General features: G+C 38.4%; 2 protein-coding genes across 6 annotated transcripts; one reads left to right on the plus strand and one right to left on the minus strand.

Moving 5' to 3' along the window:
* The first annotated feature begins 37,287 nt into the window (after positions 1-37,287).
* Positions 37,288-66,103, plus strand: TDRP (testis development related protein). The gene is made up of 4 exons (XM_062572972.1): positions 37,288-37,488; positions 49,525-49,584; positions 60,468-60,571; positions 62,910-66,103. Exons 1-4 carry the CDS (start codon positions 37,381-37,383, stop codon positions 63,253-63,255), a joined length of 618 nt encoding a protein of 205 aa, XP_062428956.1. The 5' UTR covers positions 37,288-37,380; the 3' UTR covers positions 63,256-66,103.
* Positions 66,104-72,818: 6,715 nt separating this feature from the next.
* On the minus strand, positions 72,819-105,862 carry FBXO25 (F-box protein 25). 5 transcript variants are annotated; one of them, XM_062571128.1, is made up of 12 exons: positions 105,792-105,862; positions 102,826-102,872; positions 99,410-99,553; positions 95,446-95,546; positions 94,079-94,128; positions 92,495-92,587; positions 86,255-86,348; positions 85,339-85,523; positions 83,292-83,474; positions 80,647-80,790; positions 77,786-77,812; positions 72,819-73,996 (listed from the first exon to the last, which is right to left on the minus strand). In XM_062571128.1, the coding sequence occupies exons 3-12, from the start codon at positions 99,544-99,546 to the stop codon at positions 73,907-73,909; spliced, it is 1,104 nt and encodes a 367-aa protein (XP_062427112.1). In that variant the 5' UTR covers positions 99,547-99,553; positions 102,826-102,872; positions 105,792-105,862; the 3' UTR covers positions 72,819-73,906. The 5 variants fall into 5 exon arrangements, with proteins under 5 accessions (XP_062427112.1, XP_062427114.1, XP_062427115.1 ...); XM_062571130.1 differs by lacking the exon at positions 105,792-105,862 and adding an exon at positions 104,049-104,135; XM_062571131.1 differs by lacking the exon at positions 77,786-77,812.
* Between the last annotated feature and the right edge of the window lie 38,317 nt (positions 105,863-144,179).

Raw genomic sequence — 144,179 nt, forward strand, 5'->3', positions numbered from 1 at the left:
GCTTTCGAAGTTGGACATCTGGTCTCACTAGTAACCCCCGCACATCCAGAGGGCAAACTGCCTCCTGAGACACTTAATCTAGATCTCCTCCATATGAGCCTCTGTTTTTGCCAATTAAACACAAGGAAAAATTAGTATCCAGCTTTGACAAAGGTCTCACCTTCAGGTGTCTTGATCATAGGCAAGAGCAGTCCTGATTTTGATATATTGCTTTAAGGGTTAATGTGTTGATTGAGAGTAGGAAAGGTACCTGAGACTTGTAGTGTAACCGTCGCACCGTGAAACCTAAATTGTGTACCTAGATGCCCTCTTTCAGTAAAAGTTATTGTGAGCAGTCTGGATGGACTTTTTGCTTGACAAAGAAAGTGAGACCCAAGGTCAGCTAGCACAAAGCCTTTGAGCCTGCAGCAGTCCAGCCTGAATTTCTTTTATCAGTGGGTAGAGTTGCTCTTGCTGCTTGGAGTTCATAAGAACAATTTTATACAAATATCTGCTCTTGTCAGCACTTCTATTCTTTCCACCTGGAGTTTTCATTCTATTCACATATACACTTTACGCCCAGTTTTAGATTTAGACTTTGTAGATTTCTGTGATTCTTTTTATATTACTCTCTTGACTGGGCATGGTCCATTGCATTAGTCAGATTTTTTTTTTTAATTCACTACTCAGTATTACATAACCTAAAGAATGGTTCATATACCTAAGGTAAAGTCAGGTTAATGTGACAGAAGAAATTTCTATTTTATTTTTAGGAATGGAGCTTTTATTTCACATATTATTCAGAGAGACCATCCAGAGACAAAATGTTATTACAGATTTGCTTCTTAGCTCTTAACTATTCATGTAGCACTAAAATGGGTGAAGTATGAAAACCAAAGGAGCAAAGATCTTTCAGAAATTTAGAACCAAGTAAAACCGGTCCAAAAAAAAAAAAAAAAAAAAAAAAAAAAAAAAAAAGGAAGGATAAAAATAGTCAGTGAAGAGTTTCATATTTCTGCTAACCTTTTGCTGAAATTAAACTCTTCTCTTGGCCAGGTCTAGCACGATTCAAAGGACTAGGGAAAATAACAGACTAAAACTATTTTTGCCAATGTTCTGAAAATATTGGACACCTCTGGTCATGCAGAAGGCTTTAAATTTAAATAGTCACTGTCAAAAACTGGCATCATTTTTTGTAGTTGCAAAAGTCAGTCAACACCCTTGCCCTAGTGAAGGTGAGTACCTCCATGCAAACCCGTGCTGAAATGTCAGGTCAGGATAAATGAGGTTTCCGAGGGACTGCAGCATTTCTGCGGGCTGCAGGGCTCAGCGCCGCCCAAGCACCCACAGCTAGTGGCCCTCTTCTGACCTTTCATCATTTCTCCACGTAGGCTATAGAGGCTATAGGAATGCGTATGGAAATGTTGTGCATGTTTCATTTTAAGTAATCTCTGGTGCCTCATTGGCTTACTTTTTGAAATAACTGAATCTGAATATTCATTACTGCAAAGTTTTGGAGCTAAATTTCTGGACAACCTTCTCAAACTACGTCTGTAAAATGTATTTGTTCACAACTCCATCTAGGCAAACTCTCGCATTTGCAAGTGTAAGCCGGCAGACTTTTTTTAGTTTGTTGCATAGTTATTCTTCTCAAATCAGGAAACTTTCACAAGAGAGGAAGAAGTAAGGATTTAGTCAACCCCTTGCATCTGTATTTAAAAGATAAAGGAAGAAGCAGAGAAGAACAGTCTTGAAAATTAAAATAAATCAACTCCTAGCCCAAGCTGCTCATTATTTTAAGTGCCATGGAAATTGTCATGTTAACAAATTTAACTTTTTCTCCTTTCAATAACCTCTGAGATATTTTCTTCTTTGGGAGTCTGTGAGTACAGACATGGGTGGGACTTCCATTTGCCAGCTGAATGCGTAGCAAGGTTGAATGGTTTAGACAAATGAATCGCCTTTCCTGTCCCTGCCAAAAACCACCTCGCCCAGTGGAACACTTCCTGGGAATAAGGCAACTTCTGTCACTGTGAAACAATTCTAAATATCAGTAAAGAAGGCGGAAGTTAAAAACTCGATGCAAAAGCTACTGGGTAAAGCCCTTTCTATTGTGCCATGGTCACCCACTCTGCTCCAAGGCACAATGGCTCTTTCTGCCTGCAAGCACGCTTGCAGAAAGCATACCATGAAATATGCAGAAATATTACCACAGTAGAAGCGACAGGAACTGAATGCGAGGGCTGGGCTTTTCGGAGTGAGTTGGAATGGGCCAGTTTGCTCCTGTTGGAATAGATGGAAACAGATATTAGATCAGGGCTAGAGGTGTACTGAGTAACTTTTAAAATCCCACTCATATGCAAATGCCACAGATCAAAGCCTGCTTCCTACCATGATCATGAGAGGAGATTTCTGGGGTGAATTTGCTCCCACAGCTCTTCTGTGATTTTGTTTTCTCCTCCAATTTGAATATTCAGATTTAGAATATCATGTTCAGTCCAGATGTAAGTGGATGTTAATGGCAATATGTTTATTTAATTACCTTAGATATTTCTAACAGGTCAAATACTTTCCTGAAGCACAAGTTTCATGAAACTCCTCTGTGTTAAAATGACACACATACTAGGAAAACATGGCTTGAAATAACTCAAGAAGTCTCAGATCTTGCAGTGGGGCAGCATCTTTCTGCTCCAGTTTTGCCTGAAGAAGCATTAAAAAGGGTCACTCCTTTTATCAGAAACATCCTATTAGCAGTCAATAGGAATGAAGGTCCTTGTTAAAACTCACTGATACCAGTGAGTACCACTGGTACAAAACTCGCAAAATTACAGCTCCAGGTGTGAGATGCTGTTTGCCTGCATGAATTTACGTAGGATATTTCATCATGAGGTCAAATCTACTGGTAAAATAGACTTAAATGCATTTTCAAGTTTTCCTATATTAAGTATACCCTGGGGAATAAGGTAGAGGAATACTCCGTAATGAATGGATGTTTGTCAGAGGCACACACTAAAGTGAAGCATGGCTCCATGAGACATAGTAATTTTGGGCTCATTAATAAATAAAATCTTGTTGAAGAAATAGCTTCCTAACATCACAGAATCTAAAATGGGTGCTCATGGAAAGGACACCACCAAATTTCTGAAGACATCCCAATCCTAAAGAGCTTCAGCACTGTTCTAGCCCTCTGGTAAAATCCAAAATTTATTCCTCTGAATTCAGCTCTAACGAATTGGATAGCACTGTGTAGTGTTATCACAGGGAATGATTTCATGAGGTGGTCCTTCAGTATCAAAATTGATTTAAGAAGCTTTTTCCTTGCCTGCATCTCATTTATAGGCCCATGCCATTTGCTCATTCTTGCCTTTGCACTTCATTTAACTGTATCTCAATTGTGCTGGTACAACAGTTTGTGGCACCATGCTGTATATCAAACTGAAGTGGTCTGGGGTTGAAAGAAGTATTTTTATACTGAATCATCTCACTCTTCAAATCTCACCCTCAGATCAGGTGGACACAAGCCACTCGTGAAAGCTGGACAGATAGTGGAAATACATTTTTCAAGTTGCTGTTACTGTCTGACTTCATCTTTTAATAGTATGGCTTCTGACTACCAGGTCTTATGATTGTGCTTAGGTGTGCTAAGAAGAGAGAGCAATTATTCACAACCTAAATGCATTGACCTGCTGAGACAACACCCTGCAGACATCACTGAAAGTCCACGGACGCTGATGACCCTCTGTTGACTTCAGTGGGTTTGGATAAGGATGTAGATATATGTGAAGCTGCCATCAAATAAACAACACAAAAAGCATACTGTGTAATGAACTCTTGTAATCTTCTAGACTGATTTCTTTTCATTATATTTTTGGATTGTTTCTAAAAATCAATGAATAAAAAATTAGATATAGTATTTATTAATCCACATTTTCCATATTATTATTGCCTTATCATTTTCAAAGTAGTTTCTCAAAACCAGAGATATCTGTCAATTTAACTGAATAAACCAGAAGTTCTGTCATAATATTTAACTGAAAGCAGGTCTGTGGAAAACCACAGAAGAACATTCTTAAAAAAAAGTAACTGGTCTGATCAGAGAAGTGTCAGTGTAGCTGGAAAACTGGAAATCAATCACTCTTCTTGGCTGTCTGTACACATTTCTACAGAGGTGAGTTGCCCAAAGCTATTTCTTAAAATTCCTGTCTGAAGTTTCTGTAACCACTACGTTGTCCTTAGTGTAATTATTACCCTCCTTTTTCTAGACAATGCTGAATATTTTGTTTCAAGAAGAGAATGCAAAGGTAAGTATGACTTGAAAGTTTAAAAAGCACATTCTTACAAGAAATACTTTCCAACTACCTCAGATAATCAGCTCTTCAATTATTTTTCCTGAAATAGCTTCACAGTTCTGAAGTGAGCAGTGCATGATACTCTTCTTCAGACATAAATCTTACCACTCCCAGAGAAATCTCGTACCAGTCATTGTTCTCAGTAAAGGAGCCATCTTTAGAAATCTTTACTCAATATTTAATTTTTGTCTAAGCTATTTCCTGGGAATTAAATGAAATCTGTAAAAAGAAAATAGCAAGCATCTGGACAAAAGTTTCAGGCCAGAGATGTCCTGCAATGTTGGGGCATCCTAAAAAGCTCCTACATGCTCTCTTGTATCCACTGATATATATAGCTTAAAACTGCTGCTTGTGAAAACAGTAAGAAAATGAACAGAACCAAATACTGGATACTATTTCTCAATTAGAAATTTTGTAACAGCTTTTGGATGGCATTTTTAAGATCTCTCTATTCTTCCCCGTTTCTCCTGTCTTGCCCTACTCTCCGGGGCAGAGATGCCAAGCCCACAACACATGGCTGTGAGTTGGGGGTAGCAGCCCCTTCCTGTGCCCTGGTGCTGGGGAGCAGTGTGTGAACCTGCTCATCAACCCTCGTCTCTACATACATAAACTGTAGTTTGACCTCATGCAGCCAGCAGTGCAGGCTGCTGGGGTTGCCCTTGTGGTTAAAAGCAGCATTATGGTATTTGGTTTTTCTCCACTATAATTACTAGTGGATTAATGTTATTAAAATAATAATACCAGTAAGAGAATATAGCACCAAACAGGATGAAGACCAGAACTAAGATAAGCTTCGTGGAGCACAAGGGATATGCAGAAACATACCGTACTGGGCACCAGCGGCTCTGGGAATGATGATGATGATGAAAGCTTATGCTTTCCCCCATGGTAAATCCACACCTAGGGAGAAAAATACCAAGGAATGGAGTAGTTGAAATATATAAATGGATTTGTCAAGTTCACAAAGGGAGTTTTGCTGCTGACTTGAAAGAGCAGAGCGTTATATAAACGTGTGCATAAACTCTGTGAAAACGGAAGCCCATCCTGATGGCAGTGCTAACACTGTCATCAAAAAGGCCAATGAACTGCCATGCTATGGAAAGCTGGAGCTACCACAAAGGTTGCTAAAAAAAAAAAACCCAATACTGAAAATGCAACAAAACCCTGCTACATTTTGATTTGCCAAACCCGCAACTGTCTTTTGTTTAAAGTTGTTGTAGGAAACAGAAAAGGCATTTTATGGGATGGTGTGGCTGCAACCAGAGCACCCACAGCACTGGTGTATTGCTACTGCCTGAAACAAAAGCATAGGCGAGATATCTATAGGTGGAGGATGTCGGCAAGCCGTTGTTTTATGAAGGGAAACAGGAAAAAACACCAGAGCATGGAGCCTAGAGAAACCAAAGCAGAAACAGGAACTTGAACACAACCCCAACAAGAAGAAAAGAAAAGAAGTTTTTCAGCTACATGCTGATAGAAGAGAAAGCTTGACACTGAGCAAAGATGCTACAATTTGTTCTTTAATTCCTGCGGTTATCAGGAAAGCAGTTGCATCAAGAAAGCACCTGACTTACCTTACCTTCTCTCTTTTCTACTTTTCAGTACTTTTATACTTTTCAGTAAAAAAGTCCTCCAAGATAAGGTCTTGCTTAAATTAACTAGATCAAAGAAGAGATAATACCATAGCAGGACTACTTACAGCTGTTAGAGTACAGTTTGTTTTACTCTCTCCATTGTACTCAGTTGCTGGAAAAACATTTTCCATAGATGTGGAAGAAGAGAGTAGAAAGCCAGCGTGAAAAAAAGAAAGAAAAAGAAACAACTCCAAACAGGAAGATAAAAACATGGTAAAGCTCCAGTGTGCCATTTATCACGATGACAAGCTTCAGAGCTTGAGGTTAAAGAGAAAGAAGCTTCCTGCTGTGCCCAGCCTGTGGGCTGTGATCAGAGCATCGGTTATGACCAGAGCACTGGTTGCAAACAGCATTGGTTACTCCAGCTCTGCTGCTGGCTGCCCCCACACCTTTGGTGCCATTTGAATCCAACCTCTGACCAAAAGCTGAATGAAAGCCCAAAGACTGAATGGTCTGGTTCAGTAGGAAAGGCACAGAAAATCACCAGCAGAAGGATAAAATTTAAAATAAATATGAGGAACATCCCATAAGTGAGCAGAGAAGGGGGAACAGGAAAGCAGAAAGGAAGAACAAGTTGGAGAGGTAAGAACTATCGCTCATGTTTCCTGCTCACAGACACGACCCCTGACAGGATGCTGAAAAATGCTCTGGCTATGAGACTCCTCAGTCTGGCCCTGCTGGAGAAGGGTCCCCTCTTCCCACAAGCCTGCAAGAGGTGAGAGTCTCCTGCTCCCAGCTCCTCACCTCACCCCTGCATGCAACTGCTCTGATCTCCTCACAGTCAGAGGGGCCACATTGCTCCAGGCTCGTTATGCAAAGCACCCCAGCTGACCCTGCCTGCTCTCCCCAAGACAGAGGTCACAGGAGGAGACCATCAAATGCTTCCAGTGGTGTGAGGCAGACTGGGACCAGAGGGTGGAAGAGGGAGGAGGGTGGCTAGCAGGAAAGAGTAGACTGAAGAGTGCAACCTCCTCATCTGACACAGCTACAGAGGTCTTCAAAATATAAATACAAATTCAAACTTAATTATCCTGATTACTTAATATATAATTATCAGTCACCTGTTTCCCTTGTTCCACTCTGTTTGGAATCCTAATTAAATTCAATTACCAAATAACCTACTCCTGTTGTTTCATGTGGCCTTTGAGCTCTCAGGAGTATGGACCAGTAAGAGTGGTGCTCTGTGCATGTACTGCATTAGCCATGGCACGGCAACTGCTAATACAAAAGATTTTACTCCGGGATAAATATGAGGTTGACTCTGGGTGGAAATGGAGCAACCTATCTAGAATGACCTTGTATTTCTCATTGGGTAAGAAAAATATATGTGGGTAATTACCGTTAAGCTGCTGAATGAAAGCAGCCTGTTCCTTGGTGTGTTGACATGCTCAGTGGCACTGGTATAAACCAGGGCTAGTTCCCTTGCGGATGGCAGCAGATCACTGCTGCAGGTGAAATCTGCTTTTCAGTAGCTTACTTTGTTCTGAAGAGAAGCGCTTGCGTATCATTGTCTTAAAGAGTATTGTTATTATTGCCCTGGGCTGAAGTATTCAGCCAGGTCTTGCTGTTGCTTCTATTAGGATGAAAACCCATGATGTGAACTGGAGACTTCTTTGGCACTATGTTTGTTTACACAGGGAAGGCACAAGAGGAGGAATGTAATCCGTCTAAATTAAGGGTCCATTTCTTTGACTTTTGCAGTCAAGAAAGAGAAGGTGGTTTAGAGCAGGAGTATAATTTCAGTACCTTAAATTAGGGGCTGTGACTTAAAAATTCTTATTTTTCTGTTTACTGTAGGACTAAATAGATGATTCCCAAATACATCTCTTCTCTCTCTTAGTGCTACCCTTTAAGACTATGCTATCAATGCTCTCCCAGCTTTGTGGATGCTGTTTGCTTTTGGCTCATTGACATGAACAGTTCCACTATAATTAAGTACCCAAACTCCTGTATTTGGGATTCGATCCAAATACTACTCTACCTAAATTAATTCCTACTTAAACTTTCCTATATGGTCCAGTGCTCATGTATGAGTACTCCTGTACTCATTGCTATTTTAGTTGTTGCATTCCATAAAGAAGTTTTACATTGGAGGGCAATCTACTAGGGTACCTACTCAAGAAAATGCTCAGGTCAGAGCATAACATAGGATATCTGGTGTATTAAACCTCCCCAAGTCAAAACTGTGTTTAATGACTGAGGCTGAAATTATTTTCGACTTAGAGAAATAAGTCTTTTTTCAGGACTTTCTACATTTCAAAGGGACTCTTCTAGGGAATGATTTCTGTAGGAGCTCTCCCATGAGCTGGGAATTGGCTGTCTACAGGAAGACTATAGATCTGGATGAAGAGTCTGACCATATTCCTGCAGCACTGAGCCTGGAGAGTACAGAAGTGCGGCACAAGTTATCCTGGGCAGCTAGGAAAGCTCTGTTAACCAGTGTCACTCTGCTAACACAGAGCTGTCAGGACAGGAGAAGCTGCATCACCCCAATCCCATATATGCTCTTGGGAGAAAGGAGGTCAGTGAAAAGACGTAGGCTGGAGGTTTTGATCCAGCAGTGCGGGAAGGCTGTTTTAGTCTATGCTGGGACCATTTTTTGAACAAAAGGCTTGACATTATAAGGTGTTCTCAGAGTGAACTCTGGATACTTCCTACTGCCAATGAAATATTGGTTTTGAGGTTTAAGGACTTTGGGGAACAGTTGAACTGACTGTCAATGGGTCTGTCATCACTGTTGGCCTTTGCTGATAAGAGAGCAGTACGTCTGTCTGCAATGTGATGGCCTTTTGACAAAATATCAGAAAATCATGATAAACAGGCATCTCCTTCCTTAACTGCATGGTAGACTGATGATTTTTTCATGCTATGGACTCAAGTATCTGTGGTTAATTCCATCCACGAGGCAGAATGAGGACTATTGTAGTTCGCAATGGGGCATAGCTCACAAAAGGTGTGTAGGGCATAATCTGAGGCAAGATCTACCTTTAATCTGCAAATTATCTAGGTAAGAGTAAAATCCTCTCCTGTGGTGCTGTCAGCTTGGCACTTCTTGAGCTCTAGTGTGCTGTATGGCTAACTTTAAACTTTTTTTCGTTTCATCTTCCACTCCATTTCCGGCTTCCGTTCACTGGAATGATTGATATTGCTGAATATTGTATGCAACAATTAGTAAATCAGTTACCAAGGGACAATATGGTCCTCAGATACAGCTTCATACAATTTTTGACTAGTAAGACTGTTTTCACTTGCAGAAGGATTACTCACTTGAGGCTTACATTATTAGTTTGATGCTTTCTTTTTCCTTTCTTTCTTTCTTTCCTGACATCAAGAACACAGACATATGTTAACACGGGAACCCACACTATCGATTATATCTCTTCCATTTTGGCAATTATTTTACACTTTGTCCATAGGGTGTTAAGAAGGTGCAAGGAAAAACCTCTGAAGCTGATGACAGAATCAGGGTTTTCACAAAGTAATAAACATTTGAAATCATCTTGTGAATTTTTGTAGCTTCACCACTGAGTTCTGTTCTTTATTTGTGTTAATTGGAAATATAAATATTGGTAACAACAGCTGAGTGAGCACAGAGTAACTGTGGAAATCAGCACAGATATATTTCTGTCAACTTACTGCATGTCTGAAGCTCTAAGTGGGCCTTTGTATTTTCTTCTCTTCCACATATTCTCCTTCTGATTTGACTATGAAGGAGCAGTCAAATGAAGGACAACAGGATTTCTTTCCCATTTATTGAAAAGAAATGTACAGAGAAGCAAAAAATTTTAAAAAGGAATGGGGAAGATGATAGAAAGAAACCAAAGTAGGAATGGAAAAAAATAGCAAAAATTAGAAAAATATAGTTAGATTTGGGAATATCAAAGAGAGAATAGTAATAATTCTTCCAGGGATTACTTTAGGATCTACTGCTTATTTATTCCTCTTGGAAACGAATCCTCCATGTTCATTACATCCCAGAAATATTAATTCAGCCATCATTATTACTTTTTAATGTTATATATTAATAATAGTTGTTCTGGAGGATGCTTAGGCAGTTGATTTGTTTTGAAGTTGAGGAGCAGTAACAACCAGCAGCTACTTAGTCCCCTGAAACCTGTTTCTTGCTCAATATACCTAAAACTAGTAATTAATCTCGGCCTAGCCCTGTGGGAAAGAAATTGATACCAAAAGAGCTGTCATTTTAGGGATCAAGACAGCTGCAGATGATGGAGGCAAGGACACTCAGCACCCCTGCTAATGAGCATATTTTGCACACGAGTATAGCAAAACAGGACAAGGTGGCAGTGACGTGATACCCGACGTTGGTGATTAGCACACCTCCTGCCGAAGGAAGCGCAGGGACTCGCCCCTTGGCACAAGGATGTTTGGTCAAACAGTGAAATCACCCTATTTTTGAGTTATCTCACCATGCTTTCGTATGAAAGCTTTCTGTACCAGCAGCAGTTTCATTTTGACAAGCAATATGCCTAAAAAACGCTACCTGTCATCAAAAGATGCTTCCCTGCTGCAGCTCTCAGCCAAAAAAAATGCTTAAAAGTGTTGTGTTGGGCATGACCGAGCAACTGGCCGGGGTACACGTCGGCCCATGCTGGCGCAAGGGCCCCATCAGCCCGGGGCAGCCAGCATCGAGGCTTCGGCAGCGTTGGGGGCTGCTTGGGAAGCACTTGGAGCTAGGATGCGAAAGTCAGCACGTAAATCCTCTCATTTCTCACTAGTAGGCAACTCAAAACGGGTTAACAGTAGAGTCCTCAGATACTGCACTTTCCTTCTCTTTGTCACAAGCATTTGAGCTCTGCGCAGCGACTTGCACGTTCCTTTTAACGGGAGAAAATTATGACAGTTATTTCTTGGATGCAGTCCTGTTTGTTGGCAAATAATATTCTCCTAAGCACAAAGATCGTGCAGAGCCAATTTCCTTTTGTCATGTTTCCAAACCTGCCTTTCAACTCACATTCTGTCCAAAAAGTGGCCGCCTGTTTTTCTCTCTGTTTTCCAAATGTGGCTTTTCCTGCCTGCACGGCCCTCTGCTCAAACCCTGCCTGCCCTTGCTGCCCATAATGCAGACACGCACACGCAACCCCTCAAGTGATTAATTCCCAGTGTTAGTGTTTACGTTCAGTCTGGTCTTTGGCAGTCGCTACCATTGTTTTAAGTCTGCCTGAACAGCGGGGTATTTAATTGTTTGCTCATTTAATCTGAATAAGAAGCTGCCGATATAACCATAAAATCCAGTGAGGATTGTGTGTGACTAGCTTGAAAAACAGATATATTTGCTGGATTTCACCCAACCTCCAGCAAAACAATGTTTCAGCAGTGCTTTTGGATACAGTCTTCCCATACCGGTGTAGGAAGATTGTGTCTCACACCGGGAGCCCAGCGCCTCTCCACCGCAGACCACAGCTCCTGGGGGTGCGGCAGCACTTCCCACCGGCTTCTCCATTACTTACTTAAGAACTTAGTTAATGTTATAAACAGCTTTGAGGTTCCTGAATGAAAGACAGTATCATTTATAGCAGAAGTTTGTTTACTTCTAAGTCTTACAGGCTATACATCAACAGGATTGTTACAACCATCAGCCACTCTGTAAAGATACAGTATAAGTGTTTTCCCTAAACAAATGATTGAAGGAATATAATTTGCATAATTATTTCATATCTGTAATTTATACATTTTCAACATCCATTAACTCATAATTCATAACAACAATTTATTCCTCAGTGTTCATCCAGTATTTCTCTCTGCTGCAAAAAGCTGGGCCCTATTTTTGGCCACAGCTACCAAAGAAATTAATGGAATGACTTATGGTTATTTATTACCCCTTTCTTGTAGCTGAAAAGTCATAGCAGCCTGACATCTGTCTTCTGATGTGCTTGGCATCTTTCTCTGGATTTATGTTCAGGACTAAAAGAGTAAGTCTAGTCTTCCCTTTCTCGCTATATGTAATATTTTAATTTCAGGCACAAAAATCTGGGAAGCTTTTCACACCACGCACTGCTAGATAGCTTGTTCTACAGCCAGGTAGTCCTCCTTTATGGGGGAGGGAGAGAGAGTCTCCTCCTGAGAGCACCTCAGGGCACCTCAGCCTGGCTTCTGCTCCGAGCTGCCCTTTGATGGACTCCTGGTCAGAGGGGAAGGGGGCGGTCGCCCACGTGCCTGAAGTTCATGGTGAAAACACCCTTCCTCCCGTGTTTCCAAATACCCATCTTTACATCTTTTTCCTAACAAAAGTGTTAAAGTGGTTGTTCTCCGTACTCGAACATATGCAACCAACAACCAGCTTCTGCTCCTGCCCAGCAGCATTTCCCCTGCAGCCAGCAGCTGCTTGCAGAGTGGTGGGGCCGTTCCTGGGGCCGAGGGTCGCCGGAGGACCCGGTGCTCCAGCCACAGCTGCTCCCTCAGCTTGGCCCTTCAGAGACGACTCTCTCCACTGGAGACTTTTGCAGAAAACAGCAAGTTTTCTTGCTGTTTCTGCCGAGTGCAGGCTCAGGTTTGCAGGGCTGCAAGGTGTTAAGCAGGTTGTATGCAGGTTGCTGGGCCAGTGAGCTTGAGTTTGAGCAAGTCCCCACCTGTTCCCAGTTTCCCCAGTGGACAAGGTAGCTGGCTTGCTCTGGGATGTGAGCTAAAGAAATTTGAGTTTCTACGAGATCTTGAGCCCCCAGCTAATGTACGAGGATGCTGTTTGAGAAAAGCCCATGAGTACCAAAGCCTGGGCCTGTTGTCAGTAAAAGCCTGTAAAAACTTATCCAAACAACAATGTTAAAGAAAGCAGCTGCTTCATCACTTCAGCATCCTAAGTGGCATTTCTCTTCCTTGCCATTAGTTGCCCATGAATCATCTCTCTTTAAGTTCAAAGCAGTGAGTAACTCAATGAAGCAACAGACACTATAGCTCTGAATTCATTTCTTCAGGAACCAAAACCAGTGAGTGATACTTTTGATGGATTTATTGTCAAAATAACTGCAGTCTAGAACAGTATTTTAAAGGGTTTTCATTTTATTTCCCAGGACTTTGGTGAAAGGATTTTCCTTCACTTGATAGAGGAAAACACAGGTGGTAGAGTGCTCAGGGCTCCTCTCCATGTACAGCTATGCTGAAAGAGGTATTCCAGAATCATTGGATTTGATGCAAAAATGATAGCATGTGATTATTATCCCAGAATCATTATTTTGGAAGAGCTATTTTGGTTTCAGTCTCTGTGCAGCCATGCTGTCATTGACTTAGCTCTGAATATGACTTATAGTCAGTCCAAAAAAGCACTCCTATTCTTCCTGAACAGAAGCATCCACAGAGGATGTGTGCCCAAATAATGTTCTGGAATAGCTATTCAGGGAACTTCTAAGCTCAGAGAAGCCCTCAGGGCAGGCAATCTGAGGTCTTCCAGCAGCATCAGGGCGGCCAAGCTTTGCATCACGGCGCAGGCAAGCCTGGGGCTGAGAAGAGCGACCGGGAGGGTACTCTGAGCCGTGCACTGTCAGACCCCCGCAGGACTTGCAAATTTTCTTCCTCCTCCACCACATCAGCAGCAGGCTGCAAAGATGAGAGGAGGTTGTGTAACAGGTACCAAATTTTGCTGCTGGAGTTGGTTAATAGGGCTGTACTGCTAGAGGCTCAGCCTGGCCACCATGTCCCTCGCTCCAGCCTCGGGGCATCGCCCCTACACAGGCATCTGCCTTCAGCACATCCTCCATCTCTCTTGTTTTTGGCAGATCTGCAGTGATTATTCTATGGGTAATCCCACCTTTTGGTAGTATTCTGCAAATATACACTTTAATTTTCTGCTTCTTAGCTGTCCCATGAGAGCTTACATATAAAGAACTCATCTTCTGCATCCCTTTCTGTAAGGTCAAAATTCAATATGGGATCTTCTCCTCGTAAACTGCCTTTTCATCTTCATTTTCTAGGGTTCTTTTTGTTGTCATTTGTATCCTTTATTCTCTTTAAGAGAACAATATGGAGGAATATTCTAAATAGATCTGTGAGTCTGGAAACAGATATGTTTTCAGAAAAAAAATGTTTTTCCTTCCCATTCCGAATTTCTTCTCTCACCAGCCATAGAGATCTGATGAAGAAGTGAAATAAAAGTTTAATGTGAAACATTTTTTCTCAGACTGAATAGTGAGATAATTATTTGAACATTTATTACGATATAATGAAAGCATAAAGGATATTCATGTTCACCTACCTAGCTTTTTCTATAGAAATTCAATTTTTTTCTCTCTATTTGCATTACAGCCTATTTACACACACAATTATAACTTTCCTTTCTGCCTGTGATTCAACAATAGTCATGCTTTCTATTTTTAGTGTTTCTGCTATTTTCCTATTGCAGACATATGTTAACAAGCACAGAATATATGTAAGTACTTTTACATATCTCATAGCTAAGTATACAAAATACAAAGTACATTTGTTGCAATACAAAATAAATGTATATTGATTTCTGAAAGGCGTACAGCACTGTTTTGAATTTGCTAGCACAGTTATATACAATATACAATATACTAACAGTTTTTCAACAAATTAATGTAGCATGCTTTTGATAAGCAAGTAGCTACATAAGCTGCATCTTATTTTCCATTTTTTTTCATTTTTCTGGAACATTTTTGTGGAAAACTGTATTTCTAGACATTTTCTTCTAGAGGTTTTACCTCTATTGTCAAATAGACCTCTTGCATCCCTGAATGCAGGCAGACAAAACTAAGCTAAGTAATAGCTCACGGCATATGATGACACTGAAGTATTCCTTAGGCAGAGGAACCTGCCCCACCATGACTGGCTCCACATGAGCAGGTAGCTTCAGATTCAGTAGTGCTCTCTAAGAAGTTCACGTGCTCTCACAAGAGCTTGACCGATTCCTGTTCAAACAGCAACTTCTTGGGAGCTTTTTTGCAGCAAATCCGATTGAAGCATAGCTAAACTTTTGCAATCTGAAGTGAAGAAACTCAGAATGTTTGCGGATGGTATGGAAGTCTCATAGGAGCAAAAGGTGCCTGCAGAGAATGGCAGAAAAATCTGCTGTGGCTCCAGTAGCTTGAAGACTATCACCCACTTCACACAGGGCTGTCTGTGGGTAGATGCTGTAAACCAGATTAGAGGGCTTATTCAGAAAACAGGACATCAATAAAGGTTGTTCTGTTTGTTTCTCTTTAGCTGGATGAGTCCCTTGAATCACTTCTCCATTCACTATTTGATTATGCCGCAAAGTTAAAAAGAAGTAATGGAGTCACAGGACTCAGTGGGATCAATGCTTTGAAGTGTCAGTCAAAAGTACAAATTTAGGCTTTGTTAGGAAACAACTAGAGAACAAATCGGAGAATATTATGGCGGCACAGAAATCCATGATGTGGCTGCATCTTGCATATTGCATGCTATTTTACTTCTCCACTTAGGAAAGTTTATAGTGCTATGAGGACTGGTATAGGAGATGGCAAATGTCTCTGACAACACCTGACTGTAGTCACGAAGAGGTCACAGAAAGCAAGAAGGCAAATCATCTGAAGACATTACAGCTGGTTACCTTGAAAGAGACATGCGGGATGCTGGCTTTGATAGAATCTGGTCTCTGAAACCATGAATAGCATGGACGCAAGAATTAGGGAGCATACAATCAACTTACCAGGCAAAATTTTTGAAATAAGAAAAGACAAAAAAAACCTTTTTCATACACTGCAAAAACGAAATGTAAAAATACATTGCTACAGGTTGTGAAAGTCACGTGAATAAAGACAGAATAAGAAGCTGGGTTCAAGATGCTATTAGACAAAATTGTAGCAGGACATTTTGTCAAGGGTTATTAAATTTAAAAAGTCAGAGATTGCTAGGAGCTAAAAGAAAAGGTGCAGTAGGAGAAACACTACTCTATATTGTAATACTTCTCTGAGAAACAGTTATTGGCTGTTGTCAGCAGAAAGATAGACAGAATCATCAAATCAGTAAGGTTGGAAGGGACCTCTGGAGATCATCTAGTCCAACCTCCCTGCTCAAGCAGGGTCACCTAGAGCACATTAGACAGGGTTGCATCCAGGTGGGCCTTGAAGATCTCCAGAGAAGGAGACTCCACAACCTCTCTGGGCAACCTGGGCCAGGGCTCCGTCACTCTCACAGTGAAGAAATTCCCCCTCACGGTCAGGCAGTGTGTACTTGTCCACATTGGTAAGATCCCCCCTCACTCTTCTCTTCCCCAGGCTAAACAGGCCCAGCTCTCACAGCTGTTCCTCATAGGGCAGATGCTCCAGCCCTCTGATCACCTTCGCAGCCCTACGCTGGACTCTCTCCAGTAGCTCCATGTCTCTCTTGTCCTGGGAAGCCCAGAACTGGACACAGATGAGGCCTCCCCAGGGCTGAGTAGAGGGGCAGGATCACCTCCCTCGACCTGCTGGCAACACTCTTCCTAATGTACCCCAGGAGACCATTGGCCTTCCTGGGCACAAGGGCACACTGCTGGCCTGTCTGTCTCCATGCAGTTGTTGTTATCTTTGTGAAAAGAAACTGCTTTTTATGGATGTCTGTATGAATCTTTCTGGGAGAACTCCTTTTCAATCTTTATCATATTCTGTAATGTAGGATCACTAAAAGGGAAATACATGCTTCAGAATTATTCTGGAACAACTTTAAAACAATGAATCGCTTTCATCTGAGATTTCTACAGAGGCTCAACTATATCAAAGATAATGAGCAAAAAACCCCAATTTTCTTCATAAGTTTACCCAAAGTGGCCCCAGGTGATTCGATAGGACACCATATGCTTTACTGTTGTTATTGCGTGAATTATAATACTAAAACCTCCTGGTCTATTATACAACTCATTTACTTTAGTAGAAGCATTAGGGTTCTTCTTCAATGCTTATGCTTATATGCATAATGCTTATATGCTTATATGCATACGCATATGTTCTGCCAGGCCCTATATGATCCTGAGGTCTGCAGATACCAGAAGCATCAATGAGGATGGATACAGCAGCGAACAAAAAGACCCGAACTCTGAAGCAGCCAGTGACCTCTTGCACAGCCAGACTGTTGACAGTCCTCTTCCTGCTCTGTCCTCCACAGTCCATTGCGCTTGCAGGCGTCTCTTCATGGGGATTTCACATCACGTTTCTCATGAGGCATAACTAAAGTGCTAATTTTGGAAAACACAAGATGGTAACACAGTCATAAGGGTGGAGTTTCCCTTACATCAAACGCATTTACCAAAGCAATCCAGTGATGGTGCAAAGACAAAACTGTACAGAAACAATAAGAACCTTGAGCAAGTGCTTCAAAATGTGTGTTTACATGTTGAAATATGGCTCAATTATTGCCTAAAGTTGCAAAGAGGACTAGCCATTGCGTTTCATGCAATCTATCTTGTGGTTGATGAAAATGAAAGATTGTGCAGATGTTTGCTTTTTTAACCACTATTTCCAGAAGAATAAAAGTATCTGCCTTGGCACAAAAGCACTTTTTCTTTTTAATAGGATGGGAGGTGGAAAGGGTCTATAAAGTGGATGGGATGATTATTACTTCCTTTCAGATCAGGGCTTTAATCTCTGGTGTTTAGAGCCCTGTTTGGTCAGCTTAATTATTCAAGGCACGTGGAGTGGCTCCATGCGTGGAGAACCACTCCCTTACCTGGCCAGGCTGCTGCTGGGCCCCTTGCCTTGGGTGTGGGAGAAATCACAGACTTGCCCTTGGCTGCTGTGCCGGAGGTGATCCAATGTGCCCTGCAGCTTCTGTTGGGATGCACATTGCCCCTCTCCACTCTGCTACATCTCCTTGGTCTCATCTCTTGGGGATGGGGAGAGTTCTGGGTGGTGGAGGGGAGCCTTCAGAAGCTCTTGTGGAACAGGAATACAAAAACAGGTATGGCTATTTGTTTGTTTGTTTGTTTATTTTTAACTCTAGAAGTTTTGCTCTATCCTGTCTAGCACTCATGATCAGTATGCTCTCAATGTATCTTTTTTATTTCCTCTTCTGGCTGCAAAACCATACTCACTGCACTGCACTCTCCCACAGCTCTCCGGCTTTGATTTTCCCTGGAGGATATCCTGTAGGCCTTTTCTAAAACAAAAGAAAAACTGTTTACCTTGTAAAAATACCCTTGTATTTTCTCTTGGGTTCCTGCATGTAACTGAACCTTTTGTACTGAAGTAGGGTGCTCTTTCAGGCTTCAGTGCAATTCACATACAAAGTACTTAAATATCTCCACTGACATTTTTACTAGATTTATGCAATGAAGCAATGAAGATACCTGGTTGGTTTGTGTCACCAAACATATGTTCACTTTGGAATGTTGTCCCCTGTTTGCATATCTTGAAATAGAGCAGAATTGGTCTGTTGGTTGGTATTGCTATAGAAATGAGTTATTATTCCTGTGGGACTACCTGAAGTGGAACAGCTGAAACACTAATGTGATTACAACAGCTGTTGTTTCTCAGTTGCCTACAAAAGGCTAGACCTGCATTAGAAACTGCTCTGCTACTGTAATGCTGGTTAGGAGTGTCACTTCTGAGATTTAAGCAATTGTACTGACAAAAACATCACACTTCTTTCTGCTTTCAGTTTTTAAATTTGGGGAAAATGATGTAAGCTCTACCAACAAAAAAGCATTAAAAATAGAAGTAAAACTAAGGGCATCTGATGTCACAAGAAGAATACATTATACTGCTGTTCAGGATAATTTAGTGATCCATTTGGCTTGGCTTATACCACCGTGGTATTTTAATATACAAAAAATGTTTATCATTTCCTCATTGAGCGGACAGGAAATAAATGTTATGTGATGTGTTATTACTGCTGTTAATTCAGTGGCATGTGTAGAGAGACACAATATGCCCATTTAGGTGGTATTATCTACTAGCTACCAGGCACTAAAGAGAAGCAAGCATGTGCCAGCAATGTGCCACTGTGGCCAGGAAGGCCAACGGCCTCCTGGGGTGCATTGGGAAGAGTGCTGCCAGCAGGTCGAGGGAGGTGATCCTGCCCCTCTCCTCAGCCCTGGGGAGGCCTCATCTCGAGTCCTGTGTCCAGTTCTGGGCTTCCCAGGACAAGAGAGACATGGAGCTACTGGAGAGAGTCCAGCGCAGGGCTACGAAGATGATCAGAGGGCTGGAGCACCTGCCCTGTGAGGAACAGCTGCGAGAGCTGGGCCTGTTTAGCCTGGGGAAGAGAAGCCTGAGGGGGGATCTTATCAATGTGTAGAAGTACCTGAAGGGAGGGTGTCAAGGGGACGGGGACAAACTCTTTTCTGGTGTCCTGTGTGACAGGACAAGAGGCAGTGGGCAGAAACTGAAGCACAGGAAGTTCCGCCTGACCGTGAGGGGGAATTTCTTCCCCGTGAGAGTGACGGAGCCCTGGCACAGGTTGCCCAGGGAGGTTGTGGAGTCTCCTTCTCTGGAGATCTTCAAGGCCTGCCTGGATGCAACCCTGTCTAACGTCATCTAGGTGCCCCTGCTGAGCAGGGAGGTTGGACTAGATGATCTCCAGAGGTCCCTTCCAACCTTACTGATTGTATGATCCTATGATCTTACTGATCCTTTTGTTCTCAGTAGAATATCAAGCCGTAAAAAGAAGGGCCAAATTTTAGACATACCTGTAAGTGAAGGAGAAGGGTATTTCCTATTTATTGTCATAGAAATCCCAGGGAGAGTGATAGCACATGAAGATCTGCTTAAAGCTAACTTGAGCATCTGCACTGGATACAACCAGGTTGTACCACTAAACCTGCTTTGCCCTTGGTGTGGTTAAAAGGGCAGTTTAGGGTTCCTTTAGTGCAGAAAAATCTCCCCTTTGTATTAGTCAACGAGCTTCCTCGCTCAGTCATGCTCAGGGCTGAGGAAACACTAATCTCATCTAGTGCCCACTCCAAGCACTGTGGCTAAAGGTATCTATTAAACCATTTGGAGGCAAAGCACGGAGCCACCTGCTCTCCCTCCACATTACTCCAAATTTTCCAACAGCTCTTTGCTTTATGTTTAATCACTTACAACTGTGAAAAACAGCATGAAGTGCCTAGAAGTATGCAGAAGGGAGTAAAAGATTACTCCCATGCTGTACTTCTTTCCACAACCTTCAATATTTACAGTGTGCTAGGTACTGCTGACTCCAGCCAAACGTTTTTACATTGGCAGCTAATATTTCTGGAAGAGCATTCCCAACTGCTGATCTGAAAGAAATGAATTTAGGGAGTTTTTCAACAAAGAGAAGAGAAGAAACCTGTTTTCTTCATGTTTTTACTAGTATTTACTGAAAGTTGTTCTATAGATCTTCCAGTTTGGAAAAGGCTAATAGCTACTAACAGAGGATTTGAGTGTTTTTTTGTTTTTTTTTTTTTTTTTTTTTTTTGGGGGGGGGGGGGGAGGAGAGGGGTGTCAGATATCTAAAGGTTTCTAACAACATCTTCAAAACTGAATGTTTGAGGTTTCTGAATCCATAGTTAAATATGAGGCCAGTTCTCTACTGGTACTTTAGGGGGCTGCAGTATTTCCAGCATCCTCTGAAGTTGCTGACATCTGGAATTGTTCAACAGCTATAAATTCCATCCTGTTTAGGTGTCTAAACATAGATTTTTAAAGTATCTATATCTTAACATACTGTCTTTCCATCCTCTTCATGCTTTTTTTTTTTTTTTTTTTTTTTTTTTTTGTCCTTTAATACATGATCCTTATGGATAAATCCTGCAGATCTCAGTAAAAAACTTTTCCTCATGAGAAATGTAGAATTTGATTGAAGTGTGTCACTGTCATTATTCCCATTATGTCAGGTCCATGATACATGACCTCACTAAAGCTCAGAGTAATAATAACTATATTTTGTATTTCTCCAGTGATTTTTACTTGGGAATCTTAAAAAAATACATGCAACTTTGAACCAAATAGAACTAGAAAGGAATCCAACCCATTCAGAGGGCTTCTGTGAGGTAAGTGGCATACCAGTTTTACAAGTTAGTGAACCAAGATTTGGCAAGAGGCACAGAACAGAAACAAAATCTAAACTGTGGATAAAAAACTTCAGTAATCATAAATAAATAAATGTTACATATTCCCCTTTTGTGACCTGAGCCTTTTACTCTCTCGTATTTGTTTATTCAGCCTACTTTCTTCTTCCCATTTCCAAGTCCAAGACAAGTATTCTTCAACAAAATCTAATCTTTTCTTCCACATTAGATTAGATCTAGATTGTTCTGTTACTTTGGCTTGGCAAGGTGGAATTGTAGAAAGTAGAATGAGATATTCTATAACACAGAGGATCTGAGTGTGCTGCTTTTGCTCTACCTTTGACTTGAATTGCCTTTATTTAAAGTCTTTTTTCCCCCCCTCCTTTTCCACTTGCCTTGCAGTCATCTTTGTCTGTTAAAGTCTAGATGTACTGCTCGGTGTTCTCCATACACCATAGGGACCTGGTTCTTCCTTGTCCTACTGGGACAAGGCTGGGAGCTTGTGCAGGGCATGTCATGGCTTTCTTACAGCCTGCAGGTTTGGCCTTCCATACTGTGGAAACTAATGCAGAGACAAAGGCGAGACTGGTGCGTGCTCTTGTTTTGCTTTGTTATGGTATCGAAATGTGGTCCCCTACGAAACCACAGAGGTCAGAGGCTCTGTTGTGTTGATATAGCCCAATGAACTCTGGGGAGAGACAGTCTCTACTCTTCTACTGTTTGTAGGAGGAAAACAACAAACAGAATGATGTGGCAGCTCATATCATGAGAAAAATGTGGTTTTACTAACTAAGCAAGGCTGCAGGGGGAGAGGGGGAAGACTCATCTGGGACTTTTTTTTAAATGAGACTTTTTTCTATTACAAATCTAAGCCATTCCCTACTCAGATCCATGTTTAAGTAAAAATTGGACCATGATAAGCTTTAGGATCTACAAACTTGACATTCCTATGCTACTTTGTTGTATATTTGGATATGATAAAATTTCTAGCTCAGTGAATGATGCTAGCCACTATGTAACACACATCAGGCAATTCTGAACAGAATACAAAATTTATCTTGAACTTCTTTGCTTTCTACAGCTTATGTCACAACCTGAACAGCATTTATATATACTTCTCTGTGTTTATTTATCAGAAGTTAAATTATTACCAGACCAAATTGTTTCATCAATGCCAGTTCAATCAGAACACACTAAGCTTCAATGCGGTTTTCATGCACAATTTGTTAGCTTCAAGACATAACCTCCCTAAAGGACTTGAATGTCATATTGCAGCAGCCGGGTAACATTCCCATGACCACTGGCAGTACTAAGACTTGTGCTCTAGAATTCTAGAAATGCAGTAGCTTAAAATGAAATAGCTATTGACCATTGTAATAGGGTAGGAGGAATTAACTTTACTGTGGTGTCATATTTCTTAGAACACCTCCAACTGCACAAAATATTCACTAGTTGTATAGCAAATACTACAAAAGAGTTTGCTTTCTGTTCACACTAAATAGCTGTAAAGGATTCTGCTATTTCTGATTTCATAGCATGCGTGTTGTGCTGATACGTCTTTTGCCTGAGATGTAAATGTACTGTTATCTTGAGGTTTCTTTCCTCACTCTGTAATTTACACAATTATCACAAAAAAATCAAAAATATCAGCAAGAAAGTGTAGAATACAAATGTCCATCATTGCTGAGGAGCAACTTCAGGTTGTAAGAAACTACATTTTTTCAAAGGCACTGTAAATCATTTCCATTAAAAAAGTTAAAACACTCACTTCCATTTTCTAGGAAATAAATATTAAGACACAGTACAACACTATTTCTTGGAATACCTATGCATTTAATAACACTACTTACTTATAGATGTCTTAATCATTTCCAGATGTGAATTACAAGATAGCAGATAACAAAAAGGGTGATAGATAGTAATAAGCATGACTCAACTCTCTTAAAGAGTATTTTAAACTTTACTTAATGACATACAGATTTATAGCTCAATAGCATGCTCACAGTCATTTTGACACATGCATAAAGAGGTGAAAAAATGTTCCACTAAATCAAAAATGTAACTTTTTTCACAGATTTGCAGAATAGCTGAGGTTGGGAGGAATCTCTGGAGACCATCTAGTCCAACTCCCCACTCAAACCAGGATCAACTGCAGCAGGATACTCAGGACATTATCCAATTGGGTTTTGAATATCCCCAGAGATGGAGACGCCACAACTTCTCTGTGCAACATGATATCTTTTTTTTTTCTTATGTTTAAACGGGATTTCTTGTATTTCAGTTTTTGTCCATTGCCTCTTACCTGTTCGCTGGAGGAAGTCTGGCTCTGTCTTCTTTACACCCTCCCATCAGGTATCTATCCACAATGATAAGATCCCCCTGAGTCTTCTCCTTTTCAGGCTAAACAGTCCAAGCTCTCTCAGCATCTCTTTGTACAAGAGATGCCTCAGGCCCTTCATCATCTTTGTGGCCCTTTATTGGACTCTCTTCATGTGTCCATGTCTGTATTGTGCTGGGGAGCCTAGACCTGGGCACAGTAGTCCTGATGTGGCCTCATCAGTGCTGATGAGTAGAAGGATCACATGCAGCTAGCAATGCTCTCTCTCCTGCAGCCCAAAATGCCATTGACTGCCTTTGCTGGGATGATGATTTGCTCTCTCATGCTCAACTTGTTATCCTCTAGGAACCCCAGAGCCTTGTCTGCTCCTTTCCAGCCAATTAGTCGCACTGTATATTGCGTACCTGAGGTTATTCCTCCCCAGGTGCAGAACTTGGCATTTCCTTTTTGAACTTCTCTGCCATTTCTCCAGCCTGTCCAGGTCCTTCTGAATGTCAGCACTGGGGTATCAGCCACTCCTCCCCATTCTGTATCATCTGAAAACTTGGTGAAGATGCACTCTGTCCCATCATTCATGTCATTAATGAAGATGTTGAACAATGTTGGACCTAGAAGGTGACTGACCTCCAGCTGGATTTTGTGCTGCTGATCACAACACTTTCAGCCCAGTAGCTCAGCCAGTTTTCAGTCCACCTCACTGCCTGCTTTTCTAGTCTGTAGCTCCTCAGTTTCTCTATGAGGAGTTGTCAGAAGACTTACTAACATCAAGATAAACAACATCTACTGATCTGTTTTCATCCTGCAAGCCAGTCATCTCATCAGAGAAGGTTAGTCAGGCATGATTTCCCCTTTACAAAGCCATGCTGACAACTCTCAGACACCTTCTTGTCCTTCATGTGTTTGTAAATGGTTTCCAGGATTATTTGCTCTGTCACCTTCCCGGTGATAAAGGTGAGGCAGACCAGCCTGTAGTTCCCAGGATCCTCTTTCTTGCCCTTCTTGAAGCCAAGGCTTACATTTGCTGTCTTCCAGTCCTTAAGAACTTCCCCCAATCACCACAACCTTCCAAAGATAATTCAGAGCGACCTGATAATGTCATCAGCCACCTTCCTCAGCACTTGCAGGTGCATCCCATCATGTGCCAGGACTTGTGTATGTTTGGTTCATTAGATGTTCCATAACCTGCTCCTCCTGCCTCTGAGGGCATCTCTTCCTTGCTCTGGTCTTCCCACTGGTCTACAGCACTTGGTATTACTGAAGGCAAGCCTTACCTGTAAAGACCAAGGCAAACAAGGCATTGAGCACCTCATCCTTCTCCTTGTCCTTTGTGACCTAGTCCCTAATCCTATTCAGCAGTGGGCCAGCATTTTCCTTAGTCTTCCTTTTGCTGCTTGCTTACCTGTAGAAACCTTTCTTGTTGCCTTTTGGTTTACCTAAACCCATCCCTATATGCTCAGACAGTGTCTCTATATTCCTTTCAGTTCACTTGTCCCTGCTTCCTTTTCATGTTTGACTTTTGTCAGGACCTTCTTGCTTGCTTTCCTGCTTGTCAGGATTGACCATGCTTGAGTTTGGAGGACATGATCCTTGAAAACCAACCAGATCTCTCGGATCCTTCTTCTGTCCTGGATATTCTCCTTTGAGATTCTTCCAAGTAGATCCCTGAAGAGGCCAAAGTCTGCTGACTTGGAAACCAAGGTTGTGATCTTTTTTTTTAGCTTTTTTATCCTCCTCTCAGGATCCTGAGTTCCACCATCTCCTAGTCATTGCAGCCAAGGTTGCCTCCAACTTTCACATTCCCAACAAGTTCTTCTTTGTAAGTATAAGGTACAGCACAGCATCTCCCTTCATTTGTTCATCTATCACACGTGTCAGAAAACTGTCATCAATATACTCCAGAAACCTCCTGGATTACTTGTGCCCTGCCATGTTGTCCTTCCAGCAGATATCAGCGTGACTAAAGTCCCTCATAAGGACCAGGGCCTGTGAAAATGAGGCTTCTTACAGTTGTCTGAAAATCTTTCTTTTACTATGGCCAGCGATTTTATTCATTGTGAGATTGAAGTTATAGATATTTGCAACAAAGGCCTTCTAGTATTGTGCTTGAGTATCCTGCAGTTACAGAACAGGACTAGGAAATGAATCTCAGCTATCCCTAGTACCGTACATATGGTGCTGTGTATGATGCACATTAGTCTTTGCACTCAAGTAAAATGCCACGTATCACTTTATCAATGGGAGGAATTTTACTGGCAAAGCTACTGTTTTTCATTAGGAAAACTGGCAAAAATGGTCATCGTTATCCTTCAGTAAAGGGAATATTTTGTTGCTGATTCAATTTATAGTGCTTCAAGACCAATGTCTAGATGAAGAGAACCCCCAGTGCACCTGGAGTGATATTATCATACTGGAACAACTAGGAATTCCCTCATACAGACAATCTCTTGGGCTGTGGGATAATAAGGAATCAAAATTGGCAGCCAGGAGCTGTGGGAGTGACAGATCCAAGTAGCAAATGTCACCTTTCAGTGTAAAGCCACATCATGTGAGATGTCCCAGTGCAAGCCTCTGTGTTGTTGCTGACAGGGAGATGATGATTTAGACTATACTGCATTTCTAGAATGTAATTTATCAGATAATTTACATCTCTACTATTAAGTATATCTAGGGAAGAACCTTTTAGAAAGGCAACTACCGGCCAGCGTGGGTGAGTAAAGAGTATTCACCATCTAAGTTACTTTCCTGTGACATTTGCAATTTAGACATGGTGCTCCTCTTCTAAGACTACAGAACGTTTTTCACTTCTCTTGCCTTCACGTAGTGCAATAAACAAGAAGGAACCTTGTTATGTATGTACATGTAAATATGAATGGTTTATGTAAATTGCATGTATGTATATATGAATATGTAAAGTATCTTTAGAGCATGAGGCCTCTTTGGACTACTTCCTGACTTGTGTTATTGCATTATAACCCCTGCTTGGGACTGTACTGAAAGGCAAAAGCTAGACTTTAGTAATGTTATATTAATTTTTCCATATTCCCTCAGGAGAAACAACAGTGACTTTTTCATAGATGGGATCAGAACTAGGATGGCTATTTCTATTGACTAGATGTATTGATTTACATGCAAGTATAATTCTGTTGTTTACGCAGGCATTTCCCTGTGGGATTGTTTAATGGAGAAAATCTCCATATACATATGACAAGCTGAGTTTCTCTGAACTTTTATGTAATTAGATTAAGAACTTTTGTTTGCCTCATTATATTTATTCTCAAACATAACGTAATGGCGAAGTTTTTTAAAATTACAGAATAAAATTAAATGCTTCCAGAGCACTCCAGACCATCAGGCTCAAGCATTTAAAGAGAAATATGTAACATTTCATATGTTCAGGTACCCACGCTATAATACAATTCCTATCCTTTCTTGCAGTGATGGGTAAGACAGAGGCTGCATTACCTCTCATAAGTAGTAGACAGAGGTCTGTAGAGGAGTCATAGAAGAAATTTCTCATTTCTGTGGGCTCAAGTCCTGCTCCTTGGTGGGGTTTGTTCAGTAGCATGAGGAAAACTGATGGTGAGTTTGGATGTGATCACTAGCAATTACACAAAACGGGAATGGATGTACCACCATTGGATCTCCCTGTTGAGTCATCCACCCCTTGTCAGTGTGTACGGTAGCAGATTTCTTGGAGGCGTTTTTGTAAACACAATGAGCAAAACCTTTTTTACTAGTAGCTGCATGGTTAAATAGTCTCTCTGTTACTATTTGGGTAGGTAGTCCTCTCTATATGACATTGTATCATATTGCATCTGTTCAAAGGATGCTAGAGGAAAAACACGACGAGTGCTCTCTGTGTATCTCTTGTAAAGGCCAGAGTCAGCTGCCATCTGTGTGTTTGTGGAAATGCAAGAATCACTTCCCCTTCACATTTCTTCAGGAAAAATTGCTTCATAACAATAGGAGAAGAGAGAATTAGGGTTCCAGACCTGCTTTCTGGAATATATCTGCACTTTGCATTAGACTCTGAGCAGCTGATAAATAGTCAAAACCCTTTTTGAGGGAGCTTAGTAGAATTAAAATGGTTTTCTTCCTAATACCAGACTGCAGTGGAGGTCAGGCAGGCGCCAGTCTTCCCTTTTCCCCAAGCCAGGCACTGCTGTGCATGGGGGAAGTCAGCTGCCAGCTGCGCCGGCAAATTCCAGGCCAATTTCAGGCCCAGAACTTAGGGAGTCCATTGCTTTTTTTAAACAGTACTGGAAAACAGGCTGCCTGATGGTAATCTGAGATTCAGCTGGACAACGAGTACCCAACTCCCAATCAACGTCAATTGGATGTGGTCCATTGCTACTAAAATGACTTCATCAGCTTACACAAGAAAGATGTATAGTTCTATTAAGACGCCAAGCCTTTCTTGGAGGAGAAAACAAAAGAAGAGTGTTTAGATCTATCAAGTATAAATTGATTAATTTGGGGGGCTGATAGCTGAGTTATCCTACACTATCTGAAACATTTCAGTATTTGCCTTCAAAGGCAGTGGCAGAACTGATCAACTGCAGGCTCCCACGCTGCTGAACTTATCCAGAAACCTTGCACAATATGAATAAACTAGATGGTATTTGCTTCGTAATTCAATGGAAACTTTACTTTTCTTAAGAATAAAATGTATGATGAGTGACTATGCATACACATATACTGGCTGCTTACCTTCAGGATCAACAGGCCAATTGCCAAATTTAACCCGAAGATTTAAAAACGTTTGCCAAAGCAGGATTGTAAGATCACAGCACTATACAAGACCATAGCAGACGATGCAGAACTATTTACAATGGCAAATCTAAATAATTGTCCTCATAGCAAATGTAAGTTTAGTAGATTTGATATTTATCTACACCTTCCCCGGAGGCATACAAATTTCCCAACCCCAAGTAACTGATAGTTTTGTTCTATGCTCTTTCTTCATAACAGAAAATGTAAGTTCTTGATCAAAATGAAAAACTACACTAGGTAGCAAATTATCATGATTTTAAAAGAAAAAGCACATAAGCAGTGTTTTAGACTATTAAAGGCAGGAGAAAGATACAATTGAATTTCAAAGTAGCTCGTGATTTTACAATACAATTACCATATGTGAATATACACTATAGACTCATGAAAAAAAGGAAAAATTCTATTAACAAAAATTAAATAACATTATTTAAATATAAAAATTATGCAAATATAAGTTACAAAATTCTTATGAGAAATAAGTAGTACTATACAAATTTCCCTAAAGAAGATAAATTCTTCTAATTGAAGCCTTTGCTAAAATCTCTGAACTCTCCAAATCAAAATAAGCTTCTTAAGCATAAGCAAATTCTCAGCTGGCATAAATCTCTCTAGCTTTAGTTTAAACTGAACTCCTAGATTGGAATAAACTGCTTGTGGCTGAAGCAAGCATTATATTCCCTTACCCCAAATATGAGGGATGTAGTTTCTTTTATCTGACCTATATTAACTGTAACATACATGCACACAGAAACAAAGCCTTTAGAAAGTAGCTATTTCAGCTATATTTGCTTTACAGTGGACCTTTCTGATATGTAACTAGTGAACAGTTGGGAAAAAAATATTTAGAGCTAAAATTTTAAGTGCCTTAAGAAAGTGGAAGCTCTAGATTATTTTATATCTATGTCTCACTGGTGATATTCTAAGAAAATTATAAGTTAGCAAGCTTCTAGTTTTTTTGGTGATCTGCACTGGATTTACTTGCTAGTGTAAAGAGAACAGTGACAAATAGCAACTGACTGTTCAAGACTTTGTGATTTTGGAAGCACTTTCATCTCCTGGGCTGTTTTTAGACTAGTTAAATGATGAGAAAACTACTGTTAGGGAAGACAAAGCTAGACTGGCAAATCAGCAAAGACTCAGCCACATAAACTGCTAACTTGATTTCCTAAGTTTAGGTGTCTAGATGATTGTGCAGAGTGTATAGAAATTTTGCAGAATTGCTTGTATGAGCTTGTCTCCCAGACAAATTTTCCTGAAAATGTCATGATTAGGAGATGTTTCTGCTTACAATGCTAATTCTGACTACTTACGTCTACAGCTCTATCCAAACCTCCAAATTTGCCACGATGACTGGTCCAGTGTCCAGAGGGTTAGAGGTTAAGCTTTGGAACTCATAAACAGGTAAGAGGTTCCTCAGTGTTTGGACAGGTTTCTTCGCAGCTAGAGAGTAGTTTGGATTGTTTAGATGGATATGATTGCAAATAATCTGAATTGTACCAAAATAGAATTTAAGGCCCTGCTCCAATATCCACTGAAATCTGTATCTGTCATTGCAGTCATTCATTTAGAATTGTTTTAGGTAAGGCTCTGCTAGGAGATTTGGAGTAAATGCTAAGTGTCCTTTTCTATTATGAATCTGATGTTGCTACTATGACCAAGAGGGAGAGGGAATAAAATCACTCTTTCAACTAGTTTTTGAAGCAGTTCAAAAGTAAATCCTTGTGAACTCCAGCTGGGTAGCAAAAGCTCATTTTTAATACTGTTCTCAAAGGTATGAGGGATGATAAAACTACTTGGATGATTTATTATTATAATTTTTTATTAACAGATTAGGAAACCTCAAATTGAAACCTCTTGATCTATCCATAGAGAAAAGCCTTATCAAGAGCTAACCCACTAAAATACCTATTTAGATTAAGTTGCTGTCCTACAGTCCAGTGTGTGTGTGTTACTTTTTCTCTTTTCTGTATTGTTATTTTGAATTAAAGCACATCTTTACTAAAGCCAGAGAAAACTTTTATCATCTATTCCAATGTGCCCAAGATTTCAGCAAGTTGGTCTAACCATGGATATAAACTCTATTATGCATCATTAGCCTGTATATGGCAACATACTTTTTCATGCCAATTCATTAGAATGAGAAAAAAAAATAATAGGAATGGCATATACTCTACGCAAATTTAGGAAAATTCCACTGACTCCTGCATACTTTATTAGAAAACTGGGTAATGACTTCTGTAGAAGTATTTATAGCTGTCTTCCTTACTCTCGTCATTATCCAAGACTACAACAGAGTTTCCCATACTTGTGTGTCACAGTAGCCTTGATTACATAGAAACATTCAAGGAAATTATCTGAATTAACTACAGGTGTGACTTTGAAGTGTATTAATTAAACTCCCTTTAATCTTTTGTGGACACTGGTTCAGAATGAAAGCACCCTTAATTTAATTTTGCATACTTTACTTTGGAAGTGAAGTAAACTAAATCAAATCAAGGTCAATTTAACTGTAACGCTGTACATATGAGGAACAAATATAATCTAATCTAGTTTTCAAAGTCTTCTGAAGAGTAGTAGGCAAAATTTATGTAAATAATTAATTCTGTATAAGAGATCCACATGTGGTATTATTGTGGCCTTGTCTCATGCTACAAAATTCTTATAGGGAATTATAGGATATAATTTTATGATTTATAATCTATCTATCACACAGCTGGCTCCGTTATGTTGCTTAGCTAGCATTATGTATCATCTTCCAGTTCCCTTCAAACTTTTATTTTCTCAATACATTTGCATTCTCTCTCATTTGTTTAACCAAAACTCTGTACTTCCATAAGGTACTCTTATTGTATGTACAATTCTATACTTCCATAATTTAGAGATTGAACACATTTCTTGGATTCTGGACTCAGTATTGCACTGGCTTCCTCATACTCACAGACTATTGGCAACTGAATGTTTAAAGTGGCAAGAGACTGTACCCACCTCTTCTCCTAACAACAGTAAGAGTTGAGAACTTTAGTAGTTTCAGACAAACCTCTAGCCTGTGCCAGCAACAGAAAGTTAACTTATGGTAAATTTTGTCATCCTATGAAAGTCTTCACAAGGCTGCTGGAGTAAATACGTATCTGAATGTGGAGCACTCTTACAGTGAACGGATGTCAGTGGAAACTGTAGGGGTGCTCCAGGAGGCATGGTGGCAATACACTGTAGGGCTTTTCATAGTGGAGGCCATTGCTCCACCCATAGAACTAAGATTAGATTTTTTTGGTATCATTGCCCCACATTATCTTTCCCATCACGTTACTTATGCGAATATCCCTTTACTGTTCCAGAATGATGTCTGTCTTCTCCTGCCAGCAGGAGAAGCAAACTCAATTGGGGAGGATCCTGCTCTGTATCTCCTGCCTCCATCTTCTCACATCAACAGAGAGAGCATTGCATTGCCGTGCTTCCCTTGGCACTTTCCAGGAGTGATGGATATTGTTGCAGGGTGCTCTGTTCAGTGTTCCCCTCCAATGCCTCTCAACTTATTTTTGAGCTTGTGACCCTTGCACATCTTCGCTTTTCCATTCCTTGTCCCCTGGAATTGTTTTTTGTTCTCCTCTATTTCTTTTCTTCTAACTCTTTATTCTTCTCAGAGGGCTTGAGGGTTTGGATACAGCTGGGCTACCCCTTGGCTCTGAAAGACAGAATGACAGTGAACATGGCTTAAACAGGACTTAATTAAAACTTTTTAGCTGCTGCCTGCATGGTCTAGTGAGGGCTCATGTGCTCACTGCATCACTGAGAAACACTTGCAGAATAATTGGCCCCAGGAGAGTCATACTGGTGCCTGGAGAGTCTCCCTTCAAGACGGGTAGTTTCTTTGTTTTCTTTCCAGTGCTGAAGATGTGTTGGGCCAGTATGTTCCTGCAGTATTACCCTTTGCCAATCACTTTGTTATGTCTGTCTTTTCAGATTTATTTGTGAGAACTAGCCCTATAGTGGTCTGAGTAAGGAGAGCTGAGCTTGGAGGTGCTGTTTACACTCTTTAGAATCCCTGTGCTGTAGATCTGGAGCAAAATTTTGGGTGAAAATTTGCTCTCCAAAGAAAAACGAGGCCATAGCCTGGCATAGCCATAGCCTGGCATAGCCATAGTGCAGAGATGCTGCCCATCATTAACATAGCTACCCCAGCAGTCAGCTGTGTCTGGGCAGATCAGACCTCTTTCTTTCTCCAGTGTGCCTTGCTTCACTCAGATAGTGGTAGGATTGCACAACAAAAAGCAGTATTTGCAGTAAAATTGCTTTGCCTGTTCTTAGTGCTGACACACCAATGATAAGACAGGCTGAGATCAGCAGTTCACTAGGCAGAGCAGGCCTGAATTGACAACCAAAGGAATCTTCCTGTGACTTAAATAAAATCTGGGAAGGTTTCTTTTAGTTATGCTCTTTACTCCTTGTATTGTAAAATTGTTCTTTGAGTAGTTGAAATGATGGTGCATGTATGACTATGCTTGCTATTCTTGTGTGAGTCTGGGTACTTCCTCTCATGAGCATTATATTCTGTGGTTTCAATATCTTAAGAGTTAGTCTTGTAATTTTTCATTCTCATTGGCTTTTAATACTGTGATTTATGCTAAATAATTCAAAAGTAAGCATGCTAGATTTCTTGTAAATTTATTTCCAAACAATATAATACAAAACACATAGTATCTTAAATAAAAAATGATGAACTGCACCCACTCAAAATTAAGACATTCGTCTCCTGCAGACAATGAAATTTTAGCACTTTCAGTATGTTGAGTGTACTTTCTCTCCAATGTAGTATGACAATGAACAGTACTACTTCAGGTCATTATGTTTTAACTCTGTCATAACTATAAAGAAATTTTGATGAAGAAAATTTGTGAAAAAGAATAGGAATGTAAAAACAGACAAATGGCTTTTGAGGTTGAGTCAGTGATACACTACATCAGTCTAATGTCCTATTTCTATTAGCAATCTCTACAAACTGACAGCAAGAAATCCTGCAGTAGAAAATAATGGAATATACTCTCACGAGAAAACTTTCTAACTTCTAAATGTTAATATATTCCCTTAATTCTGAGGTTTACATTCGTGCTAGCTTTTTTGGTTTCTACTTGTTACTTAATGTTCTTTTTATTGTCATAAAATTCCTATTTCTTGAATCCTGCCTCAATGACATTCTTTGGAAATTGGTTCATACGCAGTGCATAATTACACAGTTGGAAAATATTTATTACCTTTTATCAGTAATAAATGTATTGTCTTTCAATTTAATGGATGTCTCCTTGTTTATATATGGTGAGAAGAGGCAATTCTATTAGTCTATTTTTCAGTATTTTTTGTATACATGTATTTCATTTTCTCTTATTCATTTCTGCTTTAAAGAATAGTATTAATCATCTCCATAAGAGTATTTTTCCATATCTAACATCCTTTGTCATCAGCTCTGTCTGTCTTCTATTTTTGCTATGTCATCCCTGGGGATATAAAATCCATATAATAAATTGTAATGACAGAGTATAAATTAATTTAACGTGCATTTGCATACCCTAAAACTGCTTCCTCTGTGACTTCTGAGATTTCTTGAACTGACTTCCAGTTGATTCAGCTAATTGTGATTTTTTTTAAAAAAGTGGATTTTTCAGTAGTTATTTGGCTTTTCTCCTCCACACATTTTCTTTGGACAAAGGGCTACATTGACTAAGTTGTATCCCAAGTCACAAACAGCTTTCCAAAAAAACCTAAAAATGCAACCTTCTTCAAATTGCTCTAGAATATCTTTTCAGTAATAAATGTGACTTATGCATGTGTATAGGAAAGTGAAATACACAGACTTCATTCAAATAATCTTGGATATTCTGATGACTTGCAGAATTCATATACTGTAGTCAGCCAGAATTCCTATAAAAATTTTGTATCATATCACACAATATGCATTCTCTGATACATATTACCTATGTTTTAGCTTAAAATATTGTTGGGGAACTGCTAGGAAGCATATAGGGGAAAAAAACAAAGAATAAAGTCTTGCCATCCCTCAACTCTATTGCTAGATGCTGAATTTGTCTCCCTTTCTACAGTTCCGTGAATGTAACATTAGCGTTGCTTATTCTTACGAGCTTTGGTATGGTTGTAGCTAGATACAGTACAGCCTAAACACCTAAGATAGGTAAAATGAAAAAAGCAAATCCAGTCAGTATTTCTCTCCATTGATTATAGACTAACTGAAATTAGACATCTAACTTTTAGGTGTTTAAAATCACAGGAGATGAATTCCTGGCTAGGACTCTGGCACTATCAGCTTCCAGAAAGCGAAAAACACTTGTTTCTACACTGGGATAGGAATCCAGGAAGGGATATGGATACTTCAGTGCCTGTGCTGTTTTCTGGCAGAGGGCCATGAAGACAGTTTTGACCATAAAATGACTAACAATAGGCCATCCTGCAGGATGTTTCTTAACACTCGTGATACATGCGTCACATTGCTGGGAAGTGAACCTTTTCTTGGTGACAGTAATCTCCAGCAGTTTGGTTAAGCACTCTGAGTGCCAAAGTGAAGCTGAGATATGGCCAGTGGTGGCATAAGAAGGGGATTTGTGGTCTCCAATACAATATGCCTTGCTGTACCCAACCTTGTCGCTTCTTACTTAGAGCAGCAGAGTGCACATTCCTGTTCACCTTCTCACTGTTCACACACTTTTCAGAACATGCTGCTATGGCAAGATTGGTTTGGAAAATGAGGAGTGATAAAGTTCCCCATTTAAGATGTCAGCTGTGGTACAGGTAAGTGAGCCACGTTGTGAGTAGTAACAGGGATTTCAAACGCAAATCATGAGAGCTACTGGTGAAAATACAATACTTGAAAGCAGGGTACAGGTATCTGAGACCACGGGAGCATCCAAACGGCCTCCAGCCTGGGGTTGCTGAAGCACAGTTAGGCTACGAAGTCCAAAAAGGCTAAAAGTCATGATGCAGTTACTCAGTATGGCATTGCACGCCTTCTCCTTGCTGCTCTTTCTTACCTTTCTCATTTTATTCTGTCTCCTGAGAGTCTGGTTTATTCAGCCAAAAGAACTCCACCCTTTTCAACACCGGGTGAGAGCCTGGATTAAAAGAACAAACGAGAAGCAATTTTTTCAGTAGCATAACATTTTGCCAGGTCATGAAGTGGCTGCTAAACCATGTTGCCTGGCTTTTCTTTCAAAATAGCTCAGTATTCCAGAAGAGTTAGAGATAAAGGCTGTATTTTCTGTTACTTCTCTTTTTTTCCAATTCTGTTTGGTGTGCTTTCCTTAAGGGAGACACGGTTGGTGCTCCAAAGCAAAATCATCAACTTTTCCTCATAATGATATTTATAAAAATGTTCAAAACATTTTAAATACTATTCAAGGAGACTCTCACACCTCTCCACACAGGATTTCACACCCCTCCCCTCCACACAGCTTAAGGAAAGATCACTAGTCTAAAGGAAGAAACTTTATATTCAAGTGTTTGCATTCTTTTTCATCCCAGGCCATTCCAATTTGTGGATGTCAACTTCTTAATCTGGAAAACTCCTTTGATTAGACTTATATAATTATTTTAAAAAGGAAATAATTAGTAAGCATGAAGTCTATTGAATAGATTAGCAGAAAATAATACTCTTTTAAAATAACTAAACAGTGTCCAACCATGCCTTGGCATCTCAAAGAGCAAATAGAAAATCTAGAATGAAATCCTGAGCCCTCTGAAGTCAACTGGATCTATTTTTGGTGACATAAGTGAAGTCATGATTTCACACCAATGTCCACAAGCTTAATATTAGGAAAACTAAAAAACTAAAAAAAAAAAAAAAAATAAAAAAAATTAAAAAAAAAGCAGGTGGTTAATTTTAATTTTTGTGCATAGCTGCATTGGGAACGATGAGTGGATTCCTTCATGAGACCAAAACCAAATACGTGCATAAGGATTTGCCAGATTTAAGCATACTGATAGACCTGATGTTTCAAATGAGAGTAAGGAAAATAGTATATATACATTATATATATATATACACATTATATATATATAATGGATTCATATAATGGGGTCATACAGTGATAAAAACTTACTTAATCTTGTTAAGAGTCTAAATACAGAAGTCAAATCAGATAATTTAAAATGCCTGCTTACTGCTTACATTTACCAAAATATGAGTCAGTGTAAACTAGAAATATTCAGCTCTGCCTACTGAATATTTTTGTGTTTAAATCTGAACAGGGAGTGAGAGGTTAAAGAACTAGTTAAAAATTGACCTGTCCTTCTAGAGGAAACTCACGCTAAATCTGATCTGCCTTTAATAATTAAGAACGTGTTTTGTCTCCTACTCTCTTGCGGTTCGGTTAATATTAACGCAAGATGTGGAGCAGAATTCTGTGGTTCACTTTTCGATAGTTTTTAATCTTGTAAGAGAAGGGATTGCAAGTGAGATACAGAATATGTTGCTTGGAGATTTATTCCCAAACTAAGAGCTTTCCCAGTCCCTCGAACGCTGCCGCACACGCTTTAGGCACACGGATGTTACTCCGCCACGCTCCCTCTCAACGCAGCGGGCCATCGCTGCGCGGCAGGCGGGAAGCCTCCGACGAGGGCCGGGGCGCGTGGCGCAGCGGGACCTCAGGGGTCCCCGGCCCCTGGCGGCCCGGAGGGGCGGCAGCGCGCCGCAGCCCAGGGCCGCCGAGGCGGGGCAAGGCCGCCGGCAAGGCCCACGCAGCTCCCTACCACATCGGCGTGGCTCCGGCACACCTGACCCTAAGTCCCAGTTGAAAATAACGGGGGCTGGGGGGGAGGTGAAGAGGCGCGTGGGGCGTGTCGGCGCCGCGCAGCAGTGCGCGGTGCTGCCGATGCCCTCGGGCGGGCGCCCGGCTCCGTGCGGCAGAAGCGCCCCGCGGGGCGGCGGCGCAGCGGGCCCGGCGCGCTGTCAGAGGCCGGCGGGCGCCGCGCCGGTTGCCGCGGTGACGGGAAAGCCCGGTCCTCCCCCCCCACCCCCCTCCGCCACCCCCGTGGCCAACATGGCGGCGGCGGGGAGCGGCCGCAGGTGAGGAGGGACAGCGGGGGGCGGCGGCGCCGCCCGCCCCCGCCCCCCGGGCCGCCTGCCGCAGTGGCGGCCGCGGGCGGGACCCTCCTCACCCAGCTGCTCTCAGCCGGAGCGGAGCTGGGGCCGGGGGGCGGGCTGCGCTCCTCCCCTCTCTGCCTGCCCGCCTGCCGCCGCGGGAGCCCGGCGGGGTGACAGCCGCGCCGCGCCGCCCGGCCGGGGGCCGCGGAGGCAGCGCCCACTCCCGCCTCGCCCCTCTGGCCGCCGGGAAGAAGCGAGGCGAGGCCGCCGCCGCCGCCGCGCCCGCCATGTGGAAGCTCAACAAGAGCAGCAAAGTTCTCCTGGACGACTCCCCCGAGGAGGAGGAGAGCCGCCCCCGCGGGCCGCCGCCCGCCGCCGCCTTCCCGGCCCCCCAGGTACGAGCGCGGCCCGCGGGGGCGATGGGCGGCCGCCTTAGGGCGCCGCTCTCCCGGCTGGCGACGGGAGCGGGCGGTTTTGGCCGTCCCGGGCGCGCGGGGATTGGGGCGGTGCGGTGCGGCCGGGCGGGCTGCGCCCTGCCCCGGCGCCGCGGCCCTTCCTCGGGCGCTGTGAGGGACGCGGGCTCGGCGCGGGCGCCGCCTGCGCAGATGTGCGTGTGTGCAGGGCGCCGCGGCTCCGGCACGGCTGCGCTGTCTGTCGGTGTGGGTAATGGCGCTCGGTTATCTTTAAATAGCCGCAGTCTTACTCGAGAGCTTGCGTCGCTGAGTGGTAAGTTAAACACCAGTAGTGACCTTCTCCGGGCGCTCATCGCCCAGCAAGCACGCTCTGGAGGGACCCCGCTATCAACCGAGTATCGGGGAAAACAGCTGAAGTGATGTTTGTTGACTTGCTTTCAAAAACTTGATAACGATCAGGCAGCCATCCAGCTCAGTAGCCTGTTACACTGGCTGGTACTGCTTTGCTGCTGAACTCATCTTCTCTTGTCACACAGCTGGTCTTAAGTGTATGCCCAGTGCTGCAAACAGCTGAGGCTTGTATTTAACATTTCCCCCGTCCTCCTTTCAACAACAACAACAAAAAAAGCACCCTGGCCCATGACTGTCGTGCCTACCTTGCTAGAAGAATGGGAATGTGTTTGAATAACCTGCTCTCTGTTTGAGTTTCTGGCCCTCCTCCTGCTGACAGCTATGACTTGTCAGTGCCACAGCTAAGAGTGGTCTCTCCCACTAGCACCAGTCATGGCCTCCCTCTTACCAGCTCTTACCCCTATCAGAAATAACTAGCTAGCTCCTCAGTCAGATCTGGCCTGGTCATTTCTGCTGCTCTGCAGCCATAGGAGCCCTCTGCACCTTGCAAGCTGTTTGACAGCAGTTGTGAAGGTGTGTGGGGGTGAAGAGGATCTTGTCCCATAGGAGAGGTAGAACAGAAACCTTTCTTGCGGTTGGTGACCCTTTTTGGGGGTGAAGAGTGATTCTGCGATTGAAGGTGGCCTGGGAGGCCTCCTACATGCTCTTCTACCATATCTGATTTCTCCTTCCTTCTGCAGTTCCTATCCTGAGGTCCTTGGAAACTTCCACTGTTTTTCACTATGCTGCTTGGTTTTCTGTCTACTGTTCTGGCTTACTTCTTGAAACCTTCCTTGAACACCAAAGGTCCCTGAAAGCTTCGTTTAAATCCCGCTGGCTATTCATGGCTTCTCTTTTCTGACCACAAATACTCCCAAACCCCTTTGAGGCCCCTCGCCATAGCCCCCCAGATCAGAAGATCAATCTTCTATCCTGATAGTACTTTCATTATTTTATCCTTTACTTTGTGCAGCAGAGTTTCTATGACTAAGAAATATTAAGCGGACACTGCATTGCTTTTTTGTCCATTGTATTGTAATCTCCTTAGGGTCCTGACCAGCATCTGCAGCCACCTTCGGGGATAGTAATGCTATTGTAAGAAGACCTTGGTGGTCTTCAGTCTCTGCTCCTTGTTGTCATCATTGAATGAGGAATTACCTCATCTGAAGAAAAAAAATCCAGGATACCTCCCCAGTTTTCTCTCTTAAGAGCCAAAGTAACTTGTTTTTGAGTGCTTTTTAATGAATTAAGAAAGCCCAGCAATAGCTTTTGAACATAAACTTACTATTAGATTTCCTTTTCTCTTCTGGTACGTTATTTGGTAAAAGGAAAGATTGACGGAAGTCGTAACACTTTGATTTTAATTTTTGTTGTGTTGTTTTCCCCAACAAAATCTTTTGATTTTATTTTCATTTTTAATGGAAATTAAAAATTTTAATTTTTAACTGAAACAAGCTGGTAGGTTACTCCTAAGCTTCTACTATTCAAATATAAAATAAATAATCCTGAAACTATTTACTTACAGAATATGGTAGTAGCATCTGTGCCATTAAAAACAGAGCTGATTGAAAGTGTTCCAGAGTAATGAAATTTTGCTGATACATGATATTTCTTCAAAGCTGAGAAAGAGAGAAGGAGTTCTCATTGATCAACCTGATGATTATAGCAGTAGAAAGGAAATAAATTTACAAAAAAAAAAGTTAAACCTTTATTACTCCATAAAAAATTTTACTCATCTTATTTAGGTATGGAAGCTGGAAGCCTATTCTAAGCTTACTCAGGCAGACATTTGAATCTCTGTAAATTAGAAGTTCATAGTCTCACTTTCTCAAACAGAAATGTTTAGTTTTATCTGAAGACAGAAGTTTTGTTGGTTTTGTTTTTGAGAATGCTTTGGTTCTGATCCCAAGGAGAGCAGAAAGGAATTTTCGAGTATGAAAATTGCAATGAGAGGGAATTGTCGGCCTTTAGCTGTGTTTTAGCAAAAAGTTTCTGCATACATTAAAGTGTTTTGAATTGTTAACACTTGTTTAAAATAGTAAGCTGTTTCCTGAGATAAGAAAGAGAAGTCAATTCTGAAACAGTACTTGTGTAAATAATTGTATGAATTATATATATATTTTTAGACCAGACAGTTTCAGATTGAATCATTAAACTAATTTTAATTTATACCTAGTCTCTTTTTGCAAAGTGAACATGCTTTATTGGCTAAAGCTGCAATTAATACATGAAGACAACTTACATATTTGTACTATTTGCACGTATTAAAGTGAAATTAATGCGCTTTTTATGTCTGAAAATGCATGAGAAACATAGAGCAATGCATGGCAAACATGCGTGCAGGTTGTAAAAGGCTCATTATGTTTCAGACTGTAGGTGTTTTTTCAGAATGAGAACAATACCTGTTTTGGACTTCTGCAAGGCAATGTTTTTGCACTCGTGCTAACTTCTCATTGATTAGAGTCTACTGTTATGGGTCTCAGATGTCAATGATGTGTCAATATTTCATGTAACTCTTATGTAAAATGGTGCTGAACTTCTAAAAAAAAACATATTAGGGTAGTTAGTTGATGGATGTGAGCTGAACTATATTACCTTTTTCAGCTTTATATTTCATGTAAAATATTTCAGATCCTTAGCCTTGACCTGTTCTCCTCTGAATATAACAAAGAATATAACAGAAAATGCAAAGAAAGTATGTGCAGAAGCATGTTTTGTGCTGAATTCTGTTTAGACTTGTTCTCTGGATGTTCTAAAGCTAGCTATACAGAATTTTAGTTATCTATTTTAATTAATATATTAAAGTCTCTGGTACGATTTTAAATACAAACTTTCATGTTAAATTGAGTTAAACAGAGATAGGCCCTGAAGGAATGGGTGGGAATTGAGTAGAAGTTTTTGTTTTACTAATACATTGAATAAGAGTTTTTTTTTTTAATTAAAAAATAAAGTAGCAAATGTTAATCCAGATAATGTCCTTCCTTCATTTTCTAACCATTTAAATGTGTCCTATATGGTTTTGCCTACTCTTCTGACTTGTTCATAAGTCCCCTGTATGCTAGCCTGTTTTTTCTTTCCTTTTCATCAAAGCTGTTCTTACAACACTTTCCTGACTAAAATCCATCACCTGTATTCAGTCATGATTCTTGAACATTAGACTGTGGGACTGACTGAAAACTTTCTTGAAGCCTTCCTTGGCCTGCCTTGCTCTTCTGTTTCATCCTTCAGCAACTTCTTGAGTAGAGCTTCTTCCTTTCTCACCACTTTCATGGAGCTCTACAGAGCTGTGCTTTTATTTTTTTATTTTAAAAACTCTTTCACTTCTGAAGTACTTCACTTCCTGATTTATACTACTGTCTTTACACCATTGACCCTGCTTGTATATGCTTCTTACTTCTTACTCCTTTCCATTATTTAATTCTGACTCTCAGAAATCTTTCAAAGCACCCGTTTTCTGGTTGGTCTCCTCCTACAGACAGCATCAGAATCTATTTTTTTCTTTCAATCAAGCAAGCTCAAGGCAATCTGTGATTTTTCTTTTTGCATAATGGATAAAAAATAAAATACAAGAAAAATCTGTGTCTGTACTGCTGCTTCCTCTATAAAATCCAGGTCTACTTTTTATTATTTTTCTTGGTCTAGACAGCTGAAATTCTTGTGCAGACCCTTACTTCCTGTCCTGCTGGTGGTTACTTCCTCTTCTTCAGCTTCCAATAGCTACATGGCATTTCTCCTGTCCTCTAGTATGTGCAAATTCCATGGCTGATATTAATGTTGTTGCTTATAACATAAAGCTTGCGACATCCTTCTGTTTTAAATTCCTCAGCTAGATTCCCTTTATTTTGGGACACTTAAAAGTCAAATTTCTATCCCTGCTTTCAAGGTTTTGCTTAATACATGCCTTTCCACTTGCCCATTTGTCAGTGTTATCACTTGTGTCTTCTTTTGTGCTTTACCAGCTAAGGTATCCTCTGTTTGCCAGCAACTTTGTTAGTCGTCTTCCCTGCTAGCCTGGGACAGAATTATCCTCTTCAACTGATCCATAAAACCACCGTCCTCTTCTTTAGATCGTTTCTTGAAATCTACTTTCCCCAAGCTACTTGTTGTATCTTTGTATTGTTTTGCAGAGTTTCTAGAGTCACACTTCCCTAGCAGTGCTGGAGTTTTTTTGTGCCATTAATATACAAACAAACTAAAATACCATACTTTTCTGAGCAATAATTAATGTTTTTATCCACTGAATATTTTACTAGTAAAATAGTTTCTATATAAAAACAAGGGAAAAAATGTAGAAACCTATCTTTTGTCAGTGGTTACATATGTTAGATATCCTTAGGTGGAGTTATTACAAGTGAATGATAACAGGTAGACTAGTACTTAGTTCTGTCATGGAAGTATATTTTCAAAGAGTTTCATCATCAGTTCTTCTTGAGTAGACCTGGGAGAGCAGATATTGGTCTGATAGAGCTATGTCAAAACTGAAGGTGGTACATCAAAAAAACAGTGGCTTTGCTGGTGAACACTACAACAAAAAATCATGTATTTAGTCTCTTTTGCTATTGTTCTGCAGAAACTATATTATGCAATTATTATCATTACTACCAGAAGATTTTTTTTAGATACATAATTTAATTTCAAATACCTATGACTGCGTAAAAATAGTTACGTCTGCTACTGTCTTTTGAACTAGTGTTGGTTTGCTTTCTGGATAAGGAAACAGAAAATATGAACTCTTAGTACAGAGGAGTTATTAAAAACAGTTGATTGAAAAATTCTTAATCAGATCAGTGTCATAAAAATGGAAAACTTTTCACTGGAGTATTTAAATTGTTAAAGCTATTCAAGTCAAGCTGAATATTTGACTTTGTTTCAACTGTAACATTAATGTTATTTTGATCTTATTGCTTCCAGTTTCTGAAGTATATTTTAAATATCGTAAGTTAGAGTTTGTAATCAGATTGGGCAAAACCAAATTCTTAATGAGTTGAGCTTTTACTTTTTTTTTTCTTTTTTTAAGGTGTTTAATCTTTAATAATGTTTTTCCAAAAATGTCTTATGAGAAACAAGGTCTGAGTAAAATCACTCATTAAAAAGATTTTAAAAAAATGTGAACAATTAGTTAAAAAACTCCCCAAACTTCCTGTATTGATGTAAAAACATACAGCATAGGAATCTGGTGCTCTGATATTATTTTGTAATGTCAATAAATTCCGGAAGTACAAAAGTATTCTTACATATATTCTTATGGTCTGAAATTAATCTTCTCCAGTAAATTTTGGCCTTTATCATCAATTGACGCTAAAAAAATGGAAATAATTTAGATATTTTATTTGAAAATGCAAGCAATGCAAAGCAATAACTGGAAGAATCAGCAGTTAAAACTTAGAAACAGTTTATGAAAATACTAAACAAGCTTTTGACAGCTGTGGGGTCTTTTGTGGGAGGAACGTGTATTTTCTTTAATTTATTCAGTTTTGATATTTAAAAAATGAAAAGATGGGAAAACTACTTTTTATTTTCAAGTCAATCTGTTGAATAAAAGGTAGTTACAAAAGACTGAGACCTAGGACATGGAAGCATTTTTAATGCATAGGGGAAGTTATCTACGGCATCTGAAATAGTCACCTGAACTCTCACAAGTAGAGTGAAATAGGTTAATCTAAAAATGGACTGATGAATTACATTTTAGAAGTATGTTTAGAGATTGACGTTACCTAATAAATATATATAACAGTGAAACTGTGCTTATTTAACGTATTTAGGCTTTGTTCTGTGCACAAAGCAAAAGAAAACATACTCTCAATTTTACCAGAAAGTGGCAGAGGAAACTTGCAGCATAGTAGTCACAGTGGTATTTTATATGGTTTGTGGTTATAATGTAGATGCTTCCCAAGTTTAATGAGCAATTTGGAGGAGAAAAACGTGTGTGTGTGTGTATATGTATATATATTATATAAAAGGGGGAAAAAACGTTTAAAATACCAAATTATCCTTGAGTATGGACAGACTTTAGAAATACCTAGTTTAACATTTTCATTGGTGATACTAATAGAACATTTTCAAGTTACATCATTGCCCACATGACAATTAGTTTAGTTCACTTGCTTGCTTTAATGGCATACAAATGGAAGTTGGAGGTATAGCAGTAGATAAAATAAGGACAACATTAATGAAATGATCTTACTCTGAATTTCCTCTGCTCCTCTCTGCAGAGGTAATATAGAGTTAAGCATGGGATTTAGTGTCTGCTGAGCATAGAGCCTTTTGTCCTAGAAGACAGTGCCCTGTGTATGACTACGTAATATATCCTTTATTTGTTAAAAATGTGAACCTTGTTTTCTTAAAGTGCATGCTCAGTTTTGTGCAAGTGTTCAGGTACAGTTCAGTCCTATTTTTCAGCTATGTTAAGAGTATATTAAAAATAATATTGTTATTTCTATGTCCATTTACATTTGATCACTGTTCTGGAAGTTGTCTGAATTTCATGACTTTAAAAGCATATACCCACACATTGGCTTTTCCAAGTGTATTTATGTATGACGAACAAATTGTGGCCCGATGCTACTGAGTTTCTACAGATAAATTACCTCTCACCTTAACTTTAGTACTTTAACTAAGAAGCTTTTATTTCAGTTATAAAACTAAAGAAGTAGGGTGACTTTTGCATTAACAATCTGCTTTAGTCTTATTTTTCATATAAAGTTAGAACAAAGTCTTTTTTGAAATCAAGGAAGCTGTGCAGTTTTGTTAACTGTATTTTAAGACAGTGATCCAGGAGTGTGATCTCCTCTTCCGTATCTGTGATAACTGTCTCTGGTTGGCCTATGTTTATATAATTTTTATACTCTTTGGTTTGTAATCAGTGTTTTGGGAATCTTTCCAGCTTTGGGTTTGCAATTTCCTGAGTATTCTCCTCTTATCTCCTATTGCTAAATTATTTTCAGTGTTTGTGTAGTACCAGGAGTTGTGTTAAATTCTACCCTGGAGCATGTCTCTTGAGGTGGTATATGTTTTTGTTTTGTTTTCACTTAAGCTGTTCATCTATAGTTCATGATCTGATCTGCTCTAACAGTCATGATAATTTAGACTTTAAATTATGCTTAGTCCTTGATGAGCCATGGCAATAGGCAGAGGGGATTTAATAGGATAGTAGAAGAGTGATAATTTACACTGAAAGGTGTATTTATTCTTGTTATAATAACTTGTTTAGTCTTGTGTACTTTTGGCTTTGACATCTAGTGTAGGTTCCACAACTGCCTGGAGAAAATCAGTAATACACCATTTTATGTACTAGAGTAAAAGAAGGGCGTGCAGAGTGAGATGATGCTATTATTTACTTTAACTCTTTGAAGTCCAGTGTTTTTCATCTTGGACTGAATTATTAAAGTGAATGATCTAAAGAGACTAATTAATTACTTTACCGCAAAGGAAGCTGAGGGAAGTAGATTACAATTTTGATCTCTGTACAAAAAGGTTTGTGTGCTAGTTGAATTAATCCCTTGAGAACCTTATGGTTTGCCGTATGTCCAACAAAAGGGTACTTGTTTCCTTATGAAAACACACTGTGCATACCAGCATTCCCTTGACAGAACTGTAAGGCTATTCAAGTTGTTCAGCATTTCCCACTTGTGTTAGCATTTAGTCACCTACTTGGTTACTAGATGTTACAAGAATGTAGTCTAAATTTTTCTTTTAAGTTCAAGTGAAAATCAGTTGTCATTACTGTAAGCTGGATAGACTAAAAATACAGTGAAATAATTCATAACTGATCAGAGCTTCAGCATTTATGTGATGTGATGAAGCAAGCTTGTCTTGACTTTTTGCAGGTACCTCTACAGTAGACTTCTGCCTCCCAAAAAATTTTTAAAAGAATTGTCACATGCCCAAATTTGAAGGCTAATAAAAGCAGAGAATACATATCAGAAGTGTATATGATTACTTGACTTTTCTCCTTAGATGTTTCTACTTTTTTTTTTTAAATCCGCAGTCCATCCCTACCCCACAGACCCTGAGGGCCCTCCCCATGATCCATGCAAGGGTCAGTATGTGCAGTGACAGCCTGTGCTTCTGCTATGCTTTTTTTCCTGTTGTGGGACATTTATTTCATTCTCTCTGCTTTCTCTAGCCATATTTTTTTTCAATTTAGCAGTCTAAAAGATTTCTAAACATTTTGTGAAACATACTGGCCGGTTTCAATCAAGAATTACTGCAAGCCTATGGGACATAGAGATGGGCATCACAAATACAGCAGAAATGAGAGAGGTCTCCTCTCTCATGAGCAGAAGCTCTCCTTCTCTTAGGAAGCAAATATGAAAAGCAATATAGCTTCCTTTATAGAAATACTTGCTTCTTGAAATTAATAGGTATCCCACTCTGGGAGGGGGGGGAAGTATTTTAAATAATTACTTCTCACCAGATGTTTTCCTGAGGGTTTCCTATCTTTTAATCTTTATATTTCATATCTTTTAACTTTATTTTGTCTTCCTTACTGTCAGCCCTCCACTCTGAGAAAACTGGTACTGTAAGCTACTGCTTCGTTACTTATGCGTAGTACATAGCATTGTATATGAACATATTAACAAAAAACATAGTCCTAGCTGTCACATATTAAGAAAAAAAATAATTAACTTTTTGCCTGAATTATATCTTTCATCAAAGACAGTTTTCACATTTTATTATGCCTGTAAACTGGTTCCTTATCTACTTGCGGTGCTCATTACATCTCTCACCTTTTCCTGCAGAAGCTTGTAGTGTGAAAGCTGCTTCACACTTCTGTTTGCTTGCCCTCTGGCTTGTGTGAAGGCATACAGCCTCTAGCATCCCTTTTTTCGTAGTAGAGCATGAACTTTGTTTGTGTACTTGCATGCTTTTAGTAGCCTTCCTAAGATACTCAGAGCTGGGAAAATTAAAATGAAGGGGTGTTGTTAGTCTGGAAGATGTTAATACCTCTCATCTTGTTTGTCCTGGAGACAGTGATATTGGTAGCTGAAACTGGCAGCTCTGACAGCTCTGGACGTCTGTGATCATTATTCAGTCTTAGACGTGCTTACCCTTGGGGTTTTTATAGTTCCTAGATTTTTTTTTCTTTTTTTTTTCTTTTTTTTCTTTCTTTTTTTTTTTTTTTTGAAAGATCAGAAAAGTATTCCGTAGCTGTTGTCTTGTGTTGAAGCAGAGCTACCATCAAGTTAAGGCTTTGCAGCCTCAATGCAAAGGTTTGACAGCTGACAGTGTTGAGGAAAAACTGGGAAGCTTCTGAAATTGTATGTGTATGGGTTTCTGTTTAAAACAATGATAACAATTCTCTTTAAAAAAAACAAACAAAAACCCCAGATCTGTCACTGAACTTCATATTAGTCTTGCACAGATCTAAACTTTGTCATTCTTGATATCCTACCTACAATAATATTCTCCTGTGTTAAAGACAGCTAACCAAAATCTGAAAGTTAAATAGCTTACTAAGATTCACAGGAAGTAATATTCTCATTTTGAATGATTATAAGAGTTCCCCAGTACAAGAGAGACATGGAGCTGCTGGAGAGAGTCCAGCATAGGGCTACGAAGATGATCAGAGGGCTGGAGCACCTGCCCTGTGAGGATCGGCTGCGAGAGCTGGGCCTCTTCAGCCTGGGGAAGAGAAGACTGGGGGGGCATTCGGGGGCAGGCGTAGCTCAGTTGGTTAGAGCGTGGTGCTGCTGATGCCAAGGTTGCAGGTTCATTCCCCGTACGGGCTACACTGAGAGTTGGACTAGATGATCTCCAGAGGTCTCTTCCAACCTTACCATTCTATGATTCTATCAATGTGTACAAGTACCTGAAGGGAGGGTGTCAAGGGGACGGGGACAAACTCTTTTCAGTTGTCCCATGTGACAGGACAAGAGGCAATGGGCAGAAATAGAAGCACAGGAAGTTCTGCCTGAGTGTGAGGGGGAATTTCTTCCCTGTGAGAGTGACAGAGCCCTGGCCCAGGTTGCCCAGGGAGGTTGTGGAGTCTCCTTCTCTGGAGATCTTCAAGGCCCGCCTGGATGCAACCCTGTCTAACGTGCTCTAGGTGACCCTGCTTGAGCAGGGAGGTTGGACTAGATGATCTCCAGAGGTCCCTTCCAACCTTACTGATTCTGTGATTCTATGATTCTCACTTTGTATTCTGTCCCAACAAATAATTCCAAAGAATTTCCAAAATACAGTTATAACTGAACTGTAGTATAATGGTCTTCCTATTGGTTCTAGAAATGCTCCTAATTCCATCTTTGTCCATGAGTATAATATGAAGTATAAAGGAAAATGTTAATAGGCAAGTTAAAATTAATGTAATAAAGAAAAGGTGCTGGGATCTGAAACTGGTTTCCCAAAGGCAGAAAATGATACGATTGGGCCAATCATAAAAAATATCTAAAGACCTACCTGTAGGACTTGAACAATGTAGAAGTGTCTCACATAGATACCCTCATCCATTTTACTAATAGCATTAGCAAGAGATCAGATCTTTGGAAATATGTAGGAGTTGGGTTGCTGTGCATTCTATGTGTTAGGGTATGTATGTGTGGAGATACGTTTTAGTTTATATGGAGTTACTTTGAAAAACTAGAGCTTACTAAGCAAAGAGCATATTGACTTCTTAGTGCTTACTTTAGCTGGGCGGTAATAAATTTGATTCTTGAAACAGTAACCGACTGTCATAAACAAAAAATGGACTGAAGTGACTACAGGAGAGTCTACGAAATCAACACTTTGGAATGTTTTCCATTTTTTTTGGTTTTGTTTTGGAGGAAGGGAGTTGTTATTAGATGATTTCAGTTACAGGTGGCTGTTTGTATTTTGTATTTGGACCCATTTGTATTTCGATATGTATGTATAGTATATAATTCTTACAATCTATGTTTTAATGAGAAAATCTTCCACTTTTTTCCCATCTTTTTAATTCCTGTATACTTTTTCCTGCTTTTCATATCTTTCCTTGGCCTCTAAAGTATTCCTGACATTCTTCTTGTCCTGTCTCAAAGGTGTTGGTAGTAACGTGATGGTGTGAGAGTCCTGAGACAGCAACTTAATTCAGGGACAGGCACAAATGCTTCCCTACTGAACTACCACTCTAATGTCTTCAGGACTCTTTTTTTTTTTTTTTTTTTTTTTTTTTTTGAAACCTAGAGTTATTAATGAATAGGAATTGTTGGGGGCAAAAGCATGTCCTTCAGGAAGTGCAACTCTCCTTAAATTGATAGAGAAGATAATTTTAGGAGGACTCCCCCCCACACACCCCTATAGACAGTGCATAGACTACTGTCTAATAAGGCGTTCAGAAAGTCAATGTGCATAATAAAAATGTAGAAATAATTATTCATTTAAGATTTATTTTTATAATGTGGTATTGAAATTGTGTAAATCTTTTCTGAGCTTTGGGCATATTTTGTTTTTACTTCTGGTGAAGCATTTTTCATCATTCTAAATGTAACTTTGTTATTTTAGTTATTGGTGGTGTTCAGTTAGTTTTGCATAGTGATCATATTTTGACCATTTTCTATTCTGATGGGCTGAATAAAATGAAAGCATTACGAATACTCTGAAATATGTCACTGTTTATTCTCAAGCTGAAACTGACTGATGCCTTTTTTATCTTTATCCTTTTTTGAGAATAAAGACCAGCTTCTTCATGATGAAGTTTCATCTTCAGTGTCACAGCTTGCAACAAAGGTAAATATCTGTTCTTTGAAAGTGTAACATGTTTTATATTGTATGTATTTCACTCAGTGTCAGTTAAGAACTTACTTTTCGTGTACAGCCTGAATTGAGGCTTATTTATGCACTTCATGGATGATATTTAAATTACTTATGATTCTTCCTCGTACTGATGGGGGTTGGTACTCCTCAAAGTAACATATTAGTAATGTAATAGTAGTTCAATAAAATAGCTGGCTGACTTCCGTTCATTATTGCAGAAAGGCATCTTTTCACCATTTTTTTTTTTTACTCCAAATAGAAGTTATGTGTATTAAAAAACAAAAAGTAAAGATGACTAACTGAAATTCAGTCTAAAGCTATAATAGACAATGAAAACATTAAAAATAAAAGGAATTTATGTTATTTATTGCATACTTTATATGCAACTCCGTGGGCTCTCTGACTACAAGAGGTTAAGGTCTTTTCTTTTCTGAAAGAGATACAAAATAAAGTATGCATACAAGTGAAAATTCTTTACCTTGATATGTGTCCAAGAATTTTTTTGAATGTTCTTAAAATACATTAGTAGAAGATGAAAGAACTGAAAATTGTTGTTATATGCTAGAGCTTGTTTTAAAATTCCATAGGTACAGAGAAAAACATTTAAGATGGTTTCATTAATGTAATATGATACTTTACATTAATATGTATAAACTGAACATCTGCATCTGTTACTTTTTTGGTTCTACTTCAGATGCAGCATGATTTTCACTGAAAGTAGAAGTCAGGTTGTACTACGTACTTTTTTTTCCTTTATAGAAAAAACAGATTCCTTCTTATGAAAACGTAAACTACTCATTTTATGCCAAACGATGAGTATTAAACTAATTTCAGTATTTTTTTTATATGAAACCCTTTTAGTTCATTTCTTAATCATTCAGGAAGGTTTAAGTGTGTGTTTTGATTTCAAGAAAAAAGTCACCAAGTAATCCACTGAGCTGTAGTATTTCTGTATAATAAAACAAAACACCCTTATGTTAGAAATGGGTTCACAAAAAAGCTCATTGTTATTCTCATCTTCTGATAGTTTATTGTTGTTAATGAAAGCACGTCATTTTTTACTGCTGCTGTTCTGTCTTAGAAGCTGGTAAGAGTGATATTCCAGAAGTTCTGAAATACTGAATAATTGATGAAGGGTTGATGAATGTGTGTGGCCTTCTAAGTACGTGTACTTCATGAATATATCGTTCTCTGTATTGAAGCTGTATAATGAAAAACAACAAAGTTCTTTGAAGAAAAGGGAAGTGAATTGGTACATCTGCTGTTTAGGGGAGATACCCTTCATTGCATCTTAAAGCCTGAGTTTTAGGCGAATCCTAATTTCTATTCACACAGAAAAGCCTTTGAGCTAGGCTTAGAGGTGCACAAGTATGTGTGAGCTAACTTTAATGGTAGGAGATGTGGGTTGGAAAATGATCTTAATGTTTTCTCATGCAGGAAGCTATTGGCTTAGCAGTGAGCACTTGCTAAGTTTTCTGGTTTCATCTTCACAGTTCTCCTGAAAGACAGGTGTAACTGGTTAAAAGCCTTGTGGCATTTCAAAGTAAGGAACTGTGAACCCTCTAGTGGTGCACTGGGAAATGCAGAAGTCTAGCATATGTTCACATTGCACTGGGCCCTTTGGCCTTGACTAAGCTAATCTCTGGTGTTTGATTTATCAAAGTGTAGAAATTCTGAGCTAAAAGTATAGTGAAGGCATCATCTACAATGATGATTACACCTACCTTTGAAAAGAAAATAGTTCTGAGGTGAAGAAAAAGTAGTAACATGAGATTGGAAATGCTAGGACATTCTGATAGGGTCAGATTCTGGAGTTTCAGTTCATCTGAGATGCAGAATTGAATAACTCTTGCTTTGCTCCTCAGTAACTGGTTGAATTGTGAACTTTCTTCATGCAAAGTGGTTTGATATCTTGAACAAATCTGGAAGTGTGTGCAGAGGTTCTTCATTTTCTATTACTTGAATTGTTACATATTATGGATAGCTTTCCTGTAATGTAATAACAACACTTCTGGAATAAAAGCTGAATGACCTCTTTTATAATAAAAAACACTTAGTTGTGACTTCACTGAACTGTAAACTATTTATATGGCAAATTCCATCTCCAGCCCCCTCCCCGTTTTTCAGGAGGAAGGAGTGGCCCCTTTTGTTGGGGAGGAGGAACAGAAGCTGTAGAACAAGCAATTGTTTCTTAGTTAAGGTTGATAGGAAAATCTGTTCTTTTTGTTTACCATAAAAAAAAAAAAAAAAATCTGCAAGCGTTTGAATGTCTATAATTTGACGGGTTTAATTCACCAGTTGTCAATCCTATGATGTGAAAATACTTGAGAAGTTCTGCTAAAATTGGCAAAAATATAAATTTCTGGAAATCTCATTTCATACATGCTGAACAGAGTGTGTATGTGTGTTTTTTTTTCTTTTTTTTTTCTTTCTTTTTAGGATTAGCTGCTTAACTACAGAAACATGCCAATTCTTGTTGTAGATATGGAGAAAGAATCCCCTGTAATTGCTCTTTTTGGTCCTAAGGACTGTTGTCATGTGGCTTGTCATTGTCCACAGAGAGCAGCTTCTGTGCGCCAGGGCCCTGCTGGTCAGGCAGTTGGGAAGCAGCAAAATTTAACCAGAATGTATCCGAACTATCAGTAGTTTCTCAGATAGAAAGCAATACCATTTTAGTTAAAGTAATATTCCAATGCACTCTAACCTCTTGCTTTGAAACATTAACTGTTTATCATGTATATGTAACATTCTCCTCAATTCCTTGATATTATTCTTTGAATAAATTTAATTTTGTGCTGGTTCTTTTAGCCTTGATAAAGTGTTAGCATACATTAATCACATCCACTTTATCAGTTAAATTTACAAGTAGTCTTTCTCTTTAGTATATGTTCATCTATATCTATGTATATTAGTTTTGTGACATAAGTTTTCAGTTTGTTTTTAGAAGGGACTTACTCTTTTAGTATATAACCAACTGCTAGAATTCCCAGATGGTTATCATTTAGCTGTGATTTCTAGTGTATGTTCCATTTTTCATGAATATTTTTGCCCACTGGTAGAGCTCTCATGGTGAATTATGTGCCTTCAACAGTAAAATTGTCAGTGATGCTTTATTGGCTTTTGGCAGGCTTTTCAGTTGTTCGTTCATTACCTGATAAGGGTGCCTGCCAGTATAGGAAGCTTAGAATTATATGAATAATCAGAATTCATTGATGTGGAGAAGACTAGTATACCTAAAGTCAGCTATTTGTAGTAATCCTTCTCAAGTTGGTAGGCTTCTGAACCTAAGAGGAGGTGTCCTTCTCTGAGGCACTTACATTCAAAGTGGGTTGTCGGTAGACATTTGTTTCCTGATTTTATCTAAAGAAGGAAAGAATTATAGTCAATATATGCAGTTTGTATGCAGTTAAATCGTTTGAATCAGTATAGCAACAAAGCAGAAAACTCATACTGTTAAGGACTGAGTTTATAGAATGAGGCTCAGGAGGTGAATTGAGAGAAGCTGTGCTATATGTACAAGGCTGTATAGAAGAAAGTGGTTAGAGAACTTCAAACTTCAGAGGGTGCTTGACTTGATAAACGATTATTGCCACAGAAAAGATGACGTTGCCTCTGACTTCCACAGTCTGTGGTGGTTGTCCAATTCTGACATCCTTTAATTAACACAAATACAAGAGCATGGCGTAAGGAAAGCAGTGTAAGTGTGAGGAGCTGATGGATTGGGACAGCCCCTTTCAGCAGGGATATCTGGTAAGCCAGATCCTACCTTCTTGCGGAACTTATCCTCAAGAATCAGTCTGACAGATGGACACTGATACTGGAAGCATCATCAAAGCAGAGGAAATGGGAGTGAGAGGGAGAAACAGCAGACAGTTTTACTAGGGATAGACTATGTCCTTCACATGATGTTCTGGAAGTGACTACTTGTGCTACCAGTTTCAGAAGGTATGATAATTAAATGGCAGTTTTTTTCACGGTGGAGGAGTAGAGTACTTACAAATAGGAATTTAATCTGCTGAAGTGGGATCTATGCTCAGGACTTGAGATCTTTGAATGCCTGTTAGGACAAATGATGTTTTTTCAGTAATCTGCTAGTTGATTGATTCATTATATCTGTATGTATATATATGTATTTTACTTCTGCAGGTTTTTTTTTCAGGTGATTGCAGAGGACACTACTGCACAACCTTTTAAACATCTGAAATGGAAGATGGGGAGAAAGCTTATTAATGGCTGTTCTGATAGGGATGCTCCCTGCTGTCGTAGTCAAACAAGCATGAGACCAGTTAGGTGTCCACAGTCCTACCTGATATAATATTGAAAAGCCTCTGATTTATTTCTCATAGGCATTTTGAAAATTCGTAGACTGCAGCATCCAGTAAAGCCTCCTAAAGGTCTGAATTTTGCAACGTGTGGTACTAGAATTCTAGTCCTTCTTAGTAGTGCTCTCTCTCATCTTTTCAGTTGCTTGTGGTCATCTCACTTGATTTTTTAAAAAAGCTTTTTGAATATATTCTAGTGGTGTCAGTCAGCTTCCCTTCCCTCCCTCCCCCCCCCCCCCCCCCGAGGGTCACTTCCTCCAAGCTCAAGAGTGGTCCATCTGGATGAGTAGGAAAACAAGCAAAAGAGCCAGGAGACCTGTGTTGATGACCAAGGAGCTCCTGCCTAAACTCAGATATAAAAAGAAAGCATGAGAGATGGAAGCTGGCACAAGTGACATGGGAGAATATAGAGATGCCATCTGAGCATGTAGGGATGGGGTTAGGAAAGCCCATCATGGAGCTGAATTTGGTGAGGGAAGTGAAGAGCAAGAAAGGTTTCTTACAGGTATGGCAGCAGCAAAGGGAAGACCAGGGAAAATGTGGAACCCCATGCTGAATGGGTTTGGAGATCTGGTCACAAAGGACAAGGAGAAGGCTGAGGTCCTGAATACAGTCTTTGCCTTAGTCTTTCCTGGTAAGACCAGTCTTCAGGTATCCCAGGTCCCTGGGATCAATGGGAAAGTCTGGAGCAAGACTTGCTGTCAGTGCAGGAGAATCAGATTATGGACCATTAAATGGATTGGACATACACAGGTCCTGGGACGTGATGGGGTGTGCTGATGAGTGCTGAGGGAGCTGGCCAATGTCATTGCAAGGTCACTCGTAATCTTTGAAAGGTCATGGCAATCATGGGCAGTTTCTGAGGACTAGAAGACAGAAATTGTAAACCCTATCTTCAGGAAAGGCAAGAAGGAGGATCCTGGCAACTGCTGCCTGGTTGGTCTCGCAGCTGGGCAGATGACAGAGCAAATAATCCTGGAAACCATTGCCAAACATATGAATGACAAGAAGATGACTGAGGGTTGTCAGCATGGCTTTCTAAAGGGGAATCATGCCTGACCAACCTTCTATGATGAGATGATTGACTTACTGAAGGGAGACCAGGGGTGTTGTTTACCTTGACTTTATTAAGGCTTTCAGTGCTGTCACCCATTACATCCTCAGAGAAACATGAGGTACGGACTAGATAAGTGGACAGTGAGGTGGACTGATAACTGGCTGAAATGCTGGCCTAAAAGAGTTGTGATCAGCACCATGAAGTTCAGCTGCAGGCCAGTCACTAGTGATTAACCCCCCCAGGGCTCGATATTAGGACCAATAGTGTTTAAAATGAAATTCAGCGAAGGGAAGTGCAAAGTCCTGCATCTGAGGAGGAATTACCGTGGCAGCAGTTCAGGCTGAGGGCCAGTCAGCTGGAAAGTGGCTTTGCAGAGAAGGAATCTTCTTGAACAGAAGAAAACACTTTTTCGCTGTGAGGGTGTCTGAGCACTGGAACAGGTTGCCCAGAGAGGTTATGGACTCCCTGTCCTTGGCAGTAGTCAAAACTTGACTGGACATGGTCCAGGGAACCTTCTGTAGCTGATCGTTTTTGAGCAGGGAGTTGGACTAGATGCTCTCCAGAGGGCCCTTCCAACCCCAACTATTTTGTGGTTCTGTGTATGTAGATCTTTCTTTGAAAATTTTTAGGTATAGTACTCTTGAATTTTGTGTAGACAGTTAAATCTTAAAAATGAAATGTGGAATTTCTACAAGTGGTTTGATGGTCTAAGACTGTATCAGTAATGCAATTTCATGTTTTGAATAACCTCAGTCTCTTTATATAAGTAATTCTCTTTGTGTGGAGGGGAGTCAGCTAACCAAAATATAGTTTCTTCTTTGCTTACTCACCTTAATTTGACATCCATTGCAAGGAAGCTAAGTGTTCTGGAGTCTGAGCTTTTTTTCCACATGCTCTGTAAGAGCATAAGAAATTCCCTACTGAATCAGATACAGGTCCATCATCTAGCCTCATATTCTGTCTTTGATCATTGCAATAGGAGATGCTTTTTAAGGAGAGTGTATTTTGGCCACTTCTTTTAACTTGTTCTTCTAACACTAGGAATTACTGTTTTGGGATATAGAGGATACCCTCTATTTAGAGGGTATCTGTTTATGAACCTGCTGTCTGGGAATCTGTCTAGTGCTGGTTTGAATTTGGTGGTACTCCTTACTTCTTTGCAGAAGGAAGATACAGAATTTCTTGTGGTGTGTAAATAAGCACTTCTGCCTGGTTTAAATCTTCTCTTAGTTTCTTTGGGTACATCCTAGTTCTTTTATTATGGGATTTCGTGAACCACATTCAGCTTATTTGCTACCTTTGTGATTTTTGTATAAGTCAGTCATAACCCTTCTGGCTTCTCCCTTCCCAGACTAAAGAATGTCAGTCATCTTAGTCTTTCCTCATACTGCTGCTGCTCTACCCCTTGATAATTTTAGTATTCCCTCTCTATCTTTTCCAGTTGTACTGCATTCTTCTGGGGATGTGGACAATCGAAACTCCGAACAGTACTGAACTGTTGGCAGCTGCAGGAGTTCACTTAGTGGCAACATGATGCTTTCTGTCTTGGTCCCTTACTCCTGCTGATGGTGCCCAGCACTTTCTTGGCTTTTTACCTACTGCTGCTACATGTTAGGCTGGTGATCTTGGAGAATAGCAACTTAAGATCTCTTTCCTGAGTTGTAACTACCAGCAGTTACACTTGTAGCTGCTGCAACTGCATTCTTGGTGGCATTGCACATGTAGGTGGCATTTGTCTAGGTTCTAAATTTTAAAATTGAAGAGAAATACATAACTACAGTAAGCTGGGAGTTTTCTGGGGAGGGCATAGGGAACTTGGGTTTTTGTCTTTAATCAGTGACAGAGTAACATGAGTCATAAAGACATAATCAAAAAGAAAGAGAACATTGTCTTAAAAAATAGTTCAGTGGTTAGAGAAAAGCTTCCTGAACTAGGAAAGAAGTACTTGACCTTTTCCTTTGTTAAGGTTTATATTTCTAAGTATGGTGCTGCTGAGAAGGCTAACAAGTGCGAGCTGTCCACTACTCTCCAGCTGAGTCAAGGGAGGGTTCAGGGGCTCAATGCAGGTACTATCCGATGCAGGAGCAGAGGCTTGAACGTGGTAGGTGGAGATCCTGGTTTAGCTTCACTCTTTCTTTCAGCCCAGTCCACTTAATATCCACAAGCCTTTACAAAATGGGCTTTACACACATTAGCAAAATATATTCTACTTGGACATTGCTCTTATGTACATCAATCTGGCATCTTTTTTTGGGGGGGGGGGGGAGGGGGGTGAACCAAGTAAATGGTTGAAGTGAAATGGTGAAGTATCATAAAGGCTTAGTTTATGTTTACATTCAGGAGAGTTGGTAGAATAGTAAATCAGTTAACACTAGCAGGTTTCTTTCTTTCTTTCTTTTTTAACTTTTGCTATGTATCTGCTAAACACATGGATTCATTGTGGGAGTACTGCTTCATGAAAATGTAAATTGGTACATGTCAATGGATTAATACATGATCTTGTATGTAGTTACTGATTTACACACAGGTAGAAAGAGTGCACAGTCAGCCTTTTGTGATTTTTTTTTTTATCTGCAGAATTGCACATATTTATCTGCTTGACATTGAACAGTCATTTTCTAATATCTGTAAATCAGCATGAGATTTAGAACTTTTGCATTTTTAACTTTAGATATTTAAAAATTTAAGTTCTCCAAATATCATGCTTTCTTTTGGCTAGATATGAATGGAATTTTATTATAAGATGTTTTTTGTCTATTTTTGGCTGGAGAATTGCTGAAAGAGTATTCAAAACAATGCAGCGGAAGTTAGAGTTTTATAGGTTAAATATGTATCATTTTCTAGATTAAAAAGTGTGTGTAGGTATATTATTTTTTAGATTATAAGTAAGTGTATGTATAAAGAGCACGTGTAATTTAAGTTAGGCTAGTTGTCTGTATTAAATTGCTAGCCAAAAATCAATGACAGGCTTTTTTGTTTTTAATCTGCAGGTTTGTTATGTGGCAATGGCTTGATGAACCATCATTAGTGAAGAAAGATAAGCTTGTATAAAGATTAGATTGCTGAAGTATATTTTTGTCTTTTTCTAGTTTACAGGCCTAAAGGATTAAGACAGTAAGACTTGTTATGTGCTGTTTTTAATTGTGGATTTGCCTATGGTGACAGAAGTTCATTTCCCCCCTACACACTTCTTTTTCTTCCCAGCTGGATGCTGCAAAGTCATTCTGCTGTTATGGATTACACCTATTGCATAAAGGTTTCTTTCAGTCTCCTATAATGGAAGGATTTTTTTTTAAGTACTTTTAGAGCCTGCCACTTTAAATAAAGCATACTATTCTACTTTCAAGAAATTCTGCTTTTGAACAGTCAAGAGTTGATGCGTTGGAGGTTCTTTTTTGGGGAGGGTGTTTGTTGTAGATGAGCTACTTTTGCAGTGAGAAGAATCCAAGACAGAGTAATAAAATCATCATGTTAAACATGGTACAGAATTTAACTGAGCAGCAGAAAAAGATAACAGGATTAGGCATTTAAGGCTAAAATTAAGATATTAGGCCATTTTTTATACCATGGTTGCATTAAATATTGAGTACAGCTTATGGAGGCTGATAGTTTAAGCACAAAGACTTGGTATATAGAGATTTTTTGTTTGATAGTATTATCCACAGCTTGTCTGTTTTTGTTTTGGTCCTATAGACGGAACCAGCCTTTTATGACATAGGTATAGTGAATATACCACAGGCATACAAAGTTGATGTTAGCTATTATATATATAAAATTTATTTTTACAAAACTAAAAATAGAAAGCGTATGTTTAATTTAAACATGAGTGTTTATTATAATCTGTGCTCACTTTATTCTCATAGTGAAAAATACCTATAGAAGTTGTTGCTTTCCTTGCAAAGTTTAGAGGAATGCTGTGATGTATGGTAAGATTAGGAGCAGGTTTAGGAAGAAGTGAGCAGAGTAGTTGCAGAGGTTGCAGTGAACTTGGCTGTTTTTGTACCTTGTCTGGCCATACATTGGGAATGAAAGTAGAATTTGCTCTGCCTAGTCTGGATTCAAGTGTCTGCATCTAACCAAAATGAATTAAAAGTGATAGGAGAGGTCTGGCTTAGACTTTGCTCCTGGTCGTAAATGGACTTTTGTTGTGGTTCCTGAGTCTGACAGCTGAGACTATTCAGTTATGGGTGAGGAAGGTGAGAAGTGGAGGTGTAGGACACACTGGAATAGAAGAACATGAGATAGAAACCTGCTGTGACTGGCACGCAGTAATGAGGGCACTGTTTCACTCCTTTAAATTACAAAAGCTGTGGGTATTTGTAAGCTGAGGAGTTAGTGGTACCAGTAATTTCCTGTCTGGTATTCAATTTGTAGGTGATCATTTCAAACAAATGTTTCAGGGCCTTGTGGGCATATCAGTTATATTCTCTAATTAGTATGAATTTGAAGTTTGTTTTAATTAATTTTCACCAATGAGTTCTGCAGAAAGGATGAGGCATGACAGATAATAAATTAGCCTTTACCTATGTTGACAACTATAACTTAATTTTGATTGTCTATTATTTTCCATAGTGTATCATGTATATTTAATGTAATCTAGCAACACTGATAGAATCGCTGTGCTATTCTTATTAGATCCTGCAAGAATGAACAATGCTTTTCTGTTCTGTGCTGTGCACACATGCACCTATTCCTGTTATAAAGTCCCTAAGCATGCTCTTAGAAGAAAATTAATCAATAGGTGTTTCTTCACTCTGAGGGAAGATAATCAAACCTTTAATTATGTTGAAAGTCTTTTTATGCTAAGCGTTTAACTGTCCCAGTGAAGTTAAAGCGAGCATGCTGTAATGCTCCAGTGCCTCATGTTTTACCTCACTGCTGGGCTAGCCCTCTTGCCATCCCCCATTGCTTGCAGGGGCCACAAGAAATAGCTGTAGTGAGTTAAAAGCAGGAACAATAAGTGCTGCTTCCAAAGCAGTTTAAATCTGCAGAGTTTCTGGTTTGGCCAGATGTCTTGCTGTTGCGGCCTCTTTTTCTAGTAATGCCTTTTCATTTAATTTCTCTCCCCTGAGACCTAGTAGCCTCCTGAGATTACTTTTCAAACTATGTAGATGCCCCAAACTATGTAGATGCCCCACGTCTGTTATCTTACGTGCGATAGATCAAACAAGCCAGCAGCTCCTACCTGCAGATGTGTGTCCAGGAGCCCAGCTGCACTGTTGGCATCACTTGCCAGCAGAGCATTGGCAAGGGTTTGTGAGCTTTGCTCAGCAGGAAATGCTTCTTGATGCTGTAACCCAACCCACATACTTTCAAAATGTTGCTATCTTCTGCAGACTTATAGGGCCTCTGTGTCCACAGCTGCAGAGCAGGAGAGGCTGCCAGCCAGCCACCCAACTAGTCAGTACAGCCAGGCTGTACTCTGTGCTCCTAAGTATGTAATAGATGTTAATGACTATTTTTAATTCTCTATCTAGGTTCAAGGTGCAAGTTTCCGGGGTTGGAAGGAAGTGACATCTATGTTCAATAAAGATGATGAACAGCAATTGTTGGCAGGATGCAAGTCTCCAAAATCCAAAGGGTGAGTAAAACTGAGTATGTGCTATAGAAAATATGTAAACTGGAATAGGAAATATTTTGTGCCAGGTAGAGATGGTAGACTCTGAAAAGCAACAGAGCTTCAGTGATGGGAACTTGAATCGTATGGAAAGGTTTATGTCTATTTTAAAATTATTTATGCTTTGAACTTAAAATGAATAATGCGTGCTATACTAGCAAGGACAGTTATTGAGGATTTTTTTTGTGTCAGGAAGAGAAGGGAATTTAGCTGCATAATTTTTTTTATTGTGGAGAAGTAGTAAAGGTTTCTGAAGCAAAGTCTTCCCCTCTACTCTGAAAGATAAATCATGGTCAAGTTTAGGAATCACTTTCTACATGCTTTAGTCTCTCCTTTGAGATCTTACCAACACCTAAAAGGGTTAAGCAGTGTAGCTGTACCAGTATCTTCCCTGTTAGAACTGAAGTGTTTGCTTGTAACAGTTTATCTACCGGTATAGTTAGACTACTCTGTTCAGAAAATTGTTCTATCCTAGGAAGAGATACTATAACAGGTATATGTAGATTTTACCAGGATAGTTACCTTGGTTACAAACAGGAAAAAATGAGCTATCTATCAGTATAGCTGTTGAAGTGAAATGTAAACTTTGATAAGGCTTGCTTTAGTATGTTTCATTTCCATTTTACATCGAAGAAGGTGTTTATATATAAATACATTTCCATTTCATTTTGAGCCTGTTTAATAGAACTTGCAAAAAGTTATCAACTACATTGTATCCCCAGCTGTCCCATTGCATGGGTGTTATTAAAACTCTGATTTGCTTTAAAGATTCTTTGCAATTGATGCTGAAATATAAGAACAGAAGACTTCAGTTTAAGTTTAGACTCACCTGTTGATGCTGCTGTTTCTGTTGGCCTGCTGTTTGCATAGCTTTTAACTTGTGATGAGAGTACATGCAATCTGAAATTGAATTACCACAAATGTGGAAAGCTATTTTAGTACTACTATGAAAATTGTATATATTTTAAGCTTGGATTTTTCCTCTATAATCATATCCCATGTTTTTTACTTTAAAGAAGAGTGAAACTTGTAAAGTCCTCTAGCCACAAAACACAAGGAAAGTGTTTGGATTCTGTGACCCTGAAAATTCTGGAAAATCTACTCTTAGATTCCAAATTGAGTAAAAGAAAAATCATTTTAAAGGTATTGGTTCAGTTATTTCCATTTAAATACAGTAATGTCAAGTTGCTTATTTCAAACTTTCCTTAATGAGAAAGAGCTCTTTCAATACAAATATTCAAAGAATTTCAGTGGTTGGTGTTTTTTTTATTATTATTATTATTTGTCAAGGGATTTTGTGTGCTTGTAGCAGATAGTGCTTTGAGTTTGCTGTTTAGCTTATTGAATCCTGAAGTTTGTGTGCCACTCTGGTATCCACTCTTCCTTGTGTCTTGTTAGCTGATTACGTATATAAGCTTGTATATATGCTTAGGCATAAACATTTGACATTCTGTGTTTTAAGTGCTGTGCCCTGAAAATGCAAATTAATTCAGATTGAAGATTCGTAGTGGGTTAAGAATATTATGAATATCCTTTATCTCTGTCAGAGAAACACTAGATTACACACTGCTTGTTTTCTTGTTTTTTGGAGGAGGGAGATTTTGTTTGTTTTCATCAGAAATATGAAACTACTGTTGTCAAAATATCATTCAGATCTTTTCTTAAGAACAAAATGGAATCCATAAAATGGTAATAATGTATATCAAATATTTTAGGGTATAAGTTAAAACTTGGCAACATGATAACTGGTATGAGAAACTGACAAAAATAGTAAGTGAATGTTAAAGCTAGTGGCACACAAAATTCTTGCATAATCCTTCAACTATCCTAGGTTGGTTTGTTGGTTGTTTTTTTTAAGTCCTAAATTGTTCTAATGCATGCTAAAATACTTAGTATGCTTCCAAAGGCTGTTCTGTGTAATTCATGGTGGGGGGGGGGGGAGCGGCTGTATAACAGCAGATGGTCATAATCAATCTACCTCTATTCATCACTGCAACATTCTACGCTAAGTGTACAAGTACAAGAAGTTTTTCCTGACATTGATAGTAATGGATCCCAGGTATGTGCTATCACAGAATGATAGTCTGACTTTTTTCATTAGTGAACATGTAGACATAGCTTTGGATAAAATTCATGTTTAAGATGCTGCTTTTTTGTTGAGCAAAATTTTAAGGTTTCTTAGTATAAAACATAATAAATTTATTAATAACTAGTACATTGGCTGTTAAATTAAGAAATTACATTATTTGACAATGAAATTCAGGAAATTTTAATAATTGCCTCATCACTGTTATTTTTCTAGAACAAACCTAAAATTAAAGGACGAGATGAAGTCAGAAAAGAAGCCAGGTTTTTGGGACAGTTTGGTGATAAAACAGAATGTTCAATCTAGGAAACCAGATGAGATTGAGGGATGGGAACCACCACAGATCACTGCTGCTGACTCTACCAGTGATGCAGCAAATACTTTAAGTGACTGTACAGCCTGGTCAGGCTGGGAAGATGAAACCAAAGGCTCCACAAAATATACAAACCTGGCCAGCTCAGGAAACAGTTCCAGGTGGAGTATCAGATCAGCTGGAAAGCTGGTTAGTATTAGACGGCAGAGCAAAGGTAACCTGACTGACAACTGGGAAGAACTAGAATGATACTGGTAATGTGAAATACTTTATAAATAAGAAAAAGGTTCCATGATTTACTTGTACGTTTAAACCAAAATCAAATCTGCTCAATATTGCACCTTTATACAGTACTTTGTTTTATTCAGATTGTTAAAAATTTTTGCTCACCTGATAGTGAATTTTCTTATTACATTGTTAAATATCTGTTTTCCACACTGAAAAAAGTAGAGAATCTATTTTGTGCCTATATTTCACATTCAGAATCTGCAGTACGTTGGATTGTTGGTTTTACCAAAAAAATGTAATTCCTTAGTGAATGTATACACTGGTTGTAAATTTGACTGCCTTATGTAGGAACTTCCACTAGCTTGAGGTCCTGGGTTTTTCTTCTGGTATTTGAGGGTCACTCAAAATTTTAGTTTTGATGCTGTCCCTTTTTTAATAAGAATACTGATCTGTAGCTTGCAGGAAGAATGCTTATACTTAGTACACTGTTTTCCAAATCTTCAGCCTCAGCATATGCTTCAGCTTGTGCACACAAGATGCTCAACTGCCAGAATGTGCTCTACTGTCTACAAAATGAGGAACTACTACTCTAATGTAATTTTTTCCATCACAGCAACTTCACCAAGATTCAGGTCAAACGGGTCTTCCAAAGTTTTTTTTTATACTGAACTTTGTTCGACATAGCTAAAATTTTCAGTTTTTAAGAGACATGTCATGCCAAAAATTAAAATGTAAATGTAAATAATTACTGAAAATCTGGAAAGCAGCAGTGAGTAAGGAGCATGAAACATCTCTGTATTCAAAATCTGTAGCCCTGAATCTAGGGGTATGTTACTTCTTATGGAAGGGTGTATGTTCTCATTTTTACAAAAGCTGATCCTAGTTCAATAAATGCTTGGCTTTTCTTTTCTGTAAGCGGTGATTGAATTATACTCTGGCATATTCAGGATAACTGAGCCATTGCAAGTATGTGCATGCACATGACTTCTGAAGCATTTTTATTATAAAGCTCTATCTTATTAGCTACTGATATTTTCATTTTTGGTAAAAGGGGGCAAAGTGTTGAACTTGAAATTTGAAATGTATATAGAATACTAAAAGTGCCTCTTTCTAGCATATTGTCTCTCACTAGCAGGGTGGCCAATGTCAGATCTAAAACCAGTTTCCATTTTGTTTATATGACCTATATAAGTACTACTTTAACATTCATGGGGGAAGATCAATCATTAAAAGATGAACACTAGGACTTTTCTCACCTGATTGTTAAACCGGTGTAATGGAACTGAAACTTGCTGACTGCTTAACAATATGGCTAGTACAACAGGAAGATCAAATTAGCATTTCAGACAAAAATCAACATTTTTACAAGAAAGCATATACCTTTATATGTAGTGGACATCTTGTAAACATATTTTTACCAGAAGATTACGCTAACAAAAAGGGATGCATGCAGTTTTCTTCTAAGCCTGGAGCTTGTTTCTGTTACTGCCACATTACTCCTTTCTTAGCTCTCGCTTTCTCCTCTCTTCAGATTCATGTATCATTTGGCTTACAGTTTCTACATAGCTGTTTTTTGGAGTTTCCTTTCTAGATGTGCCTGGATGGAAACTGTAGCAAAGTGAGGGGTTTTGTTGGATTTTTTTTTGTTGTTGTTGTTTTTTGTTTTTTCCTGTTTTAGTAGGATGTTAAAAGACATTGTTTTTAAATTATATAAAAGATCACCAGTGTTTTGTGGTATAAAACAAGATTTTGAAGCTGACAACTTTTATAAAATCGGCATTACATTATTTTAAAAATACATTACTAGAGGAGAAAGGGTTAGCATTTATATTGCATCACTTAGTCTGCCAGTAAAACTCCATGTTTGCCTTTGGTCAGTATGTATGCTGAGGTTCTTTATAGGAAAGAATTATTATTCTTGAGTGAGGTATGCTGCATTTTATAGCTTATGGAATACCCTCTAAGGCAGGTGTAGAGTTTGGTTGTTGGAAAAAGATCTAATAGCAACCCTCAGTATTTTACACTCAAAGATAGGCTGAGAACTTTTAATTTTCCTCTTGAAGTAACTATATATATACTGTGACCAGTAAAGGTTTTGCCTTGCACATTATACTGTCAAGTGCCTGTTTCTCACCTTGATGATGTGTTTGATGCACAGCTTAACTGCAAAATGTTACAATTTGTTTTTAAATTTATGATAAAGAATATGCTTACAAAGCTGAAGCCTATTATAAAACAAAATGGCATCCAAGTGGGAAATTGGGATGTGTATACTTAAGGTCTGACTCTTAGCGATGTAAGTTTTGGTGTGCTTTTTAAGTGATATTTTTCTCAGAAATAACTGTTTTAAGGATGAACATTATTAAATTTAATATAATTTATTGTTTTGGTAATGTATTTGTCTTTTGAGAACTCACTGGTGTGAGCTTTCTCTTACATTCATAAACCTATTTGTCTGAATTTTCAGAATGGGGTCTTCTTTTCTTTTACCTTCTTTAAATGCTTAATAACATTAAACATATATGGGCTGAAACTATACACAACTCCATATGTGGAATAAATGTAAAGTATGTCCCTTAATATTTGTTTTGAAATTGCATTTCAATCTTTGTGAAATGGTTTAGAAGAAGATAGCATTAAGATTGTATAATAAGATTGCACAAAATAAAGTATAGTTTATATTGCTTTCTCGTAGCCAATCTGCATGATTGTTGGTGTGGTTTTAACGGGAATTAAAAGCTTCATGTGGCTGTAACTAGTCACTTAACTCTAAGAAAAATTCTCCCTGGGTATTTTTATTTATTAGCCTCATTTGCAAAAAGAAAAAATAGTATTTTCCATATGAATAAAGACTTAGTTTGAACTGAAATGCCTCTTTTTCTTTTTTTTTTTGGGGGGGGGGGGATGGAGGGGTTCTGTTGTTTTCATGTGAATTTGTTTCTGTCTATGTGCCTCTGTTACTTACATTGTTGTAAAATACATCCAAGGAAGCAACGGGTATGTTTGTCTGAACTCAAGTGAATCATGCCATCTCAGAAGCTGTAACATCCTAGATTTAAAGCATCATCTGGGGAAAAAATATTGTTTTTTGACAAACTGCAAATATTTTGTTTTACTGGTATCCATTGTTTTAAACATTTCTTTTTAAAAAAATTATTGGCTGTTATGAAAGCTTGTACAGAGCAGCTTCTTCCCTAAACATTTCACTAGCTGCATGTGATGTTGGGGACCCTGGAATGCTTTTGCATGCACAGGCTCCCTAACGAGGTGACACCTCCATGTTTTTGACCTTGATGAAAGTGCAGAGGCAGCTACTGTTGCCAGTAGATCATATATAGAAAGCATATTTTCAGATTCCTATGCTTCCATTCTTGTTTACTGGCTTTGTTGTTGTCTAAGCAGACTTAACAGGGGAAGTGTTCCAACAAAATGCTTTTTATCTGAATGTGTGAATTAGCTGAAATAAACTTTTATTCATACCAGTTACTTGGGGGGCAAGGGGAACCCTATTTGTTACCTGCAGAGATACCTTTGCTGCCCAGCTGGGTGGAGTGCTTATCTGGGCAGCTGGAGGCAGGTGGAGGGACACAGATTTCCAGAACATGGTTAGACCAGGAACCTGCCAAAAATTGGACACAGGTAATCCCACAACCCAGCTGAATCCTGCTCGGCATTTATCTCTGCTTCAAAAACTTTTGAAATGCTTGTTAATGTGTATGAATGTCAGATTACAAAACTGTCTTCCATCTCTGTAAAGTAAGTCTGAAAACAACATGTTTGGCTGCTTTTTGCATTTCTAAATTGTTCTCATTGAAACTTTTTTTTTCCCTGGATGCCTGCTAGCTGGATCTTGACATGCGGATATCTAAGAGATGAAACCAGAGGTATGAAGAAGATAAACAATTTCCTAAAAGACTTGGTCACCAGTGATAAAAATTTGCAAGGGCTAGTATCATTAAGTGTATGTCCATCTGTCTCTTAAAAATTTATTGTAACATGAGTGCTTTGTACCATGAGAGACAGGAAATTGAACAGGTAAGGCAAGAATACAAAGTTGAGAAACTGAAAGGAGATAGTCATGTTTATCATAAATGCAACCAGCACAATAACAGAAAAATTCTTATTTTTTTTCTATAAAGTAATAGTGTGAAAAATACTAAAAAATGATATAAATAGTAATAGACAATAATAAGAAAATATGTAATAGTAAATCGAGTGTAAGGAGATGCTAGCTTTTCATAGGCTATTTATATACTCTTGTCTGATCTTGAAAAATTAGTATTTGTTTCTGCATTTGGAAAGAAAATTCTCCTATTTAGTGCCTAGTGCTTACTAAATAATGCAGGATAGCTACTGTATTCTCTTCAAATCTGTAAAAATCTAGTAAAAGCTTGTCTGACACTTAATTTTAAGCTCTTGAAACTTAAAACACCAATGAAAGCTTAATAACAAATTCTGAATATGAGTTTTCTATTGGAAAAGGTTGCTAAAGAAAAAGAATGCAAGACCAGATTTCCTAAGACTAGTTTGTCTGTTTGATTTTTGTGCTTGTCCCTAGTAGCAATTTAGGCTTTCTTGTCATATATGCAAAGACCTCCTGTGTGATTACATAAAGACTTAATGTTTGCTGTTTTTCTCATGACATATTTTTAGATAAACTGTTTACACGCATTGAACTAATGCAAGTCTATCTTTTGAACATTTGGACAGAAACTTGGCAACCAGTATTTGACAGGACAAACAAAGGAAAACAAATTAAGCATCATTTCCCATTAGGAAGTAAACTATTGTTTGATAGGCTGAAGCACAAGATTTCCAAAACTGCTAGAAGTTGTACTACAGTTACAGTCACTTCACACAATTATTTTGAAAATCTGAGACTTAAAAATATATGTTTCATTATTTAACTTTTAAAACATAGCATAACTAACTTCGGGAGTCTAACATACTTAGAAAACTTGCCCTTCACATGGTCTCAGGCCTGTACTAAAGTTGGGCCAGGATTTAGGCTCTGTTGCTGCCTGAAGTCCATCATCATCAACAACAGTATTTAGTATAACCTAGGAAATCCTCCTGAATTCAATTCCTGAATTGTTGTGAGGGGAAGGGAAGGAAAAAAAAAAAAAAAAAAAAAAAAAAACTTTTCAGTTTGTTTTAACATAAGGATCCAAAGGGTGTTAACAAACACATTCTGTTAAGCTGTGGTTTTCTCATGTGTTTCCTGAATCGTACCATCCTTTCTGCAGAGTGTGACTGTTGCGTTATAACCTGCAAGACCACACTTGCATGTTGAACCAAACCATTGAAGTCAAAATGAGTGCCCTTGGTGGCAGCTGGTGGAAGATCTGAGCTCACAACCTGTGCAGCAGAGCTAGTTGGAGCGGGGACAGAGGGACTGTTTTTCAAGGCAAGTGAAGGAGCAGATTTTCTGGCATTTGGAAACAAAACGCAAAAAAGAAGTAAAAAGTCCAGAACAGCTGAGAATATTCTTGAAGAACGGGGATTTAGTGTTAGTGTCAGAACACAGAACTAGTTGTGTGGGTTTTTTCCCCTCAATTATTCCACTCAAGAAGGGGACTGTTTGCTGTGATGACCACTTGGAAAGAAAAACAGTGCACACATACAAAATACAGGTTTTGGATAGCTGTTCAGGGATAATGATGCCTTTGAGGTTGGTGTGGCACAGATGATCATGGTAAGCACTTTTCCAGACCTAGTCTGTACTACACTTGTAAATTAGACTTACTTATTTGATCAAAAGTGAGGTAAATGCAGGTACAGAGGTAGAAAACTAGTTTTAAACACAGGCTCAGAATAAGGTATATGATCAGCTTTCAGCAGAAACTTAGATGGTGGTGGTGGGATGAAACTGCTGACGGTTTATTGGAACTAAAGAGCTCTTTGGTATTCTACCAAAAGCTTTAAGTGCTGGGCTTTCAACCTCTTCCCCTTCTTTGCTCCCTTCTCAGGTCTCTCAGAGCTCTAAGATGAAGAGCTTTCTCATCCTTCCCTCTGTTGCCTGAGATCCCTGATTTCAGGCGCTTGCTTGCTTGCAGTTGTCTTTTCCTCATCTTGAGCCATTTTAAATCCCCCTCATATACACATACTGATCATATGACCTGGCTTTCAGCTTGTTCTGATTCCTGGCTTCCTCAGGTATGAACTAGGTTTTCTAATCCTCCAGAAAAGAGCCAAGCCAAATTTTTCTTCTCTGCTTTAATTCTTAACTCTCAAACACTTTGAGAGTTTCTTTTCACAATCACTGAGCAGGGGATGTCTTTCGATTTGGTCTGTTTTATCTCTTTGACCAAGTAAATGCTCCTAACAGTTCATTTCCCATTAATTTTACTCTCTGTTGCCATGTTTTATGCCACTGATTGGACCTGTTTTAAGCATTCATCTCCATGTCTTTTGGTGCCTCACATAGTTTTGGTAGTGCCTCGATTTTTGATTTGTAAGGTGTTTTCCCCTCCTTTTATTAGATGAATTACACACTAGAGGCTGGATTGCCCCCCCCCCACATGTGTGTGTGTGGAGGGGAGGGGGCAGAAAGCAAGAGAATGTGATCAGAGTGCTCTGGGCTCCACCTCCCACTTCCAGATACCATGTTTTGAGCACTTGGAAACTGAATGAGTCCTTGCAGACATACCAGTGGGGGGCAGATCTTCAAAATATGTGTGTGTAAAAGAGCCTCTTGTGCAGAACTATATGAAGCAGGTGCTCTAGTGTTCACTATTGCTGTGGCTAGAAGGTGTTACCTGCAATGTGTTGAAGGCCTCACATGGCCTTAACAGGGCCAAAGGCACAGGCCTATCTGTTGAGGAGCCCATGTTGCATTTTATATAATGATGTGGCTAGCTATGCAGTGGAACAACATCACCTGTTTAATGCTCAGTAAATGTTTAAGCTTCATGCTTTAGTGTAAGAATGGGAGAAGGCTGCAGAACACTGAGAATCAGGCCATACCCCATAGAGCTTCAACAAGGAAATAGAGCACAGCTACAGGCTCGAGGATGCAACTAAAGAGCTGCTGCATCACGTTGAAGGGTATTTACTTCAAGTGAGTTTTGAAAACACTACTTTTGTAAATTAGCAAAGCTATAAAGGGATACTGTCATGTTAAGGAGGGGACTATGGGTTTACACCTTTTAACAGTCTCTGCTAAGACAAGGTTCATAAATAGCTGTGCTGTGTCTGAGTGAGTAACAGGGAGAAGTGCCTCAAAATGAGAGGCGGGGAAGGGGGAGTAGTCATGCACTTTGAAAGAGCTGAGTGCCCTTTCTCTGCTTTCAAAAGTAAGAGTACAGCTAACCAACTCCCAGAAAATCTAGCTGGAGATAAGTCTCTGTCTGTCTCTCGCTCTCTCTAATCAGAAGCCAAACACCTGTGGCCTTTTTCAATACTTCCTGCTGCCTGGCTTTACATCCTGTTTGCTATCCAGCCATTGCAGATTTCATCCTTAGGCACTCGCTCCTGAATTTTTCAGGACTAAAATTTAAAACGCAATCAGCTAAGATTGTGAAGTGATAATGTAGGGTCCATAGTTAGAACACTGTTTCCAATCACTGCCTATACAAAATATATATATAGCTGATCCAGCTCTCTGGACAAAAAGTCTTAAGTAACAGGAAGCTATGAGAAATACAGCACACCTTTCAAAGGAAGGTTTCACCTGCAGGGGAGACTGCCTTTGCACATGGCAGCCAGCAGAACAGAGAATAGGGACTTCAGCTGGTTAAGGCTTTACCTTAAGGCATATTAACTCAGCATTTTGATCAGTTACAGCACTTACTTAAAAATTATATAAAAGTTAGTGTTCAGCACACTTATTCATAAAGTGTAAAGGGTAATGAGATGAATTCAGGTTGGCAAAACATGTTCTTTAGCACAGGTGAGGTATTAACAAGATCATTATCCTGAAGGTGAAATCCTCTCTCCCCTTTCCAGCCTATAAAGAGGAAGGGAAAAAAAAAACAAAACAAAAAACCCTATTGATCAAAATAATTTCTTTAGCTTTTTGCTTAGGGGACGTAATTATAATGTCTTGTCATGCAGCTGATGAATTCACACCATGAGTCACTTTTAAATCAAGCTCTACCCTATTTGCCCAGACTAAGAAAAACGTTCACTGAATACTTAGATTGTGGAACTACTCCCAAAGGTGTTTTGCTAAGCAGTAAAAACATGTAACATTGCTCATGAGTGTGATTCTGCACTCAAAGTCTTTTTTTTTTTTTTTTTTTAATGCTGCTTTTGGGATGTGTGCATTTCTCTCTCCTCCCTTTTCCAGTAACAGCAGATTTTAAAAGCAATCTTACTGTAAAAGATCTTTGGAGCAGAGCACTAAAGTTCCTCTCAGGTAAGTAGGGTGTTTTCACTACCCTTAATGGCCTATACAAGAAAAGTACCTCTACAAACATATCCTGTAGCAAAAAGGTAACAGGATGAAGAAGAGATCAAAACAGCAACAGGGGATATGAGAAGATTCCTATAACCTGACATTTGTAAGAGATAGGAAAATTAATTACCGCAAATAAGAATTTTTTAAAAGTTTGGGAAGTCACTAAAAGCCATTTTAAGTCACTCCTTTCTATTCTCAACTTAGACAGTAAGGGCTGTGTAGAAAGGTCCTCCCGCCTCAATCCTCACCCAACAGCACCTTACACATTCTCACATTATTTGCAGTTTCTGTAACAGTCAGGGCTCAGCTGGGCAGCTTTTCAGGTAATGGTCTCTCTCCTAAGAGCTTACACTCAGCCTGCAGGAGGGTTGGTTCTCTGTGATTCCGCATCAGAGACTTCCAGTCAGCATGACAGAGGGACATCTCAGCCTAAAAATAAAGTCAGTTATTCCATGCTGAGTTTAGAGCATTTCCTCAAAGCTCTTCTGCTTAAGCCAACAACAGATAATATCCCCACAGATAATTTACAGGAAGATTCATGAGGGCAGCAAAACTTGGAAGTGATTAATGGATGCCAGTGGTCACAAACCAGTCACAAGTTTACTAAGGGTCTTATAAATAGAAAAGCAAATTTGCAACCATTAGATTAGTGAAATAGGGGTGCAAATCAGTGTCAAAAAAGGGCCACTGATTCTCCAACAAGTGCAGCAGCAACACTAATGCTGAGGCTGAGATAGTGAAGCTTGCAGCCACATGCTGAATGAACTGGAGTAAGAACAGATGTGTCATGGCTCTGCACCTGAACATTACAGTAGCCATGGTAAAGCCCTTCACTTAAAGTAAGGTTAGAACATCACTGACAGCTGATACTTCAATTTAGAATTTAAGAAAGTTGTTTCTTCTTTCTTTGCAGCCTATTAGCTGTATATTATCTTTTTTTCTTTTTATAAAAAAGGTTGACTGTTAACAAAGCGATTTTGGGGAAAGCAGTGTCACCCAGGCTACTTTTTGTCATTCTGTTAGCCACTACAAAGATCAGGTTACAGAAAAAAAAAAAAAAAAAAAAAAAAACTTGTTACAAAATTCAAATGGATTCATCTCTATGTAAAAGACATTTCTAGGAATAATAGATAAAAACATGATTTATTACACTGTATACAAAACTAGATTCGAAACAAGGCAGTGCAGAATATAGTACATTTATTTTTCCCCCGTATACTACAATATTAAGTTTCATTGACAAAAATCAAAAACTTCACAATTTTCCTATACCTGCCTAAACCTAGCAATTACTTTCATTTTATAGGACAGAAAATAGCTTCCAGGAGAATGTATTGTCTGATTACCCAGCTCAGGGCGCTTCAGCTCAGACCAACTTTCAGGGTTTCCCATAGCTCATAAAGACTTGTCAGGTTAGAACTTCAGCTGGTAATGTAATGCACTGCCACTGTACCAGCCTAGAAACAAGTAACTCAGTTTTCATTAAATTTCATTAATGTCTCCTTTTTAGGAGATTTCTACAGTTTCAGCTGCATTAGTTCAACACTAAATAGAGTATAAATGAAGGCTTGGCTACTGTCAGAAAAAAAAAAAATCATTTTGCAGCAGCCCCAGATCTGTCCCTTGGATTATATAGGGTGTGCTGAGATAGATAGATGTTTAATAAAATCCTTTTAAGAAAAATAAATATTTTTGCATAACATATGTACAAATATTGATTTAATTCCTTCATTTATAGGTTCAACAACAGGTAATTACAGCTATATTTTATTCACTAGCTCACAATGATTAGTGCCACCTTGGTAATTGAGACATTATGAGTCCAAGACAATACCAGCCTTGTCTTCATAATGGTGCAAATTATATGGAAGTGCCTTCAAAGCAGTGGCTTAAAGATAGAAGAATGGATTAACAGAAAATTCCTTTGGTCCCTGTAAGAATAGCATAATTCTTTCACGGAGTTTTAACCAACTATTAAGGCAGTGGAAGAATGAATTTTGAGTTGAGATTAAAACTCTTTCCTAAACTCAAAAGTAGTCCGCTGCAAATTTCATAGCAATATTTTGTTTTGCTTCTTTAGTATGTCACCCTCTCCTCAGCTCTTTTCTGAGCAAAAACCACACATAAGCAGCCTGTCCAACAGTATCCCAACATAACTTTTTTAAAAACACAAAGCATAACACTTGAGAATATATTGCACAAAAAGCATAATATGTCCTGCCTGACTCTTCACAAAAACAGCCACAAACACAGGAAAAGTTACTGAACATCTCAAAATTTGAAGAGATCAATGAAATGCTGAGGAGACACTGGCATGAGACAGGTGTTCGGATCACTGGCTGTGCAGGGGTGTCCTGTATCCTACAGGATGAAAGAGAGAGAAAAAAAGTTCCCATTTTATAGCCACAATATTCCCCTCCCCTTAAAGCAAAACAAAGATCACACACACATGCAACTACTTTTACTATAAGCAAAGTGATAATTTCTTGCCTCCCCTGCCCCCCTTTTAAACTACATTTGTCAAGAATTAAAGGATCAAGATACAACTTTTTCAAGAGCTCTGACTCCGGATGTTTTCTGGACAGAGGAAGTTTTTTTTTTTTTTTTGGGGGGGGGGGGAGGAATCTGAAGTTCTCACACCATCACTTTACTTTCAAACTAGAAGGGTCCATTTTCTCAAAAAAAAAGTCTAAAACAGTTAGGAATAAACACTGAAGTCTTATTAAATTAAAGAGCAAATGCCTTGTTGAACCTAAACTGACTTTGTTCAATAAAAAACTGAAATCAAGTTCATCTGCGGGGGCACGGGGGGCACGCAGAAGAAGGGAGACAAGGGACATGAGCTCTTTCACAATGAAAGGCAGACACCTCCCAAAAGTTAGCAGCATGTTTGAAGTCCAAATCATGAAATTCTCCTCCTCGCTTGGTGTTCTTTAACCCAAGATCTTTCCTTCTCTTTCACTCCTACCCCTTTCCCAGCTGAAATCACAAACAATCTCTTGCCTTAAAACAGAAATTTATACTCAAGTAAGCAAGGATTGCAGAAGATAAAGATGCACAAAGGAGGGAACTGCCTCAAATCATTGTGCGCTATACGTCACAAAATTAGAGGTGACAAAAACCAAATCCAGTAGCAATCTGACCAAAGGAAGGATTTGGAGAAGATTTTGTACAAATAAAACAAAATTCTACAACTCTCACAAGGGAAGCGCAGTATAGAAGATAAAGAGCTTGCAAGCAATGGGTCACAATCAAGAAGCAAGATGATTTAAACTGTGTCTTTCTGAATAGTCCAAAAGCCAAAAGAAAGGGTGCCAAAGAAATCATACGGTAATCATGCTAGGTTAAGGTTAGAGATGACAGTGCCTGGATTAATACTACTTGGCAATTTACCTCAGCTTCTCCCTGATAGGGCTGTTTGTGATGAGAGTGTATACAGGGCTCAACTGCACCATGTTGTGACCAGCTCTACAGAATGGAGCGCTGTATGTACATGCAAGCATGGAAAACCACCCACATACCTCTTAGAGGTAATTAGCAGCAGAAATACAGTATGGAAGAGTCCTAACTGGTCAATCAGCAATTGTAAGCCAGAGAGGAAAAAATGTATAGGAAGAAACTGCTAAAAAGATGCAAGTATATGCCTCCTGTTAAAGTCACTGAGCTCCTGTTTAGCAGAGACTACTGAGAGATGAAGTCTTTTAAAAATGAGTGCATTAGGAACACTCGTCTTTCATTCTTATATAGTTTAGTATCGTTGAACTTCCTTTCAGTTTATTATAGCTATAGCAACATGCTCAAAAATGCAGTCTTCATACAGCTAATCCAATTAAATAGAAGATACAAAATTTATCTTTTGTTCTCCTTCTACTATCTCCTTATTCCATTAACAATACAGGGGAATCATTAATAACATGGCACTTCAGAACTGCAATCCACTGCAAGCAAGTTTTAAACAGCAGCATGACCCACTTGCAATGCATGTCAGCCCAACTTCTGTCCTCTCAGAATATGGTACAAAGCAGCAATAAGAAACAGCACTCTATTGTACAATGCCACTAAGAAGTTAAAATAGAATTAGCTCAACTACATGAATTATAACATGAAAAGCTTTGTAGGCAAAACCCTTCACACTGACTGTCTCAGAAAATTGTCTCAGAGCTCCTTAGGTCTGTGGAAGAAGCTGACAAAAAAAAAAAAAAAAAAGAAAAAAGCAGCAATCTTTTGCACTTCTCAGTGAGACATAAATTTAAGTTTTAAAGAGTCTGCACCCTGAGTGTACATAAAGCCAGCTTGGGCCAGGTACCTCTCCAACAGATCATTCATCTGTCTTCTGCAGGGTTCTGGAATGTCAATTTTCTGATTTGTTTGGTAAGGACTTGAACTGGAGACCTCAAATGAAAAGGCTTTCACAATGCAAATTCATTAAGCCTGCAACACTTCAGTATTACAGAAATTTGAACTCAGCATGAGAGCCTGATGATTTATTAAACTCATCTTATAATGGAAAGTTCAATTTTTATACCTTACTGGAACCCTCTACTGGAAGAAAATGTTACAGTTGTAATCAGAAGAAGGTCCCAGACAATTCAAAGGAGAAGTTAAACATCTTGAACAATATGTTGTTCGATATAATAAAGCTCAAACTGTCCTTCACAGATTTCAAGAGGCTTCTCTTTCCTTCTAGTGTTGATGAACTAATTCATCATGTGAGGCAAAAGCAGCTAGAATAAGTACATGGTAAGTAGATCACAGAACAGACCACTACAGTCTTCATTTGTTTCCATACAAAAGGAAATGATGTACAATTATATTCTGTTAATAGAAGAACAGAAACTACAAGTGGAACTTTTCTGACTTTGAAACTCAGGTAAGGAAAATACTGTCAAGGGTACCACATTACCTTCCAATCTCTTTGCAACACCAAAGTGCACTTACAAAGAAACTTGCATTCTAGATACTGTTAATCTTTTCAAATGGAAATTGCTATTCTATAATTGTATTATTGGTGCTTTTCGTCAACTTATAGATGGCGATATGAAAGTATCATGCAATATCAATTCTACATCCTCCCACTTTTTTAGTATCAGCTAAGAACCAGGTGTTACAATAATGACAAAACAGGTTAAAAAAATCATTGAAAAAGGGCAACACTAGGCAAATCAGCCAAGTGGAATTGCCTATGTAGAAAAGATACAGAAAAGAAAAAGACTCCAAAATACCATAATTGCTAAAATTAATACCTTCACCTTGTTTTGGGGGCTGCTTTAGAGAAACAAACAGCAATTTTATGATGGGAAAAAAATGATATGAATTGAAAATTCTATGAAAGAATAATCATGCAATCATGAGTGTTCTTCCTTCCAGAAAGTTTTCCTAAATTTAGTACTATTTATTATTGTCTAAATCAGATTAGTTTTAAATAGATTTATTGAAAATCAAAACAATTTGTTTAAATTAACAAAAGAACTCACCATAAAGAGTGTTTACTAACAAATATAATTGTTTTCCTTCATTTGGAATTATGATAATTTTTAAGAAGTTCCTGTTACAACTTTGGAGTTACAATCCTTTACTATGTAATTATTCATACAAACTTCTAATTTAGAAAATATTGCCTTCCCTCCCTCCCCCTCAAGTCCTATGTAGTCTGTTTGGGAATTTCTTTTTACAGAGACTCCTTCATAAGTCTAAGCATGATCTAAGCATTCCAAGTGAAGTAAAATCCATTTTAGTACCTCTATGTAAAAGAAAGTTCTTTGACATTCATGTTATGCATTTAATTCAACACTTAAATCTGAAAATAATCAGGGAGTGCAGAAGCAGTTTCTAATACTGAATACAGGGAAACCTCTTCCTTCGTGAATTCCGTTTCACTGACACCTGCACCTGTTTTTGTAAGACGCTAAATTATGGTCCCTAGTTTCAAAAGCATTAACAGGGAACACTTCAATAACAACAAAAACAAAAATGAAGGAAAACCAAGACAGAAATTCACCACTAAATTATCTGACTGGGTCATGAGGAACAAACTATTCCTGTTGCTAAACTGATATGAAAAACTTAAACAATTAGAAGTGAACGCCTTGTTCACTTTGACATTATGTAACAGTCAGCAATGAAATCAGAGATGAGACACACATGAAATACCTTGAGTAACAAAGCAAGATGGTAGTCCTTTGAGATCATGAAGAAAGAAGCAGGAAGGAGAGCCATAAAGTAAAAGAAGCAAGGTTAAGGTTTATTAAACTATGTGCCACTTGGAGCAGTCTTTTATAAAACATTTAGCATGAAGTACTTTTGCAGCAAATCAGTCAGTTGGAAAACTAAAACCATCACAAACTCTGGTAAGACTAAAACCAAGTGTGGAGCATATCACATATGTGAAACAATTATCCTATTATTTCAAGATCCAGAGCTTTATGTAAAGTTATTCAAATTGTTTTCTATGTCCATCTCAGATAACTGAATTATTTGATTCAGTTAGCTAAGTAAGAAAAATAGAATTGTCCACAATGGTAACATTCCCTAGTGGAACAGAAGAGTTAGGATACATCAAAAGCACTCACACAAGCATCATCAGTTAATATTAGATGTCATTGTTTTTACATTACTGATAAAATACATACTTTGCTCACTTTCAGTGTGGACAAATACTTTATTAAAACATCTCAAAGATAGGGGTCCTTTGATATGAGAAGTTTTGCTTACAGTCACTCCTTAATACAGAAGGATACAAGCTATTCTGTTATATCATTGTAGTTCCTATGATGAATTTAGGAATCTCCTTCCTATTGTATTTATTACTATGGTCGCAGGTTTTAAATAGACACAACCAAGAGAAATGCCTCAAATGCTGCTTGAGTGAAGACTTGAAGACTTGTTAAAAGTAATACTAAGATTACTATAACAGACTGAAAAATGAAAAATGGTTTCCCTACTTCAGCTGTTCACTAATTCACTTCACAAGTCTTCATTCCCTTTTTATTCAAGTCTTCCTTTAAAAGGACAAAATTCTGAACTGAAAGGATTTCTCAGGTCAAATCTAGCCCTCTCTTGCCACTGGCAACTACATCACACTATCTATTTCATAAACAATGAAAATTCATCTTGTAACTAGTGACACGTATGCAAGGTTCTAGAACAGCCACAAAGCTACTTTGATTCTTGGAAACTCTAAACTCTCAGCACAAGTTTACCCCACAGGTAGTTTACACAACCTATCTGCACGAAGACTATACCTTAGGTTTAATTTCTCTGTAGTCTCACATTTATTTGGAATTTACGGTGAACAGTGAGGTTCCTTCTCGGCCTTAATAAGGCTAACTTGAAAGAAATTAACCTCTGTTAGTCTCCTCCATGCCCTGATCACTAAAGTACTTCTTCCCTCTCTATCTATTCCAATGTTTTGCTTTGTTCGTTAGCTGAAATAAAAGCAAGTGCAACGAAGTGTAGAGAGCCCATTTTTTCAAGTTCTTTTGAATACACTTTGAAAAATAGGCTGCTCTGAAGCCTGTAGCATTGCCTGTGACTCCTTATCAAGTATAGGACTTTGAATTCATGCTCATTCATGAAGTTTCCATCAGCCCATTCCTCCAGCCTGTCTAGGCCCCTCTACACTGCAGCCCTGCCCTCAAGGGTATTGAATACTCCTTCCAATACAGTGTTATCTGTATGCTTGATTAGAGTGCACTATAATACCTCCTCTGGGCCACTGACTGACAATAAACACTAAATTTCAAATACTATTTAATCATTCCTAATACTGCAATTGCTACACTTTATATCACAATTACAGCAAGATCAGAATGAGAAAAGCACTGCAAAAAGCCTTATCACTTCACACCACAGAGCCTTAACACAGAAGACCCAAATTTGACAAACTCCTTTCCCCTCCCCCTCTGTCGTGCAAGCTGTATGCTTTACCTTTAACATTTCTTTTTAAAAGAGAAAAACCTTACCCTACATAATAGGCAACATTTACAAGACTTATTTCACTGTAATTCTTGACATAGGTTCTTCAGCAAATGTCTGGGTTTTTCAAAAGGAGAAATTGATTACTTGCTTTCCTATTATTAATTTATTGCTATAAAATATACTAATACCTCAAAGAGCTCCTGCAATATCAAGGATACTCAAGTTTAAAATAACATCATTAGGGATCATGCTGTTTCCGTGAAGGCTAGCTAATTCTGCTAAACACCCTAGTTTTTTAGATGGAATAGAAGAAAGCCTTGCACTGGCATTGTTGGCTTGATGCAATTCTTAAAATTGTAGAAAGAAGGCATGAGAATAAGTCATTTCTGTGACTAGGAAGGTAAGTATTTTTCAAAATTTCTCAAACATTTCTTGATTTTATTTTCCACTTGGCATTACTCATATCTGATCTTTGAGGTATGAAAGAGATCTGACAAGAAGGCTAGATTACGGTGCAACAAATAGTCAAAACAGGACTATGAGTTCACATGAGAGTTAAACAGAAAATGCCCTACAAAAATAAAAATCATCGTGTAAGAGAACATGCTTCATAGTAGACATCAAAATAAACATAAAATACTTTTGAAGGAATTTCACCCATTATCCCAAACCTCTAACGTGATAGGAGCAGACTATAAAAAATACATTTCATTAGAAACGTCTGTTGACTGGCATGCCATCATTAGAAAAGGGATTTCATAAAATGGCTAACTTCATACATGTTCCTTACAACTCTAATATTAAAGAGAGAAGACAAAAAGCTGCAACTCCTTCCATGGGTTAGCAGTCCTTGCAATTCTAAGTATTACAGTTATCAGATATTAAGAGATAAAAGTGTTAAACAAAGAACAATTTGGAATTTAACACTAGCTTTATCTGGAAGTTTCACATATTATTTAAACTTGCAGATCAGTTGTCCAACCATATTTCACATGAGAAAACTGACATGACACCTTAATATTTTTCCCTTTCAGATAATCATCAGTAGCTGATTGTGTGCCCTGATTTCTAATTATCTGTTTCAAAGCTCTTACCTTCCAAAACAGAATACTACAGTGTCGACAGAAATGCAGAGTGTCCCCATACTGTTCCTTTACTGGATAGTATTTCTGAAGTGCAAAGTACATCAGCTTCCAGTCAACATGACCTTTTTCTGATAGAATCAAATGCCTACAAAACTGGACATAAAATATCTTCCTTTAACATAGTTAAAGATCAAGTCAAATCAGCAAATGAATGAAAAACACAGGTAGTTAAACTGAAATTTTATAACCAGAACTCTTTGAAATCAATAGTCTGACATATACATCTCTGAAGAACAACAGAGATCCAGATGCAAAAAAGTACTACTAAAAAGAGAGTGAAGACTTGCCAAGAAAAATAGGCCATACGCAGCTGATACCTCCACTGTCGTGAAATGATTCTAATTATAGTTAATGCTAGCTTATATAACAATATTTAGCAAAATAATTCATTTTATACTTTTAAAAATCCAGGAATAAGATAAGCACAATCAAGCATTACAACTAATGTTTCCATTAAGGCAGTAACTATGGATTTAAATAATGCTTTGTCTTTCAGTTTAAAAGAAGATACATAATTCTTTCACGTTTACTTACCTTTTTAAAAGTGCAGCAATAAACAACTGACTAACATACTTCTTGAGCACATATTTTCATGTGAAGAGCAGCTGATGCGCAATAGCTACTTCTAACCAGCTTAACACAGAGACAAGATTTATGAAGCTTGTACTTATAAAACATCTCATTCTACTTTGAGTGTGGATTAATCTTAATATATTGAAGGCTTTCTTCATACAGAAAGTTGCCACTGGGGAGAACAGCACAGCCTTTTGGATGTATGCTACACTTTTGTTTCATAGTAACTTCTCCATGTAAAGCTCATTTTTTCCAAGAGTGCTCAAGATAAAAATGTTTTTTCTAGTTGGTTTCAGTAGCTCAACAAATATACTGCAGAAGACAGGAAAAATAACCTAACACTCTTCCGTAGCTTACTAATGTAGCACACTTCTAAACAGAAAAGATTAGATTTCTTTTCCATAATCAAATTCAACGATTTTATTTATATTGTTAATAGCTTAAGAAATTAAATGTGAACATTTAGGAACACATTGGCAATACTGTAGAACTGTTCTTTATAGGACACAGGACTGGTTCACAGGTCTAGCTAAATGCTCAGGTGACCTTTTTCCTGGCATTACCTTAGTATAATACCTTCCTCTCCAACCAGTTTGGTCACAATTCAGAAGCCCTTACTTCATCTATGCTCATAATCCATTCAACTGCTGTATTAAGCTCAAACCTTCTTATATTCTCACTTACTGTCTAGGCTGCCTCTCCTCCCTCTTTCATTGCTTGTTCCCCCACCACCACCTCCACCCCTCAATCACATCCTAAGGAGAAACAGTACACAAAAAGAAAACTATCTTAACCTTTTTTCATTACATTACTATAGAGAATTTATTATATCTCAGCAAGATGGAGTAACAAATAATTTTAATATATGCTGTATTTACATGGCTATTGAATAATCACATCACCCACAGAGTCTATTCTCCTCAGTGCTTATGAGTATAAATCGCATGTTCTTGGCCGAATCAGAAATAAGTCTACAGACTTAATCGGAAAAACTGCCTGTAAAGTTTTTCCAAGTGTTTTCTCCTTAGTGTCATGTATGAATTCAGTTAAGGTTATATTCCTGAGAAGTGTCTTAGTTTCATTTTATATATAAAGTCAGATAGGATCTACTTTGGGGAAAAAAATCACAAACTGCAATGAAGGTTTCTTAGTTTGCCTTTGACTCCATACATACTTTAAGTTCATTCTAAAGCCTTTCATTTTATCAAAATTCTTATTTGGGTCAACTGCACACAAGTTAATTGCTTCTCCCCCTACATTCCCCTTTTATACTAATACTTAATGTGCTAGCTACCAAACTTACCACTTCAACATGTCAGATTTAGGAAGAAATACTTTCACATGCTGCTATCTTGAATGTACTAGCTTTTAAAGTTGTTCTTCCAGTTCTAATATGCTAACTTCTATTTCTATGACTTTTTCAGCTAGTCTGATTTTGTCCCAACATACACTCTTGCTGGAAATGAAGACAATTCTGGATGCCTTCATAGACAAACTGGATCTTTGCTATAAGGAAGTAACAGAAGAGTCCCATTTCCCTCATTGTTCTTAATTTCAATATCAGAACCATCTGCTGTATTCATTTTTTGGAAGATCTATTTTTGGCTAACTTTAAGGCTACTGAAAATAGAGGCCATTTCCATTCACTAGACTGTTCATGTAGTTTAAAAGTTTACATAAATCTACCTAGCTTGATTAGCAAAAGTAAATAAATTCTATTTTAGGTACTAAAAAATAACACCTTAGAGGTCCTCTCTGCCACCCTTATGAGGGATTGTGTAGTTAAAGGCAAGATCAGACTTTTTTAAATTAATGTGAGGAAACATTCAGATAAAGTTATCTTAAACTCACAGAAGTGTTGAGCTTAATTTTCAGTATAAACCATGCCAAAAAACAAAACAAAAATCTCAGACCATTTTCACTATTGCCACATTGTCACATTTTTATCTCAAAAACAGAGGGTGTTCACAGTTCATTATTTGCATAACGGACAACAGAGCCAGATTTATGCAAGTGATTACCTGCTTTTCTGCAAAATGGTACTGGCAGAGTTTTTTCCACAACTGTCTGTCTTCACTGAGCATATATAAAGTTGGGGTCACTTGACCTAAAGTAACAATGTCCCAGCCATCAGATAATCTGTATAAGATGTTATTCAGCATATGCAGAGGTAGATCACTAAGCGTAAGGCCGTTGTTGACTTGCTGAAAGTAAGAGTTGAAGACTTTTAACTATGTAGACTTGCCAAGTATAAAAAAGATTTTTCTTCAGAAATATCTGACATTTTAGTTTCATTTGTACAAAAGCATTGAGTAATATCCATTTAACTGTTTCTTTGATTATTTGGCTGCCATTTTTCTGTAAGTAGTAATGTTGAAAACTTAGATGACTACAGGTACAGAAAGAGTTAATGACTATAGCACTGCAACTTAGAGCTTTCCCAGCATTAAAATAAAACTCTAAAATATATCAAAATATTTAAATTTTGAAATATTTTTCACCCCTACTTTCAGAGAAATGTGCTAAAACCCTAACTGTAACTTATTTCACTACAAATAATCAGTTCTTAGCTTTATTATAATTTATAGGATAACAAGTTTCTCAATTTTGATTCAAACCAGTGCATGCATCAGTTTTTCTTTTGAGAGGGATATAGCACAAAATACAGGATTGAAAATGAAAATGTTATCTTAACTTCTTTTGCCTCTGATTTTGATCATTTCTCAAATCTAGAGATAGTTACACCTGGTATAAATAAGCAACTGTGCAGGAGGTGATGGATCAGAGCACTGAAAATGTTTTCTGTAAGAGTACACACTTTTTTTAAAAGTTCTTGTTAATGAAGTAAAATACACAGCACAACTCAAATGACTGAACCTAAGGGATAAGCTTCTTTGCCAAGGAGAACAAAGACAATTTTCCCCTTGAGCCTATGCGGGCAAGTGGCATCTGGCCCTACAGAGCTGGTGGGGGATGACAGCCCAGCTCGCAGAGCTGCCCGGCCACAAAGAGTTACAGTCTTTAATGGTAGCTCAGCAGCTGTACTAGCAGGCTCTAGCTTATGTGAGTTTACTTCATCATTCCCATTTATCTCACTCACAGATTAGACTTCCCAAAGTGTTATGGGTTATAAACATCTCTGGGATTATCATTCTGTTCAGGAACACATGAACATTACAGACGGATGATTTCTCATCAGTTATTTCAACCAACATAAAGCAACTCAGAAGTTAACGGTGGAAAGAAACAAATGCTGCAACTACAGTTTCTCAAAACTGTACATGTGGTTGCTTGGCATATGAAAGTCACTGAGATCAGGACCCATGCTACTTTTTCCAACACTAGCCATTTTATTCAGATACCTAGCAAAAACAACCAGGACAACTTCAAAATTTCATAGCTGAAAGCAAACTGATAAAACAGTTTCACCACTTTACTGGAAGCAGTATCTTGCAGCATTTCCTCTTCCAGGACTACTCCAGACAGGTTAGAAGCCTTAATCTCTGCTTATCTTCAGAAGTTTCCACTATAACAGCCTGGAGCAATGCATACCATATGTTTTTTTTAAAAAAAATGTTGCATGATCAAAGACCAGATGCTAAAGTCATTATCTTTCTCCACAAAAAGCAACTCTGCTAACATGTAAAGTTGCAAAATTGCTACTTAGAATAGTTTAGTTATGTATTCTTGGTCTATGTTTAAAGTTTCAGATTTGTATTTCTATTTTGTATATTTGTATATTGTAAGAGAACATTTATTTTGGTATCAGAGATTAAAAACATAAAATAAGACAAACTTATTTTGAAATTTGTTTGGGTAATAAACCTGCATCTGTAACATCTGTCAGGACCTAGCAGCACAGGCACTGTAGCAACCCTCATTAGAAGAGGGCTATTAAAATATTAGAAAATAAATTTAACTTTATCTTATTAATTCCGTATTACTTCTCCAAAAATACTGAAATCAAGTAATAGATGAATGTTAAACATTGGCTTCCGACTTGCAAATGAAGAAAATTTCAAATACTTCTCTCCCTAATTACTTTATTAGCATTATTTAACAACATACCTTGTTCATCTGAAGGTTTTTTAGCTGTTGTTGCCACACAAGGATAGTTTCTAATCGACAAATCCAAATATTGATGTTCCCAACCAGAACAGATTTTCCTACTCCCCTAATCAGTATACAGAGAGTAGAACTCAGATCCTGTAGAAGATCTTTGATTAATCGTGGATTATATTGGTCTTCCAGGACTGGAAAAAAAAAAAAAATACAATTTTGATTTCTAATACAGCTAACCCAAGCTAATCAACATTATTTTAGCTGAACTAATTAGAGACAGGACCATTCTTTGTGTGCAAACAACTGCCCTAATCCCCACAATGATATTCACTAATACTCTTCTGTGCAAGATCAATAATAAAATATAAATTCTGCCTGTGAAATTGTGTTAATGTTATGCATTTAATAAACTTAATGCTGAATAACAATTTATGAGATTTCCTCTGTTCAAAACTGACAATACTACATCTGCACTTACTGTGGTTACCACACTAAATGGTTTGTCAACATTATTATATAATAGCTTTTATATGCAAAAGGCAGTTTGTACTTCTACATTTTAGTACATTATGCAGATTGAAAAATAATCACATTAGTAATCTTGCAGTTGTTTCATCTAAGTTTTTACACTTAATGGAGTAAAATTAATAGTTAATAGCTTCTGAATAGAATTTTTTCATTTGACTTCACAAGTCCGTTTCAACAGACATGATCAATGAATCACGATGATGAGTCAAGAGAAAACAATTAGAACTGGATGTGAAGTATTAGACCCTTCACTAATTAAATATGCTATTATTTCGTCTTACAATGTAAAGAAATAAGACTAACAATCCCTCCCTCCTCCCACCCTCCAAAACAATAGATTACCTAATCACAAAAATGAAATCTGAACAAGCGGAGAACAAAACCTTAGTCTTACCCTTCCGCACAATTTTGTCCAAAATGTTAAAGTAGTTCTTCTGTGCTGCACCACTTAGTGAAGTTAACTGTGATTTTGCAATTAACTGCAAAAGCTAGGATAAAGAATTAGAAGATAGAACAATAGTAAAGGATTTCCACACACGCACAGTAATTACATACATTCACCTAGAGCACTATAATTTTATTAAAATATAGCTACAGAGTTAGGGAAACGAAACAAGACAAATGCCAAAAACTAAGCATTCCCATTGGCATTTCATGACTAAGCTATGAAGAGATGTACATTTTCAAAATATTATGCAAGTATTAAGTTCATCTTCATGGTGGAACATGTGGCAACCAACCTTTGTCAGCTACAATGAAACAACATAGGATATTTGTTTTGGAAGCTCACAGGTAGGAACATGGTGTTTTATGTAGCTAGTTCCTGATTCCCCTGACAGATGTGATGGCAGAAGTCATCACACTGAACTAATACCAACTGCGAGACTACCAATTTGAGTGACACTATCATAGTCAAACACAGGAACAACAGACTTAGTCCACTGCTCATGATGAGGAGCTGCCATATTTTATCTAAACTGAAAATTAACTTCTGTATTACTACCTTCAACTCCCAGGTGGAGGAAATCACATTAATCTAATAGTGAACAGTATAATATAAAGCAGTACTACAAGCTATGCTATATTAGTGGCACTCAAAACTGACACAAATAGTCATAAAAATGATTTCAGAAAATAAATAATATCAAAGATCTAAAATAAAGCTCTTTATTTCTATAATATGCATCAGTAACTTTCTCTTAACTATACAGTAAGGCTCTCCAACTGTCCATAGGTTTCTCTGGAACCACTGTGAAGAGAGCTGTGAGAAAAGGGGGAATGGTCTACAGGAAAGCAACCAAACAGTTTAAGACCTTGCTGCACACGAATGTCAAGCATTAACCACTAGAAGTGCCCCCTTCTATTCTTACACCTTCACTTTTAAAGTTTAGTTTTGTAGCTGACAAGGGTTACTGCCTCTTCAACAAGAAATGGTCTCCGAGTACCAAATATGAAGGAGATTTAGCTGTTAAAACAGTATTGCAATGTTTAGAAGTATGGCATCTACATCTAGAATTGTAATTTATAACACTGAGTTAGAAACAAAAATTCACAGTGCATCAAAAAGGGAAAGCAGCAATTAGAATTCTCTACAGAGTGCTCTAAAGGCTAACCTGCAGAGCCATGCTTTGTAGGAGAACATCAAATATTGGCACAGAGCGTGAACAAAGATGAAGCCTGCCAAAAATTATTTTGCATCTTCATTTCTGAAGCACTGATTTGTCACTATATTCAACATTAATTTTCCTTTGGAGGAAGAGAACACACCTGTTCTCCCCTTGATTTAACAACGTTCCTTCTAGCTTCTCTGTAAGATCCTTGACAAAGCATGTGTCACAACAGGAGGAAATACTTCTCATGACATTTAAATACAAATAATCTGTTAATGATTTGAGGCCCCTTTCTTGGCATTTTCAAAGACTTTTAGTTTAACAATAATTTAGAGCACACCTAGAAGTCTCTGGCAATTTGCCAATCCAAGCAAGTATATGTTTCTCTTGATTAATATTAAGGACTTGCCATTCAGGTCTGTGTTTGCAGCTGAAGATTAAACCAAAGAAATAAATTCCACCTGGCTGGCTTTAATGAAAATTTAAATTTCAAAAAAGGCTGATGTACAAGGATGAAGACTGAATAATTCTAGCAGGTGTATGAGTACTAAGCTCTGACAACTTGATTTCAAGTTTACAGATACATGCAAAGCTACTGCTCATCATGCTGTCTAAATGAACTGGAGATTATAACCTCGAATGGATCAGTTTAGTCAAACGTAAACATCTTCTAAAAAAGGCTGTCCACATCAAACTCAGTGCATCTACTGTTTAACTTAACAGCTAAGGAGGAATTACTATCTTACAAAATGAACAAGCACAGAAAAAGTTGATCCTAACCTCCTCCTACTACTGAGGCTAATAGGGTCTTGGGTGGACACCCGCACTGACCTTCAAAAACAGTAGGAAGGTTTAGGCAGCTGAAGAATCAAAACAGATCATCCTGACAGACTGTCACCCAAGAAGAGCTATTCAGCAGAGCTTAGCATTTAAAAAGAAAACTCTTCTTGATGCAGTCTTAAATGCAAGAAGCAAAACAATACAGAAAAATAATCATTATGTTCATGCATATTAAAGATATTCTTAGAGAAGAAACAGGAACTACCACACTGGCTCAAACGAGATCAACATAAATCACCACCACCACCACTGGGTAATTCAGGGGAGGAAATAAGAATTTGCATAAGGCAGATTAGTATGAGGTGACCTGCCTGTTTTACTAGATATCACAGTCGCACACTGGCTTAAAACCTGACATAATGGATTAAATATCCCTTCTAAGATCTGTTGCAGCTTCACATACTCCTAATATCCAAACTTATGTGTTAGATTATTACATTTGTGGTATCATCACTTTCTCAAAGCAACAAGTCCTAAATTTTTCTGCATATTGTTTGAAATGAATTTTTGGTTTATGAATTTGTCAGTGATTAAAGGTTGCTCTTAACCCTCCCTATATTTCTATTAGGGAGCAAGGAAGACCTGAAGCTATTCTTCCTCTCACTATTCTGTATAATTTTATCAATCCCTTGCTTAGCGATCCCCTTCCTAGGATGAGAAATCTTAGGACTCTTACTTAAAAAAAAAAAAAAAAAAAAAAAAAAAAAAAAAAAAAAAAAAAAAAAAAAATTCAGCTCCGTTCTCCCATTCAGCTTTTGATTCTTATCACCTCCTTTTGAAAATCCCTTTGTTCTCAAATACCCACCTCTAAATGGTATGACACTATCTCAAACAAAGCCAAATTACTGATTTGTACTAGCAATTTAATATTCACAAACTCAACATCTGTTTGAGTTGTCAGAGTTGATTTACCACCTCTCAGTGATGCCAGGATGAATTTTTTTTCCTCCTCCATCATACATTACTTCACATTTATTGACAGTTGGTTTGATTTACCAACTGTTGTAGTACCACTCCTACTGTGGAAGGATTCATTTCCTTGACCTTAAGGCATCTACTTTGGAGATGTCTACATTTGAACTAGTTATCTTCAGCTCTCTATAATCAGTAGAGAAAAAACTACTATTAGGCCAGAATTAAGTTTGTCGTATCTCAGGTGTCAGCTTTAGCTGAGATAAGATGAGATACACTTTGGCAGGGCCTATTTCTCATCACATAACGGAAGTCTAGGGCAACATTTACATTTAGTTTCTCATTTTTTGCAACTGGAAAATGCTGTAATCCCACCTCAGCTTTTCCAAAACTATAGTGTATATACTAAGAATGGAACTAGTACTGAATGTTCAACACATCTCAGTGACAACCTACCCTCTAGTCCTACCTTTTCTTTGGCTTCCAGCCACTTGATGAAAGACAGTAATGCAAATTACGCATTATTATGCAACTTTTTTTTGTTAGAACCTGTTAAGTATCTTTGGAATTACAAGTAAATTACTGTATGCAATATCAACAGGACATTAAGGTTGCAAGACAAACACTTAAAAGATGAAAAATACAATACTGCAGGCATTCAAGTTTAGTCTGCTTGCTCACTTAAAATAAGGATAGAAAAAATTAACCGAAAAAAGCAGTAATTCCACAATGTAGCATCACACTGATGGCAACAGGTTTACCAGCATGGCTAGAATTTTTACAGTAGCAGCACTGTTTTCCTTTCAGGAGGACTAACAAGAGAGGTAGAGCAATAATAGGCCTTCATCACGTGGTTGGAGTACAAGCAATAATACATCTTTATCATGTGGTTTAACACAGATATTTCCACAGTTTTTCAAAGTTGTTGCACAAAACATATGGAGATCATAAAATCTTTTTTCCCCTCAATTCCATCTCATGAGTTCAATAACCCATCCAGTTTAGAATAAATAAATAAAATTCTGGCAGGCTTACGCAGCAGTGAAAAAACACAAATCTCAAAATAATGTAACAATTATAGATTATGCTACCAACTTTGCTAATGACTCAAATACCTTTTATATTCTATTGCACTTTATAAACAACAGAAAACAGTCATAATAGGACTTTCAGCAGTAATCCCTATTCCTTTTAAAATTAAGGGTGTTCAAAACCAAAAAATACATTGTCATTGTTTCTAATTACTTCAACCAATTTGCAAAATGGAGATGAATAACTCCATAAATACCCTCTTTTTAAGCAAATTTTATTCCTGTGAAATCTTGTAGAGCAGCTGTCATCCAAACTAAGCATGTTTGAGAAACTTTCAGAGTTCTTGGACATACACTCTGTATCTGCTGATGGAAAAACTGCATCTATTCCTCTGAGGTGACACAACCCAAAAGATACTAAATTTTCTTGTAATGCAATTCTAAAACAGTTCTAAAATTAAAGATTTTAAATTTATTCTAGAATGCCGAAAAATTTTGGAAATCTGTCTGCTCTAAATCCACATCTAATTTCCTATAGTCTACCATTACTTGAATTACTGCTCAAGTCTGCCTAAGCCATTTTACATTCTTCAGTAAACAGAAATAAACTGATCAATGCACTTATTTTAGATTTTGCACTATGTTTCGAGCTATTGTTTTGAGCAAACCAGCTTAGGCACTGCACCATCTAAAACAACATCTAAAATTATCATCCTGGATTCATTCTACCTGAGTTTAACATTCGAGCAATGGCATCTACAGCAAGTTACCCTCCCACCTAGGTGGGAATAGAGACCAGTATCTTGGAGTTTGGGTGACTCCATTTATAACATGAAATGCATTCTTTAGATTTTTTTTTTTCTTCCCTTTGAGACTGAAAAGGTCTTGATCAGAGTTATTAATGCTGCATTCAGAGCAGAGGCAAAGTTCAATGGTCTAAAACACAATGCACATACTTACCAAAAAATTTGCAGGGGAAATAGAACAGGCAAGTATCCTAACCACTAACCAGGAAACTCAGCTTTACAAAAATGGAAAAATGCATGTTCTCTCCAAATGCCCCATGGCTTAGCAAAGGTGGTCTGCTGACATGCTTTTTCAATTAATTGTTTTGTGTCTCTTCATTTTCTGGCCACAATCCAACCACTACATCAGAGTGTGCAACAGAGGGTACAGAGCACCCTCAACACTGGACTGAGCTGTAGTCCTGAGGCCATCTAGTGTTTTGAGCTCCTTCAGGAGACAGGGCACAGACACTTTACTGAAGTCAGAGCACAGAACAGTCAGTGCTGAAAACAGGCAAGTATCTCCCAGAACAGGCAATTGTGTGTGTGCAGCTGGTTAGGCACCTAGAATATTAAGGCATGGCATTATATGTCTCCCTAAACTAGAACGTTAGGCAGTTGTGGAAAACAGGTAGATGGGACTACTGTCTAGCATCTACAGGTTTCACGCACTTAATGGTCACCTTATATGCTTTTAGAAAAAAAGAAAAAAAAAAAAGGATCTAACCTTAGAGAAGCTAACTAATATATGGAAAAGGGACTGGCCATGAAGGAAGAATCATGACATTAAAATAAATTATTTCTAGAAACTTCATATTACTGCATTATTTGTACAAGGCAACTTGAAATAAAACTTGAGACTCTCCAGCTTTTCCAGTCTTTTTTTTTTTTCTTTAAAAAAAAGAAAAATCTTCCAAAAATAAATTCTAAGGAAAGTTAAGAGGTAAATGCCTATATATCTTGTCAGAGATTCATTACACAAAAGGACTGTAGTGAGTCACACAACTGTTTTAACAAGTACTGCTGCATATTTACACAAACCATTCTGGAAATTGCTATTTTAAGTACTTAAGTACATTAAGACATACAAAAATACAGCTATTTTTGGCTGTACAGGAATGATTTTGCCTCTAAAGAGAGGGTTCACCACCCAAAAGGTGGAATAAGCAAACCATGATCTATGCTTGCCTGTAAATACATCAGAACAGAGTACTGGCTATCACTATCCTTTTCAAGATAGACTTTTGCAACACAATACAATCAGTTTTCAAAGAAAAACTACTCAGTTTAAAGGAAAAGCCTAGTTATTTCATGCAGTATAAAATTATACAAAATAGGATATTTAGGCAGTTGCAAGTCACCAAGTGTTCAGTGCAAAACTTACTTTTATGTATACATATCAGCAAATGTATTTTTGAAATATATACACATACACACATATATAGAAGAAGCTTACTTTGACCACATAATTGAACCTTCTGATGTCCTGAATTGCACTTGAAAAATCTAAGCGATTAAAAGCTTCTCCCAAGGTGCAATAGCCATGTCTCTGAGAAGGAGAATAAACACACTTTAAACAGAAACAAACTAGGATAAAATTAACAACAAAAAATCCAACAAATGTGAAGGTCTACATTCAGGAAAGCACTTTGGCATGTAATTGAAGTATACATATACCACATTCCCTGGCAGTGTAGTGCATCTGTTCTGAAGAATGTATTTTGAGTATTAGAGCTTTAAACACAATTTTTCTTAGTTACCAGGAAAATGAAGAATAGCATTGTCTTTTGGTGCTTCTGCACAGGTATCATGAGGAGAAAAGTAGAAGTTTCAGAGAATGTTCTTGAATGGAAATGGCAAGTAAATAAAAAGCCACTAAGCCACACATGAGACTACCACAGCGATCTCCCTGGAGCAAATAAAAAGAGGCTAGCTTCTAAAGCTAGTGAAGGTGATCTTGCTCATATGGCTTATCGGTCCCAAAGTAAAAAATAACATAATTATTTCAGTTTTATTCCTATATGGATTTCCTCCACGAACTGCAATGGGGCAAGGATGGCAGTACAACTTAACATTCCTTTCTGTAGCCTGAAGAAGGCTTATCCTGAAGGTACCACAATGGGACAGCAGAAAATTAACAATTCATTATGCAGATTGGTGGTATTATTGCTTATTATCAGTTACTAACTAAATTCAAGACTGCTTATTCACCCAGTTAATAATGCTGAGATCCAGGCATGCTGCACACTTCACAACATGCATGACTCTGCTTACTGACAGTACTGAGAAATAACACTTGTGGACAAAAACTTTTGTTGAAATTTAAACAATTATGGCTATTCCCTGACTAAACTACTGCTAAAGCCATGCTTAAAAGCCTTATCAAGCCAAATTTTTTGTGAAGAAAGCTTGAAAACAGAACTTACTGCTGATTTGCCTTTTGTCCCTCTCTGAGTAACACTAAACATCTTTAATTCAGTAAGAGCGCAAATGAATTCCAGGGCTCCTTGAAACAGCAAGTTTTCCTGCCATTGTTGTCACTAGAAATTCTCATCTGGTCAGTTAGTCATCTGTCAGTCAAAAAACCCACTAATATTTGGTTTAAATGAAGACTCTTCCTTTCTGCCTCTGAAAGGCTGCTGTCAAGCACTGCAGTGAATACAGCATCTGAACAACGTGACTACATGGTATGTATTAGCACAGAGAAAAAGTTGGGACGGAACACTGAATACAGCGTGACAGATGCATTAAAATTTTTTTCCAATACAGTAAAGAGCTTCAATAAAGATAAAAACAAGGCATATTGGGCACATTAGCTTGGCTTGTATTAGCACACATTTTTGCCAGAAAAAAAAAAAAAAAATATGCGCAGGTTTTTTGAAGGCCTTACTATCAACATGTGAACACACACTATCAGTGAAAATTGATCTGAATATAATTTCTGTGAAGACATAGCACAAACACATTTATTTATATGTGCTATCCATCAATTAAGCAGCATAAGGAATACAGAATTTGGCCCACAGCATGCAAGACTTACTTCTCTGGTGCTCTCCTTATGAACATAAATCCATTTTTCACGATAAAAACCTAAAATAAAAATAAACACAATTAACTTTCATTTTAGATAATGTCTTCCAGAAATTAATTGAAGAAAATGGACCATCCTCAATAAATTGCTCCACAAGAGAAAAGCTATTAGAATAGTTTTAATAGAGAAAGTTTACAAAGTCCAAAAGAAATAGTTACAAATTTTCAGGAGAGATATACTTTAAAAAAGAAAATCGACGCTGAAGGCAACTAAGTTAAATAAATTTATAAATCAGACACTCAGGAGCAGGGATACAACTGGCATCTCTAATACAATTTCTGTTGACTGGGTACCAAAACCCATTTCTCTCACAGAACTCCTTTTCAGTCAAAAAGATTCCTCATCACCTAACACAAAAGGGTATAGAAATGAGTAACATTTTTATTCCTGAAGAGTCTACCTTTCTAGTCTATTTTCTTTTACAAAGGTGGCTGATCTATATCAGGTTGTTCCAATCATTTCTGGATGCTGCAGAATATGCTTACACAATCAACCATATAAGACTAATAAAAGCAATTACACAGACCTTTCACTTTTATATATCTGGATATGTTAACAAATGAAACTCTGCTCTTACATATAACCACTCAAGCCCAGCCAAGACTGAAGAAGCTTACAGTTTTCCCCAAGATTATCTCTGTTGCAGTTCTGGAAGGTACAAATACGGAAAGTCAAAAGTATTAGAAACTCAAAAAGAAGCTTGTGAAGTCTTTTTTTTTTTTGCTCTTTGCTGAATTTTCTACTTCAAGAAGTTTACTCATCGTCATGGATATATTTACAGCCTAAAGGACAATTACTCCTTCAACAATAAGAATTAACACAAATAGCTTTGCTAATTCAGTTTAAAAAATTAAGGAAATATTCTTGAAGAAATTTGGTATCAATAATTTTACCAAAATCGATAGGCATTATGACAGAAGATATTTACTTCTGAAGTGATTCCAGAGCTACTTCAATAATCAGAATTTGAGTTAACCAAAAATAAAACTGCTGAAGCAGAAGCTTCCATAAGCATCCACAAGAATTTCATCTAAGATGAATCCACAAAACAAAAAAAATAGGTCAGTATCAGAAAACATTTGTTACTTGGGTATCACAAATCTTAAACGAGCTATCTTTGATCTCTGAAAATCAAGTAATAACAATCAATGCCATAGTTCAGTTAAGGTAGATCACTTCTGTACTGGCAACAAAGTTATAAATGAGAAGTAGACATAAATCAGAGGACTGCTCCATATATGAATGGCCATTATATAAATATTTAATTTTGTTGAACTTGAGAAAGTCTAAAACAAGTGAAAACAAATCAGACTTACACTGTGGATTTGAGTTGTTCCTACAGTGATCTTTTTTCCTTTTCTTGGTTGCAAATTCACAGTCTTCAGTACTATATGTTTCTTCATCACCAGCTAAGATGCTGAAATGAAAATATTTAATTAAAACAACAGGGATTAAATATTTAAACTGCACACAGCTTTTAACTCCTTGCATTCAAAAAAAAAAAGTCTGCCAGTTGGAAAAATTGTATTTTAAAAGATGTTCCTCTACCTGAAGGTCTGTATCAGTACCTATCTTAAGGGAGAAGATGTCTTGCTCTTTTCTTGCCAGCAGTTTTGAACTTTTTGTTAAAAGTAAACACATACAAAATAGCTATTAGAAAAATACTTTAAGTCATGGGAAGGATTACTGAGGAGACAACACTAGTTGAACAACTAGCTGTCTGCAAAGGTCTTGTGTATTAAAAGCACTATTTGAAATTGTCCAAGCCTTGTGAAGCTCTGCAGCACATATGGGTGAAAACAAGTATGAAATTATTGAACATACTTTTCTAGATAGGCAGCCAACAATGATAAAGACATCTCTTTTTACTACTGTCAACTTATGGACAAGTTCTTATCTTGGATAAATGTATGACTATTTTAAATAAATACCTTAATCACAACCCTGTACATAATTTAGGAATTATCATACTGTTTTACCAGTTATTGGTAGAACCATCAAGGATCATGCAATCCATCACCCTTCTCTCACAGGCAGGATCAGCTATTTGACAGTCAGCTATCTAACTAGACAAAGAGAGTTATACAGAATAGCAATATAGAAAAAAGTTGTTGGATAAACTGACCTTTCTAAAACTCACATTAGAAAATCTGCTTGTGCTACATAAAACTCTGCAGTTTAATTATGGTTTTACTTTCCATCTGTGCAGATAATTATAATGAATTATAATTAAGATAAGGAATAGCAATACAGATAAGAATAGGTGTCCATTTTTCTAGCACAAAGATAAGGGAAATCTTTCTTCATATAAAGGCAACAGTACTGTGCAAATAAGCAGAATTTACTTACGTGGAGCTGAAGCTTAAACTATTTTGTCTCCCTTTTATTTCATTCTTTGACAAGAAAATTGTATATAAGCCTTTTCCCACACACTACCATTCACTTTTAAGAAAAATCTGAAATTTTCCAGGTGAATCTATTTATCACTGTCAAGTTAAACTTAAATTACTCCAGAAATAGCTGAATGTTTTCAAACTGGGTGCATTTAAAAATAACTTGCATCTAGGCATTAGATGGCATACATTAAATAGTAAAGTCTATTGTTACTAATTTGTATAGTTAAAATTTTCAGGTCCTGAACAATCTGCTCAAAAGGATGACCACATGCTGTGCAAAAAGTATTTTTAAAATTGCTGTAATCAGAAAAAAAGCTAGCTTAGGTTGAAGATCCACAAATTGAAAAAACTCAAAATGTTGTTTCATCTGAATTACCCAGTTTAAATTCTGAAAAATGCAGCTAGACCTCTGATCTCAAAGCTCAACTGAAGGTAACAGCTTTGTTGTCAGACAAAATTTGCCAAGCAATTCTGTCTGTACCTTCTCTCACAGATCAGAATAGAAGCAACAGTAAAGTGAATTTTTCAGTCAGCTACGCAGCTTGAATTTCTTTGTATGCAATAAACTGTCCTCAGTGCTCTCTGAACCACAATACCCATATGCTATCTTTAGTATAATTTAAGAATATTTTTGTGAACACAGCATCTTATTTTAACTAGTGAAATTAAAGAACCTGTCAGAACCACCAGATCTGTGCTCACTCTCATCCCTTTATACAGCATGTTCAAAGAACAGTCAAACCACCAACCACACAGAAAAGTATTTACATATTGCTTACTACATACTTCTCCCACAAAAAAAGAAGCTGTTCTACATTTCCTCATTTTTATTCAGCACTACATCACATGAATAGATATCCTAAGCTGAGCTGTCTGTTCCATAAACATAGATATTTGCTTCCAAATGGTCTAGGATGATACAGCACAACTAGTCAGCAAAACACAGTATGTTACCCTATTTCAATACAAAGTCCTGCACCTGTGATGCAGTAATTTCATGTACTAGTACAGGTTGGGCATAGATGGGATAGGAAATAGCTTTGCAGAGAAGGCGCCACAGATACTGGTGGACAACAAACTGAACACGATTAGCAGTGGTCCCTAGCATCGAAGAAAGTCAGATGTATTCTGGGCTGTATTAACACAAGCAAAACCAGCAGGCTAAAAGACATGATTATCACCTTCAAGTTGTCACTTGAGACCCTTCATCTGGACTAGAGAGTGTCCAGTTTTTGGCTCCCCAATATGAAAAAAGGTATTCACGTGCTGGAGTAAGTCGAGCAAGAAGATATCAAGATGATTAAGTGTAGGAGCACGATAAACGAGGATGAGAGAACTGAGTCTGTTCAGTCTTAAGAGAAAGCTGAAGGACGACAGGAGGAGGGGATGTTGTCACTGTCTTTAATGGGAGGGTATAAAGAAAACATAGCTAGACTGCTCATGGTGGTATGTTCCTGTCACTAAGGCAGGAAGCAATGGACACAAGCCACAACAGAAAATCTTCTGGTGGATTTTTTTTTTTTGGGGGGGGGGGGGGGGGGGGAAAGAATGGAGAATTACAGCAAAGGTAACAAAACTTTGAATAGGAGCCAAGAGAGGCTGTGGAGTCTCTCTCTAAAGATATAGAAAACTCATCTGACCAAGGCCTTTCACAGCCTTTCAGTTGGCTCTGCTTTGAGTGGGAGTTTGGACCAGTCAACCTCCAGAGCACTTTCCAATCTAATTTAATCTATGTTATTGTGTAAATAAGTATCAACAGCAAAAAGTTTAACAGCAAAAAGCAAGCAACTGATAGAACCAAAGTTCTCAGACTGTAGTAAAACTTCTCCAAAGCAGTGCCACTATACCAATAAATACCAACTTCGATCCTGCAGTTTAAATAGACACTATCTATTTTTAACTGAATAGGTAGAAGCTGAATAAAATTAGGGAAAGGTACAGAGCATAGAATTGATGTGGTATGGTTTGGCTTAGGTAAGTAGGAGACCTGTAGGATGAAAATGGGGAACTGTAAGATCATCACAGATGAAGGTGTCTGCTCAAGACCACAGTGGTACCCAAGTTTGGGATTCTGAAAAAAAACTAACAAACTAGCTAAGAAATTCAAGTCATTGGCCACCTCAGATTTCATGAAAACTTTCTTCAGGGTATTTCATGACCAGTCCCTTAAACTTAGTCTAATGTTCTTATCTTGAACTTCAAGACTTTGATATCTTTCCAAAAATAGCTATTTTAAATCTATCTCTGGAAAGACAACGCCAGTACTTGAAGACTAGGAGAAAAAAAAATTGCCTGATATTCTACTGGACTAACAGCAAAAACACCGAACACTCCCTTTCTCATTATAAAACTATTAAGCTGGAATTTATAACCAAGAATACTATCTCCCTGAGAATTACTTTTTGGCAAAGAAACCAAGTAGGAATTTGTTAGGACAAAATCATATCACCAGTAGATGGATATTCACCACAAGTACTATTTTACTTCAGTCTCAAACTAATTTATTTCTCACCTGTTCTACATGAGCACATACAGTCATATGTGTTAGAGAATTAACACAAACTTCAGCAGGCCTTTTGCATTTGAAACTTGTATCACATTTATCTTTTAATAGTACTTTATTTATTTATTTATTTAAGACATAAAATACAGGATGTAAATATTTAAGTTCTGTGCACAGTTTAAGGTGAGAGGTAAACAGTCTCCAGAAGAGTATCCTACCTGCCTAGTTAACTAGTTAAATAAAATACACACTTGTTTTTGTATGCTTCTTACATGTGCCAACAAAATCATGTAATACAACATTTCCAGTCTGAATGCAAATTAAGTCTATTTTTGCCTTCCCATCAACTATCACCCAAGATAATCATCCTTTGGAACTTACATCGTGTGACTGATGTCACTAAGCTGACTATTCCCATCCTCAAGTGCAGGACTGAAGGGTTCACAACGTTTCCATCCATCTTCTGTTTTAACCCATCTCCATCCAGGGGATCTCCAGTCTTGGCCCAAAAATGGCATGGTTTCTCTATAAGCAGCAAGAAGATTGTTCGCACAGTAATTATTTACAAAAGCTGCAGAACATCTTGTCATTATTTCAGTGTTCTCTGTTTCAGTGTAAAATTACAGTTACATTGAGGAAAGCTCTCTGTAGAGCATTCTGCTAAGAAACAGATTCAATAGTTTCCTAAGGACTTCTTTGATTCTGTAACATCTTTCTTCTCACCCCTTTAGCAAATAACAGTAGGATTCCTAGTTCTTCAGAAAACAAAGAAAAGTGTCACAGTAATCCAGGAGAGGGATGATACAGAAAAGAGTAAGATTGATCAAGTCAGAGCACACTACATAGAATACAAGCAGATTATCAATTCTGAGATACGAGAAACAAATGACTGTCACGAAGTTTATTAAGCACAAGTCCATGTTGCTCCTTTTATCAATTCTATAAGAGTTCTAAATACTGACATAGCACTACACTGTAATACAATGAATTCCCAGTAAGGGAAGCTTCATTTCCCCAAATATTTTTTTCAATTGTTGAGGGTCACCTCCTAAAATGAGCTATTAACTAGATATCCTGGACAAATGGAGACTGCAATAAAAAGTCAACAGTTGAATGTCTACCTACAAAGACATGCAAGTCATAACAGATATATCACTCAGCGTTCCACTATCCCTTCCTGAAATGGAGGTTCACATCTGACACATGTGAACTCTAAGAATTTCAAGAAAAGTTTTCTACACTTTAAAGAATCTTATCTTACTACCTCTTACTCTATTTTTCTCATTTGTTATATACATGTTTCTCCTTATTTTAAATAGGGATTTCATGTGCAAGCTGTAAACAGAAAGAACTAGTGCTATCACATTTGAAATACATGCTAAAATAGATCAATAGAACATCAATAGTTCTGTGCCTGGTAACCGCATTTCTAACCTTTCTTTCCCCTTGCAAAAGTATTAGTCAAACACAACTGTATGGATTGATTCATCCATTTGTACTCCTGATCAGAATCTGCTTCATACATTAGTTAGAACAGGAGAAGAAACAGAAGCATAAGCCTGAAGACAGACATATTACATGAGTCAGGTTTATTAAAAAAAAAAATCTGGAAGTGCATTGTTCAGCCTCAGCACTGAGGAAAGTCCCCTTGCTATTCATAACTGCCCTCCTCTACACCCAAGAGCAATCATTTGTAGCATTTAGCATATTTTCCTTTTTCTCCAACCACAAAGTCTCTACTTGCAGCTTATCTGGATTTCCAGTTTTTTATTGCTTCCTAACAAATATGAACCAAAACATGTTTTGCTCAAAACTGTTTAAAATGTCTCTCATTTAGGCTTAAAATAAGGCCTCTTATTTTTATGATGCATATGTTTAAATATGCATGTTGCTCATGCATGTGTTTCAGAATAATATAGGTTAGAGTATCTTAATCCCTCCAAGATAGATACACTTTATGTCAAATATTTCTAAGCCATTAAAAGAAACTAGGAAAACAGCAGACATCAAGTCAAAAATACATAGTTTTAGAACATAAAAGAATTTTTTGAACTATATCTAGATATATAGCGCTCACAACCCATTTCTGTATCAGAACTGCTGACCAGAAAAAGTACTATATCAGGTGCACTTGGTGCAAGAAAGTCAGGAACTTGAAAGAATTCAGAACCGTAGCAACCATTAGAGGCTGAATAGATAAACTTAAAAAAAAAGAGATTAAAAACACTTCAAGAATACTTAAAATGATTAAGAATGGTTGGGAAAAGCAAGTAAAAACACTGAGATGATATACTTGCAGCAAGGTAACACAGGTGTATTGTTAGCAAATGAAGATAAATATAAATAAAACCTTTCTGAAAGCACCTAAGAAAGCTTGAAATATTTTGCTCAAGTAGGTGGAAGCATCAGAAGTCCAAAAGCTCATCATAATACTGTTACAGAATAAGGTGCTTTGTATGCTTTATGAATTCTTGAATTCTTGGAAAACACACACTGGTCTTGGGATACATGGCAATCAGTTTAAGTGCGATATATAAACTTTCTTCTACAGAGCTGCATTGGTGTTAAAATGATATGTTTCAATACTTAAATGCCATAAACCCAATTACCTTTCAGATCTTTAAGATGACCTGAAAACACTGATCATCTTTCATGGCAATTTCTCAACATAGAATAAGGTTTTTGTATCATCCCTCACATGAAAAAATCATTAAGCTTTTAAGAATAATAATCTCAGCAAGTGTCAACATAGACTACTGATGCTCTTCCAGAAATCCTAGAAATACATACTAAAAACAAAAAGCACCTAAAAAGACATCGATGATTCAAGTTAATGATGTGCTGAGCACAGCTTTTATTTTCTTCTTTTAAAAAGGTATTAGAAAAATCACACACTATAACATAACTTATTCAAAACTACTTAAGCATTTGTGGAAGATTGCAGAGAGTCTATAACTATGTGAGGTTGGTACACGTCGACCTATTTCTCCCCCTCCCCCAAAACAGATATTCTTAGCCTAATATATAGTTTCATTATTGCACAAGCTAGGAGTGCATCCCATGAGTGAAAAATCCACATAAAGGACTCTTATACACGCTCAAAAATTGTAGCTCATGGAGTCAGAATTGTAGAAGTATTCATTTAGTAACAGCCCACACACAATTAGGAAAAAAAAAAAAAAAAAGCATTGCTTCTCACTTCCTTTAGCAAAGCCTATTTGTAGTTGATCACTGTTAAGTTTTTAGGAGTGCAGAAGGGACCAAATTTTAAGAAACTGCACGGTATTCTAAATCACTTTCCTATATGCGCATCTCAAAGCAAGTGATCATGGACTATGTCTGCTTGGACATTTGTGGTTTTGCTATGCCTCTACTCACTCTTTGCTTCCCAGAACAGCGTGCCACTAATTCAACGCTTTCAGCTGTTGGCTTCCAGACCACAGCTGGCTTCCAACAGTTTCTGCACATTTTATCTAGGCATATATTCAGTACATGTTTGCTGTGTTCAGACTTTTACCACAATACAAGTTTGACTACACTTGGATTTTGGGGAGAATGCAATAGGGTTCTTTACTACTCTACTACTCAAAATGACTTTGCCTGTACTTCAGAAGAACAGGGCTCTTTACTTTGCATCACACACCTTCTTCTCAGAAGAGTACCAAAAAAAAAAAAAAAAAAAAAAAAAAAAAAAAACACACTGAGTAAACAAGACTCACCAGCAAGCAGTACAGAAGAGGAGGACTGTATATGTCAGCCTTACTACAGTTTGAAGTTACAGTAACTGCTATACTCACCCCTGCACTTCCAAGGCAGCTCTGCTTTCAATGAGGTGGGTAACTCACTACAAAAGTAAACACCACTATAGTAACATTCAAAATTGCTGCAAGACAGCCTGTTTCTGTGCCTCTTTACTGGGAAAGATCTCTCAGACACTTAGGAATGTATAATTCAGATCCAAATCCCTCCTGTTGATCACCATCAAGACTGCTGCCAACACACTGGGAATAAGCTTCTCTTTTCCCCCTAATATTCCAAGAGCATCCTCATCTCTGCCCTTACCCTGCTACCAAAATCCTTTTAGCAGTTCTGTTTTCAACAGAAATTGCTCCTTTACACTCACACTACAAGGAGCTTACTCGTCTTCCTGGAGCTAACCCAGTCAACCACTATGAGTCAGAAATCAGAGACTGATTCCACACTTCCTGTCCCATACATTTCTTCATATTAAGTGACCATTTCAAATCAAACCTCAGACTTCTGCAAGATCACAAGCATCAGCTCCTTAGCTTCTCATCCTCCCCCATTTCAGCTGTTAAGTCCCTATAGAGCAGTTATAAGCCAGCCCATCCAATTTTCACTCACCAACAAGGTGAGTTAGCCTGCTCAATCATCCCCAATGAAATCTGTATGCTCTGCTTCTTCCCTTCTACTACCTGATGTCCCAATTCTAGCTTCTCCAAACTCCCCCATCCTTGTGCATACAGCTGATACTCCCAAATTCTACTCTTCCAGTCAAGCTCCCCAGCCCCATCCACCCTTGCCCTCACACCCACTCCCTTTAGTGCCACTTACCCATAATACTAGTCTGAAACTACTGCAGCACTGAATGCTGCAGGCACATTCGCCCTACACTCAGTCCAAAAGCCCAAGCCCAACAGGCCTCTGCTATTTACTCCAGATCCACCTCCCTCCAGCCCCACACCTCAGTGCCCCTGGCCCTCACATGCACTCCATACTAACTGTGACCCCCAGTCCCTCAAACTCACCTCACACTGCCTCAGCTCCTTTGGCCCTCACACCCATCCCGTACCACTTCAGTCTCTCCGTATCTCACGCCTGCCCCTCACTGACTCTGATTTCCCCTACCTCTCACATACTTCCCACACTACCTCTGATGCCCACCCCACCCCACACCCCTCACATCCACCCCACACTGCCTCTGCTCACCAGACCTTACATCTACAACACACCGCCTTTCAAGCCCAGCTGCTCACATACATCCCACACAGTGTCTCACCGCTGGACTCATCAGCTCCTCTTCCACACCCTTTTTCCTGCTGTTAAACTGCTGTATGGGGAAGTAAGTGCAACCAGCCCATCCAACTTTCACTTCCAAACAAAGTGCGTTAGCCTGCTCATTCGCCCCAACTGAACTTTGTACCCTCTGTTTCTTCCCTGAAACCTGCTGCTGTCCCAATCCTTGCTTTGTCAAGGAGCTCTGACTTCAAATCTGCCCTACATGGCCAGATCTCTATAACCCCCACCCCACAACTATGGGTCTCACACCTGCACCACACCACCAGTCCCCCCTGCCAGCTCTCACATCCACCCCACCCCACACTTACCCCCTCATCACCTCTGACCCTAGCCATCACAGCCATCTAACACTGCCTCTGACACCCAGTCCCTCACACTGCCTTGCCCCCCCAGCCTGCTCCACTCCTCACATCTGCCCTACACTACCACTTACCCTCCCACTGCCTACAGCTCCCCTCAAACCTGCCCCACACCACCACCGATTTCCACCCCCTCCACAACCTCTGACCCTCAGCCATCACAGCCACCCTTCACTGCTTCTCACCCCTGACCCCTCACACCTACTCCACACTGCCTGCAATCCCCTCATCCCCTCTCACCTGCCCCACACTGCCCTTGACCTCCCAAATCCTCACCACCTCAGTCCCTGGACCCATCAGCTTCTCTTCCACACCCCTTTTGCTGCTGTTACTTCCCCATACAGCGGTTTAAGTGCAACCAGCCCATCCACCTATCACTTCCAAACAAGGTGCGTTAGCCTGCTCATTCACCCCAACTAACCTTGTACACTCTGCTTCATCCCTGCAGCCTGCTGCTGTCCTAACCCTTGCTGTGCCAAGGAGCTCTGGCTCCACATCTACATACCCTGAACCCCCTACTCCAGCCATCACACCTGTCCCACACTGCCCCTTCCCCCCAGGTCTCATACCTGCTCCGTACTGCCACTTACTCCCTCCCTCTCCATTGCCTTTGACTCCCACCATCACAGCTGCCCAGCACTGCCTCTGACCCCCAGTCCCTCACAGAGCCTTGGTCCCCCAAGCCCCTCACACCCACCCCACACTGCCTGTGACTCCCTTCACTCCCCTCACACTGCCTCTGAGCCCCCAAATCCTCACCACCTCAGTCCCTGGACCCATCAGCTTCTCTTCCACACCCCTTTTGCTGCTGTTACTTCCCCATACAGCGGTTTAAGTGCAACCAGCCCATCCACCTTTCACTTCCAAACAAGGTGCGTTAGCCTGCTCATTCGCCCCAACTGAACTTTGTACCCTCTGCTTCATTCCAGCAACCCTTGCTCTGCCAAAGAGGTCTGGCTCCACATCCACCCCACATTACCTTGAACCCCTTTCACCTCCCATCCATCACAACTGTCCCACACTGCCACTACCCCCCCCCCAGGCCTCACACCTGCCCCACACCGCCACTACCCTCCCCCTCAGGTCTCACACCTGCCCCACACCGCCACTACCGCCGCCCCCCAGGTCTCACACCTGCCCCACACCGCCACTACCCCCCCTTCCCCAGATCTCACACCTGCCCCACACCGCCACTACCGCCGCCCCCCAGGTCTCACACCTGCCCCACACCGCCGCAACCCCCCCAGGGCTCATACACATCGCCTCCGAACCCCAGTCACCACAGCCGCCCCACACCACCTGTGCCCCCCCCCCGGCACCTCAATCCCTCCCGGCGCCCCTCACTCCTCCCTCGTCCCCCCTACCTGATGGCCCCGCGCTAGGCCCGGGCCCCGGGGCTGTTGACGGAAGTAACATGGGGCTGCGCTCCCCACGCCCCCGGCGCCGCTGATTGGCCGCCAGTGGCGGCGCTTGTTGCTACCCTGCTCTGCGCTTCTCCATTGGCGGAGGAGGCTGGTGGCGTCACCGGCCGGCGCGGGCCAGCCGCGTCACGTGAGGGGGTTAGCTAGACGCACGTGTAAATGTTTTGGTCGGAGGGAGGGGGCGCTGCGGGCGGGGCGGGGCGGGGCGGTGGGGCGGGGTGGGGCGGGGCCGAGGCCTTGGGGGCGGGGCGGTGGGGTGGGGCGGGGTGGGGCGGGGCGGGGCGGTGGGGCGGGGCGGTGGGGCGGGGCGGGGCGGCGCGAGGGGCGGGGCGGGGCGGGGCCGAGGCGTTGGGGGCGGGGCGGCGCGTGGGGCGGGCGCCGAGCCCAAGGGCCGGGGCCGGGCCGTGCGCCCGGTGGTGTGGGCGCGGCCGTTCCCGGCATCGGTTTTTAAGCCCGTTCCCTGATTTCAGTCCGATTCGAAGGGTAGGTAGTTGTCTCAAAGATACGCAAGCACCACAAGTTTTATGAAAATAGGCAGTTGGAGGAATATGCAATGAGGGATTCTGTGCTGGAGAGATCCCTTATGGGTGGTGGAGAGAAGGCAGGGTGCACCTCACCTCTAGTTGACTGAGGTTTCCAGTGCTCCTGGCCCTGGAAAGAAAAGATAAGCTAGCAAGTTTAAGAATCAGCATCACTTAGTTTCCACACTAGTCTGCCAGTGACGTGTAAATTGCATTGCTCGGCTTTTTATGAGACCATTCTTTCTTGGATAGAATCATAGAATCACAGAATCAGTAAGGTTGAAGGGACCTCTGGAGATCATCTAGTCCAACCTCCCTCCTCAAGCAGGGTCACCTAGAGCATGGTAGACAGGGTTGCATCTAGGCGGGCCTTGAAGATCCCCACAGAAGGAGACTCCACCACCTCCCTGGGCAACCTGTGCCAGGGCTCCGTCACTCTCACAGGGAAGAAATTCCCCCTCACGGTCAGGAGGAACTTCCTGTGCTTCAATTTCTGCCCATTGCCTCTTGTCCTGTCATATGGGACAACTGAAAAGAGTTTGTCCCCATCCCCTTGACACCCTCCCTTCAGGTACTTGTACACATTGATAAGATCCCCCCTCAGTCTTCTCTTCCCCAGGCTGAAGAGGCCCAGCTCTCGCAGCCGTTCCTCATAGGGCAGGTGCTCCAGCCCTCTGATCATCTTCGTAGCCCTATGCTGGACTCTCTCCAGTAGCTCTAGAAATTTGCTGCATGTTGTGGCAAAACCCCTTTCATCTTTAACTTCCTTCTCCTTTTTCTCTTCCCTAGACATAAGACCAGTACACAGTTACCTCACAGCCCTGGCAGGCTGATCTTCTATGGCAAGTGGGATTTGACTAGTAGAAGGACCCTTGTGAGCTAGACATCTGATCCAAAAGTGACTCAGGTCACTAAACATGATGCAGTATTCTTGTATTTAGCTGAGGACTAGGCAGCAAATGCTGAAAGATAGTGCTTTTTTGGTGCAGAAGTACAAGCACTTGCATATGCTCACATAGATTCTTAAACAGTGAAGAAAAAAGATAAGCTGGTCCCAGAGCTATTAGATGAGTGCCACCATAGTGGGAATAACTTAAGGGGAGGAAGTCACTATACACATTATATGGACAGGAAAATGTTAGAAGTAAACTTGGAGAGCCTGGCACCTTCCTGTCTGATTTGAGGAACTTCAACATGGAGAAGAGAAAGATTCAGATAAAGATGTGTGAATAGAGCCATAAATAGGGTCTGCGCAGAACCTCTGAGGGCTAGAGGACCTTAGTAAGATGCTGACATGCAACAAATAGCAGAAGTATTGCAAACCATAGCTGCCATGCATAAATATCCCCAGAAATAGTACTTACTTCCTTAACTATCAAGCCCTGTTGGTGGATAGGAACCCTGGAAACCTCATGCCTTAGAAAGGATAAAATTTGTAGAGGCTACAGAGATGTGTTTCTTGTGCCTTTTTTCTCTTTTATGGTCTAGATACTAGAAGGGCAAGAACAAGCTGTCCTGGCTTGGGTAGTCACACATTTTGATTTGCCCTGTAAATTTAATACAGTCATTAATAGCTGAGGTACATAAGTAATTGAGTTTTCCATGACAACTCCTCTACTTCATGAATATTCACTCCCACTTAGATTCATCTTTTATAGTATTTTCCTTGCTGGCTTCAGTCTATTTACATTAATTACACATTGCAGGGAACTTCAACAATGTGGCTTTTATTTTATTTTTAGCACAGAGCCACTTGTCTGGGTTAAAAATATACAAAAGAAAATATGTTTTTTTGGGGGGGGATTTGAAACATAAATATAACATAGCAGGACATGGGAACTTTTAAGGTAATTCTAATGATCATTAACACATTCAAACAATTTTTGAGTAATTTCATAGTGTTTGAGACTATTCTGGTTCAGTATATTCTTAAAATCCTGTGTGGATTTTTCTTTTCTAGTGTCACAATCCTTTTGTAGACCTTCCGTATTTTCTTTTATTTAGCACTAAAGCAGTTTCTTTCTTTTGTGCAGGAAATTGAACAAACTGATCTGTAGTGTGACTGTTACTGCTTTTGGTTATTTCAAAGGGATGTAAAATGAAGATTGCATTAAACCTAGACTGTCTCCTGTTTTTAGACTTGGCAATTACTGTGATAGCAGGTCCATATGAGCAATGCAGATGAGGCAGTCTAAACTGTTGCCACATTTACATGAAATTAGGAGAGCTAAATAAAATGGCAAATTCCATCTCTCCAATTTCTTTCCTATTTATTTATTTAAATTATGACTTCTGTCTAATAAACCACAGCAAAGGTGAATTCTCTAAATGAGCTTGTACTGATGGAAAGCCAAGCTGTTTTGCTTTTAAGTTATTTTGTTTTTAAGAGCCCAGACACATAAATAAAAGCAAAATAAGTCTTGTTATTCATGGTGGTATAGGACAGGCTTCATGGAGAAGGTGCAAATATTTTTCATCAACCATTTGTATTTCCTGAAATGCCTAGTATGGAAATTTACATCATCACATTTATAGCATTCACTTTCAATCTTTATGTGAATCTTCTGAAGATGAGGATTGTGATAGATACAAATGGCCTTCTTGCCTTTGGGAAAGTCATTTTCAGTTTGCTGAGTCAACTCTATTTGTATTTTAAAGAATATAACAGTTATGCTAAATAATACCACAGCCTGATTGAGTTACTTAGCAACATTTAATGTTAACAAAAAGAAACAAGAACGTGATGCATCAGCAATAAAATCATTAAACAGCAGACGGGAGCCCATGATGATAATGAATAAAGAAATCATAATATTTTAAAGGAAAACTAAATGTGGAAAAGAACAAATAATCCCAGTAATTATTTTTTTTCCAAGGATTCAGTTTTTCAAAGTTGGACTTTTCAGGAAAGATTCCAATTGCTAAAAAATAAAAAGACCAAAGCTGGAACAAAAGCCTCATTGTCCTGAATATTATTTAATGTGTGTTTTCCAGTGTATTACACAGTTCTTGAGAGCTTTCTTTTGTAGTTGGCATCAGTTTTTCTGAATATTTATCATCAGCACTGTCAAAACAAGAGTTAACTTTGCTGATCTTCCTTCATTATGCTTGTTACTCTGCCAAAATTTTGAGAAGATAATAATTAAAGTAATAATACTTCATTTGTACTAGGGTAATGGTAGAAGTGTAAGGGCCTGAGAGCATCCCCCCTGCCGGAGGCTTGGCTGCTGGGGCTCAGGGCCAGCTCAGGGCTGGTGCAGCTGAGGAAGGGTAGCCCCCTTCCCTCTGGGGACTCGGAGGAGAGGCTCCCACACAGCGCAGCGGGGCGTAGCCTGGCCTGGCTCTGTAGCCTGCTGGTCCAGGTTCCAACCCCGACCTGCGGATTGACTTCCTGGCCTGACATCGGACTAGCTTTATCACCACAAACTTGCTTGATGATCTGGACTGATGGTTGCACCCAGCTACCATCTCCTGGTCTGCCGTGCTACCTTGTGGGGGTGATGGGACAGGCTCTGACCAGTGAAGCCCCTGCCCTGCCAGCCCAGGGGGCTTACTTCTGGCACCCAGCCCACAGAGAGCCACCAGCCCTCCCTGCACCCTGGCAAAATGAGATGAGACAAATTGCTCTCCCAACACCTTGGGGAATGGGAAGTCTTCAGGAAAAGAAGCGTTCTGTATGAGCCTTGTTTTAAAAAAAAGCATAAATACACACTTTTTTGGTGTGTTATTAACAATTGTATTTGAAGATGTAATTATTTTTAGCAAAGGTACACAAAGCAATGTTGGATGTAGAATTTTAATGCAAAGGGTGTTTTATTATATAATAATCCACTGTTGAATATAAAAACAGATTTATTTTAGTGGGAAGAATTATTGTGTAATGTAGGACAAAGAATTTTAAGAAGTGGTGAATATTCTAAGAAAAAAATGGTGACAGTCTACTGGGACATAACAGTAATGAAAAAAATAAAGGAAATTTTAGTGTTGCAATGAGAAACATGATTTTAGTTAAACTCCAAAGAAACAATCTGCAAAACAGCATGTTACATAACGAGAAACAAATCTGTAAAGGAAAGCAATGAGGCACCAACAGAAATTACTGTTTGATCAATGACAGGTTGGATACTGCAGCTAACTCATTCACAGTAGGGGGTAAGTCAGATCAGAAATGAGTTTTCGAGAAGAAATTCTCATTTTTCAAATGATCTGAGCTGTGCTGGTGTAAGAGGGAGGTAACTGCTTTTTAAAGGCAATGAATTTAGGAAGTTGCTATATGAGGTGGAATTTTGTGAGAGTTCAAGCTATAGAAATCTGCAGGAAATGACAAAAAAATGAAGTCCATTGCTTTTTATGCTAATGAAGGATGATGAAAGATTTTCTAAAGTTCTACATGAAGCTTTTAATCAGAAAAAAAAAACAGAAGTTTTAAAAGTAAACTATCTTACTGTATTGGTAAGTTACCAGCTGGTTTTACCACATTTATATACATCCATGAAGGTAATTAATTGTTTTGGATCAGTGGCATGAAATGTGTTCATCAGAGAAAGTTATTGCTTCTGCAAAAGTAGGAGCATACAGCTCAAGGAGAAAGCTGATCTAAACTGGAGACAACATTGGGATAACTAAAATAGGCATAAATTTAATCTAGAAATTGGAAGCTATCTAACTTATAGAAGAGAGGTTCTGAAACAGCTTTCCCCATATGAAGAGCTGGAACAAAGTAATTTAATAAATTTTAAAGGGAAACTTTATCAGCCTATCAAAGGGACTATATGATGTAGTTGAATCTGACTGTAGGGAGCTGAGTGAGGTAACAGGAAGGCTAAAGAAAGTGTTGGTCTAGTATTCAACAAAGTGTTCTGCATTAAGGTTTACTGAAGTGCTCAGCTGAAGGAGATGGCTAACAGAACTGCTGGCAACAAAGGAATCGTTTTTAGGCTAGGGTAAGATAGAGATAGCTAAAGAGTACTTAGAGAAATTAGGTGTTCATCAGTTTGGCTAGACCTGAGGAACTGGGTTACTTAGACAATAAGTGATCTCAAAAAAATGATCTTCTGGTAGTTATCTAGAAAATATATGGAAGATATGGAAAATGCCATCGAACTGGAAAATGGAAAATATAATGTCTATTTAAAATAAGAAAAAAATAGAAACAAATTATAATTTGTCAATTTAGCTTCAATTTCTGGAGGGAAAAATCTATAATTAACACGTTCTCTTTAGCGATCTGGAATGTGGGGTAGTGAGTATACATGGAAAGTATGTAGACAACGGGCATCTATGATTATCTGTAAGAATGTGGGAAGATATGCTAAGTTTTGAAAAATAAGAAATGGTCTGAAAAACAGAATGAAATTTACTACAGACATTGCAAAATAGTAAAAATGAGGAGAAATACTTTGATGAGTGGGGGGTTAAAGGTCCTGAGATCCTACAGAAAAGATTTAGAGGACTACAGTGACCATAAATTGAGCATGAATTAAAAAATATCAAGCTACTGAGAAAAAGCCGGACATAATACTTGCATTATAGCCAACTGTAGGTTGTCACTGAGAAATCACCAGCACTGCACATTTTAAGTACCTGTGTACAAGAGAATGATGATTTCCCACTTTGCAGTCTCCTGCCACAGACACTTACTTTTCACTAGCTATCTCCATTTTTGCTCTATTACCTTCTTTTGTATATCTAGTCATAGTTAAAATGTCTGTCCATATTACACTTCTATCCTATTTAACTGTGAAATAACCAGTGTTTTGCAGAATTGCATAAAACCAAATTACTAATAGTATGAATAACTGCTTTAATCTCGACAGCTGAAGCTGCATCTGCTATGACAGTAACATTTCTTTTTTAGAAAAATAGGACAAGTCAGGGAATAAAAAAAGGAAGCATTTGGAAACTAAGTTCTTTAGCTTTACTCCAGTTTCACTAATCTAGGTGAAGTACCTTTAAATAATAGTTTTATTAGTCAACTTACATAGTCTTACTTATGACAGCCTGAGAACAGAATCAGGCTCTCTGACCTACCAAAATTTTAATGGCAACCAGCAAACACATTTTAATCATAAGCATTCCATCTATATTAGGTGCAGAATGCTAGTTTATAATAATTTTGGATGAAACTAATTATGTTCTTGGTTAACACATGCTCTTAGTTATTGCAGTATAGTCCACTGATTTCAATGCAGTGTAGTTTCTGCTACCTAAATGTCCTGTTTCAGGTTTGCTTTCTGACGTGAACTGCAGGTACATAGTAAGGAAAGAAAAAATATTTTACACAATAAAAGATCTGATCCAAAGTCAGGATGTCTTTCCACTGCAATTAGCAATCTCCTGAGTAATTTCTGAAATGAGATAACCAATTTCTTATTTCAACTACTTTGAATTAGTAAATCTTTCACTCTTGTTGGAGATTTTTATCTGGGAAATTTTAGATGTTGGATTGACTATCTTAATTTTTTGGGGAGGTAGTTTCAGTTTCCGTGTCTATGTTCTATTTGCAGTCTTGACAATGTAGTGGAGAGAAGAGGAAGCTAGAAAGAGGTAGAAGGTAAAAGGAGGAAGGAGAGATGTGAAATGAAAACAATTATTTCTGTAGAGACTGGTAGCAGAATTAGGCTTGTGGGATAACTAGATGGTGAACCCTGAAGCATTGTAGATTTTGCTGGTCAATATGTCTGCCTCTTTTGGATGCAGACTTTGCCTTGCTGCTCATTTTTTATTACAAAAGTAGTGAATACCTTGGGTTTTGTTTGTCACCTCATTTTAAAATATAAAACAAAATCAAGTGACTTTTGGTCAAGAAGTGATGCTTTAGTGGCCTTGGGGTGTTGAGTTGTCATAGATATTTGTATATCAGATTAGTTTTTAATGGCAACTTTCTTTGAGATGTGTTTTTGCTGCCATTAGTGGTGAAAAATAGATACAGTTTATGCTTTCATCCTTTTCAGGTGCCCTGAAACCACTTTGAATCCTCTCATTTTCATTTCCTCCTTTCTCAGGAGGTTCTGAGTCATGATAACTTTCCTTTCAGAAAGCAGGTTCAGTTCATTCTTGAGCTCAGATTGTTCATGGCTCTGGCTAAATAAAGTCACTATCAGATTTAAAGTGCACTGTCTCCAGTCCCTCACAGCTGCTGGAATTAACTTTTACCTAGTCCTTACACACATGTAAACCTCCTTACTAGGCTTTATGAGAAATAGCATGTGATTATAATTAACATATTATCATTTGTTTTTAATAGAGTAATTTGCTGCTAAAGGAGAGTGGCATCAATGGCCTGTCAATCTGACAGAGAGATGAAACAGCAAGAAAGCTGACAAAGCGTTTGCTAGTAAGCTATGAAGATATTTGAATGATGGGGTTGAGAATAATTTTAGTCTTTCTTGGAAAGACATGAAGGTAAGTGATTCAAATGAGAGAAACTAAAACCTGAAGGCTGACTATGATATGGGTTGTGTTATTTGCAGCTGATTTTACTACTAAAAATCTGCTATAGATCAGTACATGATTAGTAATCCTATACCTCATGATTGGCAATCCTTATGATTAGTAATCCCATGCGATTTGTGTTTGTAGAGTTCAGTCTGGAAGTGCTAAACAAAGAAAGCCTTAATAACATATTTTATGAAATTGGAGCACAGTATACATTGATTACCCTTATTCACAGTATTGCTCAGCATTTAATTTTGATCCCTAAATTCACATTGACAGCTGAAGAACCTGGAATGCTAGCTTTTTGTTATTATTGTGAGTTAGTCCAATAAGGCTTTATGGGTTTAACTTCCTGCATTTGATTTTTAATTTTTTGCTTACTGTACTAATGTGAACAGCACTTTGTATGACAGCCTTTCTTAAATGCCATCTCAAACCCAGGAGAGTCAAGGAGGATTTTGACCTTTATTTCACAGGAAATGAATCAGGATTATTTATATAAGAAATTTAATTGCAAGCAAAAATTACTTTTGCAACTCTTTAGTGAGTTCTTGCTTATAAATAAGAAAAGCATCAGCATATGTACAGCTACAGAATAAACTCTGTAGTTAAATTCAGAGTCAGTCCAGCACTGAACACAGTCATGAAATATCTGGGCAAGTCTAAGATTTATTTAAAATCTTTGTTTTTTTTTTCCCCCCCAAAAAGAGAAGCAAAACCAACATTTTATTTGGAATCATGAATAGATTTCTGCACAGCCTTCAGGGCTATCCTACAATACAGTGCAGGACTTCTTGACAGTTACTTTATCTAGTTCTCAGCAAGGTTTAGAGCTATTAATTTGGAATATGTATTTCTGCCCTCTGCTTATAGGAAACTTTAAGTGTAGTTTTATAAACATCTTAAATATAAAATCTCTTTTATTACATGGCAAAGTATATGATTTTTTGGGAAACACAATCAAGGGCCCTGGGCTTAGCAAAAATCTTTTTACTGTCACATTTTGATAGAAAAGGAAGGATTATAATTAAACTAAATATCCTCCGTGTCAGAGGCCTGCAGTATTGGAAGAGGAGCATGTAGATTTCATCCTTTATTTGAAACACAAACAATATGCAAAGAAGTAAATGATTTTAAAAAAAACTCTATTAAGATGAAACCGACTCATTATTATCCATATTTGAATAGAGAAACAGCAGGAAGTGTGCAACTTGCTTTGAAGTTGGAAATTTATGCTAGCAAACACTAATAAACAGTGTGAATAGTCTTGTTGATAGCACTGGGAACGTTATTTAGACTGACTTTGCACAACTAGATGTACAGTTATCCTACCATCTAGAGGCAAGTTATGAATCACTTGCATATTTTTATCCTGTAAACACCTCAGTTAAATGAATATAGCACTTACTGGAGCAATGATTGACTATTTGCACCCAAAGGATAAATAAATGTCTTTAAAACTCTGAGGATGGAACAGGAATCATGTTTTCTCAATTCGCATTTTTCTATTTCCTTTGCTTCTGCTTCTCTCTTCCTACTTTGGATTTCTAAGTATCAGACACAGTGCCTCCCACGTTGCTTTCAAGTGAGAGCTTCAGGTTGTCTTTTCTATCTGATGCCATCGTTGCAAGAACAGCTGGAGAATCTGAGGCTGAATGCAGACGGCATGTGAGGGCAGTATGTAAAGCAGAAAGATGTGCTAATTCTAATGGTCTGTGTGTAATTGTTTCTTCCTCACAAAGCTGAAGAATTCGTATAATAGGGGAGGTTAGGAGTGACTCTTAATTATTACTAGTGGATCTTGGGCGTGAAATGGAATTCAGAGTACTCTATAAAGCACAGTAAAAGGTAACCAATTTGATCAAGCCTTTAGTCAAATTGATTAAAGGTGGCCCAGTCAGATCCTTCATATTCTGCAGTTGTTGTAAAGGTCTAGTTCTGTGGTGCTGGCCCTATCAAAAACTATACTGAAGCTAAAAGGAATTTTGCCTAAGTGGTGGCAGCAGGACTGCACCCTAAAGAATTCTTTCTGTGTGAACTTCAAGCATATTGATTTAACTATGATAAAAGCACAAATTTATGATTGTGCTAATTAATATAAAAGTGGAGGTTGACAGTAATAATTCTTCAACTTTGGGAGGATGCAGCATTACCAATCGAACGTTAGAGTTATTGCATCGTGCCGATTTATATGTCTGAAAGATGTTATAATTTGTTGTGGCTGAATTAAAAACAGCTAATCGCTTTCCTGTATTCATTTATATTAAAGATATCATTTCCTGATTAAATTTGCTAGCAGTTCTACAATGAAAATATATACCACATACAATTTATGTGTCTCTATTTTATAGAAGAGTTATTTTATTCATTTAATTAAATAAAAAGTATGAAGGAAATATCCTAGATACTAGATCTTTCAGCTCCAGAGTTAGTGCCTGGACAAAACTATATTCAGCCCAAGAAAGGTAAGAGGTGAACGGGAAAAGTGTTTTTCCAGCCCTTACAGTTGCATCAGGATGAGTTCCTCTAGTGGTAGATGTATTTATCTGGATGTATCTACCATTTTGGATGCTTATTCCTTTGGTAGTTAGTTATATGCTTGCTATATGACAAATGACCTGTGTTAGGGAGCATTAATCCCATGATGGTGACTGGAATAAAGTGGTGCTGCAGAAGTTACTGAGCTTGAAAAATTTAGTCAGAATTTGGCAGAGTGAAGACTGGCCCCAAGGTGCTTTTGTTCTGTAAGATGTTAAATAAGAGCTGCATCATCATTTGGCTACAGCCTGTGATATTCCATAACATTATGGCTCCGACACTGGAAAAGTTGTTTGCCAAAATATGCAAGATTTCTGCTCCCAGAATTAATGGATTCCTCAGGTTATGGAGCCCAATATTTACAGATATGGAGGCAAGACTTAGCCTGTGTACTTTTTAAAATAGCTCCCATCCACTTTTCTATTCAATTTCAGTCACTTCCCATGGCTCTTGCAGCAGGTGTGCTTCCAGCTAGTGACAGTTTTTATGGGACGTACAAGATCACAGAAAATAAATTAGCACTGACTAAGCTGCCTTAACTTCAGTCCAGTGCCTTTCCTATGAGGATGACTTTGCCCTGGATGAGTAGCCTACATGACTAGCAATTTGACGTGATTTTCAGAGGTCCCAGTGCAAAGAATGTAGGCAGACACCAGAGCTTGCTGCAAGCTGGTACTTGGCACCTTCAGGTCTAATAGCCCTCTTTGATGCTAAGGGAATTGCACTGCTTGCACATTTGCTCTTAACCCAGATTAAGATGTTGGCAACCCTTTTATCTAGGTGAAGAGAGAAGAATGAGACAGCTGATGGAGTGCTCTGTATTATTTTTGTCCTCTTAATCTAAAATCAATGCACTCTTATCCCCACTTTTTATGGTATACTTGCTGATTTAAATGTAGTAGAAAGACAGGCCGCAGATTAATTACAGACCTACAGAGATAAAGACAGAATATCTTAAACAAGCCTGTGACAGTCGGGAGAATTTATTTTATTTTAATGTCAGAAAAATTATTAAATTAAAATCATTTTTAAATTATTTACCATTACCTGAGACTATCCATCTAATTTAATGTAAGACCAGGCACTGAACTGTGTTTTTTTTCCTTTTTTTTTTTTTTTTTTTTTGTTACCAATTTTATGTAGTACATACATGCTTTGAATATAAAGTCTATCAAGAGACAGCTATTAGCACAAACTTCACAGCTTCCAACACAGCAAGAATGTAGCGGGCCACACTAACTGGCATTCCTGGTGGTGGGAGGAATAGACTGATGAATTCTAGTGACAATTGCAGTTCAGTAGCTGTAAAGCTCTGAGTTCAGAGGATGAAAACACATCAGGAAAGTGCTGTATTTGTTCACTAATCTATCACAACACAATCTATCATGTATATCCTTTTCCTTGGATGAAATGCTTTTTAGCAACATCAGCACAAATATTTGGAAGAAGATTTAGAGAAACATATGGCTGGCAGTACCTCACTGATGAATTGATTCAGCAGAAAACATGCCTTTTCATTTACCTTCTCAGCCAATGCTTGGAGTTAATCACAGCAACTAAATGCCACTGCTGTGCCATATGGAAGCTCAGCTAACTGTTACAGAAATTTAAGCACATATGGGAGAGTCATAGGAATTATGAGACCAAGGAGCACACATTTAACAGTCAGACAGGAACACTTGACAGAAAAGAAAGGAAAAAGTTGCACATTCTTTGAATCTTACTCTTTCCAAGACAGTCTGTCTTTTGACTTAAGCTTTCACCTCGTATGCTCCTTCATAGCTACTTGATATAATAGGCAGCAATAATACTGAGATGCAGTCCTGATCTCACTGAAATTGATGGCAGGAATTCCAATGGACTTTAGTGAGCCAGAATTTCTCTTTTAATGTGGATTTAATTCTATGACAAATGTTGCCTTAAAAAACAAAAAAACTGTCTGCCATTTTCCTAAATGCTATAGGAAAATGCCACAGCTGGATACTTCTCAAGTTACTTGCCATTATGATGAATAATTAATTATTCAATAGTATTTTGCTTTAGGGTTCCAGGTCTAAAGGAATTGTCTTGGCAGCTTTGTTGTATTCACACTTTAATCAATAATGTAATCAGATCAGCCTTCTTCCTCCAGTGCTTTGTAGATCTTTGTCTTGAAATGATTAGAAAAGATTTAGAGGATACAAGGTGTCCTCAATGAACACATAACTGTAAAAATCTCATTAACATTCATGAGGAATTTTCAGAATAGGGCTATTTAAATGACAGACTCAAGTCTAAATCTGGACAGTTAGTAAATTTTGTCCAGACCTCATGAGAGTTAGGTAGGGTAAAATTTAGCTCACTTGATTTTAGCAGTCTCTAGTTTAAATATCCCCACCTGAGCTTGCCACCTGAGACTTTTCTTATAGCCAGTGGAAGGCAATAGGCAATTTTAAGGCATGGCAGTAATTTGACCTACTTTACACATCTAGTTTAGAATGAGATTAATTGTTCTCTGAGAGTGCCTATTCCTTTCCAGTCATTGGAAAGAGAGCCTAAAAAATAAATGTCTTCAATGCAAATATGTATAGTTAAGTGAAATTTACTCCCTCTGTGATGACCCTTATTCTCCTGAAGTATAGGAAGAAATATCCCATATTTCTTAATACTGTCCTAGTTCTTGGGAAGCAATTTCAGTTCCCACCATAATTCCAAGTGTACCATGCCAGGCTGAAACCAGAGCACTAATTCCTACTAATTGACCTTGGAGAAATTAGGCAGTGGACATGGTAGAAGCTAGTTGGTCTTGATCCAGAATGGTTGGTAAGGGTAAGGGGAAAAGAGAATGGACCCAGAAGTCAACCAAACAAATTTAAAGACTGGAGGAAACACAGAAGTTCTTCACCTCATAAAATGGGAAATAGAACTTAAAATGCATTGATTTTTTTTTGACACTAGATGGCAACAGTATACATTGGAAATAGTGATTCTCAACCGGTAAAAATAAACATTACTTAAAGAATTGAACTGAGTGAGTCATCGAGATTATTTTTTAGAATAGATTTTGCATGAAATCAGAAAAATTAAAACAAGGTTAAAGTACCATGTGTCTTTGCTATCAAGTTATAGAACCTAAGAAAACTCTCATCTAGATTTGATAGTCAAATGTTAGAGAAGTTTATAATTCCTTAGGATTAGAATTTGCCCTCTTACAAAGGAATGTTTATTAGAATTTCATCAATCTAAACAAAAATTGAATGTATCCTTCAGTGATGGGCTGATGACAGAGGGTCGGAACGTCAGAGACTCCACTCCTTTCCACTGCATCTTCCTAAACCAAGCAGGGTATGAATAGAATTTGAGAGCGGTTTTGTTTTATGATCAAATACCTTTATCAAATTTACAAATAAAATGATTTCTAGCCCTGCAACAGGAAATAGTAGACACTGAATACTGTATGACTCATTTACAAAAAAATGTTTTTGATCCTGAAGTACTGCAGAGAGATGAAATTGTGGCATTAGTTTGGGAAGAGAAATCAAAGCTGTACTCATTACTTCTCCTTTCACAGCAACTAGCTTAGACCTTTCTGTTTGGCCTATGTCATTAATTAGTACAGAGGAAAAGAAAGATGTGAATTTTTGTTGCTGAGAGCTCCTTTTTCCTTCCTGATGTACTTGGGATACCATATTGAGGACAGAGCATGCATATATCTGTGGTGGTTTTCACAGCTGCTCAGAGAAACTTCCCCATTCCTCACTGCTCATTGGTTTTAGGGCAATTGCTCTGAGTATTTCTTACTGCCATTTGCACTTGCTGGGTTCCCAATAGTGTAGTTCACAGAGAATCCATGAATGCTGACAATCATTAGTTCCATGATACCATAATATGATTTCTAAAGTAAATAGGAAATTTAATTCTCTAAAGAATATACAAATGCAAAAATTTATCCTTTTAATATTGTTACTAATTCTGAAAGAAAAAAGAATCTCGTTTATTCTGTAGAAGTTTTTTCTTGGCTATGGATAAGTTTCCTGTAAAACAATTGGGCATTGGTTGTATTAGCATGCTGCACAGAGGCAGTACTAAGACCAGCTGTTCTCATGGCTTCACAATAATAAAAAAAAAAGTTAATGATCTTTACTTGTATATATAATATAAGTGAATGGTCTGGGTTTTTTTTTTTTTTTTTTTTTTTTTGATGTACAATCATACAGTAGAGTACAAATTTATGCAAGGAACTTAAGCATCGAGAGAGTCTTCCCAACTACAAGAGATGCATGTATATTGTCTCATGTATATTGTCCTTTAAGGATACTCTTTTCTACCTTCAAGCAACAACTCATAAGTCATCCACATTATCTATATTTAGGTCAGTACTAGGACCTGATAATATGTGTACCCATGATTCAGGTTTTGAACTTGCCAGAGGGTATTTCTGTGAAGCAAAATTCCACAGCATCAAGAAAAAGTAAAGTTTTGGCCCAGGCTCAAAAGTTCAAGATGCACAGGATAGCTTTCAATTCTCATGTGACTATGAGGTGAGGTATATGCTAAGGGAGATATTTTTGGAAGAGAGAAGAAATGACCTTTCTTTACTGTTATGTGAATATGGTAACTTCATATTTAACAGATGGGGAATATGAGGCAGAAAGATTAAGTGAACTGCTGAAGGCTGTAAAGAAAATTTGTATCAGAGCCCATATCAGAACAGAGGAACTGCTGACTTCCAATGCTATGATATACCTCTCTCCATGACAATAGATATATGAATCATCCTAAAAGCCAACAATAATACTTTATGGGCCTTAGCGCTGCTGAGACTGCTATTGGTATTGATGAGGAGGACACTGCTTTATGAATGTGCAGTAATAGTTATTCTTAACTCTTATTAGATTAATTCATGTTCAAAGCACTTAAAATTTAAATGCAGCAAAACATACGTGCTGTGTCAACCCTGACTTCCCAAGGCTGTCCTTGGATCTTCTTTTACCTAGAGCAATCATATTATTATTACTATTTTGTAAAATGTAGTTTCCAAAGTCTGTAAAAATGATCTTGCAGTCTTGTCAGCTTCTTGACACTGCCTCTTTTTCCCATCCTAGGAGGTATTTATAAGATGAGGTAAGATTCTTGGTGGCAACAGTACATGGAGAGAGAAAAAATCCTAATATGTGCTTTCAGGTCATACCTCCACTTGATTCACCCTGGATGATAGTATCTGCTATTTTCTATCTTCTTTCAGATATAAACATTTTTGTTGTCCCTGTCTGGTGAATAATGTGTGCGTATGAGACATAGTCGGCCCACTCACTTTTCTTAACCTGGCCAGTAAGATCAGAAAGCTCATAGTAAAACTCAAATGATACTTTCAATGGGGGAAGGAAGGAAATACAGGGTGTCTTGAAAAAGCAGAAAGACTTTCCTGGGCACTGAAAAGCTATGTTTCACAAGCTTTTTCTATGTCTCTGTAGGAGATTTTCAAGTTGAACAAGAACAGGCCCGCTGGGTAAATGTGTACATGAGCTAGTCTCTTCTCTCATATAGGTACATGAACTCTGACTAGTACATCTCAGAGGACAATGATTCAAAAAATACACGCTTGACATTAAACATAGGCAAATCAGACACTCAGAAGTCAGTGGGATTTTAATACATACTAATGCACTTTCCTTGTTTCAAGAGTTCAGTTGCATAGCAGTCTGAAGCATTTCATTGTTACTCTGCAACTTTCAGAGAATATTCCAGTTCCCCAAACCTGCAGTCTCTTTAAGCACATTACTAGCTTCCCAAGACTGTGTTGGGACCTGAGGACTTGGACTGTTATATTTATGGTGAAACAAGATAGTTTTATCTTGACAGTATCACAGCAACTGATATTTTTTAACAGGTCTGGCTAAAGTTCATACAATTATTTGAAAGTAATATAGAGGTAAAACCAAACACTTAATGCTTGAATTGATGAAGTATGTCAAGGTACAAGAAGATTAAGACACTATCTTCATGTCAGGTTATCTAATTTGATATATGATAGAACCAAATATGCAGCATAGTATCAGGGAACAAATACTGGAAGTTAACCTCTGAACTGGTGAGGTGTGAGATAAAGAAAGTTTGTGTTGTGAGAGTTTTGCTGGTGTTTTTCAAAGGACTATTTGTATGGACAGATTCAACTAGTTCACGATAAAAGGGTTGCTGCTGAGAGCAGCAAGAGGGGACAAAATGCAGTGCCTGCTTTTGGTTGGGTTTTAATTAGTATATCTGAATGTACATCTGAAACCATCTCCTTACACTTTGTACTAGGAGTCTAATCACTTGTGAGGATTAACTCACCTACAGTTAACGGCCCATGTTGGACTCAGTTGGAGTACAAAAGCCCATGAAACTCCTTTCACTTCAATTATTTCCTGATCAGTTAAGATCAGCTAGATAGTTTCTAGAACATCTGCATTTGGCATCAAAAGATACTCCTCTTCTTCGCTAGGTCATCCCTGGAGTAACTCCATTTTATGGTGTAATAGTAGCATGTGAGGAGGAAGCAGGCCTGAAATGTCCTGAGAGAGATCCTACTGGCAATCAGACTCACTTACCTGGTTGAACTGATGGCTTCAGTTGATTTTCAGAAAATGTTCTGTCTTAATCTACTGAATTCTTTGATTCTCTCTCTTCCTCTGAACACTGTTAAGTTTCTTGGTGATTGTAGATTAGAAGCCAAATTCACGGTGTATATGTGATATAGTAGGAGCACTTTGCATTCTGGCAATCCTGAAGTAATCAGTAGTCTCTAGAGGTCAAGAACAGATGCCACAGATTGGCACAGATGCATCAGTGTCTAGTACTGCACAGAAAATGGGTGTCCAAGAATGAGGTGTCTGTGATCCGTTCCTTTCTCTCAGTCAAGTCTTTTTCTCTCAGTCATCAAGTAGTTCATTGCTATAAAGGTGCAAGACCTTGAAGAATCAGACATGCAGCTTCATAGTTCATATAGAACTTTTGTATACTTGAATGTGAAATAAACTAAAATAACTTTTAGAGAGAAAGTTTAATTGTGTTGCACGTGGCCTCATTCACAAATAAGCATCAAACAAGAAAGGAATCTAGTAAGATGTCACCCAAATCCAGAGAGCACTGAAATGACACTATTAATTTTTGTGGAGATTGATGTCTCAGACAAAAATCCCACCACATTCTCTTGTCTGGAAACAAGAAAGGGTTTTCTGTGTTGTTAGTAGATTTTAACTTGACTTTCAGACATGAGCTCATGCAGACACTTAGCAGGAAAATCTGCACAGGCTTGTTTGCATACAAACAAATGCCATAGCTCATTAGCTTGATGTCTTCAGAAAATCACTTGTAAGCAATTGTGATTTTTCAAATTATAAATGTATTCACAGATTTTTCGTTAAACTGCATTCCTGCATCTCATTTCGACTTCACTGTAGAGAGGTATGTAACAGTACTGTTTTTAATTAATCAATTATTTGTATCTAGCCCCCTGCATAAACAGGTTCTTTGAAACTAACACTGTTCATGTTTGTTATACATAGAATAAAGATGATTTCTCAAGCTTTTTCTCAAGCTTCTTATGTCTAAAACGGTATAAATAATAGTATGTTTCTTAGTTAGCAGGAGTTTGTATGAAGTAATGTCCTCTAGTAATTAACTTAGGAAACTGATAGAGAAATGTTACAGATTTTTTTCATTTGACCATTACCTCACTGATTGTACTTGGTTAAATTACTTAAACTCTGTCCCTGAGCTAACTTCTGTGATTCATCTTCACATGGCTTGTTCTAGCATAGATTTTCTGCTTTAACGTTACCCTTACTCTGGAATAACTTTCATATGTAATATAGCTTTTCATACGCATTATAAGATCTGCCTATAGACATACTACCATACAGAAAGGTAAGTGTCTAATATTTTACACCTTTCACAAATTACCATTAAAAATTTAAATTCTAATTTAAAATAAATGTATTCTCTTAAAATAGTTTGTACTATCTTCTTCAGTAACTTTGTTGTTGTAGTTGCTAGAGTCACTTCACACTATGATCTTAACCGCTGTCAGTGGCCAAGTGATTTACAACCATTCACCATATTGAAAACAAACCAAAGGGTTTTGTAAATAGTGTTTGTGGTTGTGCAAGCCTGATACTGCTGCTGTTCATGTTAATCCATCAACAGTGCAACTCAAGTGGCCACTTATTCAGGTATAAGTTTGAGTAATATACAACTCAAACGATACAATAGCCCAGGAATTAGCAATGAGTGAAGACCCTGAAATGAGAGGAAGGCCAGTGTGCCAGTGAAGATGTATGACAGATAAATTGTGGTCCTGAAAGAGCTGAAAGGCCTATCCCAGAGACTACCTTGGAGTCTAATTTAGGTGACTTTATCCTAGATATGTAAACTATTGCCCATTTTGAGTAGAAAGATACTCTTTTTTTTCCTCAGACTGACTTCTGCTGTTATCTTTAATGAAATGCTAGGGGCGATTCCAGATGGACTTTACAGCTGTCGAGAAGAAAGATGATAGCTTGTAAAATGTCTAGGCAAGCTTCACAGAGAAAAGTGCTGTTTAGGTGTGTGGTATTTTTATTATGATAGGTCGATACAGTATTAAGAATAACACCACAGGAATTACAATGCTTAAACAAAGTTAAATCTGCTATCCTGTTATTACCTTGTCTAAACACCAGGTGTTTCAGAAGAAGATTTAATCAAGTACTAAATACAAAGCTAGCTTTACTGGAATTTCATGGAATAAATCCTTTTAATAATACTGATATTGAACTATAAAAATGGAATCAGTGTAAATCATCTATAGCGATTCAGGTGATATTGTCACAGTAATGCAGACTTCAAACTATTTTACTAGTACAAATTCTTATGTTTCCTTTTTTGATGAAATACCTGAATGAAATAGAAAAAAATGAATGACCTGATCCCACAGTGCTTCAATCATAAAACCTGTACAGCAACTTCACAGAGAATATACAAACATCATTTGAAAAAATAATAAGTAAATTTGGTCAGGATAATTAGTTCTTGCATCACTTCCTATCTAGCAGAGGCAGATCAGATGTTATTGTCAATTGTTCATAACTTTACAACTTACAAATCATCTGAGCTGAAACTTTCAGACTATATCTACACCGTGAGGCTAAATAGGGCCAAGGCACATGCCTGACTTTACTGTTAATTGTTAGCCTGCATCTTGGCATGGTTTTGTTCCATGTAAACCAGCAGCCTTCCTGATGATGCCAGAGCACAGTTTAGTCAGCGCAGGCCAGAAAATCAGGCAGGCTCTGGCCCTTCTGTTTTGGGAGATAAAAATTTTGTTTTCAAGCTGCACTGTGACACTCGGTTATTCAAGTCGAAAGAACAGTCTCTGAGCTGTTTTTTTACTAATATTTGCTAATACAGCCAGTGTCAAGTGTCAGTCTTCTGCTGATTTTTGTTTTCTTGGGAATGTTCTGCAAAAACAAAGAAACCTGTTACTAAGAATGAGGTAAAGGAGAAATACAGTCTTCTTTTCAAGGTAAAACATACTGACAGGCTGTTTTCTGAAAAGTTGTAAAGCTCACTTGTCTTTGAGGCAGATCTTCCAAATTTGTTGGCTTGGGGTGGCACAAAGGAGTATTTAGCACTTTTGTCAAGCCTCTTTCAGCTCTTAAGAAAGATACTCAGAAAACAAAAGCATAGTGATCATCTGTAAAATACTTAGCTAAGGGAGAGCCTAGCGTCACACAGGAACTCTGGGGAAGAAGCAAAGACAGAAAACAATTGTAGAGAGGCTGGAGGCAAAAAGAATAAGCAAGAGAGTCAATTGTCTTAAGCTTGAGATCAACATTTCTGCTCCAGAAGTATCTTGCCTCATTCACTATAGACTGTCATATTCCCTTAGGAAATGAGGATGCAACAGATAAGAACCTCCTTCTCTTGATCAGATTTTCAGCAAAGCTTGGAAAGAACTGTATGCAGCACGCAATTAAACATTGCTAAAGCAGACGTACAAGAGAACTCAATGTTATCCACACAATATGAACATAGTATGTCATTCTGTCAGTACCATATTTGTTGCTTCTAGATAGCATTTTCTAAGACTAGCACTTCTTGTCCATGAGAGTCCCAGCATTAGAGTAGCTTGATTACTTAGGATTTTATTAACATAATCTGATAAACAATATTGCTCTAATGGTCAATCTATGGTTTCATCTTGTGCACTGTTCTACTAAGGAAAAATCCTAAATCTCCTTTAAAGGAAGCTTTGCTCCTTCCTTGTTTGCTTTCACAGCTCCAGATATGTCAAAAAACAGTATGCTGGGGGCATGTTGTTTTCGTTTTGCTATTTGCACTGCTGACCTATTGCTTGCTGCAACTGTCAGCTTGTAGTAGAGTATTTTCAGTGCATTTTTCTAAATCTGCTTGTGTTTTGATTCTAGCAAAGTGAAAAGAGATTAAATAGAGCCACAGTATAACTGACTTGGAGCAGACTGCAAGACCCAACTGTTTGCTAAAGGCTTCCTGCCATTACTGCTAATAATGGAGAAAGCAAAACCCAAGCAGTATTTTCTAGAATAAGAAAGGGTTCAAGAGTAAAGTTTTGAGTGAAATCCTTTTCTAGAAATCACAGAGAAAATCTATTAACTTATTAAAGCTAATATTAAAGGAGAGAAATGTAGAAAAAAATACAGGATAAAAGAAATAATGCTGACTATAGAATACAAATTATCAATCTTAATTTTTACAATACCTATTATCACAATCTGGGTTCTGTTTCCTTGTATAAACTTTGGGTTTTTCTCTTGTTTTTTTACATGGAATTTCAAATTAATGAAGCTTTTCTGAATAATGCCTTCTGTTAACATAGCTGTGAGGAGGCTGAGCAGAACTGCATGTTTTTCCCTCATTCTCAGGCATCTGAACACACCCTACTGTAAGTCCTATGTTGTTAATCACGGTTTCCAAATTTTGCTGTTTTAATTTCTTTTTCTGACAGTGAGAATAAAATGAGAAGTAATTTCCCACCATGTAGTGCTTTCATATAATTATGGAGCTGATTATTAACCAAACTTTTCATCATTACTCTTTAAGCCTTTAAACATTGCCCATTTAATTTCTGAATTTGCAAGGCTGAGAGAAGCAGCCTATCTGAACATGACTGTGTCAGAAGATAGGAACTGTGAAACCTCAGTTCTGGTCAGGACCTTCTATCTTTTTTTTCAAATATTAAAATAAATGAAAAGACAAAGGAAAAAGAAGCACTTCTACAAATATTGACAGTCATATTAGGCTAGAGGGAAGAGGAAGTAGGCATTTCTGGCATAAAAGGTGAGTTCTCATGATATATACAGCTACATGGTATCTTGTCTACTGCAGGCTGCAGAATGAGAAAGTAAGGAAATCATTAGTTTCTGCATCTTTGGATACTCTGATGGATATTAACAGCATTAATTTTAGAGTAGCTCAGATCTAGCTGAGGATAATGGCACCTTCAGACTGTCTTTCATCTTTACCTTCACTTTTCTGTGCTTTGTTTTCCCAGAGGATATCATTTGAGTTCCAGCTCAGGAGCATTCTTGAACAATAAGATTGTGGAGTTATATTTTTCACTTTTTCACTGGTAGCTTCATGTGTCTACTTCTTGCTCTGCTACTGTTCTGTTACACAGTCTTTGACAAGTAGAGCTTAGTTACAGTTGACCCACATCCAGCAGGACAGGCACTGCAGGTAGCAAACATACCTTGACTGCCTGCCAGTTATCAAGCTAACTCAGGCAAATAAATCCTTTGTCAACTCTGCATTCCCTGAGAATTCTGTGTTCAGAAAAAGGTAATGGTTTCCTCAGAAAAGAATTTCACTAAAAATCACTTTCTCATCTCATTTATCTTTTCTTGGCTGAACTATTATGCAGTATTGAGGATGGAAAAAAATGAGCTATAATTTGGAATTTAAACTATTTTTCCAAGTCATTTGCTTGCTAGGTCTTTATCTCACTTGTTGACAAATATTCTGTTGCTGACAACTAAACTGTTAAACTTTAGTTGAAAGGAAGAAAATACATGAAAATTCTCTTTTAATTACTTCAAGAATTTTCCACAATGCTCAGTAATATAATAACCTTCCTTACTAGCATGCACGTCCTCATTAATACTCTTATATACGAGGGAAATACTGTTATCCCATTTTTACCATTGGAACATAAATAGCATACATAGCGACTTGCCAAAAGTACACTAAGGTTGTAACAGAACCAAGTTTAGACTTGCCAAAGGTACACTAAGGTTGTAACAGAACCAAGTTTAAACTTCTAAGTTCTTGAATCTCAATCCAGTTCCTTAACACAAAATATCCTTTCCTCTAATAAATTTTTATTCCTTTAACTTGTGCTCTTCTCTCACAATTTCAATATTTTTAGCCACTTATTAAATTTGTTACTGATGGTTCTGGTGATTGTGTGTTGGTTTATAATTTATTTTTCATTGAATTTTTTTAAAGATAATCCCATTTATAATAGAAAATAATAATTATAATAGGAAATAATGTAATGGATGTGCTTTTATTTTTACTTGACATGAGTTTGTTTCTTGAAAATGTGAAGGCAGGCACGTTTATATTAGAACATTCCAGTTAGGAATATAATAGCTTAGAGAAACAGATTCTTTTCTCGTAATTCAGAAAAAGTATATCCATTACTGATATTTTCACACAAACAGAGACATATACAAAAGCATCAAATGATCATGAACTATCCCAGTGAAAAAAATCTTCAGCTGACTAATGAAAGATGTCTCTATGAAGGTCAGGCAATTGTTTCTTTCAAAGCTACCTTTGATTGACTTAGTGCTCCATGGGAAAAACAACAGTGTCTTCTTCATGCATAACAGAATATAGGACTTTCTCAAATACTACCTACTACATATTACACCCTATTCAGATGAAAGATGCCCAGACAAAGAGAAATTTAACTTGCAAGGCATATGAGGTAATCCTTATTCCTTATCCAGCACTGGTGAGGTTTCTGCGGGAGCAGAGGGTTTACAGTTTGTAGAAGAAAAAAGGGAGAAAATCAGGAGATCAAAAAAGGATCAAAGGTGAGGTGGATTGAAAACTCACAGAATGGTGGAGCTTAGAGGGTTGTGATCAGTTGCACAAAGTCTGTTTGGAGGCCTGTAGCTAGCAGTGTCTCCTAGGGCTCAATACTGGCTCCAGTCCTGTTCCACTACTTCATCAATGATCCTAATGATGGAGCAGAGTGCACCCTCAGCAAGTTTGCTGATGAAACAAAATTGAGAGGGATGGCTGGCACACCAGAGGGCTGTACTACCCTTCAGAGGAACCTCGAGGGGTTGGAGAGATGGGCAGAGAGGAACCTCATGAAGTTCAACAAAGACAAGTGCTGGCTCCTGCACCTAGGAAGGAATAACTCCATGCACCAGTACAGGCTGAGGGCTGACCTGCTGGAAAGCAGCCCTGCAGAGAAGGACCTGGGAACCCCGGTGAACAAGTTGGCCATGAGCCAAGAATGTGCCCTTGTAGCTAAGAGGGCCAATGGCATCCTGGGTTGCATTAGGAAGAGGACCACAGGTTGAGGGAGGTGATCCTTGCCTCAGTCCTGGAGAGGCCTCAGCTGGAATACTGGGTGCAGTCCTGGGCTCCCCGATATAAGAGAGATGTGGAGCTCCCAGAGTGAGCCCAGTGAAGGGTCAACTAAGATGATGAAGGGCCTGGAGCATCTTTTGTATGAGGAAAGGCTGCAAGAGCTGGCACTGGTTAGCCTGGAGAAAAGAAGGCTGAGGGGGGGATCTTATCGATGTATTTAAACATCTGAAGGGATGGTGTCAAGAAGATGGGGCTGGACTCTTTCCAGTGGTGCTCAGTGATGGGACAAAGGGCAATGGGCATGAACTGAAACACAGGAAGTTCTGTCTGAACGTGATGAAAACCAGCTTTACTGCAAGGGTAACAGTAGTGCGAGAGGTTGCCTGGAGAGGTTGCAGAGTCTCCTTTTCTGGAGATACTCCAAACCTATTGGATGTGATCCTGCACAATGTGCTCTAGGTGATCCTGCCTGAGCAGGGGGGTTGGACTAGATGGTCTGCAGAGGTCCCTGCCAACCTTAACCATTCTGTGATACGATGCTGCTCTTGTATGTGAAATGCTTTTTTTGGTGTGTTTAAGAGGGTACAGTGAAAAAGTATTTCCAGCCAGTGACGGACTGGATGCTTAGCATTCTGTCTATTAGTACTAAGTATAACAATTCTGTTCCCAGTTTCTTGGGAAGGTTACTTAACATTGTTAAAGTTATTCCAAAAAAAAAGTATTGAAAATTGTGTGACAGGTGGCTGAATTTATCCTATGTGTACTTCCCTGAGATGAATCTGGCTCAGATAGCATTTTCAATTTATCTTGAAGAATGACCGCAGTGCATGAATTGTACTGGGGAAAAAAAAAGTCAGGATGTCAGTTTCTAATATTACAGTGAACAGGTCTGACCTGTGAGATACCACTATAAATGTAGGAGAGGGCAAGATACTAAGGAATTTAGGCCTCTTGTCAAACTTAAATGCAATGGTTTGGTTTATTACTAAATGTAAAGAAAGTTTGTTTAATCAAATCATATTTCATCATTATTTTTCCACTGAGACGAGACATACAGCTCACTTCGTGCTGCATTGTGGAAATTGGTCTTCAGAGATGCTAAGCATTCTTTTTTTTAACAAGATTAGATAATTACAGACTGGTGCCCCATATTTTTAGACAAGATGTACCTTTAATGCATGAATTTGTTAGGGCCCTTACTTCAGTAATAGTCCTTACTAGCCCTGACGAGCCTAACCTGAGGCCTACCCCCACCCTAGTCATTGAGCCCAGGGGCTCCATGTCTGATGAGACCTGGGTACTCAGTCCTGGCTGTAGTTGTGTTGTAGGCAGCCCTGTGCCCATGGTCCTCCTCCAAAATGGACCTTGGACCTATGTTGGTTGTAGTCTTGTTTCCACTACTGCTTCTAGCCCTATCTGCTACTCATTCTGACTGCAAACCTGTCTAACATGCTCTAGGTGACCCTGCCGAGCAGGGAGGTTGGACTAGATGATCTCCAGAGGTCCCTTCCAACCTTACTGATTCTATGACTCCCTGGATGGGCCCTGGATCTGATTCATTTCCTCACCTTGTCTGGGACCATTGGTACACCCTGTTACCAGACATCTGTGCACATGCTGTGGGACTGTGCCCTGACTGGTGAGGGCACTGCTTGACTTGTGGTCACTCTCAGCTCCCACTTTGCTTTCCCTTAGGGAGAAGCCCATCTCTTGCTGTTCGCTAACAGAATTTCTCCACCCTTAAAAACTGAATGTTCTACCATTTTTTCCCTTTCCAGTGCTGTTCAAGTTAATACTAAGGACTTGTGCTGTTATTACAGACCTTTTGCATAGTAACTCAGCTAATGGTAGATTTCAGTTATAACTGACTCATAGAGTTGATCTATCAAGATCAACATGGAAAATACTGGTCCCTGAGCCACATGCCAAATCTTGCCTTAGAAGTTCTGTTTGGTCTCTGCACATTGGCATTCATGGTCTACCACAGTAGTTACTTTGAAAGGGAATAAGCGAATGAGCTGTTAGACATTCATATGCTTATTTTCACAGTAAATACTTAAAATCAGAAAATCATAGGAAAACATAGTTTGGAAGGGACTTTTCTAGATTATCTAGCTCACATGGCTGCTCAAAGCAGAGCTATCTTTGTAAGCAGATCTGGTTTGTGCATGGCTGTGCTTACTTGAGTTCTAGATGTCTTGACGGATCAGTTTCCACAGCCTCTCTGGACAGCCTGTTCTAATTACTTTCGCTGCGCTCGTATTTGATGCAAATTTCCCTTATTGCAGCTTGCAGCCGTTGTTGTTTGTCCTTTCACTGTGCAGCCCTGAGAAGGGGCTCTCTCTATCGTCCCTACACCCTCCCAGAAATGGAAGACTGTTACTAGGTCGTCATCCCCCTGCACCTCCCTGCATTCTCCTCTCCAAGCTAAATAAATTCAGTTCCTTCAGCATCTCATCTACATCAAGTGCTTCAAGCCCTTAACCATCTCAGTGGCCTGCTCCTGGGCTTGGGCTGATTTGTCCTTTTCACTGTTGTGCTGGGCTGCCAAAAATAAGAACACAGTATTTCAAACGCAGCTGCACAAGTGCTGAGTGAAGGAGAATAATCACTTTCCTTGACCTGCTGATTGCACTTGTGGTAATACAGCCTAGCATGTGGCTCTATTTGATTTATGTATTCAGCAGGGAAAATATTTCACAGCTGAGTGTGGCCACAGTTAAGCTCAGGATACTGTGAAGCATCTCAGTATTTCCTGTCTTTATGACTGAGACTGAGGATTGCACTGGAGAGATGTAAAGGATCTAGATACGGGGGGAGGAGGGCAACAGGTTGCAACTTGCCATCATAGCTCCATCTATCCGCAAACTTATTTTTTTCCCCTGGTATTAGAGTGTATATGAGCCTCTGTGCTTATTATTTTGAAACTTTGCTCTTCACATTTCTCATTCTGTAGAATTTGTAAATGATAGTCATTCCACATACTTGTAAGCTCAATGGATTACCACCTTTCTGTGAAAAACCCTGTTCTTTGCTTTGAATAACAAATGTTTAATAACAGCCTTCTCTGACTTCAATGGGAATAGTTTATACATAACAGTGGTGAGGATCTGGCCAATATAAATGGGAACATTCAGGTCGTTGTATTGCCAGATACCTTAGGATTTTGTGATCAGGAAAGCTACTTAGTCCAAAGAATCCAATAGTTTTAGCCTCAACAGCATGCTGCCACACACATATTTTTGAAAAAGGCATTTAGGAGCAGAGTGGCTTTAGTGAATTTGAGGGCATAATTGGGTTTTCTTCTGAATACATTTATTTAAAAATGGTCACCTCTAAAGGCGGTATAGAGAAAAAAGTATTACTATTGTGATTCCAACTGCTAATGAATAACAAAAGTACTACAGTGCCAGTAGAATCTGTCATTTTAGCGTGTTGATATAAATATCAAGAAAAAGAGAATGGATATAAAAATCGATGTATATGTAGCCATATTTCATTCTGTTATAGTCTGCCATTACATTCCACTCTGTGCAGTATTCAGCTGCAAAGCTGAAAAGATATATATAATGCTCAGATTTATTTTTACTTTTGATGCTATTACTATACAAAACCCTGAAAAACGCTAACTCTCCATAAACTCCCAACCATCAAAGAGACACCAGCTGAGAGAATTGTCTTTATCTTCACCTGGAAATTGAAAATCTTAGCACTTTTCTGCTTTTACATCTTCAGTTCATAGTGAATGTGTATTTTCTCTTCAGGAGATAAGTTCACTAATATTGAAGTACTTTGCTGTTGTTGACTAAAATTTATCACGGTACTGAAGGCTTAAAGTCAGAACTATTTGCATGCCCATATAATAATACAGTATGCTTGTGTCATTTGTGCAAACTTGTACACTGCAGCATGGAGAACTTAAATTGCTTGTTCAAGACAATACAATGAACAGAGATGCTCAGAGCTCTGACATATGCTTTTCATTGTAACTGGCTCCCTCTGCAAGTTGTAAAAGATCTACACAACAAAAGCTTAGAATACAAAGTCTCTTATTCCCATCCTGGGGATCAAGGGTGTTTCAGAGCCTATGACAAAGAAAAGGATCATCAGAAAACAGCTCATTTCGCAAGTAGAATGGTAAATCTTTCTCATGTAAGAAATAGTATTCAAGGCAACTGCACTTTTTTTCTGCTATTTTTTAATATGAATACTGATGAAACATGAAAAATTAAGGTGAACACTGAGTTCCACTGAGGAGAAGACTTTTCTTAGAACATTATTAACTATTCTGTAAAGTTTCCCTAGGATTTGAGTTTTCTAGGCTAATGAAAACAATTTTCATTACACTGTTACTGTAACACAGACACTTGTATTAGACACAGTAGTGCAACTGAAGTCCTACCAAAGCAGAGTAGAACAGAAATATTACTTCATTATGTCTTCTGATCCATATTTCTGTTCATATATCCCAGTATGTCAGTCTTCACACTAGGATGATACTTCTGATTTTCGTTCAGCTTTATAATGGCTTTAATGCTAAACCCTTTTTTGAAAGAGTATTTACTTAGTTATCCCCTTACCTGTGTTTTTGCAATTGGTTGTTATTTCTGAAGCGTAATATTCTGCACTTGGATCTGTTCTCAGGGCACTTCTCCAGTTTGTCAAATTGATTTTGGATTGTAGCTCTCTTCTCCAATGTATTTCTCCAGATTTATGAAATTAGCACATCTAATAAGCATATTCTGTCCTTTGAAGAGAACTAGACCCTAGACAGACTCTTTCAAAACTTTACTTAATACATCCTCTTTATTTTGAAAGTAAAATACTGATTATTAATATGTAGTGGATACAAAGTGTTTGAAATAGCCGGTAGTATATTATAATCTAGATTACAGTAGATTATAGGCAATTTACATAGTCAATGAAGAATTTACAATTCTTTATTTATGCAGAATAATTTATCTCTAATTTCGTAAATCCTCACTTGTTTACTCTACCTGGTCAGATGATCCAAATTTAGACAAGATATTTATGCATATTGATAAGATTCCCCCCAAGCCTTCTTTTCTCCAAGCTGAACTGTTGCAGTTGTCTCAGCCTCTCCTCATAAGAGATGCTCCATCCCTTCACAATCTTTGTGGTCTTTCATTCCAGTAAATCCATGTCTATCTTATACTGGGGATGTAATTGTACTCACTCTACAATATTATCACTATAATAAATGACTAAATATGGAAATTAGAATATTTTATTTGCAGTTTTATTTTTGCCTCTTGACTTACGTGGTATAGCATATAAAAGACTTGATTTAAAGCTTTTATTTTTAGTATTGCCATTATTAAGAATCTCAAGAAAAAAATATGTGCCAAACCCAGAAACTTAATGCATATTGCTCTTATATACTAGGTATATAATATTTTTTTTTAAATGACAGTAATTGTGTACCTTGATTCTTTCCATGCCAAATATTTTCGATATGTATTACAAAATCAACATGGAGGAATGAGGAACTGAAGACGTAGCTGCTGTCTATGAAGATTAAATTATAAAGTGGAATAAAGTAGGAATACATACCACTGATAGTCAAAGTGGATTTTTAAAACTATTTTGGACTGAATTTGGCACTCAGTTACATTTCTGAAAATCTGCAGGAAATCCTACTTAGCTAATGGAGTAACTGGAAATTTAACATTGCTGGAACTAAAAACAAGCTCCTACATTTGCAGTGAATAGCAGTCTTCCCATGGATTTCGTTAGATTCTGATTTTCAGCCTGAACATCTACTGTGGCTCTGTGAAAATGCAACACTGTTAACAGGTGGGTTTAGTCTAAAAATACAGCTTCCTGAAGTTAGATACATAAACTATATCTATAGTAGAACTACATAAGGCCAGAACATGGTCCCATTGTTATCCATACTGTTTAATTGTCAGTAAGTCTCTGGCCTGGTTTTTGCCTGTGTCATCCAGCACTCTCCCAGAGAGTATTTGGATATAGTTCAGGGAACATCACAGGTCATCCCATTACCATCCCAACCCAGTAGCTGATACAACCTGTTTTGAACTGGAAGAGAAGTTCCCAGCATGGGTGTGAGGCTCACTGTACCATTTTGTCTCTGGATTCATTTTGTTTACTAGCATAGATGTTTTCTTATGTTTCAGGCATGTCAATTCAGGTTTAAGTATCTAAGATGAGTACTTAGCTACCTTGGAACAGAAACTGGCATTGAACTTCAGCCTGAGTTAGAATACTGTGCTCATTAAATCAGTTTAATTATATTAATGCAATATTTGGTGCACTCCTCCATCATACATCCAAGCAGTTCAATCACTCTTTAGTGAAGCAAACTGCCAAATCTGGGGAATCATTTCATTTTGAGTAGGTTTCTCTGTACATCCAACATTAATTAAAGCTGACTTCTCCATGTGTATAGAAATGATCCTAGTAAGCCAAGCACTGTGTTAAAATATTTATGATAGCCTAGAGGTGATGTAACTGCTAAAAGAAGTTCATACAGTCACAGTAGAGACTTGCAGAAGGACTTAGGTCTCATTCCCCACTGGGAGGAGTTGTTCTTTGCAGTGCTTACCTATGCCTTCCTATAGAGAAAGCACCTTTCACACTATATTTTGAGCTTCACGATGATAAGAAACTTACATAAAAATGTGTTTGTGGGTTGCCTTTTTGTTGTTATGACACCCTTGGGAGTGTTGGGTCCCTGTATTCCTTTTGCATGTTGTGTTGTAGCTTAAATATTAGGCACAGCTGCCACCAGATGTCAAAGAAGTCAGAAGGAGGATGAGAGAGAGAACCTCTCATGAGAAATACTGTGAGTAGAAATTAACTCCTGGCATTTAAGCAGGTATTTCTGCCTCTTATTTCTATTTTAGCTCAGTTTTTTGATGGTACAAACTTACTGAGGCAGGAGACTCTTCGTAAACTTATGTCCCAGCCTGATTAGCTCATCCATAATCCCCACTAATATTCTAGAATAGCAACAAGTTAATTTCTATTGAAATTGAAAGCAAACCTGTGCTTCTGAATGATTTTTTGATGAACCTCATAACTGTGTTTTAGAAAACATGCAAAGACATTTGGGATGTGAGAGCATAAATAATTCCTCTATTTTCTCTGATGATGTAATAACTAGGCAGCTTTTCCTAGAAATCAGTGCTAAATCCAGTCAGAATGCTGACAGAATATGAAACTGGGAACAGTATGAACTCTGAGTATCTGAATGTGGTAGCCAGGAGATCTGGGTTCATGATCCTGTTTTTACTGTGTTTCATTGTGGTGGCATGTAAATCACAAAGATGTACGCTCTTCCATTTTCTGAATTCTAAAATGTAAAAGTCAACATATTGGCACGTCATGTTGTTGGGGGGATTAATTTGCTAATACCTGCTTAATCATAGGGCTACTAATATGATGGAGAGACTGGAGCACCTCTCATATGAGGAAAGGCTGAGAGAGCTGGGACTGTTTAGCCTGGAGAAGAGAAGGCTGAGGAGGGGGAGCTTATCAATTCATTTAAATATCTGAAGGGAGGGTGTCAAGAGGATGAGGCCAGACTCTTTTTAGTGGTACTCAGTGACAGGATCAAAGGCAAGAGGCGCAAACTGAAACATAGGAAGTTTCTTCTGCAGTTAAGGAAAAACAGCTTTACTATGAGGGTGACAGAACACAGGAACTGGTTACCCAAAGAGGTTGCGGAGTCTCCATCATTGGAGATACTCAAAATCCATCTGGGGAGGGTCTTGGGCCATGTGCTATAGGTGACCCTGTTTGGTCAGCGAGGTTGAACTCGATGATCTCCAGAGGTCCCTTCCAACTTCAGCTGTTCTGTGATTCTGTGTGTGAACTGTGGATCATTACACTTTTAATATCTAAGGACAAAAAAAAGCCAAAGTGGAACTTTCGAGGTAGAGTAAAACCTTAATGACAGTAGATGAGGGATAACCAAACTGCAAATTACAGAGAAGATAAACCTTCCTTTTATGCATCCAAAGCATAAATCTTTCTGTTTATTAACAGAACTAAGACTGGATTAGATAGGGAAGAACAGTCAGCTAGAAGAAAATGCTAGATGCTGACTTGAGTAGTTATATGAAATATTTCTGACTTGGTCCTGAGTTTCCATACTCTTATCTTTATCATGGCAATTCCTTTGAAGATGCAACAGGATTTGATCTGGCCTAAGGACGTTCCAAATTTTAGGCTTGCAAGGATTTTTTCAAGCCCTTGCACCATTCTACAAAGTCAGAGAACTTCCATAAAGGTCACTGCAATAAATGTACTTTCATTGTTAAAAAATGGGTGGTTTGCCTGCTCAGCAAGTCCCTCAAAGGGGACTTGTAAATGTAAATTCTGCATCATTTTGGTTATCTAAAATTTCTGGGGGTAATCTTCCTGATTTATCAGAATGAAAATGATACATTTCACATTCATTGTTTTTCAACTTTCAGAAATAATCACAGATAGAATGGGGGGAATTTAAATAAAATTTTGAAGCTTTTAATTTTCTACCTTAAGTACTTCCTGTTGCAGGCAGGTATGATTTACTGTTGCTGCTTTATGGTCATATATTTTAGACAGTGTCATTCACAACATGTAGGAAACCAACCTGACATTTGTCATCAATAATACCTATAATTAGAATACAGAACTTACAAAAAAAGCCAGAGATCAACATTTCTGTTTTATATTTGCACACAAAGGGCCCTGATTTATGACTGTGATGTCTACTTTGGCATTTCAAAGGCAAATAGAATATACCAGCTTATTCCTGTTTACAAAAGCTTACAGTTGAATTTTAAAATGATTATTTTATTAGCCGCAGCTAGTGATCAGACTGATTTCAGCTGTGGGAAATGAAAATGTCCCTTTAACCTTGAAAAGTTTGTAATAATTTCAGGCTAGCGCTATTTTCCACTATAACACTGAGGCTGAGTTATGTGGCTAATAGTGATATATCCTGATGTGAGGGCAACTGCATGGACTGCCTGTGATATTACCAATTTTCTAAGTTACTTGTTTGAAACATTTTATGATGGTAGGAAAGAGAGAATCATGATAACATGGTCTCTAAGCAGGAAAAAGCAGCATAGTGCTACTTTTCTTGCTGAGTAGAATGGAATGTGAGGAGTTTGGCAAAGAACAAAGGAACGTATCTTTTTGGGAGCTTCCATGTTTTATATTAATAAGAATTTTCCATTGTTTTGTTTAATATTAAACCATCTTGTTTGTTTATTTTTACTCTGAGAGCATTTTTGGTGCACTGCACTCATAGTGCACCCACTGGGATGACCTACCAGAGTATTAGGTTTCCATACATAGGGAACAAATCATGTTCTTGCAGGCTATAGCTTCTTTAATTTCAATTTAGGAAAGTGACAAGAAAGAACAGAAAATAAAAACCCTGTGAGAGAATACAGTAAGAATGTCTCTTTTATAACATATTGCAGCAAGCAAAACATGGCAGAAAGGAAAAAAATCAGCAGTTCTGAGAGAGAAACACAAGAGATGTCTTAAATCATCTTGTAGGTACTTGTAGTCAAGCTGTACCTAAGAACTCCTAACAAAAGGAAGGATTAGGAGTCTACAGATCTCTAAGATTATTTCCTTTTAATTGATCTTATAGAACACCTAAAATGGAATAAAAAATGAGTACCTATATTTAGAGACTCAGTTCCACTTTTCTTTCAGAAGTCTGTTCTGTGGAACCATTGAACAACGCTAATTTTAAACAGACATTCATTGAGGGAGAGGAATTGGGGCAGGGAGAAGATTATTGACACAGAATCTGGTAAAAGTTTTCAAAACAAGAAAAAAAACCTTCATACTTCTATTTTGATGTCATAGCCTTAAATGCACCAACTCAGAACTTGTTTCATATGATTACATAATATTAAGGTAAACATGCTTCCAGCTCTTACAGGACAAAAGTTTAAACTCTGTCTCAAGTCTCAAAAGCCAGATAGTAATTATGAAAGAAAGGAAGAAATAAAGTACTATATTAAAAATGCCATGATTTTAAAGGTACTCACCTAAAGAGTTTGTCATGCTTCTCATGGTTTTGATTAGCTGCAATTAAACAGCCTAACATCAGATTTTTATCCCTTTTAAAAGATCTGCAAAGTTCAGGAGTATTTCATAAAATTCTTCCCAATATGAAGGGTTTACTGGTCAGCAAATATCACTTGGGAATGGTGATTCCTACCTGACAAGCCCTGTCTTAGCTCCTAAAGGTCTCTGTCTTGTCTGAAGTACCCTGAGCTTGTCTCGGCATCCTGAGCACTGAAGATATGAACCAATAACCCTGTCTCAAACTGCCACTCCTGTATGGACACAGCGTCTGTGTTTGTCAGGCACCTGGATACCGCTTTGAAGAATGGAGAGGCCATTAGTAAAGGTAAAATTAACCAATTAATTATGCTAAAATGGAAGACTTGGCAAATCAGTTAGTATACTTGAAGCAAGCGTGCAGAAGAACCATGTATTTCTAGGTCCTGATGCTTTAGCTTAGCTTCAATGTGTTCTGTAGTCCATTGGCCAAAAAGTTTTTGACAGTTCTGCAGCTCTGCTACCCCTGACCCAAACATTTTAAAGTATCTACCATCAGGACTACATTCTCTGGAACAGAATTTTATCAGGGACTTCTTTTGACCCTTTTCTGTTGGGATGCTATTCAAAATCAAGTGTATTCTCATGGATGTTTTCTCATAAGGAAACGCAATATTAATTAAGAGTTTTAACACATCTTCCAAAGAATTGTGAATTTCAAAGTGATTTGGAAATGCTAATATCCTAGGGCATAGCCAGACAGAATTAGCACTTGGCCAGACAGTAAGCAAAACAATACTTAATGAGGAGCTTGATAGCTGACTTTACAATAAACTGTTGAGAATTAAATGTTCCTTGCAGATTGCTAAGGAGTGGTATAAACCTTAGTGCAAAACTTTATATATCATATACATCAAAAATATGCTTTATATAAACATGAAAAGGAAGATTATGAAAGCACCTTATTACTAGCTATTGACAACATCTACAAGTGATGACAATCAAGCAGGTTTGGAATCATCGCATGTTTGGAATGAAAGCCCTTCACCAGGTTTGTCTTTCTGGAAGTGGAGACGCAACAGCAATCTTACATAAATACATCCCTTTTTTTTCCCTTTGTCAGAGTGAATTAGTTAACCAGTGCCCCAGAAAATTTTCTTAAATTGGTCTATAGTCATCATCATCATGAATAACTTTGTGTTTATAAGGTTTGTTTTAGTAACATTAAAAAAATTGAGATCTGAAGATGATGAGTATATACTAAGCAATGGAAAAATTGACTAATTCTACAAGAGATCAACTAATTCTAGAAATGTTCAAGTTCACCTAAAAAGCTTTGTCTAAGTACTTTAAAATGTTGATTAAAAATAAAAGACAATTACCTATGTTACTCTGAGACAGTAGTCTACACATTATTTTTCTTCATCAGTCCTCTTTCATACCTAACTCCTGTTGACATTCAGCTGTCTGAAATTTCTCCAAAGTTCTAAAATTTATTGAAAATTAACATCAAAAACATTAAGACTTTTTTAGACAAGTCTTCTAGGTTTTTAGGTAGAAGTTGTGAGGTTTTCTGTTTTTAAAGGTTTCTCTCTCATAGGTACCCCCCAGTAACTAAAAGAGGCGAAAGTAATTCAGTTCCTCATATGTATACCATCCTGTTTCTTCTCATACCTATGCACTAAGATAATCTTTAAAATAACTTGGGATTTTCTTTCTTTTCTTTAAAACATTCCTTTCAGATCAACTTTGGTTATAAATTTCTGCAGTGAACTACCAAGATCTATTACTTGTTGGAATGGTCCCCATAACTGCCAAATTTCAGTCTCTAATTTCTTTTTATTTGTCACAGGAAGGTCTTTACTAAAATTATTTGTTTTTTATGAAATCCTTTTGGTGGTGGGAAATTGCCATTTATTATTTTTAGAACTCCAGTTACATTTGTTAAGTGGCTTGTAAATTCTCCTATATATGTCTCTCAAATGTGCATTCTTTTGAAAAATTTACTCTAGCCTGCATTTGCCTAAAATACAATGTGGTTCATTCCTTTAATTAATTAGTGTACTGATTAATTACTGTATTACATATTTTTAATGAATTTATAGTGACAAGAAAAGGAGGAAAGAAACTGTATTATGAAATACTTCTTTTATGAAGTTTTGTATTCTCCAAACATTTTACATTACAGTGCAATCAATCTTCTACCTTCTACCTTGTCAGACTGGCAGTTGCTTCCAAAATCTGGTGTACCTCACTAGAACACAGTTCATAGTTCATGATTCATAGATTCTGGCACATAGTTCTTGCAGGACTTACAGACAGCTCTTCTGTGTGTGTCTGACAGGCGCTGCCCTGCTGCCCCAGTGTGATGTGTGAAGATCCCAGTACAGGGTGCCATAGCTGCAGGCTGGAGAGCTGAAGCCTCTGAGCTGGCAGTTTGCAGCTTCACCCCTTGGCTTCTGTGACTGAAATTCAAGGTCTGTTTACACACCAGTACAATTTATGGAATGCTGCAGTGATAAATTATTTCTTTGTATCTTGTTTATTTGGAGATACTCAGTTTTTTAAAACTATTCCTCAAGATTAAAAAGGAGAAATGATTACTTATGTGAGACAGCAGTACATAAAGTGCTTGTGCATGAAATAAGAGCATACTTACACTAGCTGTCGACAGTTACATGACCATGCACCTACTTTTCCACTTATTAGGCCTACATCGTATACAAACTGGAGCAGCTCTTTGATACCTTATAAAGCTTCCAGAAAATCTTGTGTACCATGCAGGCCACGTTCCAAGACTTGTAATTATACAAAAATAAGTGAGTCAGATAATGCATTAAGCAGCAAGGGGAGGGGCACTGTGTAATACTCAGTTCTTGCTTGCTACTTACTTTTTTCTACAGATCAGCAAGATAGAATTAGATTCATGGAATGGTAATAAATTAATCTTGGACAAATTTTGAAAAGCTGAAGGGGACTGGAAGTATAGCTTGCATACTACTAAACAGCACATGTTAAGTGTGTGTGGTTAAGGCTTTGCTTTTATTTACATTGGAACAAATTATGATTCCTTTGATAAAATTATGTAAGGAAAGGAGAGGCAAATTCCCAGAAAAGAACTATCCTGATATGGGAACTCTGGTTCAGATCTGAACATACATGTCTGGGCTCTGCTCCCCTGGGTGTACGTAGTAGGGAAGGGATGGCTCCACTGGCCTAAACCTCTAGACTTCACATGTAAATGTAAATAGCACTAGAATAAATGTTAGCCCTCATAGCTCCAACTTGCTATAGCTGCTGGAGTGGAGGCCAAAGTATTGAAGCCTTTTACTCTGGGCTTTGCCAACAAGCTGGGACTTTTACTTTAAACTGGGTTCATTGGGAAAGAAATAAGGCAGGAAGTGTGTAACATGCAGTCTGACTCTCCAGCACTGCCCCAGAAAGCTTTTGGAAGGGACAGTACAGATCATCCAAGTTTTAAACTGCCTGATGGCACCTTGATCAGTTGTAGCAAGGACAATAAACAATAGCACTATGTCGGGGAGGAGGTCAGGAGTACACAGCTAACCTCCTATGGCTTGCACCAGAAAAGGTGGGAAACCTGTCCATTTTCTAGTAGCCATTCTTTACCGAAAAACATGTGATTTATTTTGTTAGCAATGGCTGCTTTTCAAAGGTAAGGCAAATCCTTTTCTTTTGGCCTGAAGCTTAATTTCTTCTTTTAGTTTTGCAGCTTTTTCCCCCCCGCCCCCGGTAACAACAGCAACAAGTATTCTACACTTCCCTATACACCTTAAAAATATTTCAAAACACATAACAAAACTGAAGTAATCAAAGCAAAGTTCTGGTTTTTATCAGTAACATCAGTAGTATAAATTGAGTTAATTATGGGACTACCTTGTTTCAAGGCTTTGCACGTAAGTAAACCTAGTTTGAATAGGTTTCAGTTCAGAGGTTAACACAGCTGCCTATAGGTGTCTACATGTAAGAATCTACAAACTCTCAAAGTGGCTAAAGTCCATGGAGATCTAGATAATACATAGCCCAGAGAATGACTTGTCTAACCATTAAGATAGCTAGTTCAAGCAGATTTTAGTTGCCTAAACATAAATATCTAGAGTCATTTTAAGCATTGTGGCATGTCTTGATTAGCAACTTGTTCTCACGCCAAAGAGTGAAACAAGCT

The sequence above is a fragment of the Rhea pennata genome, chromosome 3 (genome assembly GCF_028389875.1).
Source record: "Rhea pennata isolate bPtePen1 chromosome 3, bPtePen1.pri, whole genome shotgun sequence".
Taxonomy (NCBI): domain Eukaryota; kingdom Metazoa; phylum Chordata; class Aves; order Rheiformes; family Rheidae; genus Rhea; species Rhea pennata.

Excerpts from the sequence above, each read along its gene's own strand:
- FBXO25 (XM_062571128.1), bottom strand. The coding sequence starts at position 99,546 with ATGCCATTTTTGGGCCAAGACTGGAGATCCCCTGGATGGAGATGGGTT. Across the intron at positions 80,791-83,291 it reads ACCATTTTGCAGAAAAGCAG|TTTTGTAGGCATTTGATTCT; the intron begins GTAATCACTTGC and ends TTTTATGTCCAG. Across the intron at positions 73,997-77,785 it reads ATCTTGCTTTGTTACTCAAG|GATACAGGACACCCCTGCAC; the intron begins GTATTTCATGTG and ends TTCATCCTGTAG.
- TDRP (XM_062572972.1), top strand. The coding sequence starts at position 37,381 with ATGTGGAAGCTCAACAAGAGCAGCAAAGTTCTCCTGGACGACTCCCCC. Across the intron at positions 37,489-49,524 it reads CCGCCTTCCCGGCCCCCCAG|AATAAAGACCAGCTTCTTCA; the intron begins GTACGAGCGCGG and ends TCCTTTTTTGAG. Across the intron at positions 60,572-62,909 it reads AAGTCTCCAAAATCCAAAGG|AACAAACCTAAAATTAAAGG; the intron begins GTGAGTAAAACT and ends TTATTTTTCTAG.